The sequence below is a fragment of the Macaca fascicularis genome, chromosome 2 (assembly GCF_037993035.2).
Source record: "Macaca fascicularis isolate 582-1 chromosome 2, T2T-MFA8v1.1".
Classification (NCBI taxonomy): domain Eukaryota; kingdom Metazoa; phylum Chordata; class Mammalia; order Primates; family Cercopithecidae; genus Macaca; species Macaca fascicularis.
In genome coordinates this window covers 107,966,424-108,110,602 of record NC_088376.1, presented here as the reverse complement: position 1 = coordinate 108,110,602, position 144,179 = coordinate 107,966,424, and the positions used below count along the sequence as shown (strand labels likewise).

General features: G+C 45.8%; 1 protein-coding gene, 1 long non-coding RNA gene and 1 pseudogene across 2 annotated transcripts; 2 read left to right on the top strand and 1 right to left on the bottom strand.

Annotated features, from left to right (window-relative positions):
• The first annotated feature begins 52,681 nt into the window (after positions 1-52,681).
• On the top strand, positions 52,682-53,082 carry LOC102130427 (small ribosomal subunit protein eS24-like; annotated as a pseudogene).
• A 13,147-nt stretch (positions 53,083-66,229) lies between these two features.
• On the top strand, positions 66,230-129,085 carry CDCP1 (CUB domain containing protein 1). The gene is made up of 9 exons (XM_005546873.4): positions 66,230-66,402; positions 95,398-95,607; positions 99,683-100,045; positions 101,239-101,607; positions 115,818-116,039; positions 117,714-118,094; positions 119,821-120,186; positions 122,209-122,296; positions 125,330-129,085. The coding sequence occupies exons 1-9, from the start codon at positions 66,321-66,323 to the stop codon at positions 125,757-125,759; spliced, it is 2,511 nt and encodes an 836-aa protein (XP_005546930.3). The 5' UTR covers positions 66,230-66,320; the 3' UTR covers positions 125,760-129,085.
• LOC141409673 (uncharacterized) lies at positions 128,919-143,542 on the bottom strand. The gene is made up of 3 exons (XR_012431068.1): positions 143,431-143,542; positions 141,683-141,769; positions 128,919-129,059 (listed from the first exon to the last, which is right to left on the bottom strand). It is a non-coding gene; the product is annotated as an uncharacterized lncRNA (long non-coding RNA).
• Positions 143,543-144,179: the final 637 nt, after the last annotated feature.

The following is a 144,179-nucleotide window of genomic DNA, read 5'->3' as shown; positions in this document are numbered from 1 at the left end:
GTGGTAATTCCACAACATTGTGAATGTAATTAATGCCACCAAATCATATCCTTTAAAAGGGTTAAATATTAATTTAATAGTCAGGCATGGTGGGATTACATGCCTGTAATCCCAGCTACTTGGGAGGCTGAGGCAGGAGAATCGCTTGAAACCGGAAGGCGGACGTTGAGGTGAGCCGAGATCACGCCATTGCACTTCAACCTGGGCAACAAGAGCAAAACTCCATCTCAATTAATTAATTAATTAAAACATAAAAGAATTGCATGTTATGTATGTCATACCACAATTTTAGAAAACATTTTTAAAACAATAAGAATAAGGGAAAGGCTTACCTGACTCCAACTGAGAACTGAACATGGGTCATAAAAGATGGGTTTTGTCCCCTTCCCAGTGGAATGACCCAGAAACAGCCTGCGCCCCCTGATGCAGGGGCTCCCTGTAGTGGCTCCGGCTATGCCACCCCACTCCTGGGTTTTACTCCTGCTTGAGTAACGGAATGGCCTAGCGCAGTATAAAGGAGAGAGTTGAGGCTTCTCTCTCTTTTGTCACCAGCACAGACAGATATGGCAATGGTGTTCAACAAAGAGAGCTGAGAGCAGACTCGATGTCTGGCCATGAGGCAGGCGATGGAACCCCAGGTTTCTGCTCCCAGTGGACCCAAAGCAGCCCCACTGGGGCAACAAACTCCCAAATTCCATGCAGGCATGACTGCAGGGGACAAGGGAGAGAGCGGCCCTGTCACCTTCTATTTCTGCCAGTTCCCTGTTCTTTTCTCTCAGGTCTGAGGCGTGCAGGAAAAGAGTGATAAAACCATTCCCTCACTCTCTCCTGCCACTGAGAATTATTCCTTTTGTTCCAAAGAGTCTCGTGGGCTGGAGGCAGCCACAGGGCTTGGATGGAGTTCATTATTGGGCACAGACCCAGGGCAGAACATAAAAGATTCAGCCTTGACATTTTACAGATGGAAACAAATTTCTGCGCTGTCATGGTGGGGCTTAGAGAGAGCACAGTTTAACACAGGCACAGAATTAAAACTCTTTGCAATCCTGGACTGGCGGGAGCAGCAGTACCGCCTGCAGGAGACCAACACTGGCACGATCGACCCCATGACCTTCAACAAGGCTCTCATGCTCCCTGAGCCTCAGTTTCCCTATCTATAAATGAGGGGACACTAAACACCTGCTCTAGGGCTGTTGGTACCTAGTGCTCCCATGGCACACAGCCTATCTGAACCTACATCTAGGTTATCAGCTCTGTCACACTTTGCTGGGGACCACTGATGTGTACTGTTATAAATAGCTATTGTTTATTGAAATGTTACTATGTTCTGAGAATTTTTAATCATGCATATAGAAGACTTTGGTGGTGCCCCAGCCATCCCCTCTCCCCACTAACCATTTCCATACATGTTGGCCCAACTTCAGAATGCCATCATTTCCAAATCTGTCTGAGGACCCTTTCTGGTTGCTGGTGCCCACCGTGCCCACATGCCAAATAAGTGAGAGAGCTAAGGCACTAAGGCACTCCAGGAGTGGTCCTCCCACAGTGACTGATGGGAATCTGTGGATAAATATCCCAGCTCCCTCCTCCCGTCAGGCAAGGTCCTACTGAGAGGGATGGCATGCAGGTGCCCTTGGTGGCAAAACACTTGCTGGATAAGTCACTCTTGCCATCTTTTTCCCCACTCCTGGCTCACATCCCTCTCCCCAAGTGGTTTTTCCTGGAGTCACTTCTCAAATAAACTACTTACGTCTGAATCTCTCAGGATCTATTTATTGGGAATCCAAAACATAATCTCATTTATTTTTAACAACGAACCCAAAGAGCTAGGTACTTTGATTTTCCTTTTACAGATAAGAAACAGGCTTAGAGACATTTAGTGTCTAAGGTTGCACGAGCCCTAAGCGCAGAGCTTAAATTCTTACATCTGGCCACAGGGCCCCAGCCAAACTAGGAAATGTCATGTCCAAGGCAGTGGCTTGCCAGGGAAGCCTGAGGCTGCAGAGGGTAAATCCCCTCCCCACCCACTTTACCCTCCACCTAAACACATGCACGCACACACAGGCACGTACACACACACACCACCAGAGAGATAGAGAGCCCATCCTATAGAGTGCCCGCCACCAGGTGGTGCCCTTGCTGGGAGGTGCAGGCTGGCCCTGCAGAGAATCTACCCACAGGCCAGTGTTGTCATCAGGTCTAGCTGAGCTACTTCGAAGAACCAAGGAGTCTGCCTTCTGCCTTCTGTCTTTCTGAGGGAGGCTGGAGCCCAGTAGGCAGAACCTGGATTGGGGAATTTTTAAAAGCTCCCAGGACTTCTGAGCTGTTGAAGCAGCACGCACACGTGCACTTCCCCAGCTGGTAGCAGTGGGAGGACAAGCGCACTTTTCTCTAAACCTACTTGGAAAGTTGAGTTTCTAGAAACCCTCTCTATGGTCACTCAGGGTAGCAAATTCCATCTTCCTGGTCCAGCTCCTGTACTGTGGAACATAAGGACCCCCACCCACCCACACCCCCACAACCTCTGCCTTCTGCCCACCTTGCCTTGGTGTGAGGATTGGGCTTGGGACAGCGGGATCAGGGGCAACAGGACAGTTTCTTAGGTGGAGCTGCCCCAAGGTTCTGGCCCTGGGCTGACCTGTGTTATTCGGAAGTGCAGCAAGAAGGGACAGAAGCCTGCTCTCCTTTCTCTGGGGTGGTTCCAGCCCCTGCAGGAGACCACTAGGACCCAGCATCAATCTCCCCAAAAAGCACGGAATGACTATCTGTGATTTAAAGGGGCACCACTCCTGTTTTTCTGCTGTTAAAGTTCTGACTCCAAGTCGGGCACAGTGGCCCATGCCTGTAATCCCAGCACTTTGGGCAGCCTGGGGAACAGAGTGAGATCCTGCCTCAAAAAAAAAAAAAAAAAGCTTCTGACTCCAGACTGATATGTCAAGATACAAGATTATGTTTTTGTTTGTTTACTTACGCTGTAAAAACCAACTTTAAATTCCTAAATATATCCACAGAGCCTCTTATTTTCTTCATATTTATTTTAATGTTTAAAAATGTATCACTGGCTATCTTAGGTCGGGTTCCCAGAAGCAGACGTTGAGATGAGTTTTGCGTGCAAGTGATTTATGAAGGATGTGCTCTCATAGAAGCCGAGCTGGGGTGCCATCTCAGGCTGAGTCCCAGGGAGAAAAGCTTCAGCCCGCCCCACAGGGAACCCCAAGTATAAACGGCACCTCAGAATCTCCCTGCCTCCGACCCTTGTGCACCTGCACAAGGCTTACATTCCTACATTACACCAGTCACTGGTGAAGGGCTGCCCCAGGAGTGTAAATTCTCAGGCAAGGCCTCCTCCAGCAGCCCAAGACTGGATCTACAAAGAAGAATTACAGGTGCTGGCTGCTGGAAGTGGTGATGAGGCCACACACTCACGCATCAGTAAAAGCAGATCCAAAGACTGAGTACGGTGGTTCACGCCTATAATCCCAGCACTTTGGGAGGCCGAGGTGGGTGGATCGCCTAAGGTCAGGAGTTCGAGACCAGCCTGGCCAACATGGTGAAACCCTATCTGTACTAAAAATACAAAAAAAAATTAGCCAGGCGTGGTGGCACACACCTGTAGTCTGAGCTGCTCAGGAGGCTAAGGCAGGAGGATCACTTGAGCCCAGGAAGTCGAGGCTGCAGTGAGCCAAGATTGTACAACTGCACTCCAGCCTGAGAAAAAGGTGTGAGATTCCATCTCAAAAAAAAAAAGAAAAAAAAATTAAAGAATCTTGTGAACAAATAAGATGCACAGACAATCACAGTGATACACATACACATGCACATATACATAGAAAACAGATGGGGAAAAAATAAACCAAGATGTTTACAGTGGTTATCTATGGCTGGTGAAATTACAGAATCATTTTTATTTTCTTCTTTATAGTGTTTCCCCCCAAGTTTTCTACAATGAAGTCATATATATTACCATCATAATTGAAAAAAATAAGTATGTTGTTTTGGAAGTCATGAGTATCCTGCAATAAGGGTAGAATTTGCTCAGATATGCAAAACACACCTGTCAATAAGATCCCAACCAGCTCTTGAAACCCCATTTCCACTGCATGAAAGAAAATTTTTGATCTTGTTGTTACGGTATTTCAGCCTCCTCTGGTTTAAAATAATCTCTTTTCAAGTAATTACATAGTGTCTGGGTCTCTCCATCAATGCAAGGATTTTCCTTTCTCCGCTTCGTTCCAAGATGGCAGTTGGATGCAGGGGAAGCTAACTTAGCTTCAGGTCTTGGCCTTGTGGTGCAATCACATGCTGCCTGCAAGGTTGGGGGCGTTACCTTGCTGCCTCAGCCTCATCTGGCTTTCACTGTGACTCCTGATCCCCAAGGTCTGCATGGGAAAGCTACTTGATCACTGGTTTGAGAACCATTCTGCAGCTCTAAGTTCAAATGGTATTTTACTTTTTTTTTTTTTTTTTTTGACAGCTTCTCGCTCTGTCACCCAGGCTGGAGTGCAGTGGTTCAATCTCGGCTCACTGCAACTTCTGCCTCCTGGGTTCAAGGGATCCTCCTGCTTCAGCTTCCTAACTAGCTGGGACTACAGGTGTGCTTTTTGTATTTTTAGTAGGGACTGGGCTTCACCATATTGGCCAGGCCGGTCTCGAACTCCTGACCTCAAGCGATCCACTGACCTTGGCCTCCCAAAGTGCTGGGATTACAGGCGTGAGCCACCACACCTGAGCAAGCCCATATATAGTATGTCAGGTGAGTTGTGTCAGGCCCAAGTCGCTGAAGTGCCTCCCTCAGCCATTTCTGCTCTGTGACTTGGGCACCATGTTGGATGCAGTGTTAGCCTGACCCAAAGGCTCTCTTGAGAGATTTGAAGACTCCTCAGGCTATACCCAGGGAAGTGGGAGCACCAGTCCGTATGTTCTTGGAGTCTTTAAAACTATCTCAGTGTTTCTATTGTCTCTTATACCTGGAGCTTTGATCCTGATGGGTGGGGCGGGAAAAACCAGCACACTCACAACCTGCCCCTGGCCTGCCTTTTCTTGTCCCATTTCTTCACTTCTTCTCCAAGTTTCAAAGCAGCTGTCCTTCCTCCTATAGGGTAGAAACTTCCTGTTTGTCATATTTGCATTTTTCTTTCCTCCATGATTCACTCAATGATCACTCAATTTCTCTGAGCTTTGATTTTTTTGATACATAAAAACCCAGCCTTGGGGGTTTTAAGAAAGCCCTTTCTCTCTCTGCAAAGTCTGGCATTTGAGACTATTGTCTTCCTATCAGATTTTAAGTCTACTTTGAAACTTAAAGCAGAAAAATGAAGCCTTTCATTAATGCTGTCACCACCCTCTTCTTCCTTAGAGAGATTTACCGCTGCTTCCTGGCCCAGACTTAATGGCACAAAGGCTATAAGAATGAGTGATGAGGCCGGGCACAGTGGCTCACACCTGTAATCCCAGCCCTTTGGGAGGCCAAGGCAGTGGATCACCTGAAATCAGGAATTTGAGACCAGCCTGGCCAACATGGTGAAACCCCATCTCTATTAAATACAAAAAATTAGCCGGGCTTGGTGGCACATGCCTGTAATCCCAGCTACTTGGGAGGATGAGGCAGAAGAATTGCTTGAACCCAGGAGGCAGAGGTTGCAGTGAGCCAAAATTGCACCATTGCGCTCCAGCGTGGGCAGCAAGAGCAAAAATTCCATCTCAAAACAAACAAACAAACAAAAGAATGAGTGATGAGCTGGACATGGCAGCTCACGCCTGTAATCCCAGCACTTTGAGAGGCCAAGGCAGGTGGCTCACTTGAAGTCAGGAGTTCAAGACCAGCCTGACCAACATGGTGAAACCCCATCTCCACTAAAAATACAAAAAGTAGCCAGGTGTGGTGGTGGTGCATGCCTGTAGTTCCAGCTACTAAGGAGGATGAGGTAGGAGAACCTCTTGAACCCGGGAGGCAGAGGTTGCAGTGAGCGAGAGTGCCTCTGCACTCCAGCCTGTGTGACAGAGCAAGACTCTGTTAAGAAAAAATAATAATAATATATATGTGTATATATATACACACACACACACATATATACACATATATATACACACATATATATATATGAGAAACCAGATTTGTCAGCCTCTTTCTTTGGCTTCTCAGCTTCCTCAAACTTTGTGGCAGGTTTGCATAGACCTGCCCACTGTGAAACAGCTGGACTGCCTCCTGCTGTCTGTAACCATTTCCACACATTTCCACAGCCTTCATCATTAAAGTGACTCTACTTCCTCCGCTGATGCCTGCTGCATCTTTCCACTGGTATGTCATGTCACATCCTGCAGTGATATCCACATTACGATGACTTCTTGCTTGCAACAAGCTCTCTGAGCTGCTCCTGGAAAGGTTGTATTTCTATAAGCACTCAAATAAGTCATCAAGCTCTGGAACGGTAACCATGAGGAAAATATTGAAAACTACCTCTGCAATCAAATAGCTTACTCCACCTTCCTGACGAATGACTGATTATTTGTTAGCTCTGTAAGGGTTCCCAGAAATACTATATCATCCCCATAAAACATAAGGCAGCACCTAAGGTGATGTGTCCTGGCTTTGATGTGTATTTCCTGCTACTGTATTACTGTGCCATATCTAGTTCACCTATTCATTGAGTTAACACCTATGTATGGACCATCAGCTAAGTGCTTAGTCCTAATCTTTGTGGAATAGGTGCCCAAGTTGAGATTGAGCCTTCTTTTTGACAACCTTGATGATCAGAAGGGGAGTGGGTGAAGAGATGGGTACTGCTCTTTTAAAACTTAAACATAAGCTGGGCACAGTGACTCGTGCCTGTAATCCCAGCACTTCGGAAGGCCAAGGCAGGAGGATCACTTGAACCCAGGAGTTGAAGACCAGCCTCTGTAACATGATGAGATCCCGTCTCTACAAGAAATAAAAAAATTATCCGGGCATGGTGATGCATACCTGTAGTCCCAGCTACTTGGGAGGCTGAGGTGGGAGGATTGCTTAAGCCTGGGAGGTGAAGGTTGCAGTGAGCTATGATTGCACCACTGCACTCCAACCAGGTCAACAGAGGATGACCCTGTCTTAAATAAATAAATTAAATAAATAAATAAATGTAAACACGTTTTTCTGCTTTCTTAGAGCCAGGAGTTCAAATGTACCTTTGAAGGAAGTTGGTTTCTTTTGGGAAAAACCTCTAGTGGGCCTATTAGTCAGGACTCTGTTGATTGTTGAGGGCATAAACCCATTTCAAACCAGCATGGGCCAAAAGGGGAATTTCCTGGATTAAGTAACCAAATCGCAGGAAGTGGGGGCCTGCAGCTGGGCTCCGAGAGAGGCAAGAGCCAAGACTTACTCTGGACTTTCTCACTCTCCCTCTGTTTCTTGTCTCTGCTGCTCTCAGCTCCTTGGCTTCTTCTATAAGTCTAAGGAAGATGCCTTCAGGAGAAGAAAGGGCCCCATTAGGGAGTGTGCAATCCAAACCAGCCGAAGGGCAAAGTTATGTAAAGGTTTTTTTTATAACTTTTTTATTGAAGGATTAGAAAAGTGCACAAATCAAAAATTCCCAATTTGATGAATTTTCATAATAAGTTAAAGACACTTGTCTAGCCAGCACCAAGATCAAGAATCAGAACTTACCAGCACACACAGCCCCACTAATTTCCCTTGCAGTCACGACCGCAGGTCAGTTGTAGACTTTTCTACAGGTATGATGTATGTCAATGAGAGTGTCAAGCAGCATAGTTTTGCATTTTGCCTGTTTTTGAACTTTATGCAATGAATCCAAGCAGTTTGTACTCTTTTCTGGCTGGCTCCTGTGGCTCACTACCATGTCTGTGAGATGTGTCCATGCTGTTGTGCGCCATCATGGTTCATGCTTTCGCATCGCTGCATGGCATCTCATGGAGTAGAGGTGCCATTCTACTGATGACAGACATGTAGGCAGTTTCCAGGTTTTGGTAATTTCAAATAGGGTTACTATGCCCATTCTTGTATATTATTATTATTATTATTATTACTATTATTATTGAGACAGGGTCTCACTCTATCACCCAGACTGGAGTGCAGAAGCACCATCATGGCTTACTGCTGCCTTGACCTCCCAGGCTCGAGTGATCCTCATACCTCAGCCTCCCACATAGTTGGGACTACAGGCACGTGCCATCATGCCTGGCTAAATTTTGTGTTTTTTATAGAGATGGGTTCTCACTATGTTGCCTAGGCTCGTCTCGAACTCCTGGGCTCAAGCAATCCTCCAACCTCTGCCCCCTGAGTAGCTGGGACTAGAGATGTGTGCCACCACACCTGACTAACTTAAAAAAATTTTTCGTAGAGATGGGGTCTCCCTGTGTTGCTCAGGCTGGTCTTGAACTTCTGGCCTCAAGTGATCCTCCTGCCTCAGCTTCCCAAAGTATTGGGACTCCAGACGGCAGCCACAGTGCCCAGCCTTCTTGCACATTATCTTCGGTAATCACACACATTCTTTGGGTTTACTGCATACCCAGGAGTGTGTGTCTGTGTCATAGAGTCTTTATGTGTTCTCATTGAGTAGATAGGGAGTTACCGTTGTTCTATGTTCTCTCCAACACTTAAGATGGCCAGCCTTTTAATTTTGGCATTCCAGTAGGTGTGTAGTGGTAATCCATTGTGGTTTTAGATTGAACTGCATTTCATATCTTTATTAGCCACTTAAATACAGTCATGCACCACATAATGATGTTTTGGTCAATGACAGACTGCACATACAACAATTATATTACATTATACACTTATCATACCATATTTTTACTATACCTTTTCTATGTTTAGGTGTGTTTTGATACACAAATACTTATTGTGTTACAGCTGTCTACCGTATTCAGTACAGTAACATGCTGAACAGGTTTGTAGCTTCAGAGCAATAAGGCTACACCATATAGCCCAGGTGTGTAGTAGCCTATACCATCTAGGTTTGTATAAGTACACTCTATGATATTTATACAATGACAGAATCATCCAACCCATTTCTCAGATCATACCTCTGTCATTAAGTGGTGCATGACTGCATTCTCTGTTGTGAACTGCCAGTTCAGGTTATTTGCCCATTTCCCTACTGAGCTGTTGACATTGCCTATTGGCATGGAGGGGTTCTTTAGGTCCTGTGAATCCTCTGTGAGATGTATTTATCACAAATGCCCTCTCAACTATGTGACATCCTTTTCATACTCTTACCTTCTGATGGTCAGAAGTTCTTAAATTTAATGTAGCCCAATTTATCAAAAATTCCCCTGATGCTTAATGCCTTTTGTGTTATATTTAAGAAAACTTTGCCTATTGCAGAGACTGAATTTTAAAGACAATTTTAGGTAGAAAGAAATGAATTTTTAAAGTAAGAATCACTTAGAGAAAAAATTGTCAGCAAATTGTTTATGTATATCCAAGTTGTAATGTGAACATTTCAACTCTAAAACATATATTTTAGACTTAACTGGACTCTGAACATAAAGTTAACTGCCCCTGTTGTTTTTTTTTAATTCATCATGGAATATCAGGGTTGCAAAGTCTGAAGTCTTGCCTTTCATTGATCTGACTCAGGTCAACAAATACTCACTGAGTCCCCCTCTGCGCCATGGTTTCCTGGGAATTAGGAATGAGAAATGATCATGTTGCTCGGGGCCTGGTCGGGAGGATAGTGTGCCCGTCATCTTGATGCTGCTGCAGTGGAAGTGTGTTCCGGGCATCTGCAGCCTCAAAGGAGAAGAGTGCATCTGCTTGAGAGAGAAGGCCTGCAGAAGAAGAGAGATACTTAGGAACTGGATCTTAAGCAACTGTATGAGAGCTCTCAGGTTGATAGGGATGGAGGGTGGGGGTTTGGTTTGTTTGTTTGTTTGTTTGAGATGGAGTTTCCCTCTTGTCGCCCAGGCTAGAGTGCAACAGCACTACCTCGGCTCACTGCAACCTCCGCCTCCCGGATTCAAGTGATTCTCCTGCCTCAGCCTCCTGAGCAGCTGGAATCATAGGTGTGCACCACCACGCCCAGCTAATTTTTGTATCATTAGTAGAGACGGAGTTTCACCATGTTGGACAGGATGGTCTTGAACTCCTGACCTCAGGTGATCCACCCACCTCGGCCTCCCAAAGTGCTGGGATTGCAGGTGTGAGCCACCACACCTGGCCTGAGGGTGTTTTATTCCAGGGAGAGGGAATAGGTGATCTGTGGTTTGTGCTTATAAGGGACTGGGCTTGAATGGGGACATTTACAGTTTGCCTTCAAGGCTTCTATGTGCCCCAGGGGCTCAAATTCCAAAACAAAACTTCCAAACATCCTCTTTCTAGACCTGCGGTGGCAACAGGTGACCCACTGGGAAATCTAGGATCCTGGACCCAAGGACCTGAGCCAGGATGCTAGGTGGGCTGTATTGCCCTGCTCGGTAGCATCTCATTGCCTACATCTGATCTTTGAGGGAGTTGCTGGCTTTTAACTCACCAGAAAAGGGGCCTCTTGCAGAAAAATTGATTTGGAAGGCCCATACATGAAGAGGAAGCTGTGGAAAAGGGCTGTTCCTTTGCTGAACCTCCTAGAGTAATAATTACTGTGTAATATGACCTATCCTTTATTATAACCATGTTTTTATTTTAAATGCCTGGCTTCTAGTGACAATGTACACCTGGAAAAATAAACAGGTTTGAGGCTGGTTACAAAAGGGAAAAAAAGATGCTCACTAATGGTATTGAATAATTAAGAGGGAACCAGAAACAGAACACACTTGATTAAGCACCAGTGGGGTCTGAGGCTATTCTAAACATTTTACTCACTGTATCTCATTTTATTATTGTGACACAAAGGTAGGGTGTAATAATCCCCATTTTACAGTTTCCATGAGCAAACAGAGCTCCAGAAAGGTTAAGTCACCAGGCTGGACAGTAACAGAGCCAGAATTCTCACTTGGGTCTGAGTCTGACCTCCTCTAGCTATTGCAAACAAACCAATGTACCTGACAAATGTGGGGCCCAGTTATATCACTGCAACATAATTAAAAAGGATAATTGCCCCAGGGAGAAGAGTGGCACATGGTGATGAAGTCCCCTGAAGGGTAGCAAATTGCTTGTGAGTGCAGGGGAACTGGATGATGACACCAGCAGGTTCCAGCTGACAAGTGCCTCCTTGCTTCCCTATGAGTTTGCTCTTCCCAACAGTCACACAGGAGCGCCCCTGTCTTTCTACTGTCCTGACTCCAAGTGTTCCCATCTTAGCCTGTCCTTTTAGTTCATTCTCCAGACTTCTAAATTGGTTCTCTTTTCTGTCGATTAAAAAATATATATATATCTTTGATTCTAAGCCTGTTACATACAGTGATTCTTAACTGGACGGTGATTGGTGATGACTCACTTACCAGCAATGTGGGAGCGTCCTTACATTCCTGCGGGCTTGGAAAGTATTCCCTGAAAGCCTTTCCTTGTCTTGAAGTCCATTCATTTTCCTGGCGTTCTCCAACCTTACACATCATCTGTCCTCCTGTCTGCTTACCCGCAGTGTAATCAAGGATCTCACAGGCGTGTTTGATGCTCAGAGAACTCAGGGATGTTTCAGTCAGGGGCTGTCCCGGGGCTGCCCTGCGTCTTAGTCATCATGTTCCGATGGGTTTCTGTACTCCCTTCATTCATGAGAACTGTTCGTTCAGTGCCTTTTTAGGAAAGGATCACACAGCTGGAGAGCTGGAGAGGTTTTGGTCTGCATAATAAGTGGGAATCAGGAAGAGATGACAAACACAGTTGAGGGGCTGGGTTGGGGGAAGAGTGGAGATTAAAACAGGTAGAAAAGGTGGCTGAATGCTGGGCAGGAAAAAAGAGAGTCACAGAGGAAGTCTTGAAAAGAGCTAGCCTTGGAGGAAGGCTTGCAAAGATGATTTCACCCTGCATGGAAAAGATGGTTGCAGTTGTATTTTTAAAAGATGAATGCAGTATCTCCCACCTCTCCCCAACCCCGTGCTTTTCTATTACCTTATCATTTCTCCATCAAGAGGTGGAGTTCAATTCCCCTCCTCTTGATGTGGGGTGGGCTTTTGTGACTGGTTTGTTTGTTTGTTTGTCTTTTAAGACAGACCCTCACTCTGTCACTCAGGCTGGAGTGCAGTGGCACGATTGCAGCTTCACTGCAGCCTCGACCTCCACAAACTCAAGCAATCCTCCCACCTCAGCCTCCCGCATAGCTAGGACTACTGGCATGCACTGCCATGCACAGCTAATTTTTGTATATTTTGTAGAGACAGAGTTTTGCCATGTTGCCCAGGCCGGTCTTGAGCTCCTGAGCTCAAGCAGTCTGCCCACCTCAGCCTCCCAAAGTGCTGGGACCACAGGCATGAGCCACCGTGCCCAGCCTCTTTGTGATTGTTTCAATTAACAGCATGCCATTGAAGTGATCCTGTGTGACTTCAGAGGCTTGGCTATAAAACGGACCCATATTCCATCGTATTCCCCGTGATCCTCACTCCTAAAGTCTTGAGCCCTGGGTAAGCATTTTGACTCTCCTGAGGCCATCAGTCTGTGAGGAAGCCTAAACCAGTCCACATGGAGAGGCCACTGAGGCCCTGAAACCATAAAAAGAAGCAGAGGTACCCAGCCAGCCACCTGCTGCTTCAACCCTGGCTCTCCAAGCTCCAGCCACTGTCCGAGAGTAACCACACGAATGACTGGAACGAGAACCACTCCAACAAGCATTTCCAAAACTCCTAATCTACAGAAATCCTGAGAGATTACAAAACAATGACCACTGTAAGGCACTAAATTGGGAGGTGATTTGTTCTATGGCACTAGCTAGCTAAGCAGGAGTTCTGGCCAGTTCTATATTGGGCAAGATAACAAAGTGGAGTCATTGTAAATCATTTGAAGAAAGAAACACGTTTACTTGTCTTTTCTGGATTTTCTAGGCCAAAGCATTTTGGAATAAATCAATGGCACCTTCACCAGCCTATGGCCTAAAAATGATGCCCTCCTTCCTTATAACCGCATAGTAAAGATCCAGGCCCCATCATCTTGACCACTGGCTATCAGCAACCCTGTGGTTCAACCTGCTGCTTCTAGGAGTCACATGGGGTGTCCTTTCAGGCCTGTGGACACACTGCAGTTTCTGCTTCTCCTTTGCCCCACTTCCTGCCCCAGCTGCCCCCCCTCCTGGCCAGGACATTGCCCACAGGGTCATTTGGTGGAGCTTTCCCATTGCCATGTCATCAGTGGTTCTGGCACTGAGGCAAGGTAACCAGTCCTGACCACAACCAGTGCCCCAAGGTGCTCCCTGGACCCTAAAGCAGTTGTGCTTGGGCCCAGGGTCTCCAAAAATCTCGTCTGAGCAACTTCAGTCTCTAACCTTTTTCCTTTCTCTATTATGGTTCAAAGAAGAGATGCCATAGCATCCCTCTGGTGGTCCTTCTGTCTCCTCCAGCCCAACCTCCAAATAAAACTGATCCCTCTTCCCCTCACTGTGGATCAAAAGATCCCATACAGGCCTGGAGCAGTGGCTTATGCCTGTACTCCCAGCACTTTGGGAGGCCGAAGCGGGTGGATCACCTGAGGTCAGGAGTTCAAGACCAGCCTGGCCAACATGGCGAAACCTTGTCTCTACTAAAAATACAAAAATTAACTGGATGTGGTGGCACACACCTGTAGTCCCAGCTACTGAGGAGGCTGAGGCAGGAGAATTGCTTGAACCCAGGAGGCGGAGGTTGCAGTGAGCTGAGATCAGGCCACTGCACTCCAACCTGGGCAAAAAAGAGTGAAACTGCATCTCAAAAAATATTTTTAAAAAGATCCCATGCATACAAAGAGAAGCTGGGTTGCGACGGGGTGGTTTTTACACATCGGGGCCCTGTGCAATCCACCAAAAATGCTTCCTAACTGGAATCATCTCAACCAACAGCCTCATCTCCACAGGGTATATCTGACTTCTGAAGAGTCAAAAATTTTAAAAAGGACTATTTAAGTTACATTTCAGAGAAATGGGGGTGAGAGAATTAAGACATAAAACCTGCTGGCAATAAAACTCTTCCACTTATGGGAATGTTTCCTGGTGGATTTTGTGGGAGTATTACTGCACGTTTCATTACAGACTTGAGCAGACACTGGTGCCATTATGGAAACATATCATAACACGGGGTTCTCTGCAAACCACTTTGCTTTAAAAACGCGTTTAAATTATGCTGTGCAGGCTTTACACCATAGACCTGAAATCAGCTAAGAGCTGGTTATCCCAGAGTCCTGGTCTACATGATTAGTGGGATCCATTAATAGATGGGTACATCTGTCAGGTCACTGGGAATCTGAAAGGACCGCTTTGGTGGTATGGAACATTTTTGTTACCATGCAGAACAGAATCTGAGCTGAAATCTGCAGCTCTCAGCTGTGTACCTACTTGGAGTCTCTAGACAGGATACTAAAGATGAGGAAATTATTTGTTGAGACTTCATGAAAATTAAAGACATGGGAAAGAAATGAAAAGAAAAGCTATGGCTTTAAAGAGTCTGCAACAGGAAAGAGAAGTTCAGTGTTAGTGAACGTCAGTGCAGAAGAAGATGGAGTGGAAATTTTGAAGCAGGAGCCACTATTATCACAGACTACAAATGACATCTCACCAGAGAATCACCCAAGGTGAGAAGCAACATATTCAAAGGAGCTTTTACTCACCATGGCCACTGTGAAAATACTTTTTTCCCCAACTCCTACCCACCCTGAGGCTTTTCAGAAAATCACCAAAACGTCCTTGACTAACAGCAGTACCTCACCCCTGCCACAGAGATGTCTGACCCACCATCTCTTTCCTCCCCTGCCAGGCAACGGGTGCCCTCCTTCAGCCCATTCCTCCTTTATTCTGTCTCCACTACTCATGGATCAATCCACTCCCAGACATATGGCTGCTACCCAACCACTTGTCCAACAAGATCCCAGCTTTGTTCTGTACCTGCCTTCCTCCATGGCAGTTATATGATTTGTAGGGGATGAGCCCACCCTCATCTCCCAAAGAGTGGGTGCTAATTGGTGTAAGCCAATGTTGGTGGCACCATTACCCTCACCTGTGATTGGGTTAGGCAGGAACATATCATACAATTTTGGCCAATGAAATATGAGTGAATGTTTATGGGGAGCTTTTGGGAACGATTTTTGTTTTGGTTTGGTTTTTTAATAGCGATAGGGTCTCATCATATTGCCCAGGCTGGTCTCAAACTTCTAGGCTCAAACAATCCGTCTTGGCCTCCCAAAGTGCTCGGATTATAGGCATGAGCCACCGTGCCTGGCCTGGGAATCATTTTTTACTGGTAAAGAGACATACAGAAAGAGGCGCCTCTCCCTTTTATCACTTAGGCATTGTTGGGTCTGCTGATGATGCTAGAACTCTGGTGGCCATTCTGGGACTAAGAAGAGCCAACCTAATGATAAAAGAGCAAAAACAGGGAAAGAATCCAGGGGTTTGGTCATGTCATTGAGCTGCCAAACTATCAATGTTGGAGACACCCCGGCCTGGGTATTTTTATTGGTTAGTCCATTGTCAGTTGGTATTTCTGTTGCTTGTATCTGGAAATATCCTAACTAATATAACCATTGAACTTACTTCTTCCTCCATTCTTCCAGCTCTTGCCCAGTTGGAGAAAGAAGCTTAGGGATTCTCTGTCTCTATATTTTTCCTTTCTCTTTTTCTTCCTTTTGTGAACCCAAAGGTAGCTATAAGAATTGCTGATAGGTTTAAGAGACAGTTCAACCTTGCACCTGTATCATAGAAAGAGAAACCCCGAAGTTTTAAAGTTAAATGACACGACATGTTCCAAAGGAATTGTTCTACTTCTCAGGGGTCACAGATTCCTTTGAAAATCTGATAAGAAGCCCGGACGTGATGGCTCACGCCTGTGATCCCAGCACTTTGGGAGGCCAAGACGGGTGGATCACTTGAGGTCAGGAGTTTGAGACCAGCCGGGCCAACATGGTGAAACCCCGTCTCTACCAAAAATACAAAAATTAGCCAGGCATGCTGGTGGGTACCTGTAGTCCCAGCTATTTGGGAGGCTGAGGCAGGAGAATTGCTTGAACTCGGGAGGTGGAGGTTGCAGTGAGCTGAGATTGCACCACTGCACTTTAGCCTGGGTGACAGCGTGAGACTCAGAAGGAAAGAAAGAAGAAAGAAAGAAGGAGAGAAAGGGAGGAAGGGAGGAAGGGAGGAAGGGAGGAAGGGAAGAAAGGAAGGAAGGAATTCTGCAGGGGGAAATCTGATAAGAGCCAAGAGGTAGCTCATTAGAAAAGTGCACATGCACACCCGAATGTGCCCAGATGCTAAAGCTTCCAGAGGGACTTTGGAATCATGAGTGGGAACCTCCACAGCCTAAGGTTTGTTCATGGTGCTGTGTGCCCATCCTCATCTAGGCTTTTTTACTCGAGAAATAGGAAGGAGAAAAATTTGGTCACCAGAAATCAGGAGAAGGCTTTAGAAGAAAGCAGTGGGGCAGGGCGAGTGGCGCATGCTGTTCTTATGGGAGAAGTCACAAAGAGGCTGGACTGTGTTCCACAAACGTTTATGGAATGAAAAGGGGAAGAGAGGAACTTTGGGAAATAACCAAGTGGAAAAAGGAAGAAGGGCTGCAGGCAACCAGATGGTAGATGCCCATGGCAGGTGGTGAGCTCTCTGCATAGCTCCTCCAAGAGTCACGGAATTCACCAAACTCGTGAAATGTTGAGAAAGGTTAGGTTTCCTATGGAAAAGAGTGGTGGGGCCTAAAATTTAAATTTGGGTTTGCTGTGAGGCAACACACACAGACATACAGGGTGAAGGCAGAGAAAAACAAACAAAAAAGTCTTTTGAGACAGGGTGTTGCTCTATTGTCCAGGCTGCAGTGCAGTGGCATGATCATGGCTCACTGCAGCCTTGACCTCCCAGGCTCAAGTAATCTTCCTGCCTCGGCCTCCTGAGTAGCTGGGTCTATAGATGCACACCACCACACCCGGCTAATTTAATTTTTTTTTAATTTTAAAATTTTTTAGTAGAGATGGGGTCTTACTATGTTGCCCAGGCTGGTCTCAAACTCCTGGGCTCAAGTGATCCTGCTGCCTTGGGTTCCCAAAGTACTGGGACTACAGACGTGAGCGACCACACCCAGCCCAAAAAAGTTTTTAAAAAAGGATTAGGAATTAGAACATGCAGAAACTGTGAGGCAAACTCTGAGTTTACTTAACCCACTACACACTGTATTTAAGTCAAATTTCCTAAATCTCCAAGGGCAGGAAGACCCCCAAATGACATTCAGATCACACACACACAGCCCTGAGTTAAGCAGCATGCCCAGAATGACACAGTTCCTAAGGGATGAGCTGGGATCCCAAGCCTATTCTGACTCAGATCCATCAAAGGAAAGAAAAATGTTTTAAATGTTATTTTTCTTAATAACTGGTACAGCCATAATATTGACTTCAATTATTATTATTATTATTATTATTATTATTATTATTATTATGTGTTTTTTTGAGATGGAGTATCATTCTTGTCGCCCAGGCTGGAATGCAACGGCACAATCTCGACTCACTGCAACCTCCGCCTCCCAGGTTCAAGCAATTCTCCTGCCTCAGCCTCCCGAGTAGCTGGGACTACAGGCACGCACCGCTACACCCAGCTAATTTCTGTATTTTTAGTAGAAATGGGGTTTCACCATGTTGGCCAGGCAGGTCTCAAACTCCTGACCTCAAACGATCCACCTGCCTTGGCCTCCCAAACTGCTGGGATTACAGGTGTGAGCCACTGCAGCCAGCCCCTATTTTCATTATTAAATATGACTTTGCAATAATTCAGCTACATTCATTATTCTTTCACCCATATTAATCAAGAGTCTATTATATGTATAAGATATTCAAGGTTGGGTTTTGGTTTTCAGATTCTGACATTCCTCTCTTCTACCCCTGGGATTTCTCATCAAAGGGACCGTACTCACAAGGAATGAGAACCAAATGGGAAATAAGGTAGTGCTGCATGAACACGGAGGAAGACCCAGTAACTAGGGTGACCATATGCCCTGGTGTCACGGGAACATGCCCAGTTTGTGCCTATTTTCTCAGTGTCCATGTTAATAACTGGCCCTCTCTTCACTCTCAAGATGCCTGGTTTGGATCATGAGTTGTATGGTGTCCCTACTGAGAATCCCAGCACAGAGTTCTGGTACAAGCTGGTGTGGAGTAAGCAGTTCAGGTTAGAAAGCCTAAAAGAACCCTTGATTCTAACGCACCAGCCCGACTCCCCATGAATCTCAGGTACCCGAATCTGAAGCTTCCAACCTTAGGTGGAGAAAGTAGACTAGAAAGAGAGGTAAGTCTTTCCAAGTTGTGTGCACTACATGGAACAGAAAGTGAAGGAGAAAAGGATGGCTGGGCCTGCACGGAGAAGACAAGTTTTGCTTATTTATACTTACCACACGCGGATGGGAAGGGCAAGGGGAAACTCTCTAGTGTGCCCTCACCTCTGACACTCAGTGACCCAACCCACTGGTAAACTGCCACCCAATCCATGTCTCAGGATCTGTCCACTCATGTTACCAATTCTTCCTCCCCTAGGAGGAGCTAGGTGTCAGGGCAGCCTGAGAAGCCCCGCTCTCCCTATAACAGGCTATAATAGTGTATAATGTATACTATCACAATATGTAACATATCAGGATGTAATAGTAACCTGCTAGGGTGCCTTCAAAGTGGAATAAGACAGGTTTGTGTGTACTAGGAGCATCTATGGTGTGGCCATAAAGTCTGGAGATGTGGATCATATTTTATTTTTGTATAGATTGAAAAGCTCTTGATGATGCTATGTATGTTGACCTATGTCGCCTTACTTTGCAGACACTGTATAGTTTATCAGAGGAGCAAAAGTATGCACACAAATGCCCATGATGCAAAGTAGAAAGCACTAAGAAGCATAAAGGAGACACAGACTATGCTAGAGGGTTGGATGAGGAGACTCCTGACTTGGCCAATAAGGGAAGACTTCATGGAGGAAGGAAGGGTCAAGTGAGACTTTAAAGTGAGGGTGGGGCTTAAATGTGTGGAAGTGGAAAAAAAGGGTATTTGCTTCAGAAAGACTTTTTTTGGTAGCAAAGAGAAAAAGAAAACCAACTCAGACTATTTCATAGAAAATAGGTTTCCTATAGGAAATACATGGACTAGAGTGAAAATGAGAAATTTGGCAACTGAAACAATTCCAGGAGCCTGACCTTCCCTGAACAAGTTTTCTCCTCCCTTTGCAGGTTTTCTCTACTTTCCTGTCTACTCCCACTCTGCCATACAGTACGTGTTTGTTTTTTGCTTTTGGCAAACACAGACTATGGACTATGTGCCAGGCACTGTTCTAAGGGCTTTAAGCAATTTTAACTCATGTAACCCTCCTAACAACCCTGTGCGGTAGCTATTACTATCATCCCCTATTTTACAAATGAGAAATAGTTGCAGAAAGGCTAAATGACTTAGCCAAAGACATATGGCTTGTTGTGGTGGGGCCAGGATGCAAAACCAGGCAACTCAGTTCCAGGGCTCTGGTCACACCCAGTGGCTCTGCCGCCTCCTGCTCGGTCTGATGACAGCTGAGGCAGCCTGGTCAAATGCCCGGGATGTGGTCTGATGGTAAAACCTCTTCCCAGCAGTAACAGTGATTAGTTGTGCTAATCCGATTTCCTAGCTCTCAAGTGTGGACAGAAAAGGCCAGTGGATGGAGGGAAGAGAGGAGGGCAAGCCCACAGCAAGCCCCCAGCTCTAGAGTGGAGAGTCCCTGCTCCTTCCATGGTGGTCCCACAGGCATTCTACACTGATCTGGCCTTGGTAGACCTAGTTCTGCAGTTTCCTAGGCTTGGATCTTAGGCTTCCCTGCCCTCCTGAGCGTGAGGATTTTTGCAATAACTGTGCTCACTCTTAGTTGAGGTAGTTTGAGGGAGTTTATGTTTCTTGGAATCTAGAGAGCCCCACCTCTACTCTCTACTCTGTAGAGCCCAGAAGGACTACTAGTGCTGGCTTGGATTTTAACTCACTGGGTGAACTGGACAAATCACTTCCATTTTTTCTCTGCCTGGTTTGCTCTAGCTACACAAAGGCAAAGACCCTCGTGTGCGGTTAACTGGAATAAGATATAGGTGGAAGGGGATGCACTGGATCATACAATGGCTCTGGCATTTTAAAAATATGGGAGGCAGGCCAGGTGCAGTGGCTCATGCCTGTAATCCCAACACTTTGGGAGGCCAAGGCGGGGGAATCATGAGGTCAGGAGATGGAGATCATCCTGGCTAACATGGTGAAACCCCATCTCTACTAAAAATACAAAAAAAACAGCCAGGCATGGTGGCAGGCGCCTGTAGTCCCAGCTACTCAGGAGGGTGAGGCAGAAGAATGGCATGAACCAGGGAGGCGGAACTTGCAGTGAGCTGAGATTGCACCACTGCACTCCAGCCTGGGCGACAGAATGAGACTCCGTCTCAAAAAAAAAAAAAAGAAAGAAAGAAAATATGGGAGGCCAAGCACAGTGGTTCACGCCTGTAATTCTAACACTTTGGGGAGCTGAGACCATAGGGTCACTTGAGGCCAGGAGTTCAAGACCACCCTGGGCAACAAAGTGAGACCCCAATTTGTAAATGTTTAAAAAATTAGCCAGGTACAGTAATGTATGCCTGTAGTTTCAGCTACTCAGGAGGCTGAGGTGGGAGGATAGCTTAAGCCCAGGAGTTCAAGGCTGCAATGAGCTACAATCACATCACTGCATTCCATCCTGGATGACAGAGTAAGACTCCATCTCTTAAAAAAAAAAAAAAATCAAGGGAAAAAGGATTATTATAAGGACTGTGAAATTGGGCAGCTCTTGCTAACCACCATTCGTGCTTTAAAGAGAGAAAATAGCAGGCAAGGACAAGTCATCATCAGTTCAAACTGTGAAAGTCAGAGGGCTTCCTTGGCAGTGGTTAAAGGCTCATCTGTTATAGCCAAAAGGCAGACCATGCTGAAGGGCAACCTTAGGACCCAACTGTAAGAATAGTAGAACTTCAGAGCATTAATTTATCAGCCCCATCAAAATCAGAGACTCGAATCAGACCTAGCCCAAGTGCCATCACCCCATAGTGGGAAAGCTGTCCACTTCTCCCCTGAGGGAGATTGACCGTGGGACATCAAATGACCGTGTTGCCAGACCTGCCCGTCATGAGTTGGGTAATGTCAGACCCACCAGTTGATAAGGTTGGCAGGCCCAGCAGCAATTCTTCAAACGATGGAAGCCATGGAGGCAGGATCAGGTGTACAAAGGGCAGAGCACACGAGTGGGCCGCATGATGAGGTGGCAGCCCCACATGGCACCATCACTGTTGCACTGACATCTCTCCCTCCGCCCACCCCTTTGACCCCACAAGAAGTTCCTATGACCTGCTGACACAGGATGGGAGAAGTCAGAGCTTGGTTCATGCGTGAGTTGGCTTGATATGTAGGTACCAGTTGAAATGGATTGCTGCGGTATCACAGCCCCACATGGGAGACCCCGAAAGGCATCTTGCAAGGAAATCTTCCTAATGGGCCGGGCTTTGGGCACTGGCCCTCCACTTTGTGTGGAAAGAGAGTGGCCTGAAATAAGAATATACACACATGCATGAGCAGTGAGGAATGGCTGAGCTGGTTGATGAGGGGCCTAAACCAACAAGATTGGGAGACCAGGGACAAGATCTGGAGAAAAGGCAGATGGTGGATCTATGAGAGTATGCACAAATTGTGAGGATCTCTGTGTTGCATGGTAATGCCCATCAGAGAATATCTGCTGCAGAATAAGCACTAAAGGATGGGCACCATGGCTCACCCCCGTAATCCCAGCACTTTGGGAGGCTGAGGTGGGTAGATCACCTGAGGTCAGGAGTTCGAGACAAGGCTGGCCAACATGGTGAAACTCCTTCTCTACTAAAAATACAAAAATTAATCGGGCGTGGTGGTAGGTGCCTGTAATCCCAGCTACTTGGAAGGCTGAGGCAGGAGAATCACTTGAACCCGGGAGGCAGAGGTTGCAGTGAGCCTAGATGACACCACTGCACTCCAGCCTGGACAACGGAGCAAGACTCCATCTCAAAAAAAAAAAAAAAAAAAGAAAGAAAGAAAAAGAATAGGCACTAAATAACTAAGTGAACAGTAGACATCAGTCTTTGTCCTCAAACACTCAGTGTTTGCACAGTGGGCTCATAAATGGAGTAGCCAGGGTAGTAGAGATGGAGTCTAAGCAGAGGCCAATAGCACGGCTCACCTCTCACCCAGACTCCTCTAGCTCTTATTGCTGCTGAGTATCCTACCTGCCAGCAATGGAGATTAACTCTGAGGCTCCAACATGGTATTATCCCTTGAGGAGACCAAACAACTGCTTGGTGGGAAGTTAATTACCCAAGAAGGACAGCGATTAATCTTGTACAGAATTGATACATATTCCAAGGATGTGTCTTCCTTGCCTGCCTGAAAGGTCTCAGCAAGTACGGCTGCCACAAACAGGCCTTGAAAATGTCTATTGCAGGAAGCCCAGAAAGGAAGCACCAAGGTGATTTAAGGGAGTGTTCTTGGGGTTGTAGGGGAAATGAGATAAAAGGAAGCTAAGATCTGAGATCCCAGAAGATCTTAATACTGACTCAAGACTCTCTTGAAAGATGTAAACTCCGATAGAGCTATGGATGATTTGTTTGATCTTTCTGGGGCTTAAGCCAAGACCCTATCAAGCAATTAAGTGGGAGACTGTGCTTATGAACAGCTCTTTTGAAGTAAGGCAGATGTTCTCCTTGCTGCTCAGAATAGTTTAGGCCAAAGCATTTTGTGGGCATACATTAGCCTAATATCAGTGTCAATGCTCTATCTCAGCTTACTCATGAAGACCTGGTCTTTGTGCTGTAAGCAATTAAGAAAGACAGAATTCTTAAGTGTATTTCAAGGAAAAGTGAAGACCAAGTGTTCAATGCACACTTACGTATACATATTAAGATGTTTATAGCAAAAGTGTAAAAACATACATGGGAAAGATTGAAACTTACTTTGGGGTAGTGGTTTTCTGGGCAGGCAGGAAGATAAATGTGTCTATGTGTGTTACTTCTTATTTCTGAAATAAAATAATAGTATCTGAGCAACTGCAGCAATAAGTTAACTTCTGTTAAATCTGAGTAAGTGGTACCTAATTTTCTCTATGTTCAAAATATTTTATAATTTAAAATAAGAAAAAAAAAAACACTCCTAAACTTGTAGATGGAAATCAGTAGATTAAAGGAGTCTTTCCCAGGGTGGGTATAGTAAGCCGCTAACAGAGGATGACTTGATGACTTTCTATAGATGACAGATGTTGGGGGGTTGCCCACAGCACCCGGAGTGGTCTTTGTTTCACACAAATCTGACCATATTTGTTCCCTGCTGAAAAGCTTTCCATGGCTCCCCATTGTCTTCAGGATAAGCTGATGCCCTTTTGGCCTGGCAAACACAGGCCTTGAGGATGGTTCTCCAGACCTCGGGAACAGCCCCTCCCACCGTGCTCCCACATGCACCACGTGCCCCTGGATCCTGAACTCCCTGGGCTCTAAGCATGCTCTGGCTCACCTCTGAGATGCACACATGCTGCTCTGACTAGGCACTCTCACCACCAAGGCCCAGATATCTCTATCCTTCAGCTTAGACCTCACCTCCTCCAGGAAGCCTTCCCATCTAGAACTTTGTGGTTGCTTATGTGACCACCAAACATTCATCCACCCTCCTTCCAGGGACATCCCCCAATTTCACTCGAAAACCACATACTTTCCCCTGGTTTCAGTCCATGTGCTGAAGCAAAGTTGAGACCAGCCCTGCTCTAGGGATGCAGTGTCGGGCTGCCCCGGGCTCCCTTGATACACAGTGATAGCTTCAGGAACTGAGGACAACAAGACTCAAGGCCCCTTTTGCTGAGTCAGAAACAGCTGCTGAGAGACATGGGAGACTGCTGCCGCCTTCTAGCGATCACAGGAGAGAGCCCACCTGAGAGTGGAGTGAATACGAAGGGAAGAAAGACAAACCACAGGTCCCAGCAGCATTCCACCCTAGTAAGAGTGCACCCAACGGTGGCCTACCCTGGGATGCTCGTGTTATTTAAGCCAATTATTCCCTGAACCATGCCCATGCCCACGTTTTCTCTACACAGTTAGTTGGTCTTTCTCACCCAAAAAAGGTTAGGTAAGTACACTTGGATAAGTACATCCACCCTCCTGCCTCCCTGCAGACCCCTGGTTACCTAAGCTCTTTGTGTGGTTCCCTGGGAGTAGTACTTTTTTTTCTTTTCTAAATCAAACTAAATGTGACTCTGTGTCCCTTTATCTGGAGGATGTGCAGGAGCAGTCATTTCCACACTTCCTTTGGATTCTACCAAAATTTCAGAGTGTGTGTGGTACCAAGAAAACAGGGAGAGGGCCAATATTGGTCCCTGGTGGGCACAGGCGTCACTGTGGTTCCTTCTACTACCCAAGACCATTGTCAAGTGCTTCTCCCCAGCCCTAACCTGGCACTGCAGCTCCCAGAGACCAGAGATGCCCATCACAGCAGGTCTGCACAGGGAGCCACCCCATGCTGTTGGGTCCCCCACACTCAGTGCCCAACCTCACAGCCACCCTGGAACCAGCTCCCCATCCCCGACTTGGGCCACAGACACTGCCGGACTCATTCCTGGAAAGGAAGCATGGCCTGAGTGAGGCTCCTCACCAGCTGAGCCCTATAGCAAAGAGAGAATGCTCCAGTGTGTGTGTGTAATGGAGGCAGACAGCTGGAGTTTTTTGGGGGGCAAGATTAGGTGAAATTCACATAACCAAAAATTTGCCACTTTTAAATGAAAACTCAGTGACAACAAGTTGTGCAACTCACAACATTGTGCAACTATCACCTCCATCCACTTCCAAACATTTCCACCACTCCAGAAGAATCCCTTACACATTAAACACTCACCCTACCACCTCTCCTCCCGCTAGCCCCTGACAATCACCAACCTCCTCTCTGTCTCTATGGATTTACCTATTCCGGATATTTCATTACACTGGAAATGTGCCATACGTGGCTTTTTGTGTCTGACTTCTTTCACTTAGCATAATTTTTTTAGGTTCATAATGGTTTTTATTTTTGTAGCATGTGTCAGAACTTCATTCTTATTTATGTCCAAATAATATTCTATTGTACGGATAGACCACACTTATGATCCATTCAACCACTGATGGATACAGATGGAGTTTTACTTGGCAAAAAAAAAAAAAAAAAAATTGTTTCTACGATTTTTTTTTAGTGAGCCATCAATGTTTGCATGTCCCATGATTTCATTTAGATGTCCAGTCACACTTCAAAAATTGGATTCTGGCTGGGCGAGGTGACTCACGCCTGCAATCCCAGCATTTTGGGAGGCCGAGGTCGGCCAGGACTCCAAGGTCAGGAGTTCAAGACCAGGCTGGCCAACGTGGTGAAACCCCGTCTCTACTAAAAATACAAAAATTAGCTGGGCATGGTGGCGGGTGCCTGTAATCCCACCTACTTGGGAGGCTGGGGCAGGAGAATAGCTTGAACCTGGGAGGCAGAGGTTACAGTGAGCCGAGATCGCACCACTGCACTCCAGCCTGGGTAACAGAGCGAGACTCCATCTCAATAAACCAATAAATAAATATAAAATAAATCCGCTTCTGCAACCTGGGGCCTGGGACAATGCTGGGGAGAGATAGGCAGCAGTGACCCCTTGGACAGGACTGGACCTGGCAGCTCTCCCTTTTCCTACTGCCTGGCTCTCATTCACAGTCCCCTGCCTGGCCCCTCCAGGTACTCTACAGTCCTGGCCAGACCCTTAAAACATAAACTCAGGGCAAGGGGGAAAGGGCCTTTTCTTCTCTCTTTTCAAGGGCAAGTCATAATTAATAGAGATCTCCATGAAGATCACCCAGCCTCAAAGCCACCAAAGCAGCCATTAAGTCAGTAGCCTCTCTTCTTCAAGATAGGGTCTCCCTGAGGGCAGGGACGGTCCTTCTGGCTAGGCCCGGCCAGAGGTCAGCAGTGCCCTCATCCATCCTTCCTACTGTATCTTATCCCCCGTCAATTCATGCACAGGCCATGGCTGGACCCCAGCTTCCTTCCACACACACAGGAAAACACAGCCACACTCAGCATGTCATGATTTCCTTAGATCTTGCTTGAGTTTGAGGAATGAAAGAGAAAGTCTACTTCACAGGGTTTGGGAAGCCTTCCATGCCCCACTCCTCCCTTGCTTGGCAGCACCTCTCTTTCAGCTCCCCACTCCTCTCCACTGCTCCCCTCTGGAACAGTCCATGGGCTTGTCTCCTTCCCACATCAGGCCAAGTATCACCTCTACCCAGCAAAGGTGCTTTCTTTCTCCCCATGCCAGTGACTGGGAAAGTAAGAATATGCCCACATTTTTAAGACAAAAGTTGCTGAGTGCACTTATTTGAGAGGGAAGAAGGGTTAGAAGCACCTGGAAAGTGGAGTTTGCAGCTCAGGTCATTATTCCAGCTGCAATCTCTCATTCTGAAGTGACCTCATTAACCCAGGTCCCAAGAAACCAAGTGAGCCTCGGCAAAGGGGCAGGACTTCCCTAGGAGCTCACTCTTCTCCTGCAGACCCGGACAGGCCCCTCCATGCTTCCATTTATTCTCTTCCCCTATAGGACAAGGACAACATTTAGGAGCCCCAGTGGGCTTTGGCATTAGCTAATTAGTGACCTTCACCAGTCAGAGAAGTAATACTCGGCAGTAATCACAGACTCAGAGACCCACTCACTGCAGTTCAGTAAGTTTCCGTTTACTTTTTCAATAAGGACAGGAAATTGTCTGCCCTACAAGGGTGGGTAGCATTTGGAAGCAAGCCCACACTGTGGAGTTAGAGGGCCTTGAAGTTCACCAGGTTCTGAAATGGTAATTTTTGAAGAGTGCTCATGTGTCTATGATTTAGTTTCCAAAAATGCACCTGGCAGGGCCCCAAATGGCTCCTTATCATCCCTGCAGAATATCGTCCCAAGATCCTCATCTTCATCTTCCTGGAAGGCAGAGGGGAGCTGAAAGCAGTGAGGACCACACACTCCCTGGTCCCTGGTCTCTGGAGTACTCACATCTGCATCTCTCCAAACAACTCCATGGGAGACAGAATTCTCCCTATGTTACTTGGGAGGACTGGAAGACTCCAAGGTGGCCAGTGACTTGCCCACAGTCTTCCAGCTGCTATGGGCCAGAATTTGTCCTGTCCCTAATGCCGGCTGGGGTCACCTGGGCCAGGGCTTTGTTTTGCAGGCAGTATCCTCCAGCCACCTTTGGTTTGGGCATAAAAACCTGTTGGTATACAGGGGACTGTATTATCACTTTTGGCCTCATGTTTTGAAGTCTAGTGTTTGAGGGAGGCTCTCTCTCTGTCTCTCTCTATATCTCTCTCTCTTTTAGGTGAATCCCATTTGGGGCCCCTCCAGAAGGTGGACTGAGCATGCTCAGAACTCAGCCTCTGCTTTCTGGACCCAGCCCCTTAGAACTGGAGCTGTGTTTGGAAGAAAAACTACATGCCCATAGAGTGAACTGTTTTTGGTACTTCCTTAACAAAAAGCAGAAATATGATACAAACACCCAGCGGGTTAACCCATTCTGGAGGTGGCTCTGAGCCAGTACTTAGGGCTAGGTGCATAAAGCACCCCGGGACAGGACTTCTGTCCCCGCCGGGCTTCTATCAGAATGTGCAGCCATCACAGTGCCAGAGGCAGAGGAGCTTATGCCAGCACACAAGAGGGGAGACAGTGGGATTCAGAGCCCCACTGCCCTCCATCCCAACCCCCAGCACTCATTTTACAGGTTGAAGTGGCTCAAGTGACCTGCCCATGTCACCTTGCTGAGACTGAAGATCAGCTGCGTGGAGATGCTGGGAAATAAAAAAGAAAGAAGCCTGATCTTTTCAACCTCAGGCAGATGTCCTCAAAGGCAGATCCAAAACTAAGAACTTGATGGCCTGAGTGTCGGGGGTGGCAGATATCCTGATGGCCCCAGATCCAGCCCCTAGTGCAGGGTCTGCACTTCATAGGTCCTTAGTACACGGTCGCTGGTGGAATGTTAGAATGAAAGAGGCCTTGAACTTTTGTGGCTGGGACTCTTGTTCTCCCAGGCTTCATATTACGCTCCACTGTCATCTTTTTCTTTCCAGATTCCCCAGCTCACCTGGGGGCAGCCCTCTGCCCTAAGAGAAACTGAGAAGTGCATGAGTCAGCACATTCCTTCTCTGCCTCACCTCGCCTGCCTGCCTGGGTTCAGAATTAGCCAACACCCATTCCAAACACACTGGTTACACCACCCCACCTCCACACAGCTCTCCCTGCAAGGGTGGCACCTGTTTTGCCCCACCCTCTCTGCATGGAAGCACAGAAACAGATTAACCTGATCCACTGGAAGCACCTCCAACTCTCAGGTGTCAGATAAGTGAGGACTGGTTTTTACAGTGCTTACTTCTGAAACAACTGGAGGCTGCTGTTTACAATAAGAAACAAAGAAACAATCCACTAGCAAGGCCTGGAATGGAAGAACAGTAACAGTGTAATGAAGTCCATCTGCCTTTGCTTGGCAGCAGGCAAGAATTCCTTGTGTCAGGAATCCTGATTTAAACCAGGCTGGATGAGTTAAGCCTGTAATCCCAGCACTTTGGGAGGCCCAGGCGGGAGGATGGCTTGAAGCCAAGAGTTGGAGACCAGCCTGGTCAACATAGCAATAAGGGAGAGGAACCCCAAATATTGTCTTATGCCCAATTTCTGCCTCCAAAGAAAGAAGAAGTAAAAACTAAAAGGCAGAAATGAAATCCACAAGCAGACAGCGGGCACCACACCCTGGGCCTGGTAGTTAAAGATCGACCCCTGACCTAATTAGTTATTTACATAAGAAAAGCACTGTGAAGATCCCAGTCCTATTCTGTTCCATTCTAATTACCAGTGAATGCAGCCCCCAGTCACATACCCCCTGCTTGCTCAATCGATCAGGACCCTCTCACGCAGACCCCCTTAGAGTTGTGAGCCCTTAAAAGGAACAGGAATTGCTCACTCAAGAGAGCTCGGTTGTTGGAGATGTGAGTCTTGCTGAAGCTCCCAGCCGAATAAAGCCCTTCCTTCTTTAACTTGGTGTCTGAGGGGTTTTGTCTGCAGCTTGGCCTGCTACAGTGGCCACTGTGGAGTTAGAGGGCCTTGAAGTTCACCAGGTTCTGAAATGGTAATTTTTGAAGAGTGCTCATGTGTCTATGATTTAGTTTCCAAAAATGCACCTGGCAGGGCCCCAAATGGCTCCTTATCATCCCTGCAGAATATCATCCCGAGATCCTCATCTTCATCTTCCTGGAAGGCAGAGGGGAGCTGAAAGCAGTGAGGACCACACACTCCCTGGTCCCTGGTCTCTGGAGTACAGGGACTCTACAGAAACTAAAAAAATGAGCCAGGCATGGCGTGTGCCTGTAGTCCCAGCTACCTGGAATGCTGAGGTGGGAAGGTCTCTTGAGACCAGGAGTTCGAGGTTGCAGGAGGCTATGATTATGCCACTGCACTCCAGCCTGGGTGACAGAACAAGACCCCCTCTCCACAAAAAGAAAAAAAAAAAGAAAAAAAAAAGAAAGATAAAGAAAAGAAAAGTAGTCCTGATTTAGAAAGAATACTATAATTTACACAAAAATCTTGCACTGAGCCTCTTATGAGGCAAGGGGGAAAATGGTTTATGATGCTCTCTTTATCAGATATTAAAAAGGATACCATGTCTTCTCAGGCACCAAAACTCTTAACCATTTTTTTCTAACCTAGAGAAAGGCTTCAAAAAATAAGTGTGAGGCTGGGTGTGGTGGCTCATGCCTGTAATCCCAGCACTTTGGGAGGTCAAGGCGGGCAGATCACCTGAGATCAGGAGTTGGAGACCAGCCTGGTCAACATGGTGAAACCCTGTCTCTACTAAAAAATACAAATATTAGCTGGGTGTGGTGGTGCACTGTAATCCCAGCTACTAGGGAGGCTGAAGCATGAGAATCACTTGAACCCGGGAGGCAGAGTTTGTGGTGAGTGGAGATGGCACCACTGCCCTCCTGCCTGGGTGACGGAATGAGACTCTGTCCAAAAAAAAAAAAAAAAAAAGTGGAGGGAAGAAAGGAAAGCAAACTTACTCCTAGCCTTGACACCTTCACTACTAAACACTAATCAATTATCAGCTGGGGAGAGCATCAAATAAGCATGGGCAGTGGCGTCCATGGAAAGTTTTATAACATATGCAGAGTTATTTTCTCTGTGATGGTTTCAAAATCACCTGTGGAGCCTGCAAAAATGCAAATTGCTGATCCCATCCCCAGACTCACAGAAATGGAATCTCTCAGGGGACGGACCCTGGAAGCTGCATTTCCTTTGTATTCCCCATGGAATTCTTGGGCATCCTAAAGTTAGAGAACTGTTTCAGAACTTCTTTACGCTTGGAAGGGAAGCTGCATTCCAACTTGGACTCTGGGAGGGTAGCTCCCCTTTCCCTCAGTACTGTGACTTTGAGCAGCCAAAGACGATCCCTCTCCCATGACCATGCCAGCTCTAATGAAACTGGATGTTTGTAAGCCAAGCCTGCCCACATTGCAGACCTCCGCCCAGCCCCGCCCCGCCCTGCTGTCCCCACTGTGTTAGTCCCGGTCCTCTGAGAAACAGAGGTTAAGAAAGGATTAAACAGGCAAAGATTTTGTTGGAGGAAATGCATATATGACAGAAAGTAGGAAGGAGCAGACCAGGCTGCAGTGTGAGTCTGACCCCAAGGAGGGTCACCAAATTTGTCAAATAGCCAGGATAGTCAGGTAAATATGAATTTCAGATAAACAACAAATAACATTTTTAGTATAAGAATATCCCATGCAATATTTGAGCCATACTTACACTAATAATCCTTTGTTTATCTAGTATTCAGATTTTCCTGAGTGTCCTGTGTTGTATCTGGCAACCCTGACTCCCAGTGAAGGAGAAAGGCAGGCTGAGTAGGAGCGCCCTGGACTGCTGTGCTGTCTAGGGGAGGTTCAGTAAAGTCATCGGGGAATACTTGAGCCAAAGGTAAGGGAGGAATCCCCCAGCTTCCAGACTTGGGGCAGCTTTAGTATCCCTGCTGCACTCCGTCTTGATGTCAGCACAAACCAGGGGGTGGATTCTAGACCCAGGGGTGGGGCCCTGGGCCAGCTGTGCTGCCGTAGCTGGAGGCCCCCAAGGCGAACCCTCATGCCACCACATCCCAGTGCAAAGCCCAGAGTGGCAGAAGGCTCGGCAGAGGCTGCCAGTGGTCACCTGTGTTCTAGCCCCAGCTTGACTTCCTTGAAACAAGGTTAGGAAAAGCCACCTCTGCCCCAGTTTTCCCAGCTGGCTCACAGATAACCTAGAGAGATAAATGAGGTGATGAGACCAAGTACTTCTTGGTCCTCAGATAAAAGGTTCTGTATGCTGAGTGCTGGATGAGTCTTTCATGGGGACTGGATCTTCTGGTCAGAGACACTCTGCCTCACCCCTATAGAGACACCTCAACAATGCTTGGTGGATGTGGCCAATTGAACCCCTTTTCCACAAATGTGAACTTCTGAGATACCAAGTCCCACAGGTCTCAGAGCATCTCTCACCCATCCCTGGAAATAGAACTGAGATGCCTGGAGAAGCTGAGAGGAGATTTGGAGGGCAGAACTGGCCAGGAGTTCCAGGCCTGGGCAAGAGGTGTGCAGATTGAGAGTAGGGGAGAGTCCCCTTGAGTGGCAGAATGACACAGGGGTCCTTAATCAGCAGCACTCCTGAGTCCACCTGCAAGCCAGGGAGCAGCTGTGTAGACTGTGGGGTTTTAAAACAAGCCCGTTAAGTTCTTTGATACATCTCCCTTTACAGAGTGGGACTACTTCCCCTTGCCTTAAGTGTAGGTGTCCTTAGTGACTTGCTTCTAACCAATAAAATGTGCAGAAGAGGTGGTATGTGATGTCCAAGACTGGGACATACAAGGCATTTTGGCTTCCTAGTTGCTTTCTCTCTTGGGCTTCTTGCTCTGGGGGAAGCCAGCTGCCAAATCATGGGCATAATCAAGCAGTCCTAGGAACAACACAGTGGCAAGGAACCAAAACCTCCAGTCGTGAAGGGTGTGAGTGAGCCTGCTTGGTATTTGATCCTCCAGCCCCAGTTGAGCCTTCAGATGACTGCATCCCTGCCTGATAGCTTGACTACAACTTCACAAGAGACCCTGAGCCAGAACCACTCGGCTAAGCTGCTCCTGAATTCCTGACCCACTGAAACTGTGGGATAGTAAATGTTTGTTGTTGAATGCCACTACAGTTTGGAGTAATTTGTTATGCATCAATAGATAACAAATACAAGCATTGCAGTTACACGTTCAAATCCCTGCTCCATTTACTTGCTCATGTCCTTGGGCAAGGTACCTAACCCCTCTGAGCATCATTTCTCTCTGGTTGCCCCCCAACAGCAGCCAGAAGACACTGTCTGATCCTCATATCCTGGAGAGAGCTCCAACCTGGCCTCAAATCCAGCCAACTAGGGTGCCCTGAGGGCAGGGGCCCTTCCCCAGGCCAGCCAGTTATCTTGGGGAAAGAAACTAGGTCATGTTTTCTTCCAGACATCTTCTGTCTTACACTTGATAAAGGCTTTCAAACTTAAACGTCAAGATTTGTCAACTTTACTCTCTGGCAAAGTTGTGAGTCCTGGTCCCAGTCACCTGGGCTTGGAGAAGGACCTTAGAACACAAGTGCGGAAATTCAGGTTCATGCAGATCTCTTCCAACCCCTTTCACAGCTGCGTGGTCCCTCCCCAGCTTCTGTGTGCTTGCTCCTTGGGACCGACCCCCCAAGACCCGGGCACCAGAGCCACCGGGCCCTTGTGGAGAGTCTGGGAGTTTTACATCCCCGCTCCACCTTCAGCAGCCTGTGGCCAATAACTGACTAATGTCAGGGACAAACACCAGCTCCTGTGCCTTCAGGCGAGACAAACCCAGAGCTCCCCAGGGAGCTGGTTGAGGTTGTCCTTTCTGAAACCTTCCCCTTGCCAGGCTTCTTCCCCTTACCTCACTTGCTTTCCCCACTCCCTCCCTTACTGGGCTGTCTTGGGAAGATTCCCTTAATAAATTGCTGGCACTCAGCCAGGTGCAGTGGCTCTTGCCTATGATCCCAGCATTTTGGAAGGCCAAGGTGGGCAGATCGCTTGAAGCCAGGAGTTCAAGACCAGCTTGGGCAACACGGTGAAACCCCATCTGTGTTTAAAATACAAAGATTAGCCAGGCATGGTGGCACATGCCTGTTATCCCAGCTACTCGGGAGGCTGAGGCACAAGAATTGCTTCAACCCAGGAGATGGAGGCTGCAGTGAGCTGAGATGGTGCCACTGCACTGCAGACTGGGTAACAGAGTGAGACCCTGTCTCAAAAAAAAAAAAAAATTGCTGGTACCCACATGCTTGGCCTAGGTTCTGGGGAATCTGTCCTGAGACTGGGGGAGCACACTGGTTAGTACCTCCAGGGTGTTATGCCAAAAGTTACCATTATAAGTTATGTGATACTGAGAGGGGCTGTGCCCGCTGCCGTTAGAGCCAGCTGTCAACAAAGAGTATTGTGTGTGCCAAGTTACAACTGGAAAAACTGAGAAATTGTACCTTCAGTAGGTGGTTAAGAGATCAGCTCAAGCCCCACAGGAGAGGAAAGTGGGGAAGCTGGGGTTCTTCCTCAGATTGTAACTCCAGAGCCACGTTCCTGGTACACAGTGCCCCTCACGTCTTCCCAGATCCAGGCAGGGTAGGAGCTGTTTGTGCTTGTTTGTTTTTTTAAACCCAGAAACACAAACCCACTTCTCTGATTACCACTATAACCACAGACATTCCACAGAAGAGGCAGCCCTCCCTGCCAGCACCTCCCAGGCAGATGCTGGAGGCAGTAGCGCTGCCCGATCCCTTGGCAGTTGGGCCTGGTGGTAACAGGTGACTGGTGGTGATGCTGGAAACTGGATACTGTTCCTCAAAGGCAGGGCCAAGAAGAGTGCTTTCAAATGACGCCACAAGCTCCAGCTTGCACACTCCCTGGAGGGTGTTCTCACCAGAGGCAGCGCCCCTGCTGTCACCTGTGTGGCCTCTCTCACGCTTTGTGCTCCAGTGACTCTGAACACACAGGGCAGCTTCACCCCTTCGGCCTGTCCTCAGGCTGGCTCCCTTGTCTACAATGACTTCTCCATGCTTCATCTCATACACATTTCCTAGACTATTTTTCATGTGGATGGCAGTGAGGCGTAGTGCCTAAGGGCTTGGGATCAGGCCCTGGAATCCTGTGTCCGGGGCTCTATTTCAGGCTCTACTGCCAAACAAATGTATGAATGTAGGCAAGTTATTCAACTTCTCCTTGTTCTTGTCTGTAAAATGGAGCCAGAGACACCTTGGAAGGCTGCTAGGAGGACTAAAGAAGACAAATTAGATGTCAAGCACTTAGCAGACAGCCTGAAGCATAAAGGACAGTGACCTATCTATCTATCTAATCTCATAAAATTCTATGGGTCAGGCACTGTTTTGAGGTCTGGAGACACTGGGGTAGATATGATGTAGACAGGGCACTTGAGACACAGGGAAGGGGCTTTTTTTTTTTTTTTTTTGAGATGGAGTCTTGCTCTGTCTTCCAGGCTGGAGTGTGGTGGTGGAATCTCAGCTCACTGCAAGCTCTGCCTCCTGGGTTCACGCCATTCTCCTGCCTCAGCCTCCCCAGTAGCTGGGACTACAGACGCCCACCACCACACCTGGCTAATTTTTTGTATTTTTAATAGAGACAGTGTTTCACCGTGTTAGCCAGCATGATCTCAATCTCCTGACCTCGTGATCCGCCTGCCTCAGCCTCCCAAAGTGCTGGGAGGGAGGGCTCTTAATGTTTTATGTATGTATGTATTTTTGAGACAGGGTGTCACTCTGTCACCCAGGCTGGAGTGCAGTGGCACAATCACAGCTCACTGCAGCCTTGACCTCCCAAGCTCAAATGATCCTCCCACCTCAGCCTCCCAAATAGCTAGGGCTACAGGGCACGCCACCATGCCTGGCTAATTTTTATTATTTTTTTGTAAAGACAGCATCTCACTATATTGCCCAGGCTGGTCTCAGACTCCTAGGCTCAAGCAGTCCTCCTATCTCAGCCTCCCAAAGTGCTGGAATTATAGGTGTGAGCCACTGTGCCTGGCCCTTAATATTTTATTTTTAATGGATAATGATTAACCTGTTTGTACCTTACCTAGAGTGGTAGCATGTGGCTCACAAGACAACACAGTAGTGCCTGGAGTTAAGAACTCAAACTGCTTCTAGCTGAGAACTTCACAGGGAATGTTAGGTTCAAGTCCCAGCTCCTCCCTTTCCAGCTGAGTAACCTTGGAAGAAATCTCCAATTTACTTCCCAAGGCAATTGGAAAGACTAAAACATAGTTTGAACAGGATAAAGCAAGTGCCACACAATCAGCAGATGTTAGTGATGGACAGGGGCTTCCTGGAGATGAAAAAGGTGCAAAGAACTGGCTTTGGTGGAATGTCAAGCACATGCAGGCCAGAAGGAAGAGCTGCATTTGGAGGTAGGGAGTCTTCCCAGTGAGCTGAAAAATTAAGTCCTGGAGGACCCAGGTTTGACAGTCTCACAAAAAGCTGATTTGGGGCTTGGTCAAAGCTCCATCAGTCCTAAAGGCAAGGGGCCCTATGGAGGAATAGAGGGAAGAATTCTTGATGAAACAAAGCGTGCCTTCAGGAAAAGCTGTATCTGGAAATATGCCAAGTACTTACATGTTTTATAGCAGCTCATTTACAATTATAACTCTGCAAAGCAGGAGTCATTATACCCATTTTGTAGATGAGGAAACTGAAGCTCAGAGGCATGGTAACCTGCTCAGGGATGCACACAATCCTTTCATCTGGCAGTGGCAGGATTCCAGCCCAGAGAAGTTGGTTCCAAAGCCCAGGATCTCCCCCTAGAGTGCATTTCCCCTCCCTGACAGAGCTTCCAGGTAACTTCTGAGCAATATTCATTTTTCTCCACTGCAGTCTAGACCAGCAGGAAGCATTGTCACAAAGTCTTGGAGTTGAGGTCTTGAGCTACTAGTGTGCTGGGTTTTCCTTCCTAGCTTGAGCCCCGCCTCAGTTGTGCAGTATTTACTGTCTGTTAAGCATCAGTGCACAGCTGCTCATCCCAGCTCACAGGTATGAAATTTTCACCTCATAGAATCATGTACACCTTTTTGAACACTTCAACACCTGGCACAGTGTCCAGTACAATGTAGGTGTTCAATCAATGGTTGTTGAATGAATAAGTGAAAAATATCAACTGTCACTTATTGCATATTACAAATCTTCCTCTCCTGTATTATTATTATTGTTATTATTATTATTACTATTATTATTATTATTATACAGAGTCTTGCTTTGTCACTCAGGCTGAAGTGCAGAGGCACAATCTCAGCTCACTGCAACCTCTGTCTCCCAGGTTCAAGTGATTCTTCTGTCTCAGCCTCCCAAGTAGCGGAGATTACAGGTGCGCACTACCACACCCAGCTAATTTTTATATTTTTAGTAGAGACAGGGTTTCTTTAGGTTGGCCAGGCTGGTCTCAAACTCCTGACCTCAGGTGATACGCCTGCCTCGGCCTCCCAAAGTGCTGGGATTATAGGCATGAACCACCGCGCCCGGCCATCTCCTGTATTATCTTATTTGACCTTAACAACAACCTCTGAGGTAATAAATGGATTCCTAGCCCAGCTCACAGAGGTCTACATGGTTCATCTATGAAGAGGATTGGTGGTCATTCCTCTAATCCCTAAATGTCTAACACTAATGGAGATATTTGGAAGCAAAACCCCATTATTGGTTCCCTGGCTATAGAGTGGGAGCTACCATGGTAGAAAGGGCCAAACGGAAGATCCTGAAACTACCCTCGCCCCACCGCTCCCAGACCACATCACATCCCTGGAGGACTGGCAAAGATTAGTTCTACTGTTAAACATTCTAAAAGATGCAGAGGTGGTGGTCCCTTACAAAAGACAGGTCCTGGAGGATGACAAGGAACTACTGCACACTTAACCAAGTCATAGCCTCAGTGGCTGCTGCCAAATGTAGTCTCTTTGCTACAGCAGATTAACAAGGCCTCACAAACACAGTATGCAGCCATAGTCTGGCAAATGCATTTTCCTTTTTTTTTTTTTTTTACATTTTCTTAAGAAAACGGGATCAGAAACAAGTCACTTCCCCTTGGGATAGGCAGCAGTGCACATTGCTGACCTTGCCCAAAGGCTATGTTAACTTCTCTGCCCTCTGTCATAATGTGGGGACCTATCTCACATCGACAGCCCTCAGAGCATCCTTGATCCGCTGCACTGAGGAGATGATGTCATTGGAAGAGAGGATCAAGAAGTGACTAGCATGTTAGAGATGTCAATAAGACATGCGCATTCCAGGGGATGGGAGAGAATTCCTGTGGGGACTCAGGCACCCACCAGATCGGGCAAGTGTTTAGGAGCCCGGGGGTCCGAGGCATGCCAGAGCACCCCTCCTAAGTAAGGAGCACATTATGGCTCCTTGTACCTCCCACTAAGAAGGAAGTGTAATGTATAATGCCTGGTCAGCTTCTTCAGATTCAAAGGCTGCATTTGACACGCTCGTGAATACTGCTTGGAACCAGGTACTGATGGGCAGGCCCAGGGCCAGCTTGAGCAGGTCCCTGAGCAGGAAAGAGCCGTGCAGCAGGTCCAGGCTGTAGTACAAGGGGTCCAGCCACTTGGGCTTTATGGACCAGCAGACCCTCTGGTATTAAAAGTATCTGTGGTGGGAAAAGATGTTGTTTGCAGCTTGTAACAAGTCTCAATAGAAGAATCAATGTAGCTGACTAGGATTCTGCAGGAAGGCCACGCCATCTGCAGTGGAGAATTACATACTTTCTGAAAAACAGGACTTAGCAAGCTCCTGGGCCCTGGCCATGGGACTTAAAGTGACTACACAGCTAAAGCAAGTAAGAACATGCCACCCCAAAGTATTCCACCCTGGCATGTCGGCTCCTTTGAGTGAAAGGCACTTGAAAAACGCAGATGCAAGAATATCACTCCAGGCTCCATGCTGTTTCTTAAAAGCACATGAAGTTCCCCTATGAAAGATGCCCTCCCCATACTAGAAGGAAAGTAACAGTGCTATCCTCAAGGATGAGAAGTTGAGACTGAGAGAATTCTGAACAAAGCTAGTGAAAATCACTTACCTTCTTTTAGCCTCCCCACGTAGTTTAGTTGCTTGATTACAAGTTATTATTCTTTGCTCAATTCAGTTCATAAGCATTCAACTCTAACTGCTGCTTTAGGCCTTCATTGCCTTATGAAGGCTCCTGTGCCACATAAAACTTGTATTAAATAAATTTGTATACTTTTCTCCTACCGATCCATCTTATATCAACTTAATTCTCAGGCCCAGCCAAAACACTCTAAAGAAGTAGAGGTGAAATGTTTCCTCCCTTACACAGCTGTGGCCACCATCATGAGCTGGGTTCTTTCACATCCACCAAAGCAGAAGGTCAGACTCAGCAGGAAGCCATCATAAGATGGAAGTGGCACCTCTAAGATCAGGTGCAAGCGGGGCCTGAGGGCACAAGTCACCTGTACAAGCAGATGGCCCAGATCTCGTGTCATCTGCACACTCTGGCACCAGGACCACCCCCTCCCTCCTTCAGGCTTGGGTGGCTTGGGTGGAAGGCTACATTCGATTCACAAACAGCTCAGCCTAATTTGTGGGTGAGGGCCAAAAATTGACCACAACTCCATCCAGGGGCAGCCCTGAAAAGCAGCAGTGAAAGAAGACCCTTCCCGTAGAAAGATAAGTGGTCTTAAATTAGAATTTACACCAGTGTGCAAGCAGCAGAAAATGGCTGTGCTAGTTCCTCAGGGGCCTAGAAGAGAAAAATTGGAAGAAAGAGACCAAGGAGGGCTGGGAAAGAGGCACCTGGATGCACCCTTGGGAAGGGGCACAGAGTATGACCTGCAAGACAAGAGGATGGACCCACAGGAATGGGCACCGAATTGTATCACACAGCAATGTCCACACAGAGCACCCACTACAGGAAAGGCACTGAACAGCCACACGGTCAGAGTGACTTTCCCAGCCTCCATCACTGGCCACATGGGTACATGAACAGAGTAGTCACCACAGAACAGCACATGCTACCACGAGCTGGGTTCTTTCACACCCATCAAGGCAGAACGGATGGAGGATTGTGCATGGGCTGAACACCACAGCCTTCCACTCTCCAAGGTGATGCAGCAACTGCCACTATCCAGTGTCTAACCTGACAGCCCCAGAGACCAACACTGAGGCCATGAAATGGCAACAACCCTTAGGGAGCCGAGCCAGCCTTTCAGTGGCTAGTTCAACATTTGACCCCTTCCACCTTAGAAAGAGCAGCAATTCACTCTGGGTGAAATTAACCCATACTGTGGACATGGATTCACCTTTTATGCCCACAGACCTTGACCAGCACCTGCAGAATATGTGGTCTACCAATACAGGATCCCATGTAGCATTGAGAAAAAGAGACCTACTTTGCAAAGGCAAATGACCATGAGGTCCTTGGTGATACCACATCCTCATCCTCTAGAGGCCAGCCTGAGGTGGAATGGTCACTGAAGGGCCAGGCAGCCAAAGCACCAGCTGGAGAGGGCACTATGTATCCTGACACTCTAAGTCAGCAGGCATTGTATGGTATTGTGCCTCCACCCCCTGAGACGAGTGGTTCGCCTGGAAATTAAGGGGTGAAAGCCTGAGTGGCCCCACTTACCATCACTTCCAGGACAAGATCTCTAAACCACAGAGATATAGAATGGGACATTAATCAGTTTCAATGTCCCATTCCCACAGGTCTGTGGTTTAGAGATCTTGGTTCCCAGAAGAGGATACACTTCCACCAGCGACACTCTGAGGATTCCATCAAACTCCTAGCTATGGCTGCTTTCCAGTCCACTTTGGGCTCTTTGTGCAGAGAGACCAACAGGAAGGGAAAAGAGCCACCATCCCATCGTGGGTAATGGACCCCGGTCATCAGGAGAAAGCAGGGTTGCTGATTATACAATGGGGGCAAGAATGTTTGGCACTCAGGTGGTCCACTGGGGCATCCCTTGGTTCTCCTGACCCCAATTTATTTTTTTATTTTTATTTTTATTTATTTATTTATTTTTGAGATGGAGTTTTGCTCTGTTACTCAGGCTAGAGTGCTGTGGTGCAGTCTTGGCTCATTGCAACCTCTGCCTCCCAGGTTCAAGCAATTCTCCTGCCTCAGCCTCCCGAGTAGCTGGGATTACAGGTGTGCACCACCACACCCAGCTAATTTTTGTATTTTTGTAGAGACGGGGTTTCACCACGTTGCCCAGGCTGGTCTTAAACTTCTGACCTCAGGTGATTCACCCACCTCAGCCTCTCAAAGTTCTGGGATTACAGACATGAGCCACTCACTGCGCCCTGCCTAAGGTTTTATTTTTCTATAACTCAACCCAACTTCCACTGAAGCCCCATTCTGCTGCTGGTAGACACCTCCTTTGGAGCAGAGTCCAAGTTTGGGAGCTTCATTTGCATCAAGACCTCTCAAGAACCCTCCAGAAGTTCCATCCTCAACACACTGGCCCTCTCTAGCTTCTAGCCTCCAGAGAAAACCCCACACACCCCAAGGCCCTCCCTAAACCCTTTCTCTCAGCCCCAAATCTTTCCAGTCAAAACCTGTGAAGAGGAGAGAGGGGCAAATGTGGCCCAGGGGATTCATTTGCAGCCTAAATTTTTAAATTAAGTTATCAACCTCTACAAATTAAGGAATTTCACATAAAATTTTGTATTTTTTATGCTTCTCTAAAGAGATCAATCTATCATTTCCTCTGGTGGCATTGGCTGTCACGAAAAGGAGCCGCCTCCTCTTGCTTTGGTCATTCCTGTGGTCCGGCTCGCCCCACTCTGCCTTGTTGCCTGGGGCCAGGGTCTTTGGCTTTGCTGCCCTGAGCTCCCTTACGGGTGCAGGGTTGTGGCTTTGGGAATACAAGTTTGTTAGTCACTTCTTTTTACTGAGGCAAAGGTTGGGGAGCTAATGGCGGTGATGAGAGGGAAATGCCAAGAAAGCTCTCTGAGCTGAGTAGTGAAGACTGGATAGGAGTGAGAAAGTAAGAAGGCTGGGCATGGTGGCTCATACCCATAATCCCAGCACTTTGGGAGGCTGAGACGGGTGGATCACTTGAGGCCAGGAGTTCGGGACCAGCCTGGCTAACATGGCAAAACCTCATCTCTACCAAAAAATTTAAAAATAAGCCAGGCGTGATAGTGCGTGCCTGTAATCCCAGCGGCTTGGGAGGCTGAGGCGTGAGAATCCCTTGAAACCAAGAGGGAGAGGTTGCAGTGAGCAGAGATCACATCACTGCACTCCAGTCTGGGTGACATAGTGAGACTCTGTCTCAAAAAACAAAAAACAAAACAAATAAACAAAAAAACAGAAAGTAGGGAGAAGCAGAGAGGGCATCCCAGGCAGGGGAAACCAGCTGAGCAAAGGCTCTGGGTACCCATCTGATTAGACCAGGACTGCAGCATCCCTGCTGGGAGACCGTGAGGGTACCCGTCTGATTAAACCATGGGATTGACATTATGCCACAGTGGAGGAAAGCCTGGGTAGAGAAACTGGGGACAGAATGTAGACAGTAACCTTGACCTACCCAACTCCCAAGCTTGTGGGCAGCTGGAGGCAGAAAATGATTGACTTCTCCAAACATTTTGTGTTTCTGAATGACTTAATGGGAAGGAAGGGGGTTCATTCCAATCTATCTTCTGCACCCAGATCTGTACCAATCTAAAAGGCAACTTGACTCAACCAGCAATTTTGCCTAATATTCTGTTCAGGGCTCTATGTTAGGTACAAAGAAGAGGCGTGCAACAAAGGCCAACAGTGGGGGTTGAAGACCCGTCTGCAGCATTCCTCCTAGGAAATGGTAGAGTCTCATTCCCCTTCCCTTGACTATGAGTCCCTTTTAGTGACTCGATTCTAACCAATGAAACACAGGGGAGTGCCATTGTGTGACTTCTGAGGCTAGGTCATAAAAGAAAATACAGCTTCCTCCTGTCTGATGTGTTCTCTCTCTCTTCCTTTCTCTCTCTTGGAGCCCAGCCACCATGCTGTGAAGAAGCCCGGGCTGTAAAGGGAGGAACACTCATGGGTGTTCCAGTCAGCAGTGCCAGCTAAGGTCCCAGCTGACAGCCAGCACCAGTCACCAGCCATTAGTGAACAAGCCTTGGAAGATTCCTGCCCCAGCCTTCTGGCTGCCCTAGCTGTTACCACAGAGGCAAGCAAAATAAAGCCCCTACATTTTGGAATGTTTATTATGCAGCATGAAGTAACTGGAACACAAACACACAGACCCAGGCTCTAACCCAACCCGGGACAACTGGGAACCAAGCACAGTATCTGGAACATCCTAAACATTCCTCAGCTGACAGGTGTATATTCCACTGTTTTCAGATGGAACAAAATCAATTCTGAGCTGTGGCAGCGAACTGGAGACTCACATATAAACGATGTGCCGTCCAGGCAGGGGAAACGAAGGCAGGGCTCCGAGGGGAAGCCGGAGGATGAGGAAGAGAATTTCAAGAGAAAAGGACAATGCAAATCACAGGCACTGTGAGCTGGACACTGTGGCCTCAGGACGCTCTGGTCAACCCCAGCATCCTCTGTTAAAGATTGGCAGTGCTGACCCCTGCACTCGGGCTTCCTATGTCCCACTGGGCGTGTCCTCTCTTCAGGTTGCCTAGAGACTGCCCTCAGCTCTCCTCTCCCTGACCTGTAGGGTAGGTGGGATTTGACAGAATTTGATGTTTGTCCATCAGAAGTGGTCTGTTGACTGTTCAGTGATTTCCACAGAACTGTATATTTTGTATTCCTTATCTTTCCATTCCCCACCTCGACCCCTGCAAGGCCCAGCAATTTCTTTTCACCCACTCACTGCTTAGTTAGTGCTGGACTTAGTCAGATCTCATCAGTCCCTCCTCGATGCAGCCTTCCCTCTTGGTCTACTGCCGACAAAGGGGTTTGCTCTCCACCAGCCTTCCCTGCTGGACTCTGTAGTTTGGAACCAAGTAATTGTTCAATTACCCATTATGTTTTAAAGTTATAAATGCAAGGCAAGTACATTACAGAAAATGCTGAATCAAGAAGAGAAACTACAATCTCATCACCCTGCCCCACCATCAAGAACCATTCATCTCGTCTTCTCTGAGTATCTTTTTCAACACCTATAGCATTTTTAAAACTCTGTTATAGCCGGGCGCGGTGGCTCACACCTGTAATCCCAGCACTTTGAGAGGCCGAGGGAGGCGGATCACCTGAGGTCAGGAGTTCGAGACCAGCCTGGCCAACATGGCAAAAACCCCGTCTCTACTGAAAATACAAAAGTTAGCCAGGTATGGTGGCGTGTGCCTGTAGTCCCAGCGACTCAGGAGGCTGAGACAGGAGAATTGCTTGAACCCAGGAGGCAAAGGTTGCAGTGAGCCTACAAGGCGCCACTGCACTCCAGCTTGGGTGACAGAGCAAGGCTCCATCTCAAAGAAATAAAAAATAAACAAAAATAAACAAACCCTGTTATCATACTGCATGTTTAATTGTGAATGCTGAGTTTTGTATTTAGTGTTGCAGTGCATGTTTTTGTCATCGTTTTCTTTCCTAATGAATACATAGTGGTGTCAAGCGGCTGAACCTCGTTTTATTTAACTATTTTTACAGTGTTTGGCATCTAGGTGGTTTCTAGTTTTCCCCTGCAATAAACATCTCCCTGCCTAGGGCTTTTTCTGAAAGCAGAATTACTTACTCAGGACAGATTCCTAAGAGAAATGACTGGATCAGAAGTTGTGGTTATATTAACGGCTCTGGATATAGACCCCTTGTCAAATTATCTCAGTGACCTTTGTTTCTTTGAACTGTGATCTTGTAGTTAGTGCTGTTGTTATTCTGGAAGTATCAGATGACCAGTGGAGAAAATTTGGAAACATTGAGAGAAGTGAATAAAAATCAACCACATTTCACCCAGAAAAAGATAATCACTATAAGTAACATGTTGGTGTGTTCCTCTCCAGTCTATTTTTCTTTATGTAAGTTTTAGGGTTTTTTGTTTGTTTTAGTGCCTATGTGAATTAGCATAATTATGATGGCACTGTAAATAAATTAGACATCATAATTTTCCTTGAACAGAACAGCTAAGTATTTTCCACTTTATTGCAAACTCTTCATACAGTTTAAGAAATGCATAATTTTCCATTGAGTAGATGTATCCTTATTTACTTTCCCATTATCCTATTTGGGGATACTTACACTGATTCCAAATTTTTGCTCTTAAAAACATTTGCCAGGAATAAATCTTCAAGTTATGACTTAAAAAGCAATTTGTAAGTTGGGTAAACAGAACAATGATGAAAACTTACAATAGAAGAGTTGACTAATTGGTCTTGACTGTGGAAAAGACTAATTTCTAAGCTCCTTCCTAGATTCATGAATGGAATTTAAATAACTAAGCTTTTTGTTTGTTTGTTTACAATCAAAGCCAACCCAACGAAGCTTCCTGACTGGGAGCCCAGACACCTGGTTTTCTGGTAGTTTTTTCCCTCGGACAAGTCACAGGCCTGGCCTCTTGTGACTTAGTCAAATGCACAGTCATACTAAACGGCGGTGGCACAGGTGCTGCAGAGCTCCCGACTGTTTCCTTTTACCAGTCCACACTGTTGTCAACGGCAGCGGCACCTTAAGCATTCCTCAGTCACTGCAGTGAAGTTGCCATTTGCTTCCTGCCTGACTGACTCACGCAGCAGCCTGGGGCACAAGTCCTACCGTCTGTGGGCCTGGGCCGGCTGGCGGCACAAAGAGGAGCAGAAAGTGTGCCTCGATGCATAGGACGTGAAAAACAAGTGATGCTGCTTCCTGTGTGTAGACATGGAAAGATAAGCAAGAGGCTTATGATGTCGGAAAAGAAAGCAACAGCAGCAACAGAAACCAAACCTGAGGGCAAGACAAACAAATAGTATGCTATCGTTTGTATAAAAATAAAATAGAGAGCCAGATATGCACATACCACCCCCGGTCCCCCCAAAATAAAGAGCTCAACGCCAGTGAAGGGCTATGTAGTCACCACTGGCAACTGCAGAGTGGATACTTACTGTTCCTCAGACAATTACTGTACTTCCTGTGTGACTCAGGGTTTTGTTCACTGCACTGGTTGAAAAGTGACATAGGCTTCGGTGGAAGGAGAGAAGCCAGTTCCCGAAACGCTTCCTTGGTACACAGGCTGACCTGTGGTGGAGACATCCTCCCCCAACACCTGTGCCCATTCCAATGGCAGACAGGCAGTCAGATGCAGGCACCCTGAGAAATGCAATTAGGAGAGAGAAGGAGGAGAGGGAGAGAAGGGAGACAAGGGGTACAGCTAGAGAGAGAATGGAGTGAGAAAAAGAAAGAAACTTTGACCATCTTTTGAACAACCATGACGATCTTGAGGAGTTTTGGTGATGCTTCCTTTAGGATGAGCTTTTAATGGTCCTATTCTCTAAAGGCAGCCTCCCTCTCAGGATGTCCTTACCCTGAGCAGCTCAGAAAATTAAGGGCTGCTGCAGCACGGCAGCCTATTGCTGGGACCGGTCCTGCCTGGAATGGGTCTTGAGACCCTGGGTTGGCCTGACCTCCGGTCCTAGCCCTGTCCTTCCATCACAATAACAAGTGACCTTGGCCCATGACCATGGCTGGCCACCACCCAGCCTCTGGGAAGGACTCAGCCCAGGAGCCTCCATCTGTTCACCCACTGAAATGGGCCTCTCCAGCTCCCCAGTGAGGCCTTGGAGCACAGCCACTGAAAACCCTAAGGCCCTAGGAGAGAAGAGAAGAATCAGCAGGGTCAATTGTTTCCAGATGTCTCTTACTTATGTCAGGATTAATCTTTGCTACAGAGCCATTTCTCCATGGAGAAAATGCATATAAAGCAGATGTCCTGGATAACAAGGAGAGGAGTTAAGAACCACGAGGAGAACATGGAGTGGACAGAAAGCCCTGCCCAAGGATGACACACATGACAGGAGGAAGCAGGAACCCTTGAAGGCCAGCCAGGCTCCTGAGGCCTCAACTCTACCGCTTCAGAATCTTCTACCAGCATCTTGACACTAGTTCCCTGTATTAGTCTGTTCTCACACTGCTATAAAGACATACTTGAGACTGGGTAATTTATAAAGAAAAGAGGTTTAATTAGCTCATGGTTCTGCAGGCTGTACAGGTTTCCTCTTGTCGGGAGGCCTCAGGAAACTTACAATCATGGTGGAAGGTGAAGGGGAAGCAAGAATGTCTTACGTGACTGGCAGGAGAAAGAGGGAAAAAGAGAAGTGCTACACACTTTTAAACAACCGGATCTCCAGAGAACTCTAGCACAAGACAGCACTAGGGGGATGGTGCTAAACCATTAGAAACTGCCCCCATGATCCAATCACCTCCCACTAGGCCCCTCCTCCAACACTGGGGATTACAATTTGACATGAGATGTGGGTGGGAACACAAATCCAAGCCATATCACTGTTCCACTCAAGAGGCTGGGCTGCCTCCAGGGCACTCCCTTCCTTGCTTCCTCCTTCCCATCTTCTGGCTGGGGTCAGTAAAACTGAGTAGCAAGCCGGGGCCGGCCTGATCACAGGCCCTGATTTGCTATAGGAAATTTCTCTTCTGATCACCTACCTGCTGCTTCCTGCCACCATTAGGGACTGAGCTAGTCAGTGTCTGCAAGTGTTTTTTTTTTGTTCCTGAAAAATGAGTCAGGACACAGGAAACAGAGATAAAAATACGTGTTCGGCCAGGCGCAGTGGCTCATGCCTGTAATCCCAGCACTTTGGGAGACTGAGGTGGTGGATCACCTGAGGTCAGGAGTTTGAGACCAGCCTGGCCAACCTGGTGAAACCCCGCTCTACTAAAAATACAAACATCAGCCAGGCATGGTGGTGGGTGCCTGTAGTTCCAGCAACTCAGGAGGCTGAGGCAGAAGAATTGCTTGAACCTGGGAGGTGGAGGTTGCAGCAAGCCAAGATCACACCACTGTACTCCCCCTGGGTGACAGAGCAAGACTCTGTCTCAAACAAATATATTGTGGTCAGGCGCGGTGGCCCACACCTGTAATCCCAGTACTTTGGGAGGCTGAGGCAGGTGGATCACAAGGTCAGGAGACCGGGACCATCCTGGCTAACACGGTGAAACCCCATCTCTACTAAAAATACAAAAAATTAGCCGGGCGTGGTGGCAGGCGTCTGTAGTCCCAGCTACTCGGGAGGCTGAGGCAGGAGAATGGTGTGAACCCAGGAGGCGGAGCTTGCAGTGAGCCGAGATTGCACCACCGCACTCCAGCCTGGGCAACAGAGTGAGACTCCATCTCAAAGATAACTAATTAAAAAAAATTGTGTTCATAGTAATAGCTAATGTTTCCAAGTACTCACTGAGTGCCAGGCACAATGCTCCATGATTTGGTCCCATTTGGTCCTTACAATGACCCTATCAGGTAGATGCAGTTATTTATCTCCAATTTATATGTAAGGAAACTGAAGCTCATGGAAGGTAAAGATCAAACAGTAGGCTAGATTCGAAGGCAGGCGGTCTTTGAGTGTGACCCTTAGAACAGTAACTCATCTCATTACTAACACAGCTGATTGGAGGACTTGGCTTAGATCTGTCGCCAGTGGGGCTTGTTAATACATCACTCTTGAATGAGACTATCTTAGCCACTCACACTTGGCAGCACCAGAAGCCGTGGGGAGTGGAGCCCTGAAGCGCATTTCACAGAGGAGCAGAGGACACCTGCACCCCAAAGAGAGAAAAGCCACCAACCTCTGAGCAGAGCATGCTGCAGCACCCAAAGTGTCTGGGGGCAAGGGTGATGCTCCAGCACTGTGGGCCCTCACCCTTGCCTGCATGTTAGCAACCTGACAAGTTTTCAGTTACTTCCAATGCCCAGTCTCCCTGCTGTCCTCCCCTCCCCCAGTGAAATCCCATCCCTGGATCCCAAAGGGACCCAGGCATCCATATTTTCGAAACTCCAGGTAAATCTAATGGGTGGCTAAGGTTGAGAACTACTTCTGGGCAGGAATGTCCTTACGGGACAGTAGGTCCAAGGGAATGGTTATTTCTCTTTTACATTAATATTGGCATGTGGAAGTGGGATGAGTAACAGCCATAAGACCCTGTCAGTCTCTCACACTTCAGTGTGGATTAATTTTGGTGTTGATTCCCCTCATGATGGGTGAGATCTAGGCACCAAAGCAATGTGAGTGTGTATAGCAGAGAAGGGAAGGGTGTGTATGGCCCACAAGGGCCAGCCCCAGAGAGGACCAGCTCTGGTGGGAGATACAGTGGGCCAGGGAACAGGGGCCTTAGAGAGAGAACTCAAAGATGGACAAACATCATGTGTTTCCTGGCTTGCTCCAGAGTTGGCCCCAACTGGCTGTGAGTTTCTGCAGCTCAGAGTCAGTGTCTTAGAATAGGCCAGCGTGGTCTCAGGTGACGGTCACCCAGAATCTGTTGCAGACTTTTCACAGTGCAAGAGATGGTTCTCTCCACCCCAAGTAACTCTTTGGACAAACAGCTCTTCCTTGAACTAAGCTAAAAGTCCTCTTCCTGTGACGTCCAAACCATGCCCAGAGCTCCGCTCTGTAGAGATACAAGCAAGAATTCCAGTCCTGACTCAAGAGAATGGCCCTTCAGACACTGGAACCTATCCCCACCTCTCCCAGAGCCCGCGCTTTCCTAATTGGCCTTCGTGCTGCCCAAATCGCCTGTTCCAGGCTTTCGAAGGAAGCTTTATGGCTTGCTCTGTGGATGGCCATGATGCCGTCATGTATAGGTGTATCCTCCAGCCTCGACTGTAGGGTTCTATCTGTACCCTGCAAGTATTCTCTTGAATCTTCAGTACAATACTGCAAAACAGACACTCTGATGAACACTTTATAGATAAGGGAACTGAAACTCAGAGCTGCAAAGTAACTTGTGCAAAGTCACAAAGCAGGTCGTTGGCAGATTCAGACCCAGGCCTGCCTGATGCCAAGACTCATGCCCATCTCAGTAAACCTCCCCTGTCAGTCCCTCCTGGGGAACAGCACACTGCAGCAAGTGCTCTGAGCATCACAGGAGCAGTGGAGCCTCCCCTGGCCTGGAGACCCTTCTTGACTTCTAAGCAAACACGAGATGGGTTTGGCCTACCCCATCCAACCCCAGGGGGCCCAATCAGACAAATGCTCCCAGAAAAAAACTACCCCTGACACTGATGAAGTTCACCCCATCTCCCTCACCCCCCGTGGAGGTGGTATGAGTTTTCCTCCCCAACACTTTCTTGTTTATGCTATTTTCTTTCTTGGCACTTTTCTTGGGACTAGCCTTGGACCCTTCAAGTATATTTTATTACTTGAAAAATTCAGGCCAGGAGTGGTAGCTTACGCCTGTAATTCCAGAACTTTGGAAGGCCAAGGTGGGCAGATCACCTGAGGTCAGAAGTCTGAGACAAGCCTAGCCAACATGGCAAAACTCCGTCTCTACTAAAAATACAAAAACTAGCTGGGCGTGGTCGTGTATGCCTGTAATCCTAGCTATTTGGGAGGCTGAGGCTGGAGAATCGCTTGAACCCAGGAGGCAGAGGTTGCAGTAAGCTAAGATCGAGATCACACCACTGCACTCTGGCCTGGGGGACAGAGCGAGACTCTGTCTCCAAAAAAAAAAAAAAAAAAAAATCAAACGACAGCCCAAAAAAGAAAAAAACAAAGCAGTATAGGAGCCAAGGAAGAAACATCCCCTTTGCTCTCTGAAGTTTTGCTAAAAAGTGAACTCACAGAAGGCAGATTAACAAGAGAAAAAGCATAGAAATGTATTAGGGTGCATGGTGGGGGTTGGGAATCACAGCGTGATTACCCAAACCCATTCCCAACCCCCACCATGGGATGCAGAAGTTTATAGACCATCTTGAGATTGTAGAAAGAATGGTGGCTCTGGTTGCATCAATGTAAATTTTCTCTAAGGATGCAAATCTCCACCACAAATGACAGCTTTGCAGGGCTACTTCTGTTTGCAGACCCTCTGAACAGCCATCTCAAAATATGTCGAAGAAGTGTATTGTGGGGTGAAATATTTTGATTTCCCTCAGTAGCCTATAAAGTGATGAAAATGTTCTGGAATTAGACAGTGGTCACTGATGCACAACTTTGTGAACATACTAAAAATTACTGAGTCGTACACTTCAAAAGAGTAAACTTCATGGTATGTGAATTCAATCTCAAAAGAACTGTCAGTCTTATTTTTTAAAACAGTCCATTAAAGCACATCTTCTTAACAGAGTGGAGTGAATTTGGAAAAGTCTGGAAAGAATGAATATAAGCCTTGTGCCGATCCCTTAAACACTGTTAGACCATGGACAGGTCCGGTTTGCATAAATGGACTATAACTTTCACCCATTACTAAAGGTGTGTTAAGGTTATCGTCTAAAGCAGAGGAGGCCAGGCAGCAAGATCTATGGCTTCTTACTACGCTGAGGAATACCTTGAAAGAAGGCCATGCAGTAGGGAGAGAGAGATAGGGCTTCAGGATCTGACAGCTGGGTTTCTTAATACAGAGTACTCTTATCACTGGCTCAAAAGAATATCCACAGATGGAGCATGAATACCCTACCCATCTCAAATACCATCAATGTCTCTTACACCGCTGTTGCAAGTACTTCTAGGGAAGAAAAAAACACACACAGTGTTTTTGTTTTTTTGGGTTTTTTTGCCCTGTTGCCCAGGCTGGAGTGCAATGGCATGATTTCAGCTCACTCCAACCTCTGCCTCCGGGGTTCAAGAGATTCTCCTGCCTCAGCCTCCCAAGTAGCTGGGATTACAGGTGTGCGCCACCATGCCCAGCTACTTTTTTTTTTTTTTTTTTTTTTTTGAGACGGAGTCTCGCTCTGTCTCCCAGGCTGGAGTGCAGTGGTGCGATCTCCGCTCACTGCAAGCTCTGTCGCCTCCCGGGTTCACGCCTTTCTCCTGCCTCAGCCTCCCAAGAAGCTGGGACTACAGGTGCCCGCCACCACGCCCAGCTAATTTTTTTGTGTTTTTAGTAGAGATGAGGTTTCACCATGTTGGCCAGGCTGATCTCAAGCTCCTGACCTCAAGTGATCCCCCCGCCTCGGCCTCCCAAAGTGCTGGGATTACAGGTGTGAGCCACTGCACCAGGCCACTGTGTTCTTATCTGATCAGCTATAATACGCATCCCAATTTCAGAAATGTTCAAATGTGAGAGGAAGAAAGTGTCACTGAATCAATACAATGTGGCAAAAGGCTTCAAGGTGAAATGCGTTTGGGAAATCTTTGAGTTTGACAGGCCTCCTTAACACAGGACTTGTCAGAGTGTTCAATATACTTACATGCATGATGAGAAGAGGGGGCAAGGAATGAGCTGTTTGCTGCATGCATTTCCACAGACCTCTTTCTACCAGAGCATCCCAGAAAGAACATGTTCTGTAGAGTCAGCTGGGAAGAAACTGATTTAAGAAACAGGGGTGCATACAGGGGACTGAGCCCAAAACCTGGGAGTATTTAAATCTGAAGAGAGAAACACTAAGCACACATTGGAAGAAAGACCTCAGAAGGTAGACCTTTGGTGGGAACTAAGGTGAGGGCACAGGCAGGAAGGGAAGAAGAGATGGAGAAAAACACAGGAGGCTGATTCAAAGAGAAGCTTAAACTCCACCCTCAAGGAGAGGGAGCGCAACTCTCCAAAATCTAAGATGGCCAGTTGGGTGCGTCTATTACTCAAGCAGAAAAGAAACAAAAAGCCCACTGACATAGCAGTAGACTTCAGTTTGGCTAAGAACAGCTACAGAAATGCAATAAGGATGAGGAGAATCAAATTACTATTTTAAGAAAAAGGGATGGGTTTGGGTTTTCAAATATGCATTTCAAGTAGATCTTGTTCCTGGTAAATGCTCAATAAATATATATATTGATTAACTGTTGGCTTCATTCCGAAAACAAATATTTTTGAAATCCCATGTAAGCACTGAGCTACATGCTGTGGGAAGGTCACCCAGATAAATAAAATAGGGTTCTCGTCACCCACATAACCAGAAACCTGTATTTCATCGATTCTAAGATGCACATTTTAAAAACTTTTTTTTGAGGCGGAGTCTCTCTCTGTGGCCCAGGCTGGAGTGCAGTAGCATGATCTTGGCTCACTGCAAGATCCGCCTCCCAGGTTCAGGCGATTCTCCTGCCTCAGCCTCCCAAGTAGCTGGGATTACAGGTGACCGCCACTACACCAGGCTAAATTTTTTGTATTTTTAGTAGAGACGGGGATTCACCATGTTGGCCAGGCTGGTCTTGAACTCCTGGCCTCAAGTGATCCGCTCACCTTGGCCTCCCAAAGTGCTGGGATTACAGGTGTGAGCCACCATGCCCGGCCTAAAAACTTGTAACACATCTGAAATTGGGCAGCCTTTCACAGTCGGGCATCTCTGACATGGTTGTTATGACAGTGCGTGCCGACCTTTGACCATAACTATTCATATTGGCATCACCTTCAATTGAAGTATGTGCATGGTTGGTTCTACAGCTATGGAGCTTCATTACCATTTAAAGTATCACCAGCTTTTTTCTTCCCTGGCTGTCTGAGGATAGACCGCCATCATGAACGACACAGTAACCATCCGCACTGGCAAGTTCATGACCAACCAACGACTTCAGAGGAAACAAATGGCCACTGATGTCATTCACCCTGGGAAGGTGACAGTGCCTAACACAGAAATTTGGGAAAAACTAGCCAAAATGTACAAGACCACACTGGACGTCATCTTTGTATTTGGATTCAGAACTCATTTTGGTGGTGGCAAGACAACTGGCTTTGGCAAGATTTACGATTCCCTGGATTATGCAAAGAAAAATGAACCCAAACATAGACCTGCAAGACATGGCCTGTATGAGAAGAAAAAGACCTCAAGAAAGCAACGAAAGGAACGCAAGAACAGAATGAAAAAAGTAGGGGGACTGCAAAGGCCAATGTTAGTGCTGGCAAAAAGCCGAAGGAGTAAAGGTGCTGCAATGATGTTATCTGTGGCCGTTGTGGGTTTTTCACAAGAAGATTAATAAACTAAAAACTTCCATGTGAAAAAAAAATCATCAAACAATTGCTATTATTAAAAAGTCAAAAAATAACAGATGCTGGCGAGATGGCAGAGAAAAGGGAACACTTATACACTGCTGGTGGGAAGGTAAATTAGTTGAGCCACTGTGGAAAGTCATCTGAAGTTTTCTCAGAGAATTTAAAATAGAACCACTATTTGACCCAAGCAAACCCACTATTGGGTATATACCCAAAGGAATGTAAATCATTCTACTGTAAAGACGCATGCACATGTATGTTAACTGCAGCACTCCTAACAATAGCAAAGACATAAAATCAACCTAGATGTCCATCAACGGTGAACTAAATAAAGAAAATATGGTACATATACACCACGGAATACTATGCAGCCATAATAAAGAATGAAATCATGTCCCTTGCAGCAACACAGATGGAACTGGAGGCCATTATCCTAAGTGAATTAACACAGGAACAGAAAACCAAATCCATGGTCTCCAGGTGTTCTCACTTAGAAGTGGGAGCTAAACACTGAGTACACATGGACACAAAGAAGGGAACAAACAACACCAGGGCCTACTTGAGGGTGAAGAATACGAGGAGGGTGAGGATTGAAAAACTATCTACCAGGCATTATGCCGATTACCTGGGTGACAAAATTATCTGTACACCAAACCCCTACGACATGCAATTTACCCATGTAACAAACCTGCACATGTACCCCTTGAACCTAAAATAAAATAGCATCAAAAAGATTGTAACCCGATTCAATAAGGAAACTAAAAGTTGGTGTGGGTGCAGTGACGCATGGAAATGCAGCAGTGGGGCAGATATTTAATAGGAGAATAGCAAATATTTGTCACTAGAGGAATGGCTATAATTCTATATTTTCTTGCAAAGCTATAACCAAGTGCTTATGGGACTTAGGCAAGAATGCCGAAGACACAGAATTAGAATAAGCTGTCTCGTCACAGAGGAGCAGGCAGAAGAACAGACCACACACCAAGCAATGCAAGGAAGGACAGGAGAAACTGCTGAATCCGTGGGGTAGATGAAGGAAGAGCCAAAGTCATGCCATGAAAGCTGGTGTGACCCACACCCATGCTGCACAGGCTGCCATCAGCACACCAGGCATCCATCAGCAGAGGCTTCCCACTGATGTTGGCTTGACTTCTAGAAAATGAGATTCAACTGAGGGAAAAATAAAACTATGAGTTTAGTTAAAAAGGAAAATGGTAACTCACCCTTGGTATTCTTCAGTTTGCCTCAAAATTATACTGACAATGTAAGAAAGCATTGTATTGTAGATTAATTTGCAGTGCTTTTTTCTTCTTAATTGTATGTAAAATAACAGTGTTCTTTACCATGGCAGTAACTTCGATTTCCTGAAGATACTATGTGCAATGGGGGGAGAAAATGAGCTGTCTTCACTTACAAAAGTACTTTGATAAGGTAAGTCCTAAGGGAACTCAAAGGTGTTATTAGAATCAAAGCAACACGTTGAGAATCAATAGCTGCTAACTTCACAAAAAAGAGATACCAGGAGCCTCCTGACAGAAGCCCACAACTCTACTCAGGAAGTGGTCCTGCTGAAGGAGTGAAACAGGAAGGAGATCAGGCCTCCAGTTCCAAATACCAGCTTATAGGAAATACAGAGGGCAAGGGAAGGTGTAAAATACACCACACTGCAGGACACAGTACGAGACAAATAAATGACCTGATTTCCTCAACAAATAAATTTCAGGAAAAAAAGAAAAGAAAAAAGAAAAGAAAAGATAGAAAGAGAAGGTTCCCCTCTATACAGGCTTTATTTTATAAATTAAAATAGATTTACAGACATATCATGGACTTAGTGCCTCATTTCCACATAACAGAGTACGGAAAAGGGAAATTTAGTAACTTACCAGTAGAGAAACCTAACAGACACCACCTTAACCAAGCGATGAAGGTTAACATCACCAGAGATGTTGTGGGGACATCATGTACCCCTGATGCACTCTGACGAGAAGGGCACATCACCTCTGTGAGATCCTTCCCAAATAGTTCTTTTTAGGTTTTTTTGTTTTTTTGTTTTTTGGGGTTTTTTTTGAGATAGAGTCTCACTCTGTCACCCATGCTGGAGTGCAGTGGTGCAATCTCGGCTCACTGCACCCTCCACCTCCCAGGTTCAAGTGATTATCGTGCCTCAGCCTCCTAAGTAGCTGGGATTACAGGCATGCACCACCACACCTGGCTAAATTTTGTATTTTTAGTAAAGATGGGATTTTGCCATGTTGGCCAGGCTGGTCTCAAACTCCTGACCTCAAGCGATCCACCCACCTCAGCCTCCCAAAGTGCTGGGATTACAAGTGTGAGCCACCATGCCCCGCCTTGCCAAAGTGTCTTAATCCCAGCTAATCATTACAAAAACATTGGATAAACCCAAATTGAGGGAAAATTCTGCAAAATACCTGACCTCTACTCTTCAAAATTTTCACGATCATGAAAAACAAAACCTGAGGACCTGCCACCAATGGAAGGAGTCTGAGACACAATAACTAAATGCAGTATGGGGTCCTGGATGGGATCCTGAAACAGAAAGAGGACATTCATAGAAAAAGGAGTAAAATTTGAATAAAGTCTGCAGTTTGCTCATAGTAAAGTGTTGATATTACTTTTTTAGTTTTGACAAATATACAGCAATATGCAAGATATTGACATTAGAACAAGTGCATGAGCGTTCTCTGTAGTACCTTTGCAGTTTTTCTGTAAATATGATTCCAAAATTAAGTTTATTTTTTTTAGAAAGACATACCAACCAATTGTAATATAGGAACTCTATTTGGATCCTGATTCAAACAATGAAACTTCTATCTATCTATCTATCTATCTATCTATCTATCTATCTATCTATCTATCTACCTATCTATCTATCTATCTTTCTTTTGAGACAGTCTTGCTCTATCGCCCAGCCTGGAGAGCAGTGGTGCATTCTCAGCTCACTGCAGCCTCCACCTCCCAGGTTCCCAGGCCCAAGCGATCCTCCCACCTCAGCTTCCCTAGTAGCTGGGACCACAGGCACACACTACCACCCCTGCCTACTTTTTGTGTTTTTAGTAGAGACGGGATTTACAATGTCTCCTAGGTTGGTCTTGAACTCCTGAGTTCAAGCGATCCTCCCGCCCCAGCCTCCCAAAGTGCTGGCATTACAGGCATAAGCTACCATGCCTGGCCTAAACTATTTTTAAAATAACATTGATAAGACAATCGGAAACCTGACAGTGACTGGATATTAAAAGCGATTAAGGAGTCATGATTCATTTATTTGTAGGAGTGACCATGGCATTGTATTATGCTTGTTAAAAAGAGTATATATGGGATTCCTCAAAACATTAAACATGGAATTATTATATGATCCAGCAATTCTACTCTGGGTATATACACAAAAGAACTGAAAACAGCATCTTGAAGAGATATTTGTACAACCATGGTTCAGAGCAGCATTACTCACAACAGTCAAAGGGTGGAAACAATCCAAGTGTCCATTGACAGATAAATGGATAAACAAATTGTGTTGTGTATGTGTATCCATACAATGGAATATTATTCAGCTTTAGGAAGGAAGGAAATTGTGACATGCGACAACATGGAAGAATCTGAAGGACCTTATGCTAAGTGAAGTAGGCCAGTCTCAAATGGACAAATATTATACAATTCCATTTACGTGAGGTACCTAGAATAGGCAAATTCACAGAGACAGAAAGTAGAGTGGTGGATGACAGGGGCTGGAGGGAAGCAGGGAAGGGGAGTTATAGTTTAATGGGTACAGAGTTTCCGCTTGGGAAGAAGGAAAAGCTCTGGAGATGGAGGGTGGTAACAGCTGCAAGACAATGTGAATGTACTAATGCCACTAAATTGCACACTTAAAAATGGTTAAAATGCCAAATGTTATGTTATATACGTATTCTACCACAATTTTTAAAAAGGGGACCAGGCACACACCTGGTGAATTTTAAAAATTTATTTGTAAAGACAGGATCTCACTATGTTGCCCAGGCTGGTCTCAAATTCCTAACATCAAGCTCTCCTCCTGCCTCAGCCTCCCAAAGTGCTAGGATTATAGGCATGAGCCAGAGCACTCAGCCAGGAACCAAGATTTTTCAGAAAGGAAAGCTCATGAACTACTGGATGGACACCTGGCTTCTGCTCTGAAGGTCACCTTCTATTTGACTCAACTGTGTCACCCTTCCCAGGCCTGCATCGATCAGGGAGGTGTCAACCAGATGAGCTCCAAGTCCTCCTGCTCAACAATGATATGACTCAATTCCCTCTCCAGGGGGAGGAAAATCCCTGAGATCCCTACTAAAGCTGTGTTCCTCCCAAATTTCAAGGAAACACATAGAAAAGAAACAAGCAAGGCTGGCAAGCAGAGGCCTGACATGGGGATGGATCATATCCGAGGGTGGTGCAGACTCCAGGGATGGGCAGGGTATGGCCCTCTCTACCCTGTGGGCAAGTGACTTACTGAGAGCTGGTTGCACAAGCTTAAGAAAAGAGTACACAGCTATACTCTTCCTCTCTTTTTGCCCCTGGGCATTTCAGCTTGACCTCTTAGATGGTATAGTTTGGGGAGGTGATGGTACATGGATCCCAGGCCTCTGGTTGCTTTGGGGTGACCTCAGAAGGTGCTCAGCTGCCTGCTGCTGAGTTCCTGAGTCATGCAGAACTGAGTTCATTCAGACCCCATCCACGACAGCATGACTAGCTGCTCTGCAAGGATTGTTCTTATTTGTCTTACTCATCCTAAGACTGAAACTATACCTTGTGGTTACCGTTGGGCAAATTACTTGGCAAAGTCAGTCATTCCCAAGGAACTTCTATCTCATTCCGAGGGCAAACTCTTCTGTTTTGAGGCTCACAAAGAAGCTCTGCTCAAACTGTGAATGGGAAGTTTTCTCCTTCAAACAGTAGTTGACATTGACAGTGACACTAAGAGCTATTTGTGCACTGAAAGAACTTTAACTTTATTAATTTGCTTAATAACCGGAAAGCAAAGTTTCCAGGAAGTTACCTGATTTGGACAGATGTGTTTCTTCCACCCTCTGTTCAAACTGGATAAAGTCCTGGCCCACCGGACTCTGGCCCATCCTACAAGGCCAGGGAGGCTGCTAGACACCCAACAAGGCCACAATGACCTCATTCGACCAGGGCCCTACCCCTTCTTTAAAATGAACTGTGCATTCATCTTTCCAGGGTCACAAGTTTCAAAGAGCTCCCTGGGCTCAGTGGCCCAATTGGTGGGGTAATCCACACATCCTTGGCTAATGAGTTCATTCATTCCCCAACTATTTGTTAAGCATTTACTCAATCCCTATCTTCAGCTCCAGAAATATAAAGATGAGTAAAACAGACACAGTTTCCTGCCTTGAGGAGCTGACACTTTCAGATTTGAATGAGACTGTGAAGAAATTTGTCTGTAGCCTTCTCTTTCCAGAACTCTGCACTCCACTTCCACAGCTTCCCTCCCCACTAAGCTGATACCTACTCTTTTCATCCTTTGCTCACGACACAGGCAATCTCAGCTAACTTTACTGTGCATTTACCATGTGCAAAGCACTGTGCTAAATGTGTTACATATATATAACACCTCATTAATCTTTACAACACCCTATTCACGGACCCAGTTCATGGATGAGGAAACTGAGGCACATATAGGTGAAAGGAGTTGGCATAAGCCAGTAAAGTTGCAGAGGCAGTATTTGTATTTGTTTTTGTTTGAGATGGAGTCTTGCTCTGTCACCCAGGCTGGAGTGCAGTGGTGCAATCTCAGCTCACCGCAACCTCCATCTCCTAGGTTCAAGTGATTCTCTGGCCTCATCCTCCTGAGTAGCTGGGACTACAGGACCATACCACCATACCTGGCTAATTTTTGTATTTTTAGTAGAGAGGGAGTTTCACCATGTTGGCCAGGCTGGCCTCAGTCTCCCAAATCACTGGGATTACAGGCGTGAGCCACCACGCCTGGCAAGAGACAGTGTTTGAATCCAGGACATCTGACTGCAGAATTCGCATTGACAGTCGCGGGGCCATTCCATCTCACCCATTTAGGTCAGGTCCTGTATCTGCAGTGAATCATATGGGTTTGCTCTCCCTTACATTTTCCACAGCACCAGAAAAATCTCCTATGCCTGCCTTAGGATGAGGTTCAGGCTGGAAACTGAACAAAGACACGTTTATACTTCTCTCATGTAAAAAGCCAAGTAGGTATCCAGGGCTGGTGCAGGCTCCTTCTCTGTGCTTGCTCAGGTGTATGTGGCTCAAGGGTATTTGCAGAGCACAGGTTTGTGTCGGGGGCCGGAGGGTGGTCTTGACCAAGCAGCATTATTATTTGAGAATCTCATTACTAAAAGCAATGGCTCCATTTGATTTAACTCCGCCCATCTGTTCACCTGGGAGAGAAGGGTGGCTATGGAATTCCGGGCCCTGCATAGTTGGCCGTATGTTTATGGCTTGACTCAGTCTGGATGCTGGGCTCTCTAAGTCTGCAGCATATCACCCTGGGAGTTCTTTGACTCTCCCTTGGGCTGTATTTGTACTTCATATATCTAGAGGCAAATACACCAAGAAGTTAAATCTCCAGTGTGCTTCCCTGGTCATAGGTCTTTGTCAAATTTGCAAAGGCACGTATTTTGACTGCAAAAAAAGCCCTCCCTCCACTTTCTCTCCATCAAACTCCCCCTTATACAATGTAGCATTGAGTGGCTGTGGGCTTTTTGGGATCCGGCTAAAGGGATGTTAACTCAGACACACATTAATTTTAATTAGGGTTTGGTGGGATATATTTACTTGATTCACGGTCACACTCATGTGCAGTTAAGCCATTGCTTGTTCTCACATTGTAGTAATGGCTTCCAGGAATACTCCTCCCAATCACTGGGCTGACTCACAAGGTGAGGTGACCAGAAGGAGCAAGGCCAGAGGTGGTATTACATTATGAACCTGTGCTACAGTGTCCAACACCCAGAGTATGTGCATAGTGGAGGAAGAGGAATAAAGTGAAATGTACAGATCCAGAAGCAGCTAGTTTGTGGAAAACTTTTCCAATTATCAAAGCTAAAATTTTAAGCAGAACATGCAATTCATCATGGCTTATCAAAAATGATGGACTTTTTTTTCTGTAAGAAACAAATTGGTAATCAGCAGTATTATTTTGAATGCACTATACTATTTTGATCTTTATAGTTAATAGGACTCACACAAATGGAATTTATAGGAATTTCTGTATTTATAGGGCACAAAACTATAATGGTTCTCTGGACAGGGAGTATTTCTGCATGTGAATTCACATGTCTTACGCATCTCAACATATCAGTTGCATCTTATCTGATGCATCTGGCAAAATGACCTGGAGAATGACTTAGAGTTGAACCAGGCAATTAACAGTAAAAATACTGTGTTATTTTTTCTGGATTTTGGAACATTTTTTATATTTTTCCATTTGTAATTCATTGAGATTTCTTTCCTCAGTCTAAACACAGTAATCATTTTTCACACCTGATTTTCTTTTCTTTTCTTTCTCTCTCTCCTTTTTTTTTTTTTTAAGACAGGAATCTTGCCCTGTCACCCAGGCTGGAGTGCAGTGGTGCCATATCAGCTCACTGCAACCTCTGCCTCCCAGGTTCAAACCATTCTCCTGCCTCAGCCTCCCAAGTAGCTAGGATTACAGGCATGTGCCACCATGCCTGGCTAATTTTTGTAGTTTTAGTAGAGACACAGTTTCGCCATGTTGGCCAGGCTGGTCTTGAACTCCTGACCTCAGGTGATCTGCCCATCCCAGCCTCCCAAAGTGCTGGGAATACAGGTGTGAGCCACCATGCCTGGCCCCACACTTGATTTTCTATTTGCAATTTTGTATTATTTTTCTTAAGGTGATTATGTTTATCCCCAAAAAACCTGTATCCACTCTTCCCTGTGTTGCATGCATTTTTTGATTTTAATGGAACACTTCTTCCAGTATATTCTTGAGAAGAGGTATGTAGGAGGTTTGGAGGTTTTTTAAGATCTTGAAAGTTTAAAAGTGTCCTTTTTCTACCGTATTGTTTAATTGATAGTTTGGCTGGGTATAGAATTCTAATTTGGAAGTTATCTTTCTTCAGAATTTTGAAGGTATTGCTTCATTGTTTTCCAGATTCCAATGTTGTTCTCGAGAAATCCAAAACCACTTTGATTTTTGTTCTTTTCTGTGAGACCCTTTTCTTGCCTCTGGAAGCTACAGAATCTTCTTTTTTGTTGTTTGTTGTTTGTTTTTTGAGACAGAGTCTCACTCCATCACCCAGGCTGGAGTACAGTGGTGCAATCTTGGCTCACTGCAACCTCCGCCCCCCAAGTTCAAGTGATTCTCGTGTCTCAGCCTCATGAATAGTTGGGATTACCCAGGCGTGAGACACCACGCCCAGCCTAGAATCTTCTTTTTGTTATTGGTTTCTGATATTTCACCATGATGTGCCTTGACGTGAGTCTGCCTATATTATCCATTGTGCAGGACACTCCATGAGTCTTTTAATCTGGAAACTCATGTCATTCAGGCCTGGAGAATTTCTTGAATTACATTATTGATGATGTCGCCTCCTCTGTTTCATCTGCTCTCTCTTTCTAGCAAACATATTTTTCAGATATTGGATCTTCTGAACTGGACCTCAAATTTTCTTTACTTTTCCCTCTACTTTTTATGTCTTTTGTCTTTTTGCTTTACTTTCTGGGAACACTTCTAACTCTTCTGTGTATTTATTTTTTTTTTTTTTATCTACAATCGCTTTTTTCATTTCCAAGAATTCTTTTGTGGTTCTCTGAATTGGTTTTTGTTTGTTTGTTTTGTTTTGTTCTGTTTTTGAGACAGAGTTTTGCTCTTGTTGCCCAGGCTGGAGTGCAATGGAGCAATCCCGGCTCACCACAACCTCCATCTCCTGGGTTCTAGAGATTCTCCTGCCTCAGCCTCCCAAGTAACTGGAATTACAGGCATGTGCCACCACGCCAGCTAATTCTTTGTGTTTTTAGTAAAGACAGGGTTTCTCCATGTTGGTTAGGCTGGTCTCGAACTCCCAACCTCAGGTGATCCACCCACTTCGGCCTCCCAAAGTGCTGGGAATACAGGCACGAGCCACCACGCTCGGCCTTGCTTTTTTTATAACATGCTGTTCCTGCTTCATAAAGAGAATGTTGTCTGGCACCAAATTATAGTTGCCTACATCACTCTAAGAGTTAGTAATTGTTTTGTTTTGCTTCCTTTTATTTTCTTCTCTTTGTATAGTCTCTTTCAGGTTACTTCTTTTTTTTTTTTTTTTTTTTCCAGTTTGGTTACTTGGTTGGCTTTGACTCTATTATGTTAGAAGCTCTCCTCAGATATCCTGAAATCCTGATTGCTCATGTGTAAAAGTGAGATATTGGCCAGGCACAGTGGCTCATGCCTGTAATCCCAGCACTATGGGAGGCTGAGATGGGTGGATCACATGAGGTCAGGAGTTCAAGAACAGCCTGGCCAATATGGTGAAACCCCATCTCTACTAAAAATACAAAACTTAGCCAGGCATGGTGGTGTGTACCTGTAGTCCCAGCTACTTGGGAGGCTGAGGCAGGAGAATCACTTGAACCCAGGAGGCGGAGTTTGCAGTGAGCCAAGATCGTGTCATTGCACTCCAGTCTGGGTGACAGAGCAAGACTCTATCTCAAAAAAATAAATAAATAGAAATTAAAATTAAAATGAGATATTAAAAAGCTAAGTTGGTGGGGCTTAATCAATTGAAAGCTTCATGGTAGGAAGCTGGTTGGCCTGTTTATGAGGGTCAAATGTCCATATGTTTGGGTCTTTCCTCCTGTGCTGGTCAGACTCCCCAGAAGAAGACTTTTTCCATCCCCAATATGGATAATAAAGCCCTTTTGTCTCATCCTCGGAGGCAGGTGGGGCCAGACAGCTGGGGATATCAGGAAGATATCAGAATGCATATCTTCCCTTTATTTACCTACTTTTACAATGTTTCCTATACCTTCAGCTATGCCTGGCATCCCTCAGCCCACATCCCTAGGTTTTAATCTCTCCAGAAAACGACACTAAAGTTGTTAAACTTACCAACCCTCTAACTTGTCAAGATCTAAAGATGGATAATATAGGCAGACTCATGTCAAGGCACATTATGGTGAAATTTCAGTAACCAATGACCAAAAAGAAGATTCTACAGCTTTAGAGGCAAGAAAAGGGTCTCACAGAAAATAACAAAAATGGGAATGGTTTTGGATTTCTCAAGAACAACACTGGAAGCTGGATGAATGAGGGACTGTTGCCCAGACAGGGGTAATGGTGGATGGGTTCTGGGATCTAACTACAGTACTTCTCAAACAGCTTTCTCCCAGCCTTTCTTGTTTTAACTCCTCTTTCACCCTCCAGTTCCAGAATACCTTGTGCTGCCATTTCCTGAGGATCTTTTTTGAGGATTTCTATGTTAATCATGTTACTTCTCAGTTTCCCCACTACTGGCTTAGGGTTCTGCCATCTCCAGGCTTCTAAGGCAGAGACCACTAGTCCAACTGCTGTCTAGCTTCCAGGGTGATTTTTGCTGTTGTCTTCTCTCTGTTCTTCTCACCTTTGTGGGCTTATGTAATTTTTTTTAAATCCCTATTTTATAGCCTTTGCAGGTTTTCAGAAGAGGTCAAAATTAGATGGAACAGTCTGTTTTAAGACTCACCTTCTTACCTTCTTCTTCTTCTTTTTTTTTTTTTTTTGAGAAAGAGTCTTACTCTGTCGCCCAGGCTGGAGTGGAATAGTGCAATCTCAGCTCTGTGCGACCTCCACCTCCCAGATTCAAGCAATTCTCCTGTCTCAGTCTCCTGAGTAGCTGGGACTACAGGAGCCCACCACCACACCCGGCTAATTTTTCTATTTTTAGTAGAAATGCGATTTCACCATGTTGGCCAGGCTGGTCTCCAACTCCTGACCTCAAGTTATCCACCCACCTTGGCCTCTCAAAGTGCTGGGATTACAGGCATAAGCTACTCAACCCAGCTGAAAATTTACCTTTCAATCTGGCATTTTTCTCTAGCACTAGATTATAGTTACCTACACTGCTTTCCAGTTCAGACATAACCTTTAAAATTTACTCCTTCCATTCAGCCATGTTTGTAAAGACAAAACATGTCCATCCTTGGCAATGCTTTGTTCACACTCCACTTGGAGGACCAGGACAGTATGTCAGGACATCTTTACTTCAATTATATAGTTGGGCTGTCATGCAAAGGATGCTGAAGTGCCTCCCTGTTTTTCTTCTTTCTTGTTGCTGCTACTTTCTGGAACCCTCGCTAATACTTCATATTTGGGAGTTAGTGACCCTCATTCCATTTTTACAAAGCTGGTGTCAACTATCCCAAGAAAGACAGCTAAGCAAACTTCAGAGAGATGAAATAGTAATGAAATAACTTGCTCCTTAGGCTTAACTTGTCAAGCAATATTTCTGATATTTTGCATTCAATACACTGCCATTCTAGTACTGTTGTGGGTGTTACTCTATGTGGGAAACAATGGTGTTATGGATGCTAGGAAAAGATGCTGGGATATACATACCTGCTTAGAATGAGGAGAAAAGACAAATCTGCTTTCACCCTCCTGGTCAGCATAAATATTTTTAAAGAGTGTTTAGCTTTTTGTCAAGATTTCTTTCTCTTGATGAATTTGTCCTCGATTCAGTGGGGGAGAACCAAGCTTGAGCCTCCCTTTGTTTCTCATCCTCTCCCTTCCCTCTAGTTCTCAGTTTTCCCATCTGTCTGCACAAGGACAGAAGTGGACTAGAAGATTAAATCTCAGGTCCCCTTTAGCTCACACTACAGGCCCTCCCAGAGGTGGGGGTGTGAGCAGGGTCATGTTCCAAGTTCTGCCTCCCTTGATGGACTGTGGGCTCCCAGAGGGCAGAGCTACCTCTACTCTCATGATTAAGGACACGGAGAAAGAAGGTGTGACGCTCCTAGGAGATGATTTCCCACTCTTGTCCACAAGAAGGATTGGGGCAGCCTGGACAGGCTCAGCCTCCCCAAGAATTAAGCAGAAGTTGGGACTGGACTGTAAACTGATGCTGTCGCACGTGCTTTGGTTCCTGTCCCAAGCCTCCCAGGTTGCTCTGGGTGACTCTGGCCCACCTTCTGGCTATCCATGAACACAAATAGTCCCAGGGAGTCATTTTGGCAGAACCCAGGTCTGCTAGCTAAGAACTCCTGAACCATCGGTAATCTCTCCCTGTGGCCTGGACTTGGTGTATGGCCTGCAGGGTGGAAGGAGAACCCACAGGGCCTCTGGAGACAGGCAGGTGGCACACCTGCGGCTGGAAGGATTTGGAAAAGGAGTCCAGCGCCATTCATTTTTCATTCATTTTCCAGCCCAACGTTTGACCTGAATGCTTCACGCCCACACTGCAGACACTACTCCGTTTATAATACAACTCGAGAAGGGCATATACTATTCCATCCACAGCTCAGGGAAAGCATACATACGACTCTACTCACAATTCAACAAAGTGGTGCATCTGCCTCCAATTTTCTAGCTACCCTGGGGACCTTGGGCACGTTGTGTGTCTGGAAATACTGCAGGTGATGTGTGTGGAGTAGGCTGCAGGCTCACCGTCCTGCAAAGACTAGCTGTACCACCACCGGCTTTAAAGTCCAATAGACCTCTGGCCCAAGTCAGGTAGCAGAGGATCCAGGGCTTGGGTAGCCCACAAATAGGATTCTCCTCCAAAACGAGGCGCATAATGACCTTTGTCTCCTGGACAGAAAAGGGAAGGTAGACTGGCTTCCTCTATGGGCGACCTTCGCGACTCTGGACAAAAAGACTTGATCGTTCTCAGACTTGGGAAGGAGGACTAAGCCCGGAAAGGTGGGGACAAGTCCGCCCCAACGCCGCAATGGTGAGTAGTAGGGACCCAGCAACTCGGTGCCGGGAGCCCTGCACCCTGGGCAGCAGAGGCGGTCGCTGACGCAGGAAGAGGAGGAGGAGAGAGAGGAGGGACGCACCGGGTCAGCTCGCGCTCCTGCTGCGCAGGGCGGGGCTCGGGCCGGTCAGCCCGCGCGCAGGTGAGCGAGCCAGGGCGGAGCGCAGCTGCGCCGGGCTTGGGCGCCTGCGGCTGCCGCTCCCCACCGTCGCTTTCCCCACCGAGGCCGAGGCGACCCGAAGTCATGGCCGGTCTGAACTGCGGGGTCACTATCGCCCTGCTAGGGGTTCTGCTGCTGGGTGCGGCGCGCCTGCCGCACGCGGCAGGTAAGTGCCGGGCTTTGGAGGCGGGTGGCGCGGGGTGGTGAGCTAGCCAGCCAGCCTACGCCGGGCGGAGACGCGGCCGAGGGACGCTGGGCGCGGAGGCTGCGGAGGGTGCGGAGGGAGGGCGGGGGCAGCATAATCAAAATGCGCCTGTGGCTCTGGGTCCCCCTGACTGTCCGGTTCCTGCGCGCGCCGCGTCGGGTGCGTGGGCCTTGCCCTCCTGGAGTCAACCTTGCCCTCGGCAAGTGAGAGTATCCCCAATCCGGGAGCCTCCCGGTCCGGGAAGATGAGCCCGGTGCTGGCCGAGAAGGCGGGAAAAGGAGCGCCCTGTAGCCGATCCCAGGCGACATGTCCAAAGTGGCGCGCCGTGGGTCCCGGGGTCTTTGCCGGGCTTCTTGAAGACACCCAGGCAGGGTGTAGGAAGAGATCTTTCCTCTCCAGGCTCGCCCTCTACCTCCTCGCCTAGTCCAGAGAGAAGGTGCAAGAAAAGTGCTTTCATGTCGGCATTTCCCACCAGATCCCCTTTTTCCCGTCCGCACGCTGCATCCCCCCTCTCCTAAAGCTGAAGAGCAAAAATGAAATTAGTGCAAAAATGAAAGCGCCCGGATTTCTTTTCGGGGTCCCAGAGAAAGCCGCCAGGCATCTGCGCCGCTGCAGAGACTGGACATTCCCGCGCCCCTCGCACTTCTTGGCAGTGGACTTTGACGACAGGAGGCTGTTGTTCCGGGGATGTGTGTGAATTTCGAGTTGTTTCGGTTGGGGGAAGGGACCGCCACGTCCCAGCAACCTGTGCCAGCCAGGAAATGCCCTGTGGGCCCTAGATGTATTAGAACATAGTAAATAACTTGGTTTCTTCATGTAAGAACTTGATGTGAGGCTAGTACAGGTTTCGCGAGATTAGTACAGGTTTTGTGTTTTTTAAATAGAGCTCTCCAGGAAGTCGTGTGGGTTTGATTCCCCTTCCTGCATCTAAGGTGGGTTTGTGTTTGGCAGGTGTACATTAGATTAAGGAATAAAAGGACACAAGTGAGGTTGAATTTGGGCCTCCCGGTGACTACCATCATTACAAATACAAGACAGGAGCTTGTAAAATATCAATATAAGCTCCAGGAATACTTCCTGGTTCATTCTCCAACAACAGGCGACATATTGCTACATAGTAGATAGAAAATTTAAAACTTCATTTAAACCATGGCATGGATTTATATATATATGTATATATAAATTATATATATTAAAGTAGAGACAGGGTTTCACTATGTTGCCCAGGCTGGTCTCGAACTCCTGAGCTCAAGTGATCCTCACACCTGGGCCTCCCAAAGTGCTGGGATTACAGATGTGAGCCACTGTGCCCGGCTGATGAATATTTACTATAATTTCTTAGGACTGAATTTTCAAGATTCCCTTTGAAGAAAAAGAATAAAAAGGAAGTGAAAATATGTGTAAATGTGTGCTGAGAAAAATGTGCGCCTGTCAATCTTGGAACTATATTGAAACTCTGAGAATTGTTTGAGATGTTTTTGGCTTTCTGTGATAACAGTGGGGGAACTCCTCCAGTAAGAATAGGGTGTAAATCAACGTATTGCTAATAATGAGAGCCTCTGTTTCTGGTCTCATTTCTTCCTGTGATCTGGGGTAGCTGCCATTTTGGTCGAGTAGCTCCAATGGAGTCCCTTCCAGGAAGTCCTTGACTGGCTGAGCCCTGTCTCATGGTTCAATGTATAAATACGTAGAGGCCTAGGAACTTTCCCTTTCACTTTCTTAAGTTCCTCCCTATGGTCTCAGGAACTGGCCCTTTGAGGCTACATCAGGCTGAACTGAGAGCTTTTGTGGTTGGAGCAGTTGCCTATATAGTCTTGAGGATCTAACTGGCAAAGGCCTTTGAGAAATTCCTGGAGACTGTCCTGAAAGGATGCAGAAAGCCAGAGCCCCGGCACCGTGGATTTGTTTTATAAATCTGTGAAGTCTCTTAACAAAGAAAGATTCAGCAGAGTAAAAATGAACTTGGTGTCACTGCAGAGATGAAGAGTAAAGGAAAGTTTGTGTCTTGGTGTCGTGTGTTTTTGTGACTTTGGTATCCCCACCAACTCCCCCATTTCCAAGAGTGAAACACTGGTTACATTGGGATCATAGCCTTTTGAAAACCTCAATTTGGTTGCTTTCTAAGAACCACTCAGATACCAGAGTCTGGGTCAGTGACCCCAATCTTGCCACCGTTGTCTCTTGCCAAAAATGTGAGCAGACAGATCAAATGATGTGTACACACTCCCTGGGCGAGTGTGGGTGTTCATTCTGTTTCCGATTCAAATGAGGAGCTACTGGCTGTTGTCTGGAATGTGTAACTGGCAGGGCTGATGAGTCTCCCCCAGCTCCTCCCCCACATCCCCACAGATTTGCATGACTTGGAGTCAGACCTGCTAGCCCTAGGGCTCACCTCAGATGCTGCCATTTCATCTGTGATGGTTGCACGCCTTGCATGTGCACACACTCTTCTGGGCGTTCTCCCTGACTATCAATGTGGGGGAAGGAAATTAATAATTAAGATGGTTTAAGTAGCATATAGTTATTGTAGAAAAAGTGGCAATAAATATAACCAAAATGAAAAAAATTATCTATAGGCAAGCTGCCTTATTCACTTTGATGCAGTCTTCTTCCCGTGTATGCATGCACGCTCATGTGCGCAAACCAAACATGGGATCATCCCATTGTATGGCTTTAACCAGTCCCCAGTTGTTGGACATTTAGGTTGCTTCCAGTTTTTCTTATTAAAAATAGAACATGTCCAACAATAGTCAGCTGCTTGTATCAATTTTAATAGGTCTATTCAGGGAAAAGGCACTTGAAATTACATAGCGCAGACTAGAAAATGACATGAAAGGATGAACCATTATCCTCATGTTGCTGAGGTTATAAAACAGTATGAACTGGATTATCCCATTTTGATATATCTGAGAATGTGTTCTTTGGCTGTGTTGTTCTGCACACTCTTTTTTTAAATTTTTGAGACAGAGTTTCACTCTTGTTGCCCAAGCTGGAGTGCAATGGCGCAATTTCGGCTCACTGCAACCTCCATCTCCCAGGTTCAAGCGATTCTCCTGCCTCAGCCTCCCAGGTAGCTGGGATTACAGGCGCACACCACCACACCTGGCTAATTTTTTGTATTTTTAGTAGAAACGGGGTTTCACCATGTTAGTCAGGCTGGTCTTGAACTCCTGACCTCAGGTGATCTGCCCACCTCGGCCCCCCAAAGTGCTGGGATTACAGGCATGAGCCACCGCGCCCATGTTCTGCACATTCTTAGCTATTTTGTCCAGCTACAGTTCTGGAAATAGAGTTGCTGGTATGAAGAGTAGAGGCTCTTAGGGCTTTGGACATGTATTTCCATATTCTGGAAGCAGAGTTGCTGGGATGAAGAGTAGAGAGGTTCTTAGGGCTTTGGAAGCGTATTTCCGTGTTCTGGAAGCGGAGTTGCTGGGATGAAGAGCAGAGAGACTCTTAGGGCTTTAGATGCGTATTTCCCTGTTCTGAAAGCAGAGTTGCTAGGGTGAAGAGTAGAGCGGCTCTTAGGGCTTTGGATGCGTATTTCCGTGTCGCCTGTGGAGAGCCTGTCCTGGTGTACCTTCCAGCCATCAGTTTGTTAGTGCCTGTTTCTCACATTCTCCCAGGCTCACTGTTGTTTCACCAGCATCTACGGAAGAAGTATTTTTCTGCCTCCAATTTGGCAAATAGGATCTGGACAGTGTTGGTAGAGACTCAAGAGTCTTAGAAGCACCACCCTAGCTGGATGGTACTAATGGCTCACCAGTGCTTTTTTGCCGAAAGAAAACAGAACTGGGTCCCTTGGCTTATAGCACAAGCCTCACCTGCGTTTTTGCCTGGCAGTGCTGACTTGGGTTTGGATGGGATGGGGTGAGATGGAAAGTGGGTAGGGAGAGAAGTCTGCTGGTCAGAAAGACCCCTGATTGAGGTCAGGGTGGGTAAGACAGTGGGAGATAATAAGACCACTGATGTGGGGGACCAGTGGTTAGGGTTCTCTGCCTTGGTGGTTAAGAAAAGTTTATACCCGGCCGGGTGCAGTGGCTCACGCCTGTAATCCCAACACTTTGGGATGCTGAGGGGGGAGGATCACCTGAGGTTAGGAGTTCAAGACCAGCCCGGCCAACATGGCAAAACACCGTCTGTACTAAAAAATACAAAAATTAGCCAGACATGGTGGTACACACCTGTAATCCCAGCTACACAGGATGCTGAGGCTTGAAAATCGCTTGAACCCAGGGGACAGAGGTTGCAGTAAGCCTAGATCATGCCACTGCACTCCAGCCTGAGCGACAGAACAAGACTTTGTCTCGAAAGAAAGAAAGAAAGAAAGAAAGAAAGAAAGAAAGAAAGAAAGAAAGAAAAAAGAAAAGTTTATACCCCTTAATTATCATTCTAAATTATGAAAAGTATGCCACAATCAAATTATTTCAAACTATTTCACAAAACCTTGTAATTTGCCCATCATCTCCCGGGCAGCTGGCAGCATTCTAGACAGCCAGGTAAGGAGAGCCAAGTTCCTTCCCTCACCTCTTTGTAGCCTTGGGTTTGTATCTGGTCCATCAGTTCTTAAAAGTATTAACTACTACTGCTGCTTGTAATAGCCAATACATTGAGCATTTGCTGTGCCAGCCACTCCTCTGAGGATTTTACACATAAGCATCTGATTAACATCAGTGATCCATTCCTGAAAACCAGACATTCTGCATGAAGACACTAAGCAACACTATACATCTCATTATTTTGTGTGGGAAAAATTATAACAATCCACTGCGCAGCAATACAAAACCTCTAACAGTTTCTGAAGGCGTGATAAAACACAGAAAGATACCTGTATATAATTAACCAATCCTGTTAAGCATAAAGTGCGTAAGACATCACTTGAGGACTACCAAACCATTTACATGGTTGTTTGCAAACAGTTGCTTTGTGTGCAGTAACGTAGGGCACCTCCCTTTGTTGACATTTTTGACACTTGGGGTGTCCTCACTTGATCCTGGCATTCTTTTTTTTTTTTTTTTTTTTTTTTTTGAGATGGAATCTCACTCTGTCGCCCAGGCTGGAGTGCAGTGGCATGATCTTGGCTCACTGCAACCCCTACCTCCTGGGTTCAAGTGATTCGCATGCCTCAGCCTCCCGAGTAGCTAGGATTACAGATGTGCACCACCATGCGCAGCTAATTTTTGTATTTTTAGTAGAGGTGGGGTTTTACCATGTTGGCCAGGCTGGCCTCAAACTCCTAGCCTCAAGCAGCCCACCCACCTCGCTCTGCCAAAGTGCTGGGATTATAGGCGTGAGCCACCACACCCAGCCAGATCCTGACATTCTTGATCCTAATGTATTTGGAATATAAGTTAAGATTTTCTGCACATAATTTTGTTTAGAATGTGTTGAGGTTAGAGATGTAAATATACACATTTCTGAAATAGACCTTGGCCAAAAATAACTTTGATAGATGAAACATAAGTTCTACAGTGTTCAACGATAAAAATGAAGCTATTTTCTCCTGAGAGAATGTAAATGGGGGAAGTGGTCTTGAGTAGGTCTGCATGTCATTTAATTCTCCATCCTCAAACAAGTACTCTTACTAAACTTCCTGTTAGTAGGCACAGAGAGGTGACGTGACTTGCCAGGGCTCCCTGGCTGGTGTGTAATGATGCTGAACTGGCAGCCCCAGGAGTATGACTCCAGAACCCAGCTCAGTAATAGGACTACAAGGCCAGTAAATGCCTCCCCTCAGGGTGTGAATATTCTTAAATCATAAATTTGAGAATGTCTTGAAAAAGGAAATTAAAAGTGTTCCCTGAGCACAGATGGCATAGCTTTCTTTAAGTTTTAAATGAAGTCAAATGATCCTACCCTCAATGACAGAAGATCAAAGGGTTCCAGATGAAATGTGCCAAATGCAAAAATGTACAAGGTGACAATCTGCTGCCTTTCCTGGGTAAATACAGTCTCCAGAAATGAGTTTTATCAACTCCCTGAGTCCAAAGGTTATATAGAGTTGAAGTCGGGCTGTTGTCTTTATTTTGGGTCTGCCTAATTCCTTGGCATCTGCCATGTCACAAAACCCTTGGAGCCATGAGAGGGCTTCTTCAATTCTTGACAATGTGTGGTCCAGCTGGGAGCTGAGCTAGAATGGTGTACATCCAGGCACATGCCATGTGCATCCAAAGAGATGCCTTATCTTCTGTTACTGATCTGAAGGCAGGAACATCTGGCCATCTCAAACAAGGACATTTGGCTAAAGCAATGTTTAACCCCGAGAACAGCTCAGAGCAGGCAAGCAGTTTCTGGGACATCACAGAGAATGCAGAGGTGGTAAGATGAAGCCTCTGAGTTTGAAGGACTCACGGCATCTCTTGGACACAGGTAGACACTCAACTCCTACACAGAGTGACCACCAGCCACAGTGGAGAGGTACACACCAAAAACCAAACAACATAGTGGGACGAGTTATTACACACTGCTGCTCATACTGGCAGTCTGTGCTCTGCTGGAGTCTGCCCAGGGACACTGTGTCAGGAGGGTTCAGCCTGTGCTGATGGGCTATTTTCACATCAACTGCCCTGCTGACAAGTCTCGCTGGAGTTGCATCCTGGGCCACCTTCAAGGATACAAACACCAGGCTCTCTTTTGCCTCTGAGTTCTTGCTTACTGCTACATTTCCCATGTCCTCAGACTGTACATCCCAAAGGGCTCAGCTTCCCAGCTGGAAATTGGTGGAGGGAGGAGGGCAGAGAAATGGAAGGACTGGAGCCAAAGACCTCACTGGACTCAGAGTTGCCTTTCCAGCTTTTTGGAGATAGCGTCACTCAAACAAGCTTTGGAGTTGGTCAAAGCTTGGTTCAAATCCTGCCTCCACTGCTTATTAACCAGGTGAGCTGGGCAAGTTGTGTGACCTGTAGGGACAGCAGCACCCTGAGGCTGGCTGGCGGTCTGAATGAAATGATGTGTGCACTAGTCTGGCCTAGAACAAATTCCCCAGTTAGTGAGAACTGTCATGACTTTGTGCTATAGTTTGGATGATTGTTTCCTCCAAATCTCATGTTGAAATTTGATCCCCAGTGCTGGAGGTGGGGCAAAATGGGAAGTGTTGGGTCATGGGGGTGGATCCCTCAGGAGTGAGTGAGTTCTTAACTCTGTTAGTTCCCTAGAGAGCTGGTTGTTAAAAAGAGCCCAGCACGAACCCCCTGCCCTTGCTTCTTCTCTCGCCATGTGATCTCTACACACCAGATCCCCTTTGCCTTCTGCCATGAGTGGAAGCAGCCTGAGGCCCTCACCAGATGCTCAGTCTTCAACCTTTTAGCCAGCAGAACCATGAGCTAAATAAACCTCTTTTCTTTTCTTTTCTTTTCTTTTCTTTTCTTTTCTTTTCTTTTCTTTTCTTTTCTTTTCTTTTCTTTTCTTTTCCTTCCTTCCTTCCTTCCTTCCTTCCTTCCTTCCTTCCTTCCTTCCCTTCCTTCCTTCCTTCCTTCCTTCCTTCCTTCCTTCCTTCCTTCCTTCCTTCCTTCCTTCCTTCTTTCTTTCTTTCTTTTTTTTGAGATGGAGTTTTTGCTCTGTTGCCCAGGCTAGAGTACAATGCCACAATCTCAGCTCACTGCAACTTCCGCCTCCTAGGAAGCAATTCTCTTGCCTCAACCTCCCGAGTAGCTGGGATTACAGGCACCTGCCACCACCCCCAGCTAAGTTTTGTATTTTTAGTAGAGATGAGGTTTCACCACGTTGGCCAGGCTGGTCTTGAACTCTTGACCTCAGTTGATCCACCCGCCTTGGCCTCAGCCTCCCAAAGTGCCAGGATTACAGGCATGAGCCACTGCACCCAGCCAAACCTCTTTTCTTTATCAATTACCCAGCTTTAAGTATTCCTTTATAGCAACACAAAACAAACTAAGACACTTTGATTATTTGAGTCAGGTCCAGGAAGAACATTTAGATATTCAACAGGCAGACAACCTAGGCCAAAATTAAGAGGCTATCGTAGTCTGTATAACCAGGTCTCCAGTGGGAGACATTAAGATTGTTTTCAGACTTTTGCCACCTACACATTGTGCTTTGGTTATTATCCCAGTGCAGTCGACTTTGGGGATGTGTAAGGATATCTGTGGAAGAAATTCCTAGAAGTGAAGCTGCTCGTTGAAAAGCTGTATGAAGTTATTCTAAAACACACTAGAACAAGTTTTAAAAAATATTTTGTGAGCAAGTGCCTGCACACACATGAATTTCCTGTTAGCTAAGGAACTGACTGGACCAGTTTTATAACAACTTAAGTATCATGCTCAATTACACTTGAGATGGGAATGAGAACACCCAAGTGGTCTCCTGGGGATTGCAGCTATCTTCATGACCAGGTGTTATTAGCCAAGACTGGGCTGGAGTTTGCCAGTCTGTGAAACCAGAGCTAGATCTCCGTGGAGGGAAACCTGGCAGGGCTCTGGCCTTTAATCTCTGCTGAGAGATGGAGGATTATTCTGGAACTGGCTCGGAAGTTTCTGACAGTCTTATCAGGCACTTCAGCCTTGGGCTACATCTATCAGGGCCACATTCTTATCTTCGTAGAACATAGAAGACTTTTTTTTTTTTTTTAAAGCAGTCTCGCTCTGTCGCCCAGGCTGGAGTGCAGTGGCACGATCTCTACTCACTGCAGCCTCTGCCTCCCAGATTCCAGCAATTCTCCTACCTCAGCCTCCCGGGTAACTGGGATTACAGGCACGTGCCACCATGCCCAGCTGAATTTTTTTTTTTTTTTTTTTTTTTTGTATTTTTAGTAGAGATGGGGTTTCACCATTTTGGCCAGGCTGGTCTCGAACTCCTGACCTCAGGTGATCTGCTCACCTCAGCCTCCCAAAGTGCTAGGATTATAGGAGTGAGCCACTGTGCCCAGCCTAAAAGACATTTTTCAAGTTGTAAACAATGCTTGGATCATCTTGCAGAAGCTCACCACAACCTGAATGGTGCCAAACCCTCAATATAACTTCTTCTAGCCTCACTGGCCTCTGCCTCTATGGGGAATACAACTCAAGTTCCAGGCAGGAACCTGGAATGCTGGTGGGAAGGTATGTCCCACTGGCATCTTCCCCTCCTTGCCCTAGTCGCTAGAGACTGGAAACAACCCAAATACTCATCATTAGAAGCAGGTTAGGTAAATTATGCTACATCCAAACAATGAGATGTTAGGCAACCATTTAAAAGAATGACGTAGCTCTCTGTAAACTAATGTGGAGTAACCTCCAAGATATATTATGGAGAGAAAAACACAAGAATCAGAACAGTATGTATGACATGCAACCTTTTGGCAAAATAAAATGAAATAGGGATGGTATATAAATACACACTTACATATTCATAGATTACTTCTGGAAGAGTGCACAAAATCTGGTAATAGTGGTTGCCTATAGGAACAGAACCAGATTCAAGGGTGAGAGAATGACTTTTTACATTTTATTTTACTTTATTTTGTGCTTCATGTATTATTTATCTAAATGTAAAAGTATTTTTCAGCTCTACTGAGATACAATATACATACCATCAAATTTACCAGTATCAATTGTATAATTCAATGGGTCTTATCAAGTGCATGGTATAACATTTCTATCACCCTGCAAAGTTCCTCCAGATTCCTTTGCAATAAACCCATACCCCTTAGCCCCTGGCAACCACTGATTTGCCTTCTATCATGGTAGTTTTGCCTTTAAAATATTTAAAAAATAAAAACAATTTAAAGCCAGGTATGAATATAGTACTCACTGTTTTTGTTGCATTAAAACAAATTTCTCAAGTATAGACCCCATCTTCAAAAAAGCCTGAAGTTACTTCCTGCAGGAATTTGGTTGTATAGAAGGGATGGAGTACAAGTGTTAAGTTGCTAGGAATCGAGGAGCTGATGACCAAAAAACTGCCTTCTCGACTTGCAGCAGTTTTTCATGAAGAGCAACTTGCTGTGATTTGTTTTGTTTTGTTTTTTCCCTATCTACTTTTAGGGCCTAGCACTGAGCAGGCCTAGAAAATTTGATTTGTTATTTGATTGATAACTGGAGAATATCTATAAGAGCAAAGCAGAATATAGTGGAATGAGAATTAATGCTTCATTGCCCCAAATTTTCTAGCTGAAAATTTTCATCCTTCTCTTTCTTCCTTAGCAATACTCTTAGCAGTAGGGCTAACTTGTACTGTAAGGAAGGAATATGGTTCATGAAAAGGAAAGTACTTTGACCCACAGTCTTTCTCCCTTTCAGGAAGAACCATCTGCTTTTTTTCTTCCACCCACCTACACAATGTGCTTTGGAGCCAGGCTTCTTAAAACCCCCAACTCAGCATTCTTGGTTCCTCAACTTAGTTTTTCACATCCCTGAATTCTTAGAAGGTCTTGAAAAGATCTAGCCCAGTCCAAGGTCATTTTGGTAACAAATTCTGTTCATTCTGGAGATATTGGAGGCCCCTTGTGCATCTAGCTCTGTGCACCCTTATCCCTTGCTCTCCAAGGACTCACCATCTGGAAGGGATTCTAACATGTAAACCAGGGGCTACAAATTGATGGCCTGGGGGGCTTGGCCTAGTTCTGTTTTGTATGTTTTGAAAAAACCTAAATTACAAAGTATTTGGTAGAGCTGGCACCCTCTGATTCAACAAAGACTCTCTTCCCTATGTTGCCTTTCATATTTGGGTTTGCGACACTTTCCAGTGTAATAAGTACAGCAAAAGATGTAGGTATTAGAATTGCAATATAAGCTTCTATAGGCAAGACAAGAGAAAGAGGAGGACAAGATATTCTCCTGGTGCCTGAGGTCTGTCGGACATCCTTAAGAAAACCCTGAGTTTGGCCCTGGAGCAGAAGTATAGCTCTGTTATTAATTACCAATAACCTCACAATTTTTTTTTTAATATTTAAAATGGCATCTCCCATCATCTCTGAAATGACAACTTGCTAAGTGATCCACTATCTGGAAAGAAGCAATTCAGAGTTAATTCTTCAATATCTGATTTATAACTAGAGATCACCTACAAAAGCAAGCAGAATATAGTCTAATGAGGATTAAATTCTTGATCACTCCAAATTTTCTAGCTTGGGTTTTGTTCCAAGCCTCCTTTTTCTCCCTTGGCAATAGCTGTTAGCAGTAGGGCCAACTTCTACTGTAAGGAAGGAACATAGAAAGTGCTCTGCCCCACAATCGCTCTCCCTTTCAGGAAGAACCATCTGTTTTTTTTCTTCCATCCACCCACACAATGTGCTTTGGAGCCAAGCTTCTCAAACCCATCTCAGCATTGTTGGTGCCTCAACTTAGTTTTTCATATCCCTGAATTTTTGGCATATTCATCTTAAGATCACTGGCTGGTCCCAACGTTGACACTGTCTTGTTGCCAATAATGACCATCCTAGTTGATGTAACACCTTCCATAATGACTGTCCTTGTTCCTGTAACTTCATTATGATGCCCAAACATCTTTTATAATAGCTGTCCTCATTGACTTAACACCTTCCACATCAGTACCTTTTACTGCAGTCACCCTTGTGGATGTATCTTCCACCATGACTACCCTTGTTGATATAGTATCTTCCGTAATGGCCTTCCTCATTGACATAACACCTTCCAAAGGTACTTCTGATGTAGGTTATTTTGGAGAATGGTCTGTAATGGCCATCCTCATTGACATAACACCTCCTGGAGGCTGCCCTGGGCCCTCTGGGTGAGGAAGGCATGTGTCTGACTGGCCCCGAAGATCTCCTGGAGTGTGCTGCATTGTGTTGCTGATCTGTTTATCCTGGGCTGCCTGGTTTGCTGTGGAATCATGTTATTGACCTGGCTTGTGGTCGCTTGCAAGGGCTTCATTCAGAAACCTGTTTGCCATCTCAGGCTGTGTGGTTTGCTCTCCCATTCCCCACTTTAAGATTGCTGGACATGACAACAGCAACAACAGAAATGGTGTTAATCCCTAGTCCCTAAAACAGAAGGTTTAAACTGAGGGATGTATTCCTGGTTGGCTGCCCTGGCCCCTGGGATGGCAATACACCCACACTCCCCAGTCAAGTCCCCTGGAATGATCAAGAGGTTGGGGCTTTGCAGTTAAGAAAGAAGTAGATCTAGGCTGGGCGTGGTGGCTCACGCCTGTAATCCTAGCACTTTGGGAGGCCGAGGTGGACGGATCACGAGGTCAGGAGATGGAGACCATCCTGGCTAACACAGTGAAACCCTGTCTCTACTGAAAATACAAAAAATTAGCCAGGTGTGGTGGCGGGCACCTGTAGTCCCAGCTACTCGGGAGGCTGAGGCAGGAGAATGACGTGAACCCAGGAGGCAGAGCTTGCAGTGAGCGGAGATCGCACCACTGCACTCCAGCCTGGGCGACCAAGCGAGACTCTGTCCCCAAAAAAAAGAAGTAGCTCTAAGGCCTCAAAAACATGGGTTTCTCCCCTTGCTCAGCGGGTACTTGGTGGAAGCTGACATCCCAAATGGTCACTTCCTCTCACATCCTGGCTGCCGTGGGTGGGTGCTGCAATCTGTCTTTCCAGGACAGCAAGAAAGGAGCAGGGAGTGAGTCAGCTGGTGGTCATCTTTCAGACCACAGTGAAGCAGAGGATGGATTGCTGCCAAAGTATCGGAAGTAAAGTCAGTGACGGAGGTGGTGAGGACAACAGAGATGGGGGAGGAGCACATGCTGTTCCTGATTGATTGCCCAGGGCTTGTGATAAAGAGGAAGAGTTCGGGGGACTCAGAGGCAAGATTATAGGCCAAGGGAAGGGCCCACGCTATTGAGAGACTCTCATCTTGGAGGCCTGCTAGTCTCTTTCCTACCTACAGAACATTTTCTGGAGCCACTGCAGCCCCTTCACTAGTGTAAAGGGAAAGGCAGACAGTCAGAGTGGCGTTTAGGACAGAAATCTCCGGCACTCCTCTGCTGCTGGTGTTGAATGGTACAAGCTGAAATGCGTCTCTAACCACTGCTCTTCTCTAGCTGGTCCCAGGCTGCCCAGCTTGTGACCTTAAAGGAGCAGAAGGTGCATGGGCTTTGGAATCAGGCAGGCCTGGGTTTGAAGCTCAGCTGTGTGTCTCCCCAGTGTGAATTTAAGCAGTTTACCTAAAGAAAATATATAGAAAGTGCCCGGCACATGGCAGAGGCTGAACAAATGGGAGCTGCTAAATTATTGCCGTCATTCCTAGTCGCCCTCTCCCACCTGCCTTCAGCCTTGGCCGGTGCCTACACAGCCTACCTCTTCTGGATTCTGGATTTTAAAGCCAGGCTCCCCACCGGGTTGCCCTTTGATCTCTGGTTTTTGTCTGGGGCTCTTGCTCAGCCCACAGGTCTAGGTGAGATGACCAGCCATAAACTCTCTTGGCCATATCGTCACCTTCTTTCTGACCCACTCATTTGCCTCCCTCCTGTCACCTTCCAGTATCTGGATGTTAAAGTTTTACAGTAAATCCAATGTTTTAGACATCTTTGTTGATCTAATATTTTCATAAAGGCTGGCTTATCTATATAACACCTTCCATCTGGTAATTCAGCTCAGAAGGGGAGGCTCAGCCTCCCAAACAATACCTTGTATTTGTCCAAACTTCTTTCCTTGAGCAGCTCGGCAGGTCCACAAAAACAACCCCATCTTTCCCTGCCTGGTACCCCATCTAATTAAGAGTTCTGTATTGGTTTTCTTCTTTTAAAAAGTATATATATATATATATATTTTTTTTTTTTTTTTTTTAGACGGAGTTTCACTCTTGTTGCCCAGGCTGGAGTGCAATGATGCGATCTCAGCTCACTGCAACCTCCATCTCCTGGGTTCAAGCGATTCTCCTGCCTCAGCCTCTTGAGTAGCTGGGATTACAGGCATGCGCCACCACGCCCAGCTAATTTTGTATTTTTAGTAGAGATGGGGTTTCTCTATGTTGGTCAGCTGGTCTCGAACTCCTGACCTCAGGTGATCCACCACCTCGGCCTCCCGAAGTGCTGGGGTTACAGGCATGAGCCACCGCACCTGGCCAAGAGTTCTGTATTGGTTTTCTATTGCTGCATAACAAATTGCCAGAAACTTGGTGTCATAAAAACAACACCTGTTAGCTCACAGTTCTGTAGGTCTTCTGACGACAGCATGGGTGGGTTCTCTGCGCAAGGTCTCAAAAGGCTAAGATCAAGATTTTGGCCAGGCTACATTCTCAACAGGAGCTTGTGGTTCTCTTCTAAGCATGTTGGTTGTAGCAGAATTCAGTTCCTGTGGCTGCAGGTCTGATGTCCCCCTTTCCTTGCTGCTTTTCAACCAACACTGCTCTCAGCTTTCAGAGACCACCTGCATTCCTTGTCATGTGGACCCGTCTTCAACACTAGCTACAGAGACTCTCCCTTATGTTGAATTCCTTTCACATGTCAACTCCTTTTCTCCAGGAAAAGCCCAGCCTCTTTTAAGAGTTCAGCTGATTAGGCCACACCCACCCAGGATAGTCTCCCTTTCCTAAAGTTAACAGTACCATTGAACATAGCCTAATCAGGCGAGTGATATCCCATCCCTCCCACACTCTAGTGGAAGAGATTCTACAAGGATGTGAGTCACTGGAGGGCATCTTAGAATTCTGGCAGCCCCTGGGTGCCGTGGCACAGAGGCTCTGCCCCCTCTGCCAGAATGGTAATGATCATGGCCATCACTCTGAGGGCCGGCCATGTGCCTGGCTTTGCACATGTGGTCTCATTCCAATGCTTGTAAAAGCCCTGCACAGTTGATGTTTTTAGCCAAATGCTGCAGATGGGAAACTTGTGGTTCAGAGAGGTCAGGTGGCTTCTAGTGGCCCAGCCAAGTGACTGAAGTGATGAGGCACACAAGACAGGGAGTATTACACATGTGAGGTCGGGTGATGGGGGCCACAGAACAGGTCTCTGTCTTAATAGAACCTCTTCTCCTGCTGCCTTTTGCTCCTCCCCAGTGAGTGGATTTTCAAAACAGGCTGAACTAACCTAGAGCTGAACATTTTGGTAGTGAAGTGTTTCCCTGCTACCACGTCTCTAGTGTTATCCTTTGAGGGATGATGAATGGTAAGGTAGAAATAGCCAGATATAACCTTCTGGAAAAGCTCATTTTAAACTGAACTTTATTTTTAGTTTAAGCAGCTCATGGCTTATGTTCAGACAAGTAAGAACGTTTTCTTTTATATGGCTCTTTTTTTTTTTTTTTTTTTTTTGAGACGGAGTCTCGCTGTGTTGCCAGGTTGTAGTGCAGTGGTGTGATGTCAGCTCGCTGCAACCTCTGCCTCCCAGACTCAAGTGATTCTCCTGCCTCAGCCTCCTGAGTAGCTGGAATTACAGGCATGTGCCACCACGCCTGGCTAATTTTTGTGTGTGTGTGTGTGTGTTTAAGTAGAGACAGAGTTTTACCATGTTGGCCAGGCTGGTCTCGAACTCCTGACCTCAGATGATCCGCCTGCCCTGGCCTCCCAAAGTGCTGGGATTACAGGCGTGAGCCACCACACCCAGCCTTACATGGCTTTTAATCACCAAAAAAGTGCAGTCCTATCAGAACATTTTTTGCAGGCCTGCCCCCAGCAGTGTCCCTCATTCAGTGCGTGGCCTATAGAGACCAAAGTAAGGTCTCTGAATGCAGTGGTCAATGGGCTGCATGAAGTGCTAACCAGTTTTTCACTTATCAGGGAAATCCTTCTTATTTTTCATGACCTTTTGCCATCTTTTGAGTTTTCTAGTTATGACATCATTTTTGTTTAAACAAGTTTCTCTCCCTCCCTTCCACAGTAATCCAGGGGATTACTGTGAATATATATAAATTTCAGGCTATGCAGTTTCAGTCAACTTTTCATTGGCATGCAAATTAGTAATTAGCAATTAATTCTCACCTACATTATGCTAAATGAACTAAGCCAGATACGAAAGGACAAGGACTGTCTGATTCCACTTAGATTAGTAGTCAAATTCATAGAGACGAAGTAGGATGCTAGTTACCAGGGCTGAGGGGAGAGATGGGAGTTATTATTTAATGGACACAGGGTTTCTGTTTAGGATAATGAAAACATTCCAAAGGTGGATGGTGGTAACTGTTGCACAACAATGTGAATGTGCTTAATGCTTCTGAACTACACACTTAAAAATGGTTGAAATGATAAAGTGTGTGTATGTATGTTTTACTATAATAAAAAAGCAAAAAGAAATATTTGCAGGGTTTATTCATAGGTGTTTTTTCCCTTTTCTATTTTATCGAGTTGGGTTTTTTTTTTTACCACAATTAAAAAAAAAATGTTTTTTTTTAAAGAAGTGAAGCATAGGCCAGGCATGATGGCATGCACCTGTCATCCCAGCATTTGAGGAGGCTAAAGCTTGAGCCTAGGAGTTCAAGACCAACCAGGACAACATAGGAAGACCCCCATCTCTACAAAAATAAAAACAAAAAAATTAGCCAGGCATAGTGGCATGCGCTGGTGGTCCCACCTACTCAGGAGGCTGAGATGGGAGGATTGCTTGAGCCCGGGAGGTCAAGGCTGCAGTGAGCTGTGATTGTGCCATTGCACTCCAGCCTGAGCAACAAAGCAAGGCCCTGTCACCAAAAGAAAAAGAAATGAAACATACCTTCCAATTCTATGGCTAGCTTTGTAAATGTACTATTGGTTTCTAATGCTAGACTCTGTCTCTGCTAAAAAGGAAGGCTTGACACACTTAGGAGGCTCCTCCCCTTACAAGGCCCAGGGACAACACTTGTAAGCAACTGCCCCAAGCATAACTCACTGCACTTAGGGTTCAGATCATGAGGAAGGACCAACAGGTTTTTCTCCTCAATTTTCAGAGTTGTGCAAACAACAATTTGTTGTAACAAGAACTGTGAAGCCCTGTAAGAACCTAGTACCTTGAGGGCAGAGACTTTGAATCATCTGTGGATGAGACCTTATGCCCAGGACCTTACAGGCACAAAGAGCGACTCAGAAGGGGTTTGGTGTATGCCCAGAAGGATGGCGGGAGAGGAGCTTCTCAGCATACAAGAAAGTTTCACATAGCTAGCAATGGTTTTTCTGAGTTTTAAGAATTGTTTTATTGTGGCTGGACACAGCCTCAAGCCTGTAATCCCAGCACTTTGGGAGGCCAAGGCAGGAGGATTACTTGAGCCCAGGAGTTCAAGACCTAAGCAACATAGTGATACCTTGTCTCTACAAAAATTAAAAAATTAGTCTGGCATGGTGGCCTGCGCTGGTGATCCCAGCTACCCAGGAGACTGAGGTGGGAGGATTGCTTGAGCTGGGAGGCTGAAGCTGCAATGAGCCAAGATCACACCACTGCTCTACAGCCTGGGTGACAGAATGAGACTATGTCTCAAAAAAAAAAAAATTGTTTTATTGAGACTAAAGTATACAAATCTTAAGTGTATAGCTGGATAATTTTTAGGGGTGTGTGTGTGTCATGCGTGTGTGTCTAGTACTGCAGAATTTTCTCTCTTGCCCCTTTCTAATCACCTGCCCACCTTCCCCACCGTAGGTTCACTATTCTGACTTATACAAGCACAGATTGGTTTTGTCTGTGTGGATTCTTGTTTAACCATCCCCCTGCTGACTTTTTGTCAGAAGAACTTGAACAACTATTTAATCTCTGATGGCAAGGTTGGACCATTGGAATGAGGTACTCTGGGGGGAATACTAAAGACACTGGAAATTCAGTAACTTCTAAACATTTAGCAGGTGAGGGAGGGGCTGTGGGCCTTTGCATGTGTGTCCCTGAGTGTACATACAGATGGGTTTTTAAATCTACTCCTTTGATTCTTCTCCAGCCATCCTTGTGATCCTCAGTGACTTTCATGGTCCTCGTGACTCACACTTCAAGGTCTAACAAAATAAATCTTGTTAACATTTCATAAAATGTTAATGTGATTTAAAGTAGCCTTGTGGCATTTTAGCATCTTGCATGAATTATTTACAGTGGTCATAAGCTGAGTTATATTTGTTATTTAATTCTGCAATTCCCATGTTCAAAGTCTGTTATTATGCAGCTTTCTTACCTCTGTGGTCCTCTTGGAAACCGTTCGTCCACTGATACAGTGTGATTCAATCTGGAATTAAATGTTAACCTCCATGTTTTGGACTGACAAGGAGCCTTAAGATGGCCTCAGTCTCAGAGGGGTTTATATGCAGATGTGTCTGTTCGCTACAGACTGTGACCCAGACAGGGCCACCTCTTTCCTATGGCATGTCTTTGATCATAAAAGGGAAAAACGCAACAGAAGAGTTTGGATGGTTCTGTGCAAACCTGTCACCACTTTAGAAAAATGATTCAAAGCATAAGCTCTGGAGACAGTGAACTGCTAGCATTGCTTTTGGGAAATGGTTCAGTTACTTTAGAAAATGAATAACTTGGCTGGGTGCGGTGGTTCACGCCTGTGATCCCAGCACTTTGGGAGGCCAAGGCAGGCGGATCACCTGAGGTCAGGAGTTTCAGACCAGTCTGGCCAATATGGTGAAACCTCATTCTACTAAAAATACAAAAATTAGCTGGGAGTGGTGGTGGGCACCTGTAATCCCAGCTACTCGGGTGACTGAGGCAGGAGAATTGCTTGAACCTGGAAGGCAGAGCCAAGACAGTACCACTGCACTCTAGCCTGGGCAAAAGAGTGAAACTCCATCTCAAAAAAGTAAAAGAAATAAAAGAAATAACTTGCATCATTGCATGTAATTTTCTTCCCTGAGGACCTTGAGAATTAAGAGTCAGGAGTGAATGAATGTACACCGCAGTCCCCTGTGTTGATAAACTGTTCCAACAAGTTGAATTGACTAAGCTGCACATGGTTCTTTTTAACATTGCTATTGGAACTTAATTTTACTCTTTTCCGTAATTAATCTAAGAGCTGTGGAAATAGTAAACTATTTTAATGGGAACTATGTGTGTCTCTCACTGAGAGGATGGGACCCTGATGTCTCTTGAGCCCTGAGGTCCCTGGATGTAAGTCTGAAAGTCGGAGCCCAGCCTTGTTCATCTTTGTATGCCAGCACCTGGCCTGGAGGGTAACTTATGGCAAAATGATCTTGAGAGATGTGGCCAGAGTCGGCCTTCATCAACATTTTGCAGCACGTTGTCTCTGCACTTCCCACCTGCACTGTGCATGCCCTTGTCCAATTCCCTCGGGCCTTCTTCCCTGCCCTGACCTCCCAGTGCAGTCCTGTGTCCCAGTCCCACTGTGGGTGGGAGGTTGTGCTTGATCACTCCCCAGGTCTTTTACTGATAACTAGGGTCTATGTCCAGTCCTTCCTGGGTGTTGACTGATCACTGCAGTGTTTAATGTGGTCCTTTCCTTTGGAGAGCCTATAATGGTAGAATGGCAGGCAAGTTCTTGTAGCCACCTGTGGCACAGTATCTTTAGTTGGGAGGTGCACCTGCCATTAGGGTTAGGGAATGGGATGGTTACCTGCCCTGCCACCCATCCCTTTCTCCAGACATGCAACAGTAGCCTGAAGGCATTTCCTCAGCTTGGCCTGACTGCTGTACCTTGCCCCAGCTTCTTTCTAGGGATGTGTGGTAAGCAGCCATCATTTCACATCTCTTTACTTCTCAGAAGGTGAATGAGAGATTTGCCCTGCTATCTTGACAGGCTCTTCCCTGAAACCAGCCATGGGAATAAGGTGGAAGGAGTGGGGTGGGGAAAGGGGATTGGCAGGTCTTGGCAGGTCCTACTTGACTTCCAAACCAGTGGATGGAAGGCTTTATAGCCAGATACCCAGAACAACAGGTCGGGGTCTCTTTTAGGAAGAAGCATTTCCTGCCAAGCCAAGCAAGAAGCCTGGTTGAAATTGACTCAAGCTTGCATCGGATTTTCCCATGAGTCTCACTGACAGCTGTCTAGAGAAGCGAGTCCTGCAGGCCAGGGCTTCTACAGCATGCTTTTCTGCTAAAACTTGGCGCTGGCCTTTCAGTCTCAGTACTTTGTTCTAGAATCATGGCTGCTTTTCTTTTGCCACCAACTCGGCCACATTAACCTCCCATGCCCACACCCCCTGGGCAGACCTGATGAAGCTGTGGAGCCATCAGCAGCAGAACCATGCCAGTTCCCTTTCTTAGAACCTTACACCTGGCACTGCCAAAAAAGAACAATACAAAAGAACAACCATGCCACAAACATTTCAAATTCTGTGGAATTTAAATATTAAGCTTAAATTCCAACTATACTTTCAAATTACTTTGACATGAAGGAGGATTTGCAGTAATGCAGTATGCTTGTTGGACCATTTAAAACAAATATATTTTCCTTTTGATATCCTGGAGAGCCAGCAGCTTGGAAATACTTTATTCTACCTTGATTGACTTTGTTGGTAAGAACAACCCACCACCATCAGAAAGTTCCTCGTTGTGTATGGAATTCTTCAGGTGGGGCTAGCTCTGCTGAATAGTCATTTATCATGCCCCGGGCACCGGTCAGAGCTGAGCTGGGGCACAAAACTTGTCCCTACCTCTTATTAATCATATATGCCTGGACACATTACTTAAACTGCCCAAGCCTCAGTTTCTTCATCTGTATAATGGGGATTAATATTAGAACCTACTTTATGGAGTGGTTGTAGGGATTTATAAATACTTATAAACATATGCAGGGAGGCTGCCTCGTATTAAGGAATCATTAAATGTTTGTTGTTGTTGCTATTTAGACAGGCCTGGTGTCTAGATTCCAATGGTTTTTCTCCCATCCAAGAGAGAATGATTAGCCCTTGAAATGGCAATTCATGTTCTAGTTCTTTCTTATGTGAAGGTGGAAATGAACTATTTCCAGGTAGGCAGATCAGTGGTCTTCCTGTTGTTGGCAAGACTTACACCTCAATTTACCAGTCTGTAAATGGACCAGGCCAAGTCAATGACACATGGATTTTGAGTGTCTAAACCAGTTGTCTCTCTATTCCTTTAGGCCTCACTGCTTCAGGTCCACTGGACTAGGAAGACTCCAAGTTAGGCGATGTGACAGTCTGGCACCCCCACCCCTCACACAGCAGGGACTGTTAGAATGAATTCTGTTGGAGGTGACCCCCTACTTCTTGGAATCAGCCAACAACTGCATTCACTTAATAAGAATGGCAGTTTCTGTCACCTCCAGGGTAGACAAAAAAAAGAAAGAGAGAGAGACAGACAGAGACAGAGGGAGGGAGGGAGGGAGGGAGGGAGGGAGGGAGGGAGGCAGGCAGGCAGGCAGGCAGGCAGGCAGGAAGGAAGGAAGGAAGGAAGGAAGGAAGGAAGGAAGGAAGGAAGGGAAATAAAGAATGGCAGCAGTTCCTCCTCTTCTGCTGGGTGACTTGACCAGCCTTGGCAGCTTCTATGAGGGCAGCTCAGTGTGGTACCCTGGATGGGTGGAGACTGCAGAGGTGCCAGGGTTGAACCAGAATGTCCCAGTTGCCTCCTGAGCTCAGCAAACTTGGAGAAGTGAGGTCACTTCTCTGAGTCTCAGTGAAGGTGCTGGAGTCACATGAGTCAACAAGTAGAAGGGCCTATTAATAGCCAATGATCAGGGCCAGGGCCATGGCTAGGTGAGGCAGATAAGGTGTGCAGTATTTAAGGAGGCACTCACACTTGCCTCCTTAAGTGGCACCACCCTGACAGTGAGTGCCTCCTTAAGGTTTGCCTGTTCGGTGCCTTGCCTGCCTTACCTAGTCCCCACCCAGCCAGACAGGACTGTAGGCTTTAGACTCAGAGCCAAACTGCTGCTATCGTTGTCTGCTTAACACCCTTCAATGGTGCCCCATCACTGCTAGTAGTAGTTGTAATATGCTATCATTGATAATATCAACAATACTAACAGCCAATATCGATTGACCACCTGGCACCATTCTAAGCACTTTGTAGGTATTAACTCATTTAGGCCTTACAAGGAATCTCATTATTATCCTGTTTGCAGATGAGGAAAGTGAGGCACCAAGAAGCTAAGGAATTTGCCCAAGGGGGGCACATCTGGGTGAGTGGTAGAGCCAGTAATTGACCCTAGAAACAGTCTGATTCTAGAATCTGTACTCTTCACCACCACACCAAGCTGCTGAGGTGTGCTGGTCCCAGTGGGTGAAGCCCAAACTCCATGGCCAACAACCAAGCCCTTTCCCACTTCTCCAGCCTCCTCTACCCACCCAAACAAAACTCTGGCCAAATCAAACTCTCCAGAGTGGCTCCAAGGAAGCCACGATTTTCATATTTTGGCATCTTTGCACCTGCTATTCCTTCCATCTATCCTTCCTGACACTCATCTCACTGTTCCTGGTTGGCACACTCATATCCATTCTCTAAGACCCATCTTAAGTCATGCCCCTTCTGTGAAGCCTTCCTTGACCACCACCCCCAGGTGGTTGATAGCAGACCCTCAATGTCTTCAGAGTACCTTGAACTTCCCTGGTGTCCCAAAATTACTATCTGGGTCTAATGAACAGGTAGACAAGCAAATGTACATTCAATGTATGTGAATTCAACACTTGCTCCCTGCAGGGAATAAAGGTTGGGAGAAATCATTTCAATGGTGTGTGTGTCCCCTCGGGGTGGATATGAGGTAGGGTATACATTTGCCAGTCTGCTGGACATCCTGAGGCTCTCATGGTGTGCACATCCACAATTTAATGAAATATATTTTGCAAACCTGGCCCCTAAAAGCAAATTATGACTTACCTGATGCTCAGTCTGAAAAGCAGGGATCTGCCCCATGGATGGAGGAAACACCAGTTGCTGGACTTGTTGAGAGTGGAATGTTGGTCTGCAATGTGACCTCTTCCTAAGAGAGGACAGGGCTATTTTGGCCAAAAGTGGAACCTGACTCGCATGCAAGCCGTGACGGATCAGCCACAAACTTCTTGGTTTGAGTCTGCCTCCCTTGGCATCCTGGGCACTCCTCCAGGGCACCATGCATCTTAATATGTATCTCCTGGTGCCCAGGCTGAGCCCAGCACTGGCTGGGAGCTGCTCAGTCCATCTTCCTTGGATGGAGAAAGTGAATGAGAGCCAAGTCCCATAGGCAACCACACCCAGAATTGAGGCAACTTGTTCCAATTCATCTACAAATTTTAGATGAGTTGCCAGTACTTTGCCAGTCTTTTAAACTGTATTTGACAGATCTGGGAGAAAAACGACTTCCTGGTGTTTATCACATGGAATTCCCTCCCCTACATTAGTTTCCCTTACTAGAATCAAGAATTGCAAAGAAATAGAATGGCAGGGAGAACAAATAACAGGGATGTGTGATATGGTGATTAATGAATGATGAATCATGAATGATGATTAAAACAAATGGAAATTCTTCCCCCATCCCTGCCTGCCCAGGAAGGAGCTGGTGAAGCAGATACTCACAAAGGTGTCCTAATAAGGAGAGGTCAGGAGGCAGGAGAGCTGAAGAAAAGAGCTGTGTGTGACTCAGGAGCCCAAGCCTGTGCCTTGTAAGCTTTTCCAAATGCGCCAAGCCCGGGAGCCCACGCACTGCTATAGTGAAAGCTTGGATGTCTTTCAGCCCATAAGACCTCAAAGTCACACCAGAATCTGGAGCATTTCTGAGTTTCTCTGAACCTGGGTAATGATTTTCTGAAATATTAGACCAATGAAATACCAAATTCTTGGGGAGGCAAAAGAAAGAGATGTGATCCAAGCATTTGTGATCAAATGAGCTGACAAATTACTCTACTTAAGCAGTGGGGATTTTACCACTGTTTCTATTGCAGTGAAATAAGTGCCTCTAGAGTGGTAGACTTGGTGGGAGTCAGGAGAGAGCCCATATTTCAAGTGTGTACAAGGTTGAATCATTATCTTCTTGCTCCTGTTCACCCCTTCTGGCTAACTTATTTATCATTTAGGATGGGGGGCACCATTAAAAATGACAGCCATCTGTAATCCCAGCACTTTGGGAGGCCGAGACGGGCAGATCACGAGGTCAGGAGATCGAGACCATCCTGGCTAACACAGTGAAACCCCGTCTCTACTAAAAATACAAAAAACTTAGCCGGGCGAGGTGGCAGGCGCCTGTAGTCCCAGCTACTCGGGAGGCTGAGGCAGGAGAATGGCGTAAACCCGGGAGGCGGAGCTTGCGGTGAGCTGAGATCCGGCCACTGCACTCCAGCCTGGGTGACAGAGCGAGACTCCGTCTCAAAAAAAAAAAAAAAAAAAAAAAAAATGACAGCCATGTGGATGATGAGTCCTTGGCTGTGACCCTAGAAAAGAGCCTATAAGTCATCTCCTGATGGAAAGGTAGCTAAATTCAGCTTTGCCTATCATGTGTCTTTAGCTTAGTTGTTTCCTCTGAACTATGAGCTGGACACCAGGTGGGGATTACTCAAGCCCAAATTCTCTGGTCTGGTACACCAAAGAATAGTTACAAACTACAGCTGGACAGTAGAACGTGCTGGGTTGATCATCTCAGCCAGGGCAAAGAAACATATTAAGATGTTAAACATCTACCAGGAGTGAGTCATTTAACCTTCATAAGGTTTCATCTTCCTTGATTGCAAAATGAGTTTGCATGAAAATCTGGGTTACTTAGACCCTAAATAAAAAATATAAACAACAGAATTAGCATTAGTAATTCATGAAGGAGGGACTGGTATATTCAATGCTGAGAGTTGGAACAATGGACTCTCCATATGGAAAAAAAATAGAAGTGAATCCCTACTTCTCACCATAGACCAAAAAAAAAAAAAAAATCCCTACGTCTCACCATAGACTAGTACAGATTCCCAGAGTCCTTGTTACACCTACTGGGGCTTAGAACTTTATCACAGACCATTCGTAAGCCCTTAGTCTAGGCTATTAATTCCCTAAGGGCAGGGACTCTGGCTGTTTTTATCATTAAGGCATTTGCACCAAGTGTGTCACTAGAATAGATTATAAACCCAGAAAATGTTTGTTGAATGAATACATCATTTCCAAAATTCTTTTAAAAATGAATTTCTAGGCCAGGCGTGGTGGCTCACACCTGTAATCCCAGCACTTCGGGAGACCGAGGTGGGCAAATCACTTGAGGCCAGGAGTTCAAGACCAGCCCGGCCAACATGGTGAAACCCCCTCTTTACTACAGAATACAAAAATTAGCCAGGTTTGGGCACACCTGTAGTCCCAGCTACTCGGGAGACTGAGGCACGAGAATCACTTGAGTCCCAAAGGCGGAGGTTGCCAAGATCACGCCATTGCACTCCAGCCTGGGCAACAGAGGGTAACTCTGTCTCAAAAAAAAAAAAAAGAAAAGAAAAGAAAAGAAAAAAAAATCTAAAAGAGATTATATATTTTTCTGGCTAGTCACAATGGCTCATGCCTGTAAACCCAGCACTTTGGGAGGCCGAGGCAGGTGGATCACCTGAGGTCAGGAGTTCAAGACCAGCCTGGCCAACATGGTGAAACCCCATCTCTACTAAAAATACAAAAATTAGCTGGGCATGGTGGCACGTGCCTTTAGTCCCAGCTACTCAGGAGGCTGAGGCAGGAGAATAGCTTGAGCTCAGAAGGCGGAGGTTGCAGTGAGCCAAGGTTGCGCCACTGCACTCCAGCCTGGGCAACAGAGTGAGATTCCATCTCAAAAAAAAGAGAGAGAGATTATACATTTTTCTTTGGCTTTTATTATAATAGAATAACTTGCCATATACCCAGAATTATTTTGGGTACTAACCTGGCTAAACAACACAGAAGAACTGAGTGGAGAGATTTTGGTGAGATCGACTTTGGTCTAGAGATTTAAAATATTACATATACCTAGCCCCCCCCCAGTTATTATTAAACCATATTTTAACTGTGGTAATGAGTATTATTTTATTAATTTATTACATGCCTACTTTGTGTAAAAACATGATCTTTTGAACACTTTTTTCTTTTTATTAAGGTATAGCTGACATAAAATAAACATCATCAATTTTAAGTGTACAGTTTGATGAATTTTGGCATTTGTATACAAGGTGTAATCACTGCTATAGTCAAGATACAAAACAGTCCCCTCACCCTACACAGTCTGCTTGGACCCCTGGTGCTCCATCTCCTCTCCCCATCTCTAGCTTCAGGCAGTACAGCTCTGCTTAGTGTCTAGCACTGATTTAAAATAATGATCATGGGGGCAGGAATGTTTAAATAAAGGGTAAAAAAGCTGACAGAAGGGGAAATGGGAATGAGAAAGAAATTGGTAACATAGCTAGGCGGGCTGTAGCCTCAGATTGGACTCAGCTTCACTCGATGGTAAATTAGCCCGACTTGGAGAGACTGGGTGCTCCAAGAATTTTTTTTACAAATAACACAGACGTTTTCATGATTACAGAAAAAGAACACAAGTGTTGTAATATACAGCTCAGATATAAATCTGGCAACTGGGTTTCTGAACATAAATCTGGATTCATTTTTAATCTGACGTCTTAAAGAACTCCTCAGCCTCAGAAGATTCTAAATGACCACACTGCTTGAAGACCAAGCATTTGAGTAAATAAAACTTCTGCCTCGGAGAATGTATTCTCTCTCAAGCTATTAATTAAAAGATTCATAGTTCCTTGTTCTTGCCGGGATTTATTAGCCCAAAGTAAAATATGGGAATGGTGGTATGTCTATGAGAAATTAAATGCAGTGAAGACAAGAACACAGGGACTAATAGTTTTATATGGAGCTGTTTTGGGGCTTGAAATGTTTTGCCTCCTCGTGGGGATCAGGCACTGTCTAGGTCCTGGGGCTACCACTAAAAAATACAGGCAAGTTCCTGCCGCCTCCTGTAGGAGCTCACGGACATGAAGCACAGGATTCAGGAGGACTGAGGTAGTGAGGGGAGGAGCATTTTAGGTCTGGTCAGGGAAGGCCTCTCGGAAAATGCGACCTTTGTGCTAAGACCGGAATGACAAAAAGGAGCCAGCTTTTTCTAGAGAAAGCACTTTTGGTGTCAGGACCAGCACGTGCAAAGGCCCTGAGGTGGGAAAGAGGTTGGTGTGTTCAAGAAAGAAGGCAAAGGTGGCCTGAACACAGCGATTAAGGTGGAGAGGGTTACACGCAGAAGCCAGAAAGACAAGAAGTTTTGCTCCAAAAATGGAAACTTAAGCATTCTTGCAGTCATAAAACTGTCCATGACGGTGCCCTAGTGCCCAGAGAGACATGTCACTTCTGAGCAGTAGTTGGGAATGCTTCCAGTTACAAAGTCGCTTCCTACTTACTCAGGTACTGGTCATAGACTCAGAGCCGGCAGGGAGTGTAGAGTTATTCTAGCCCCACCCCTTCATTTTACAATGAAAGAACAGAGGCCCAAAGTTCGCACCTGAAAAACCATTCTAAGTGAGGTCAAAAGGCAAATGATAAACTGGGGGAAATATTTACAGTTCATATCACTCATATCACAGGTTGGGAGATCAATTTCCATACTATGTAAGGAGCAGCTGGCCAGCGGGGCTGGAGCAGAGTGTAGGATAGAGAGAGAGGCACAAGAGGAGGGTGACAGAAATCCACATGTGTGATCACATACAGCTGCTGAGCTGTGGGAATACAGCATGCTCACTCATGGCGGCTGGCAGAAGTCCATCCAGTCTTGTGCAGGCTAGCAGTTACGGTAAAATTATAGTGCATGGCTGGTCCAACACTGAAGAGGACTCAGATGTCAATCAGTAGGTGCATGGATAAATAAATCATGGCCTAGTCTGTCAATGGAATAGTACTCAGCAATGAAAAGGAGGACACAACTGTCCCATGCAGCAGCGTGGGTGAATCTCACAAGCATACTGAGCAGAAGCAGCCAGCTACAAAAGGGAAAGTACTACAGGCTTCCATTTGCATTTGTTCCAGAGCAGGACAAACTAATTGACAGTTTTCGAGGACTTAGAGTGGAGGTCGACTGCAGAGGGGCACTAAGGGAACTTTTGAGGGTGAGGAAAATATTTGTATATCTTGATTGTGGTGGTCACATGAGTGTATACATTTGTCAAAACTCTTAAAATGAGTGGGTCCTTTTTAATGTGTGTAAATTACTGTCAATAAGATTGATTTTTTAAAAATAAATTTTTAAAGAGGGAAAAAAGAATAGATGGGAAACAAAAGCTTCTGATTAGATTGCTATTCATTCACCAACTGCTTATCAAGCACCATTTGTGTGCCAGCACGATAACAGATCCCGACCAGCTGTTTGTACCAGAACATGGTACTACAGAGGCACTGTGAGCCCCTAGGCTCCCTCCACAGGATTCACCTACAGAGGATCCTCCCATCACCCGCTGTTCCCAGGCCATCAGCTGCCCAGAGACTCAGAATCAGAATCCAAGATAGGGCAGAGGCAGTGGCTGCTAAGGAGAAAGTGGCTCTCCCTTCTTGGTTTAAGAGCACTTAATCGATCAAGCAAAGCAAATGGGAAGGAGATTAAGCTTGTTTGTGAACCAGAGCCCTACCCTGACATTTGTACAATTCTGTTTAATAATCAACCCCCACCTCACTTGCTTGATATTGTTTGCTCAGGTGTTTTTACTAAACCCCAATCTGAGATAATAGCATTGTTTTGCTCTAACTTTCTGAGTTCATCGATACAATATGATTATATCTAATTTCTGCTAATGTTTTTCTAGCCCCCACTACCGTACGTACATACGTATGTATGTATGTGCTGGGCATATAAAGCACCCAGGTCAAGGGACAGCAGCCCTTTGCAGACAAATGTGTCTCCCTATGACGGATGGTTTCTGTGTGTAGACGTTGTTCTACAGTCATGTTGAGAAAAGGTGTGGTGGTTACTCTGGTTGTCATTTAATACTGCTCAGATGGGATATCTAACAGCATACTGCTCAAGACATCTAGAACGCAGTATACTGTTTTCAATTTGTAGCAAAATTGATAGCGCAAACAAGAAACACACGTCAGTGACCAGCCGGCAGCGTCATGGTTCTTTTTGATTGCTAAGGTCAGGACTGTCATTTTGTACCATCCTCCTTCTCAGAAAAGGAGGGAAAGAACAAAGTGGTCAGAGAAGGCATCCTCTCTAAATCAGACTGGGGTCGGGGGCCACAGCAGTTTGCAGACCTAAATCATCCTGCTCACTTCATTTTCCTTCCTTCCTTCCTTCAGAAGCTTTTGAGATTGCTCTGCCACGAGAAAGCAACATTACAGTTCTTATAAAGCTGGGGACCCCGACTCTGCTGGCAAAACCCTGTTACATCGTCATTTCTAAAAGACATACAACCATGTTGTCCATCAAGCCTGGAGAAAGAATACTCTTTACCTTTAGCTGCCAGAGTCCTGAGAATCACTTTGTCATAGAGATCCAGAAAAATATTGGTAAGTAGGCACTCGTGAGCTGTTTGACAATGTCTTTTAAATGTCTACACCTCCCTCCTGTCTTTCCTGTGCTAAGTCAGTCTCTAATGCTAGAGAGGTAAGATCTATTCTGAAACTCTGCAGTTAATTTAGCTCCGATGTGGCCAGTTAGGGTTCTAAATGCTTTACACAGCTTAATTTGTTTAATCTTTAAAACAGCCCTATGAGAAGTTCACAGAGAGAGGAACTTGCCTAAGTGGGCACAGCTAGTAAGCAGCAGCTCAGGAGAAGAACCCAGGTACTCTGGCTTTCGAGTCTTTGCACTTAGCCACTGTGCACATGGGCTCTTCAGGCAGCACTACGGAAGCCCACAAGCTACAGATCTTCAGGTCTGTGATGCTCGTCTTGTGTGTTAAAAACATCTGGCTGATATGGAAGACAAAAGAATCAGAAGGTTGAGGAGAGGCCGGGCGTGGTGGTTCACACCTGTAATCCCAGCACTGAGGAGGCTGAGGTAGGTGGATCTCCTGAGGTCAGGAGTTCAAGACCAACCTGGCCAACACAGTGAAACCCCGTCTCTACTAAAAATACAAAAATTAACTGGGCATCAAGACCAGCCTGGCCAACACAGTGAAACCCCATCTCTACTAAAAATACAAAAATTAGCCGGGCGTGATGGCGCGTGCCTGTAGTCCCAGCTACTCGGGAGGCTCAGGTGGGAGAATCACTCAAACCTGGGAGGCAGAGGTTGCAGTGAGCCAAGATCATGCCATTGCACTCCAGCCTGGGTGACAGAGTAAAACTTTGTCTCAAAAAAAATTTTAAAAAAAGAAAAACTACGTATTTTTAAGTGTAAATTCTCCCCTATATTAATTTATCAATTTAAGTCAATTATAATTAAAATTTTAATGAAGCTTTTACAGAACTAAACAGAAAGTTGATGTATTTAAGAAACCAGTGGAATGGTGTGTTGCTACTAAGAGAATGAAGTAAGTTTGTGTATTTGACATAGAAAGATGCCCAAAATAGTTTTGTTCCATTAAAAACAATGCAGCTTATAATAGGACAATGGTTTATATAGTTTGATGCTACTCCATTAAATACACACATGTGCATATGCACACTTACATACATGCACACAAACATGTACACACAATCATACAGAACCCAAAGTCTGAAGGATAAACTCCAAAACTCCAAAATTCTAACTTTATACTGCTCTATAGGGGATAGCAGAGGGGAACAGGTGATATTTTCTTCTTTATACTTTTCTGTACTTCCCTGCCCCACCCCACCCCACCCCACCCTTTTTTTTTTTTTCTGTCACCCAGGCTGGAGTGCAGTGGTGACCACAGCTCACTGTAGCCTCAAACCTCCTGGGCTCAGGTGATCCTCCCACCTCAGCCTCTGGGGTAGCTGGGCACACACCACCACACCTACTTGTCTTTTTGTTTGTTTTTAAAACAACTATACATTACTTTTATAATCAGTTGAACCAGTAAAGTGACTTCCACTTTGAAAAAGGAAAAATGTAACAAATGACACATTTCACAAGTCAACCCTTTGAATGCAATTGGTCTCTCAATCCTAGGATGCCCACATGGCTTACTATGTAGTAAAAACCCATGCTCACAACGTATGAAAATATCCATTTCTAACATAATAAATCTAGACACTGAATCAGGTCCAGTGGTCCGCCTGCCTGCCCCTCATTGCCTTCTCTGAACAGTCATTCTGAAACATCAGATAAAATTTGACATCTCTGTTCTCATCTCTTCTTGAATAGTTCCATGAGAGTTAATGAAAGTTGGCTGGGCGTGGTGGGTCGTGCCTGTAATCCCAGCACTCTGGGAGGCCGAGGCAGGTGGATCACCTAAGGTCAGGAGTTCAAGACCAGCCTGGCCAACATAGTGAAACCCCATCTCTACTAAAAATACAAAAAAAAAAAAAAAAATTACCCAGGCATGGTGGCACATGCCTATAGTTTCAGCTACTTGGGAGGCTGAGGCAGGAGGATCACTTGAACCTGGGAGACAGATTGCAGTGAGCCAAGATGGTGCCACTGCATTGCAGCTTGGGTGACAGAGCAAGACTCCATCTCCAAAAAGAAAAAAAAAAAAGAAGAAAAAAGAGTTAATGAAAGTAGAACTCTGCTGGGAAAAATGAGTTGTGAATCACTTCAGAAATAATACTTCTCCATCCTCTGGACAGGAATCTTTTTAGTTATTCAAAATGTTTGCACCAGACAGAGTACAGGAGAAGATTCCGAGACATGCCGCTCATTTCGACTACTCTTACCTGTGCATTCATCCTAAAAAACAAAGCTCTTAGCATCACATGAAAAATTGCTTTCATAACCTGATCTTGCAGTGTCACAGGGCTGGTGACAGAGCTGAGGTTGGCAGATGGGGCTTTTTGACTCCAGATTTTGCTATAGAATTAAATCAGAATCCCTGGGATGGCCCATGTGTAGTTTTTAAATTGCCCGCAGGTGAGTTGTAGGTAGAACCAGAGCTAAGAGTCACTGCCTTACTAGAGTTAAGTGTTCCCACAAGAGTACAGAACCTAGCCAGAGCCAACTGATGTTGCCCTGGGCACACTGGAGGTGTGAGTGGAAAATCACTTGAGGCCAGCTTTTGAAAGAAAGAGGTGGCTTGATATAAACATCGAAGTTTCCATGAGGTCCTAAAATAGGTACTACCTTTACCAACATGCAAAGTCTAATTTTAGTCACCTTAGTCACCATGTTATCTAACCCTGTGTTATTGGTTAGACAGCATAGTGCATTGACAAGAAAAAGTTAACCAAACACAGCCTGAGCTTTCGTCCTGGGATCTGGGATTGCCATGTACTTGCTGCAAGTGCCAGCCCAAGTCACCTGGATCCATGACTGCTTTGCAAAAATCAGAGGTCTGGATGACCTCAGACATCTAAGACTGATCTGAAATTCTCCATAATTCTATTTTGAGTGGACAGTACTTTCAAATACCCCAATAGAACAGCAGTAAAGATTCACAAATTATTGTTACGGAGGCCGGAGTCCCTCACACCTTTCAGATGCCCCCTGCTCAAGACAACAAAACCTTGATGTTACATTGCCTACTTTCTATTTCTTCCCCTCGCCTTCCTCTTGTTTCCTCCTTGATGACAATGTTTCTTGCCTTGTTTTAAAAGGCTTAGGAAACAAATATATCAAAGGATGTCATTAGCTGTTAGCCTTAAAAAAAGAAATTCAACTGCAGTGGTTATAAAATACCAGCATTAAAGCAGCACAGGAAGAGAAATGGCGCCGCCAGGTTCCAGCCGTCCAGCGGAGTTGCACGTTCAGAATGTATTCGCTATGTTGATGAATGTGTTGATGGGAAAACCAGTTTTAAAGGATGGTTCTTGGCACTGTGCTCTACAAATTGTGAAATCGTGACTCTCTCAGTACAGGAGAAGTAGGAGATCCCAAAGCATAGACTCTGCTGCAAATGCTCTCCTTCTGGCTTCACCCACTGGACCCCAGGAACTTAATCTGGAAATCACAGTAGTTAAGAGATGTCTCAAGTCTGGTGACCTGGAAGCAGAGCCTGAGACAGGGATTTTTTGTTTAAGTCATTGATCAAGAAAGTGGTCTCAGAAGTGAAGAAAGCAGGATAGAGCAGGGCATGTAGCTGAGTTTAGATGTGGTTTTAGCTGAAGGGTAGCCTCAGCCTGACCCCATGGGGGCTCCAGAGTATGAATGGCATACCCAGGTTATTTCACTTGAAGCAAAGAGGTCAGACTTTTTAATTCCTGCAGGAGGCCATTATTGACTATAGACAGCACCTCTCCCTTGGGATGGGCGTGAGGGGCTGCAACACCTCTCAGGCTTTTCTGGTTCAAGGCAGCTCCCCCCAGCTGAGGAACTTCCCTGAAGGAGAGTATATCTGTATATCTGTGAGCCATTGGCCACTAAGACTCACAGAACCTGGAGCCTGGGTGCCCCTGCCTGGTAAAGGCCACCTGAGCAGAGCCCCAGAGAGTCTACTACAGGGGGCTGAGTGGTGGAGGAGGAGTGGTGTGGGGCCTTGGAGCATCTGTGATCAAAATTGCTTTTGTGACTGTTTTTCAGACTGTATGTCGGGCCCATGTCCTTTTGGGGAGGTTCAGCTTCAGCCCTCAACATCATTGTTGCCTACCCTCAACAGAACTTTCATCTGGGACGTCAAAGCCCATAAGAGCATCGGTTTAGAGCTGCAGTTTTCCATCCCTCGCCTGAGGCAGATTGGTCCAGGTGAGAGCTGCCCAGATGGAGTCACTTACTCCATCAGTGGCCGAATCGATGCCACCGTGGTCAGGATCGGAACCTTCTGCAGCAATGGCACTGTGTCCCGGATCAAGATGCAAGAAGGAGTGAAAATGGCCTTACACCTACCATGGTTCCACCCCAGAAATGTCTCCGGCTTCAGCATTGCAAACCGCTCATCTATAAAACGTGAGCAAGCCCCTCCCCACTCTCTGATTAGATTAAAACACACAAAATCATCATTGTTCTAGGTCAGAAATGGCCAAATGTCAGCAAATCTCTAAGACTCGATCTAAATACCATAAAGGAAGATCCTGCTCTTCTATAAATGACATGGGTCACTCATTCCTAGTGTGAACCCCCTCTTCTCTGTTAAACAAACGGGGTGATTCTCTTTATCCTTTTTGCATGTGATACTTGTTTTCAAAAAAATGATAAAGGATTGGTTCACAGACCCACCTTGATTGCTTCATTTCTAACTTCTTTGTCTTCCATCTCTTTCACATTTTCTGTAAACGTATCAGTGATGTGCAGAGCTCACTCACACTGGCTCATCAAAGCTGTTTTTTGTTTTTGTTTATTTTGAGACAGAGTCTCGCTCTGTTGCTCAGGCTGGAGTGTAGTGGCACTGTCTTGGCTCACTGCAATCTCTACCTCCAGGTTCAAGCAGCTCTCCTACAGGCATGCGCCACCACGCCCAGCTAATTTTTGTATTTTTATTAGAGACAGGATTTCACCATGTTGGCCAGGCTGGTCTTGAACTCCAGACCTCAGGTGATCCTGCTGCCTTGGCCTCCCACAGTACTAGGATTACAGGCATGAGCCACTGTGCCTGGCAGAGAGCTGACTGTTAAGTGTTCAGGCGTTTTGTGAGCTGTGTGAAACAGATCCGTTATAAAAAATAAAATTAAATTAACTTATGATTAAATTATTTTAAAAACAAAGATAATAAATACTCAACACTCATCACTTCCTAATTATTTTAATGTTGCCTGTGCTGTCAGGGTTATTTGTATCATCGTATCTGTATAGAGGGAATAACATAAAGGTGTGCTACTACCCAACTCCACATTCAGTCACCTGGTGTTGGTAGTTTGAAATCAGCCATGGTGGGAGTATTTACATCCATTATGGAAGTGTGCAGATGCTATAAGTCAGGGCTTTCCCCTTTACCACTGGACCACTTATTAAATATTTACTCGCACACCACCGATGTGTCTGCATTCCCAATCTCTGCCTTGAGTCCAAATATACCGTATCCAGACCCTCTGCTCAGGATCTGAGCAGTCATTTTTCCTGTATCCCCACCCCTCGGCTGCAGACAACCAGGATGGGGTCTAATTGCCCCCTATTCTTTCTGGTTTGGGTTCCACTCCCAATAGGTCTGTGCATCATCGAGTCTGTGTTTGAGGGTGAAGGCTCAGCAACCCTGATGTCTGCCAACTACCCAGAAGGCTTCCCTGAGGATGAGCTCATGACGTGGCAGTTTGTCATTCCTGCACACCTGCGGGCCAGCGTCTCCTTCCTCAACTTCAACCTCTCCAACTGCGAGAGGAAGGAGGAGCGGGTTGAGTACTACATCCCGGGCTCCACCACCAACCCCGAGGTGTTCAAGCTGGAGGACAAGCAGCCTGGGAACATGGCGGGGAACTTCAACCTCTCCCTGCAAGGCTGTGACCAAGATGCCCAAAACCCAGGGATCCTCCGGCTGCAGTTCCAAGTTTTGGTCCAACATCCACAAAATGAAAGCAGTGAGTGAGCCCTACTTTCCTTTTTCTTCCTCCTCCAGCACCTTCGCTGTTTCCTGGGTAGTCCGCCTGGGATGAGGCTCCCTTCCTGTTTCTCGCCTGTGGCTTCTGAAACACTTAGACTCTGGACCCGGGAAGAGTTTCAGGAAGTGGGTTGCTAGGCAGTAAGACAGGCTCGTTGGTGAACACCTGGTATGTAGTTCCATTTCAGCACAATAAAAAGCAATCTTGCATTCAAGATGCTAAATTGTTTTTAACCAAGGCATTGAAAGGTCATGTTCTAGATCTTATGTCTTGACCCCGCAATGTGAATGAGGATGTACCCGCACCATCAGCAATGATGATGGGAACTTACAGTTTTATGGCTCAGCTCCCCTACTATGGACACATACTCTGCATGTCATCTTGGGTTAAGCGTGCCACTTACACAATCTCAGCTAATCTTTATTGCAACTCTGTAGGGGAGGTGGGAATTATCTTCATTTACTAATGAGAAACCAGAAAGTTCAGAGAGGTTATGGAACTGGCCTGACATCACACAGCTTGTCAAGAGCAGAGCAAGCTCTGAGCCCTGAGCCTGTGCTCTGGCCCATACTGAAGCCCAGTTAAGGTGATGAGAATTAGGTTGGACATCATTCCACAAATGTTGCTGAGATGCCATGAACATAGAGGAGCGGAGTTAAGGCCAGGACGAGGGTGAGGCAAAGTGCCCAGGGTGCAATATTTGAGGAGGTACCCACTCCCGGGGTTGTGTAACTGCAAGGTCAGCCCCTGAGAGTGAGCACCTCCTTAAACTTTGCTCCCTGGGTGCCTGGCTTGCCTCACCCCAGTCTTGGCCCTGAGGGGTGTAGTACAGATTTTGAGATAAAAGATACAAAATGAACTCAGAGTGGCTCTTCCTGGGGCTCATGTATGATGTGAAGGAGTGAGTTGTGGCAAGTGGTCTTGAACCAGGACATGTCTGATGTGTGCTGAGGATGGGCACTGTCCAGAGCGCTGATTCTCATTGTTGCTTTTACTATTATTTACTTCTAGGAAGTAGGCAGAGCCAGCCAGAAAAATTAAGTGGGAGTGTGGAGTGGCATGCTGCTGATTTTTGTAGGGCTGATAAGCATCAGAAAAATGGCAGTGTGGGATCCACTAGAGGGATTGCCCAACTGGTGCTGCCCTGGAAACGTCCATATGTATGTATGTATATGTATGTATAGATATGTATACATGGGGCCAGGCACGGTGGCTCACACCTGTAATCCCAGAACTTTGGCAAGAGACCAAGGCAGGCAAATCACTTGAGGTCAGGAGTCCCAGACCAGCCATGGTCATGGTGGAATGCTGCTTAGAAGCTCAGATTAATTCTGTTAACTGTAACATCAGCTGGGTTGATTTCTAAAACTAATCAAATTGTTAAACATGCTATAAACAGTGTCAAGAAGGATATGGATTTAGCGCTGAGATTAAAGGGCAGTAACTGCCATTGAGAGGTGTTTAGCGGTGTCAAGGCCTCTAACTTTGCACTGTTTCTAGAGGAGTGAGTGGACTTGGTGGCAGAAATACCTTTGGGGATAAACTTAGGTTGGGCTGGACTGCCTGAGAACTCTGATCTCTGGGCAGCTTCATCTCAATCTTCTGAACCCCCATGTGGACCCTAAATTTCAAGGGCTAGCCCAAGGAAACCAGTCCTGTGCCCCTACGTTTGTCTGACCCATTCTCTTTTTTTTAGGCAGTCTTGCTCTGTCACCCAGGCTGGAGTGCAGTGGTATGACCTTGGCTCTTAGCTGACTGCAACCACCACCTCCTGGGTTCAAGTGATTCTCCTGTCTCAGCTTCTTGAGTAGCTGGGATTACAGGCGCCTGCTACCACACCCAACTAATTTTTTGTATTTTTAGTAGAGATGGGGTTTCACCATGTTGGCCAGGCTGGTCTTGAACTCCTGGCCTCAAGTGATCTGCCTGCCTCGGCCTCCCAAAGTGCTGGGATTACAGGTGTGAGCCACCACTCCCAGCTCCCATTCTTTATTCTCTCTCATTCGCTAAGTTTGTTGTGGGCAGCTTGTACTGCAGGCAGCATAGCCCCATGGTTAAGGGGAATGACCTGGAGTTGGCCTGCGTGGATTTGAATCTGGTTCCCCCACTTACTTTGACCATGAGCAAGTCACTTCACCTCTTTGTGACCCAGTTGCTCATCTGTAAAGTGGAAGTGGTAAGACTGTCCTCATCGGGGTGTTGTGAGGACAGTGTGAGGTAGTACAGTGCCTGGCAGGTAGTGAGCGCTCTTTAAATGTTTCCTGCAGGGTTCTAAGTCAAGGCAGGCATGCAGGGTTAGAAAAGACACAACACGGGCCGGGCGCGGTGGCTCACGACTGCAATCCCAGCATTTTTGGAGGCCAAGGTGGGCAGCTCATAAGGTCAGGAGTTTGAGACCAGCCTGGCCAATATGGTGAAACCCCGTCTCTACTAAAAATACAAAAAATTAGCCGGGCGTGGTGGCAGATGTCTGTAGTCCCAGCTACTCAGGAGGCTGAGTCAGGAGAATCGCTTGAACGCGGGAGGCGGAGGTTGTGGTGAGCTGAGATTGGGCCACACCGCACTCCAACCTGGGCAATAGAGCAAGACTCTGTCTTAAAAAAAAAAAGAAAAGAAAAGAAAGAAAGAAAGAGAGAGAAAGAAAGAGAGAAAGAGAGAGAAGAAAAGAAAGACACAACACTTGTCCAAACAAAGAGATTAGGCTGTGGCCCAGAGATGACTGGTAGGATGCAGCAAATCACTCATGGAGGGAGTTCCAATGGTGTATGGTGAAGGTGGAAGGACCGCAGGCTGGTAGGAATACCAAGGGGAGACTGGGCGGAGTCTGGCCCTTCTCAGGCTGCGCAGGAGGCCCCATCTATGCTGACGGTGTATGCCACTCATGACTGCTAGAAGAGCTCTATGTGCTGCTCCTGCTTTCTTAGCCTTGGAACTGAGAAAGAAGCTGGGAGAGGGGACTGAGTTTTGGGTCAGAGCGTCTGCCCTTGCTTCTCCTGTGAGTGCTAGAGGAAACCTCTTGGGGCTAGTCTCCCCCTCGACTCCTTCACTGCTGCACCTCTCTAAGTCCTACCCAGGCTTTGCCCTAACTTGACCTTCCTTTGTCCCCAGAAGCAGGGGAACAACTACCCAGACCAAAGCCACTACCCCAGGAGTACACACATGGGTGGTTTGCATTCTTCACACAACATGGGTTTATCTGTCCCCGTGTCTACATCTCACCAAACTCCTCCAGTCAAGAATCTTATCTTATTGCTCTTTCTATTCCCACCACAGCTTCTGGTACATTCCAGGCCCTGCATAAATCCATGTTGCACCAATCTCAGGAGTCAGCATCTTGTCCAAAGTGGCTTAAGAGCCAGATGTGCCATAAGAATCCACAGCCCATCTGAAGGGGCAAGGCAGATACAGTGAAGTGGGGTACCCATGGGAGCAGCTGCTTGGGGTGTTGCAGACAAGGAGAAGAGCATCAGAAATAAGAACAAAGGCAGAGCTTCAAGACCTTCTCAAGCCAAAGAGCAACCATAGAAAGCCAGAGCCTCAGCAGGGATGGAGAAAGCTGTTAAGAGGCAACAGCCAGCCCAAACCCCTCATTATCCACAGCAGGACCTGAGCACAGTGGGCCCAGGCTACAAAAAAAACAGACAGATGTTACCTTGACCCTAATTGTCCAAAAAACAAAATAAAAATATCTACTATCAGTCCTCTCTCTACGTAGCTGAGAAACATCAGGTAGGTTCAAACTAGACCCAGAGAACTCCTGTAGGGAATATTTTTCCATGGCTTGACCACAGACATCTTGTGTTTTAAGTTGAGTCATGTACAATTACCCAGGAACTGAGGAATAACTGATGTGGCCATTTGTGACCACATCTGTAAGCAGTGATGGCTTCAGCTGCCCACAATGTGCAAACCAGGGATGTCTGAGAGCTCAGTTCATGTTCACCAAACAAATCTTGTTTTTAAGTGCTCCACAATGCACCCTCTCCTTTCTTTTTTGATAGCACAATATTACCATGTCATGCCTGATGTTATTACCACTTTCACCAGGCAGCCTGTTTCTCTCTTTGTGTAATTTCTAAAGGTTCAAGTGGCCCTGCTGATAATGATTATATGAGTTATGACACAGTATTCTACCCATCTATATTATGCTGTTTAGGGAGAGCCTTCTAGCCTACTAGCCTACTGTTTTATGCATCCTCTTCTAGCTTTTGGAAACTCTGTTTGCTTTCCTGAATATACCAAACAAACAATTATCTTCAAAACCGGTGGGTTTCTGGGTGACCATGAGTCACATATGAAAAGCAGATGTGCATTTCCAGTGTGTTACACAGGATACTTTGTTAACCACTCTGGGTAAATGCTGGTTGTAGAAGCAGATACATGGCTCCTTTTTTGGCTTTTATAACCTCCAGAAGCCACCTGGAACCTTAAATAATTATTGGATTTGTTTTTGCTTCTTGTTTTTTGTTGTTGTTGGGTAACTTGTGCTCCATGAATTTGTCCTGCCAGAGCTGACAGGTATTATGGCCTTTGACTTATTCCCATGGAGTCCATTAAAAAAAAAAAAATGTGTATCTATAGATACCACAAAAATGGTTAGGGGCCTTTATGAAACATCAGTCAGTAACCTAATCCCTTCAAAGGTCCCCAGTGTGGCTTTTAAAACAGTGTCCATAACTATTAAATAGTGAAGGGTTTTCTTTTGGTGGGGGTTGGGCGTTAAATGTCAGGCTCAAATGTTTTTGTTTGTTTATTTGTTTGTTTTTTGAGATGGAGTTTTGCTCCTATTGCCCAGGCTGGAGTGCAATGGCACGATCTCAGCTCACCACAACCTGTGCCTCCTGGGTTCAAGCGATTCTCCTGCCTCAGCCTCCTGAGTAGCTGGGATTACAGGCATGCACCACCACGCCCAGCCAATTTTGTATTTTCAGTAGAGATGGGGTTTCTCCATGTTGGTCAGGCTAGTCTCAAACTCCTGACCTCAGGTGATCTGCCCGCCTCAGCCTCCCAAAGTGCCAGGATTACAGGTGTGAGCCACATGCCCGGCCTCAAATGTTTTTTATATGAAGGCATCTGCAATGTTGTGGAAAAACTATGGGATTCTTTCAAGGCAGGAAACTGTGTCCAGATCACAGATCTGCCCCTTTATTAGGGAACATTGAGCGGTTAATTTGCAACCTTCTCAGCTGTAAAATAACAATAGTCATTCCTCCTTCCCCCCATGTTGTGAGGGTAAGATAAGGCAACTTGTCAAAGCACACAGAACACACTGAGTAAAGATCTGTCTTGTCTTTCCATAGATTTATGAATGTTAATAGGTAATTTTACATTTAAAACACCCATCTATGAGAGGCGAAGGCTGCATATTTCCACCCTGTTTTGCCTGCTGAAGCCACATATGAAAACATTCTGTAGGCAGCAGGGAAATTAACTGCGTCTACCCCTCAGGTTCCTCAGGTTATTTTGAGATCCAACCAAAAGAAATGTGGAAAGAACATGTGTAAAATGACTAATGAATGAGGTGCAAATGCAAAATAGAAAGTGGAGTGAAGTGTGATTATTACAGAGAGCCTCCTCATAACAGGAGGTCTGTCTTGCCCCCAGAATCAATAAACTGCACTTCTGTTTTAGCTGGGACATGAGGTGTCTCACCACAGTCCACCTGATTATTATACAAAAATTTTCAAAAGAAGCATAAACTGTAAAACCACAATAGCATTTCACACCCACTGGAATAGCTAAAACAAGAAAGGCTGAGAACATCAAATGATGGTGAGAATGGAGGGCAACAGAGCTCTTATGGAGTGCTCGTGGGAGTGTCAAATGGTATGACCACCTGGGAGAATTGGCTGGCAGATTCTTATGAAGTTAAACTTATACCTACTCTCATAGTCCATTTAGTGTTGCCATAACAGAATACCTGAGACTAGGTAATTTATAAAGAAAAGAGGTTTATTCGGCTCACGATTCTGGTGACTGGAAAGTCCAAGAAGCATGGCACCAGCATCTGCTCAGCTTCTGATGAGAGCCTCTTGCTGTGCCATAATGTAGCAGAGGAGTGGCAAGGGAAGCGGGCACATGTGAAAAAGATGAAAACATGACAGGCAGCCTAGCTTTATAGCAGCCCACTCTTGTGAAAACTAATCCACTCCCATGGAACTAACCTAGTCTTGTGAGAAAGAGATTAATCTATTTTAACAACCTAATCACCTCTTAAAGGCACCACCTCCCAACATTGCCCCACTGGGGACCGACCACACCTCAATATGAATTTGGGTGGGGAAAAGCCATATTCAAAGCATAGTGCCTACCTATGACCCACCTAGGTATTTACTCAAGAGAAAGGAAACTATGTGTCTACTGAAACACTTGTAAAAGGATATTCATAGCAGTCTTATCCATAAAAGTCAAAAACTGAAAACAATCTAAATCACCAATAGAAGAATGGATAAACAAATGTGATATGCTCATTCATGGAGTACTGCTCAGGAATAACAAGGGAAAGGATGACCGATATCCAGAACAACATGGATGAACCCTAAAAACATCATTCTGTGGAGAGAAAAAAAGCCATAGACAAAAGAGTATGTACTGTACAATTCCATTTCTGTGAAGTTCCAGGGCAGCCAGAATCTGCAGTGATAGAAATGAGAAAATGCTTGCCTTTTAGGGGATGGGAAGTTGGGGGAAACTGACTAGAAAAGAGCACAAAGGAAACTCTCAGATGATAAGAATGTTCTAGATCTTTCTTTGGGTGATCGATACAATGGATATTAAAAAATTGTACAAATTCATCACACTGAACACTTAAGATCCGTGTATTTTATTATGTGTAATTTATTTGTAAAAAAAAAAAAAAAAAAAATCCAGGTGTGGTGGCTCACGCCTGTAATCCCAACACTTTGGGAGGCCGAGGCAGGCACATTTGGTTGAGCCCAAAGGAGTTTGAGACAAGCCTGGGCAACATGGCAAAACCCTGTCTCTACAAAAAATAGCTGGGTGTGGTGGCATGCGCTACTAGGGAGTGGTCCCAGCTACTTGGGAGACTGAAGTGGGAGAATCACTCGGGCCCAGGAGGCGGAGGCTGCAGTGAGCCATGAACTCCAGCCTGGGTGACAGAGTTGACAGAGTGAAAATGTCTCAAAATAACAATAATAATTTTTTTTTTTTTAGTAGAGACAGGGTTTCACCATACTGGCCAGGTTGGTCTCGAATTCCTAACCTCAAGTGATCTGCCTACCTCCGCCTCCCAAAGTGCTGGGATTACAGGCATGAGCCACCATGCCCAGCAAATATATATATTTTTTTAATCAAGGGAAGATATTAAAAGGAAAGGTTAAGATGGTATGTTTGGATGTTGGGTACTACCCACTAGCTAGCTGTGTAAGTTGGGCAAACTACTTAACCTTTCTAAGCTTTAAATTTGTATTTTATAAAATGAAGATGTGCCAGACATGGTGACTCATGCCTGTAATCCCAGCACTTTGGGAGGCCGAGGCAGCGGATCACCTGAAGTCAGGAGTTCAAAGCCAACCTGGCCAACATGGTGAAACCCTGTTTCTACAAAAGTACAAAACTTAGCCAGGCATGATGGCGAGTGCCTATAATCACAGCTACTCGGGAGGCTGAGATGGGGGGTCACTTGAACCTGGGAGGCAGAGGTTACAGTAAGCCGAGATCGCGCCACTGCACCCCAGCCTGGGTGACAGAGCAAGACTCTATCTCAAAAAAAAAAAAAAAAAAAGAAGATAATAAAAACAGTATTACCTAATGCACATTTAAATTGCAACCTTCTTTAAGGAAAAGTCTATTTATTGTGTGTACCAACACTGGAGCATAGTGTTGAAAGTAGAAACAGGCCCTCTGTACATATTTGATGAACGGTTGTTGAACAAAAGCAAGCATCACCACATTTTTTTTTCTTTTTTTTTTGAGATGGAGTCTCGCTCTGTCACCCAGGCTGGAGTACAATGGCGCGATCTCGGTTCACTGCAACCTCCGCCTCCCGGGTTCAAGTGATTCTCCTGCCTCAGCCTCCTGAGTAGCTGGGATTACAGGCATGTGCCACCACGCCCGGCTGATTTTGTATTTTTGGTAGAGACGGGGTTTCTCCATGTTGGGCAGGCTGATCTCGAACTCCTGACCTCAGGCTCTGCCCACCTCGGCCTCCCAAAGTGCTGGGATTACAGGCATGAACCACTGCACCCGGCACATGACACATTTAATACACTTCTACAGCACATCAAGGAACAACTTCACTATCGTCTTGAAACTGGATGGCAGTTGGCAGAGTTTTTCCATGAGTGTGTCATCTATAAGTGAGCTGCATGAAGCCAGTCCCAGGGCCCACACAATTTCTTGTCTCCTCAGTGCAGCCACCAGGCTAGAGGAGAGGCAGTTGGGTCTCAGGAAGCAGTGAGCATCGTAGAAAGAGCACAGGCTTTGTGATCAGGAAGATGTCAACTTCAATGCCAGTCTCACCACTTCCTAGCCTTAGTTTCTCTGTCTGCGAAACGGTAGTGATAATGCCTACTATGCTAGATTGCATTTTTGTTCTAAAATATTCACCACCCCTCCTGAGGGAGGATTAGACTTGATACTGCGTTGACCACAGCCTTGGCCAGGTGGGTTTGCTTTGGCCAATGAGATGTGAACAGAGGTGAGCCTGCCACTTCTGAGAGAAGCCTCAGCACTCATCATGTGGTTCAGGTTTTCAAACTCTGTCGCAAGACTGCTGTGTCACAAATAGAGGCTTCTTCAACTTGGATCTGGAATTCAGAAGACATAAGCCAGAGCTGCAGCCAACTCACAATGAATATGTAAAGTGAACAAGACATAAACCATTGTTATTCTAACCATTCAGATTTGGGGATCATTTGTTGTTGCAGCATAATTTAGCCTCAGCTGATTTACACACTCCCTCTCAAGCATATCATGAGGATGAACAGCCTAACATTGTAATTGATCCTCTACCATATACCAGTTATGTAGAGCCATGTAGTTCACATTCTGGTGGGAAAGATGAACGAGTAAAAGGAAAATCATGACTTCCCGTTAAAGATGGCTTTACCCCCTTCATACACCCTACAATAATGGGTTTTCTTAGGACATTTTTAAAGTATTTTAAAACATTTTTAAGGTACAGGTTTTTTTATATTTTTAAAAGCATAAAATTCAAGGAAAAAGAGAAATGGAAAGGAAATAATATAACATTTCGTAAAGTAGAAAGGTGATAACTGATCCAGCAGACGTGAAAGGGCAACAGTGGGAAAAACCAAGAAGAAATCTGCTTTATCCTGCAAAGCCTCAAGAATTGGCAGCAAGTCTCCTCCAGAACTGGGGGCAAATGTGGGGCTAAGGTGGGAAGAGCCACTGGAGCCCCAGAGGGTCTCCTTGACAACAAGCAGCCAAACAACTGTTCTTCCTTTAGCTGACAGAAGAGAGAAGTTTCTTTTTCTGAGATGAGAGTCCCTGAACCAAAGATCCCAGTCACATTGAAGGTGGAGGTACTAAGCTGATCACGGGGGATTGAGTAAAATTGAAGTACTGAGCATGAGACTTCATCCTTCACCCCTGGTACACATGGATGTGTTTCTTCCCTTTGGTAGAGAATGACTTCTTCTCTGAGGGCATCCGACCAACCTAAGAGAAGAGACCCAAAGATATTGATGTTCTGGGCTCCCCAGGAAGCAATCTGACCATATCACTCTATTGAGAAGCCCAGTCAACAAGCAGAGCTATTCCAAATAGCATTAGTGCCTCACTTTAAATAAGAGCAGTGTATAGATCCCCAGACATCTGATGAAGGCTAATGAAAAATACAAAGACTAAAACAAATGAATAGAAGAAAAGCCACTTGCAGGAAACAGAGACTATAGGGGAAGAAAAAACTAAAACAAAATCAGCTATCAAGACTCTCAAGTTAATAAGAAGAGATGCTGCATTTATGTAAAAGGAACATGTTGTAATTTTTAAAAAGGGCTTGCAGGAGAAAGCTCCTTTTTAATCTCCAAGAGTTCAAAGGAACTCTTGGAGATTAAAAATACGTTAGCGGAAATGAAAGAGTCAAAAGGGCTGAAAGATAAAGATGAGGATATCTCCTAGAAAGTAGAGTGAAGAAAAAGCCAACAAGATAGAAAGGAAGAGAAAATATAAAACTCAAGGACCAATCAAGGAGGCCCAATATCCAAATAGTTGGAGTTTTAGACAGAAAAAATAGAAGGAAGGGAATCATCACAAAGTATTTCAGGAACATTTGCCAGGACTGATGGATATCAGTTGCCAACTGGAAGGGACCACCAAACGCAATGGATATAAGCAGACCCACACCAAGGCACAGTTTTGTAAAATTTCCGAACATCAGGGACACAGAGACCCCACAAGCTTCTAGAGAAGAGGTAAAAAAGTTTTATACAGAAGAAGAAGAAACCACATGGCAATAAAGTTTATCAGCAACACTGAGTATTACAAAACAATGGAGCAAGATCTTCAAGTTCTGAAGGAATATTATTTCCAACCTAGAATTTTATACCAAGCCAAACAATTAAGTGTGAAGGTGGAATAAAGACATTTTTAGACCTACAAGATCTAAAAAAATTGACCCCCATATATACTTTCTCGAGAAGCACCTGAAGGCTGTAATCCACCTAAAAGAAAGTAAACATTTAAAAAAAAAAGAAAGAAAAGATGGATCCAGGAAGCCCAGGATCTAGTCCAAGGGAGAAGCAAAGGGAATCCCACGATGACAGTGAAAGAGATCCAGGACCACATCTGGGCACCAGGCGTCTAGAGCAGCCCCTTTAGATTAGAGCATTGAAAAGACTCTGGAGAGAGTTCTTCAGAAGTTGAGGAAGTACCTAATGTTTTCAAATTTATTGAAAGGCGATTTATTCAAGTGGGAGAGTTTGGGTATCAAGTTACTGATAAGTACATAGAAACTAAGGAAATGATTAAAATGACAATAATTCACTCCAGGGAACACAAAATTGTATGCAGAAAGGAAAAATAATTATAGTATGCAATATAGTCTACCTAAACACCGTTAATATTATTACATAGTCACGATTACACAAACACAGAATGAAGATCTAGCTGAAAATATGACGCTATCAGGAAGATGGGGAAATGGGAATGGGAATTGTGTGGTGTGAGTGCTCGCTAGTCTGTGCTGTGTTGTGGAGGTGTGGGGTGTGGAGGGGGGTGTGGGGTAAGGAGGGGAAATCCACATCTTCCTGAGTAGGAAGCCTGAAACTGAAAGATCCATAGGCAGCAATGGAACAGAGCGTGTTTTATTGTGGTTATCCCAGGCTCCTCCCCTGGGATAACCACAGTCACGGATTTGTCATATTTCTCTCCAGATCTTTTTCCTCTTCATCTGCATACATAAGTCTGTACATATAAATAGCTGTTTTGTTTCACAGATACTCAGGAGGCTAAATCAGGAGAATGGCTTGAACCTGGGAGGTTGAGGCCACAGTGAGCCATGATCAAGCCACTGCACTCCAGCCTGGGTGACAGGGTGGGACTCTGTCCCCCAGAATAATAATAATAATAATAAAGGCTGAGAATCTCTGCTTTAAAGTATGTGTATGCATGGCTTTGGTAAGATGGAAATGAGGGAAGAGCGGGTGGGGAGACTGCTGCATTGTGTGGCTGGGCCTTGGTAAAGGTAAGCTGGGACTGCAGAAGCAGAGGGGCTCCTAACACAGCTTTGGGGTGGGGAGGTGTCCTGGAGGTAACAATGAAGGTGAGTTTTGAAAGACAGTAGAAATGAGCTGGATGTGGGGCTAGGTGATTGAAAAGCTGACTATTTTCTAAATCGAATTATATTTTAAGTTAGCAGCATTAGAATATATACTTCAGCTCTAGACATGGCATCTCTCTAATTAAAGCACTATTGGATATGATGTCAAAATTTACATGGGAAATAGTAAGAACTACGGCAGGTAATTAACAGATATGACAGCCATAAAACATTTTCCTAATTGTGCTTCTAATTTGACACCGAGCTTCCCTGCAGCCAGTTCAAAAGGAGCGATTCCATCAATTATATGGTTCCTGTTAGGAGGCAGAAGGAAGTTTAGCAGGCCTCTTTGGAAACAGAGCTTTCCCAGCTAGAACTGAACTCCTTCACTGGCGCTGATGGGTGATATTGCCAACACCCTTGAATTGCAAAGTTAGCACCACTTTGCACAGGTGCCTTCCTAATCTGATGCCTTTTTTTTTTTTTTTTTTTTTTTAACAAAAGAATGAATGAAATTCAAAAGCAACTCTGTAGAAGTTGATCCCCAGGCATCTGTGGTATAGAACTTTCTAGGGATAACAATAAAAAGTGAAATGACTCTTTTATAAACCAAGCTGGTAATCTATTCTAAAGAGTTGAAAAGGTATCCCTATTCTTTTTTCTTTCTTTCTTTCCTTCTTTTTTCTTTTCTTTCTTTCTTTTTTTTTTTTCTTAGACAGAGTCTTGCTCTATTGCCCAGGCTGGAGTGAAATGGCGTGATCCCGGCTCACTGCAACCTCCACCTCCTGGGTTCAAGTGATTCTCCTGCCTCAGCCTCCTAGTAGCTGGGATTACAGGCGCCCGCCACCATGCCTGGCTAATTTTTGTATTTTAGTAGAGACAAGGTTTCACCATGTTGGCCAGACTGGTCTGCAACTCCTGACCTCAAGCAATCCACCTGCCTCAGCCTCTCACAGTGCTGGGATTACAGGTGTGAGCCACCATGCCTGGCACTATTCATTTATTTCTAATGGCAAAATTATAGAAATCACCTAAATGACCAGTAATCTGGCAGTTTTCCAAATGATACAAGAAATAGGTAAATATGTTCTTGTTAGAAATTTAAATATTATAGGCAAAGCTAAAATCCTCCTTGACGACCCAGTCTGTCTTCACTCCCAGGTTCCCCCTCTGGGGTAACCACAGTCACAGATTTGTCATATTTCTCTCCAGATGTTTTTTCTCTTCACCTGCATACATAAGTCTGTACACATAAATAGCTATTTTTGTTTCACAGAGAGATTTTACCATCTGCATTGTATCATATTCTACATATTATCTACAACTTGCTGTTTTGCTCAATATTATATTTAGGTTTTCAAACCTCCCTCTTTTTTTTTTTTTTTTTTTGAGACAGAGTCTTACTCTGTCACCAGGCCGGAGTGCAGTGGCGTAATCCCGGCTCACAGCAACCTCCGCATCCTGGGTTCAAGTGATTCTCCTGTCTCAGCCTCCCAAGTAGCTGGGATTATAGGCATGTGCCACCACACCTGGCTAATTTTTGTATTTTTAGTAGAGATGGGGTTTCAACATGTTACCCAGGCTGATCTTGAACTCCTGACCTCAGGTGATCCGCCCGCCTCAGCCTCCCAAAGTACTAGGATTACAACTGTGAACCACTGTGCCCTGCCTCCCTCATTCTTTTTAACAGCTGCGTAATATTCCATTTGTGAATGTCCCCATAGTTTATCTATTCCAGTATAAGGTGGTCTCTAGTTTTCCACAATCACAGTGCTGCAGTTAAACGTGGGCACACATGGCCATGTCACACTGTTTGGTTCCCAGAAGGGACAAGAGTTCATTCTTTTACTAATTCCCATGTTTCTGTAACAGGCTGTTCCAGGCTCCCACCGGCCAGGTACAAAAGGGCCTGTTTCCTGTAGCCTCCCCGGCTTTCAGTATTGCCAGACAGCTACCTTTCCCCCAGATCTGAGGAGTGGGATACAGTAACACTTCGTTTTAACTTGCGTTTTCTAATTGCAAGTGACATTAAGAACTTTCTGTATTTTAAATATTTGGTCATTTATGTCTCCTTTTCCAAGAGCTGCTCAATCCTTCTATATTGCAAACACTCTCTCCCGTTGTGTGCCTTGTCCTTTAACCTTATTTGTAGCACCTATCATCAGACGGATATTTTAATCTTTTTTTAACTTTTATAGTTTGTGTTTATTCCACATTTATGATGATTTTCTCTTTGTTTTTATTGCAGTGAAGTCCGTTATTTTTCTTTTTAATTTTATCTTATAGTTATTTTAATGTTGCTTTAATAATATGTTTTTCCAGCATTATCCATCCATGATCTGATATGCCATTTTCTTCCTCAGGAGAGGTTTTCTACCAATTTTAGCCGTTTCCCGTGGTTGCTGCTGATCCATGCTTCATACCTGTTTTCTGTTTGTGGTTTCAGATAAAATCTACGTGGTTGACTTGAGTAATGAGCGAGCCACGTCACTTACCATCGAGCCACGGCCCGTCAAACAGAGCCGCAAGTTTGTCCCTGGCTGTTTCGTGTGTCTAGAATCTCGGACCTGCAGCACCAACCTCACCCTGACATCTGGCTCCAAACACAAAATCTCCTTCCTTTGTGATAATCTGACACGTCTGTGGATGAATGTGGAAAAAAACATAAGTACGCCCCTGAATTAGTGTATTTGTCCTGGGCTGTGACCAGCTCTTCTCTCCCTGCCTTGTCTTAGTGGGGTTCCCTCGGTACATTGTAAATCATATGATCAAAAAGGCCCATCTGGCCGGGCACGATGGCTCACGCCTGTAATCCCAGCACTTTGGGAGGCTGAGGCTGGTGGATGACTTGAGGTCAGGAGTTCAAGACCAGCTGGCCAACATGGTGAAACCCCTTCTCTACTAAAAATACAAAAATTAGATGGACGTAGTGGCAGGCGCCTGTAATCTCAGCTGCTCAGGAGGCTGAAGCAGGAGAATCGCCTGAACCTGGGAGGCAGAGGTTGCAGTGAGCCGAGATTGCACCACTGCACTCTAGCATGGGCAACAGAGTAAGACTCAAAAAAAAAAAAAAAAAAAAAAAAGCCCACCCACAGTGCAAGTGAGCAAGGGTGACCAAGAGGCAAGCAGAGTGTCAACACATCCCTTTGGGACCAGCCTCAGGTGGAGCCTGCAGCCCTCAGAAGTGTGTCACACTGCCCCATTTTCAGGCTTATGTCTCTCTGCCCAGCCTTCCAATCTTCCTCTTGTGAGATCCTCTCCTCTTTTGCTCAGATTTCCAGCCTGTCCCATCCCCATCCCCCCACACCCCACACCCCACACCCCCACTTCCATACTCACTGCCCTCTTGTCTTCTCTCACACAAGACTGCGATTTGACGTCAAGAACTTTGGCTCGTTCTGTTTTTCATCCAGGTAGCCCCTACCAGTGCTAGACATGCACTAGTCACTTAAAAAATGTTTAATCGGCCAGGCTCAGTGGCTCACGCCTGTAATCCCAGCACTTTGGGAGGCCAAGGCAGGCAGATAACCTGAGGTCAGGAGTTCCAGACCAGCCTGCCCAACATGGCGAAACCCCATCTCTACTAAAAATACAAAAAATTAGCCGGGCATGGTGGCGGGTGCCTGTAATCCCAGCTTCTCGGGAGGCTGAGGCAGGAGAGTCGCTTGAACCTGGGAGATGGAGGTTGCAATGAGCCAAGATTGCACAACTTCACTCCAGCCTGGGCAACAGAGTGAGACTCCGTCTCAAAAAAAAAAAAAAAAAATGTTTGATGACTGAAGGCCAGTAAACCAACAGCCACCTCCCTGCTGGGCTACCGTGACTTCTGATGTGTGCTCTTAGCATCTCTACAAATGCAGGAACTAAGGCCACAAGAGGCAAAGTAACCTGCCCGAGAACACCCTGTTAGGAAGTGGCAGAGTCAGAAGACGAACTGACATCTCCCCAACACCACTCACAGCTCCAACCACTGCCCAGAACTGCCTCCTGGGCAACATGTCTGGGTGGAGTGAAACCTGTGCCCCGCCCCATGACACTTAGCATCTAAGACACAAATACACAGAAGAAAGAACTTAAGCAAAAAAGGAGAGGAAATTTCGACCCTGAGTACTACCCAGAAGTTTGTTTGCCAGCTTAGTAAACAGTAAGAATGTGAGAGAGCAGAGGGACCGCTAGAAAAGGTACACAGAGGAGCCAGAAGTGGAGGACAAGGTGGGAAAAGAGAGATGGAAGGGAAACGCAGGGCAGCATGCAGACCCCCAACCTCAGGCTGACTGGAGAGCTGGGGAGGGTGCACTTGTGGTCTCCTGTGTCCATGGCTAGCATGCCCCACTTCTTCCAGGCTGCACAGACCACCGGTACTGCCAAAGGAAGTCCTACTCACTCCAGGTGCCCAGTGACATCCTCCACCTGCCTGTGGAGCTGCATGACTTCTCCTGGAAGTTGCTGGTGCCCAAAGACAGGCTCAGCCTGGTGCTGGTGCCAGCCCAGAAGCTGCAGCAGCATACGCATGAGAAGCCCTGCAACACCAGCTTCAGCTACCTCGTGGCCAGTGCCATACCCAGCCAGGACCTGTACTTCGGCTCTTTCTGCCCGGGAGGCTCTATCGAGCAGATCCAGGTGAAGCAGAACATCTCAGTGACCCTTCGCACCTTTGCCCCCAGCTTCCGACAAGAGGCCTCCAGGCAGGGCCTGACAGTGTCCTTTATACCTTATTTCAAAGGTAAGGGGGGTCTCCCCCATCTCCATGCCCCCTTAGTTTAAGTGTTCGTTTTATTTTATTTTGTGATCACCTTAATTAAGTTACGAGTTTGGAGAGAAGGAATAGCTCAGTATGCTGGTCCTTGCACAAGAAATTTGAAAGATAGTGAGTCCTAATCCTGACTTTACCATTAACCTAGCATGGAAAATTCCTGAGATTAGAAATAAAAAATGTTTCTGACAGTGGGAGGCGATGGTTGGTAGGCAGCAAAACACATAATCAGGTTTGAGTCTTTTTTGGAAGCAGGCAGGACATAAATGAGAAATAGCCAAATATTCCCCAGTCCCGGATTTTTAAGGTAGTGACATAAAAATCCTTAGGCAGACATTTTTATGACTCTGCTTTTACAATTCAGAATGCAGTGCAGAGAGCCCAGAAGGTGGAGCGTTGGGAGGGAGGTGAGTCTCCGGAGCCAGAGTCCAGCAGCACGGCTGGGCAGACGCGACCCTCCTGGGAGGCTGGCATGTGGTCTCCATGTTCTGAGGCAATAAATGAGGTCTAAATGGCTCACAATGTGACTTCTACATGGTTGACTTTAAAAGTCACAGTCACCATTACAAGTTGCTCCAAGCACATTAAGTTAGAGGCCATTTTAAAATTGACCAAGACCTTCGTTCGATGTTTATTTCATACTCTTACTCTCCGAGGTGTGAGTGGGAGGGAGAAGAATCTTTGGTCATAAGGTCAAAGTGGGTCCAGGCTGCCTGATATCTCCAAGGTTACCAGAGAAACTCCTTCCAAGGAGTCTTTGCAAATAAGACACATTCTCATCAGTGTGGAATGTGTGGGTTTTATCTCTCCTGAAGGTAAGGAAGGGATTAGTTGACATGTCAGGAGCTCTTTCAGCTTTGCAGTTCCAGAACTCTTCCCAGAACCTGAAGATATTTTAATCTCCGAAACAGAAATCAGTCTATACCAGCCCCACCCTGGAGCAGGGCAGTAGATGAACGTAGTAGCTACGTTGAGAGCATTTCTGAAGGGAAGCTGAGATAACCACCAGTTTGGGAAACTAGCCTGGTTTTTGTTTGCCTGTTTTGTTTTTTTCAAAAGTCCTGAGTACCTACTCTGACTGAGACTGATCCAGCACTGACCAATACAGTGGTGCTAGCCACATATAACTATTTGAATTTAAATTAATATGAGGCTGGGCACAGTGGTTCATGCCTGTAATCCCAGCTCTTTGGGAGGCCAAGGCAGGCAGATCACTTGAGCTCAGGAGTTCAAGACCAGCCTGGCCAACATGGTGAAACCCCATCTCTACTAAAAGTACATAAAATTAGCCGGGCATGGTGGCTCATGCCTGTAGTCTTAGCTACTCAGGAGGCTGAGGCTGGAGAACTGCTTGAATCTGAGAGGTGGAGGTTACAGTGAGCTGAGATTGTGCCACTGCACTCTAGCCTGGGCAACAGAGTGAGACTCCATCTCAAATATAACTAATAATAATACATTAACATGAAACATTTAAAATGCAGTTCTTTGGTCATGCTGGGCACATTTCAAGGCTCAGCAGACGTGTAGCTGGTGGCTACCCTATCAGACGGTGCAGATCCAGAAAATTTCCATCATCGCAGAAAGTTGTTAGACAGCCCCAGTCTGGACAGTTGGACTTCATCTCCCCCACCGCTCCCTTTCCTCTCCATGTTGACTGAATGAAACATCTGTCTGGATCTCCCTCCCTTTCCTGCAGAGGAAGGCGTTTTCACGGTGACCCCCGACACAAAAAGCAAGGTCTATCTGAGGACCCCCAACTGGGACCGGGGCCTGCCATCCCTCACCTCAGTGTCCTGGAACATCAGCGTGCCCAGAGACCAGGTGGCCTGCCTGACTTTCTTTAAGGAGCGGACCGGCGTGGTGTGCCAGACAGGGCGTGCATTCATGATCATCCAGGAGCAGCGGACCCGGGCTGAGGAGATCTTCAGCCTGGACGAGGATGCGCTCCCCAAGCCGAGATTCCACCATCACAGCTTCTGGGTCAACATTTCTAACTGCAGCCCCGCGAGCGGCAAGCAGCTAGACCTGCTCTTCTGGGTGACACTTACCCCAAGGACTGTGGGTAAGGGCCTTCAGGGTCTTTGGGGATAGTGATAAACAGGAAATTGTCAGCTGGAGGATAGGGAGCAAGCCTGGAGACAAGTCAGAAACACAGATTGAGTCCTGGCTGTCCATGTATCAGTCAGCTATTGCATCAATAGTGCTGAGTAACAAACCATCCCAGAACATAGTGGCTTAATAGCAGCCATCTGTTATTGCTCCAACGTTATCTGGGCCCAGTTTTGGTCTGAGCTGGACTTATCTGGGCTCTGTCATTCATGCACCTGCTGGCAGCTGCAGGTTGGCTAGAGCACTTTGCTGATCTTAGCTTGGTGCTTTCAAAAAGCTGAGGCTCAGCTAAGATCATCTGAGACAACTGAGATTACTTGGCTTGACACTACATGGTCTCTTATCCTTCAGCCTGGGCTGTTTTCATGGCAGAGGCAGAGAGATCCACAAGAGACTGGAGGAGGCATATAAGGTCTTTTGATACTCTAAAGGAACTCACGCCATCCCTTCAACTGCATTCTTTTGGCCAGCCTAGATTTTTTTTAGTCAGTCTGCCAGCATCCTTTACCATTCATCTCTCTTTTGCATAGGGGAAGTCTCTCCACACCTGTGGTCTTCCTCATCCACAGAGAGTAGATAATAGCCACCTCATAAAAGTACCATGGGGTTCAGTGTCATGAATTAAAATATGGGGACCTGAAAAGTCTGACAGGTACATGATTTTTTATTGAGTCTCAGTGAAATGTTGGAATCCATGAAATACCCTCCATGGGAGGCCTTGAAGCCAGGATGATGAGTTTGCCTTTGTTCCTCAAAGTCGTGGGCACCACTGAAGGGTATCAAGCAACAGAATGCAGGTGTGGCAAGACAGGCTGTGGTGAGGCCGTGTCTGCCCTTTACTCGGTGAAGGCACAGAGCATCACAGTGTCAGAAGCAGAAGGGACCGTGGAGGCTGCTTTTTTCCCTTTCCCTTTCTGGGGGTCAGTGTGATTGAGGATCCATCCAAGCCGCACAATTGGTTAGCCTCAAAAGAACTGGTGGGAGCCAAATGCCACAAGTGAAAACCTCTCCACACTCATAGGTTACCTCCTGGGTTTTTTTCGTCTCTTAGATTCACTTTCTGTCATTTCTTTCCATTCCTCTTTCCTTTGGATCTCACCTTTTGCTTTCTTGGTGAACAAGCAAGATATTCTAAATCTCTGTTTGGTACAGGGTTCCCCCTCTGATTTATTTTCTTTTTCGTTTGTGAAGCTGCAGGAAAAGGACAGCACAAAGGAAACAACCCTCCCTTTAGCTGCCTCACTTCTGACTTTTGACTCCCTGCTTTCTCCTATCCTCCTCTGCTCTTCTCTTCTCCAAGACAGACTGTGGCAATCGGTGGAACACACCTGGTGTAGGCCAAGAGTAGCCTTTGGAGTCGATCTGGTAGGTCCCTCAGTTTGTTTCAGTTGTTCATTGCTATAAACGAACTACCGCAAAATGTGGTGGCTTAGGCAATAGCCATTTTGTTTACCCACAATTTGTGGATCAGGAATTCAGACAGAGCATAGCAGTGTGTCTTATCTGTGCTCCAGGGTATCTGGGGCCCCAACCAGAAGCCTTGAACACATAGAGAGGATGGCTTGGAGAATTACTGGAGACATATGTCTAGGGCCTTTGGTTCTCACTAGATTGGTTTTTTTCCCCAGTGGGGTCTGTACATTGCTAGCTTGGGCTTCCTCACAGCATGGTGGTCTCAGCATCGTCAGACTTCTTACATAATGGCTGGCTGTCTCTCAGAGAGAAAGTGCAAGCTGTCATCCTCTTAAAAGTTAGGCCCAGAACTGGCACAGTTGCCTTCTATTGGCTGACCCAGATCCAAAAGGACAGGAAATAAGCACTTCGTGATGTGAGGCACCCCAAATGCACACAAGGAGCCACATGTGTGGTGTTCCACCTTCGGAAAGATGACAGCTGCTTTTGGAGATGCCTCAAATTCGTTGTAGAGCTAACCCCAGCTGCCTCTTCATCTGTCTCTTCATGTCTCTGCTCACAGACTTGACTGTCATCCTCATCACAGTGGTGGGAGGTGGAGCCGTACTGCTGTCTGCCCTCGGACTCATCATTTGCTGTGTGAAAAAGAAGTAGGTGGAATCTCTTACTCTCTTTATCTGATTTGACGCCTCCTCAGATCACACAGACTGGGTGGATTGTTAATTATTGACTTTGTTTTCTTGCTTCCCATTTTTTCCCCCAAAGATCAATGTTAAACAGTATTGCCAGATGTGAGTCATGCTTTCAGGAGAAAAAAAAAATCCCATGCCTGGGATTTTTATCCACGCCTGGGGGTGAGGCGGGGATAAAAATCACATGTGACATTTTCACCTGTAGTTCATGGTGCAGCTGCCTCAGCACAAGTCCCCTGCGAGCAGTGTGCTGTTTGCTTAGTAGATTGATCAAGCAGGGGTGATCTTGGAAAGAAAATGCTCACTAGGCTCTGCCAGACTGTGCCTCTTAAACCACTCCCTCCGTCACCTTAAGGAGAATGAATGTGTGTTGTCCCAGCTTGTTCTCCTGCAGTTTCTTAAGCAAACTGCTTTATCCTTGTCTATTGGGCTCCAGGTATATTACAGACGGCAGGCCTGTGGCCAAGAGGAAGGAAGGCCCAGTTAACTGCCTCAGTCTCTCTTTCCATCCCCTCAGGAGGACAACTTCTGTTTTATTTATTATATTTTATTTTATATATATATAATTTATTATAAGCTCTGTTGCCAGTGGCATGATCTCATTTCACTGCAGCCTCCACCTCCTGGGTTCAAATGATTCTCCTTCCTCAGCCTTCCAAGTAGCTGGGACTATAGGCACACACCACCACGCCCAGCTAATTTTTTTGTATTTTTTTGTAGAGACAGGATTTCACCTTGTTGGCCAGGTTGGTCTTGAACTCCTGACCTCAAGTGATCCACCCGCCTTGGCCTCCCAAAGTGCTGGGATTACAGGCATGAGCCACCGCACCAGGCCAAGCTTCTATTTTATAAAAGGAAAATGTTGACCTTTTTAAACAGAGTCCATGGTGCCACCAAACTGTATAAATTCTGCTCATATTTCTGACTAAAGTCATGGGAGAGAGAGCTATTTTCCTTAGCATGATTTCACTTTCCAAAAAGCCAACGTCAAAAAATTCTTTTTTTTTTTTTTCTTTTTTTTTTTTTAAGACAGAGTCTCACTCTGTCGCCAGGCTGGAGTGCAGTGGCACGATCTCAGCTCACTGCAACCTCCGCCTCCTGGGTTCAAGCGATTGCCCTGCCTCAGCCTCCTGAGTAGCTAGGACTACAGGCACCTGTCACCACGCCCAGCTAATTTTTGTTTGTGTGTGTGTGTGTGTGTATTTTTAGTAGAGACGGGGTTTCATCATGTTGACGAGGATGGTCTCAATCTCTTGACCTTGTGATCCGCCCACCTCAGCCTCCCAAAGTGCTGGGATTACAGGTGTGAGCCACCATGCCCAGCCAAAAAATTCTTTTTCAAAAATTAACTGTGGACCTGAGCAGACAACTGAAATTCCTGGTCTACAATAAGAGTGTCTACAAATGTCTCTGCTGATGAGGAAGGACTGGCTTGCAGGAGTCTTTTCTCCGTGAGAAGCGGCTGTACCTATAACACATGGGGAAAAAGGACTGCTTTTAAGGAAGCATCATGTTACTGTTTCTCTCAGGGAATTTTCCCATCTGGGGTGCATGGAATAGCCCACCCAGCTGGGGAAGCGTGGCATTAACACTGGGCCCCAGCTTCCTTATCAGGAGGGAATTGGACAAGGAAAGAGATCCAGCACTTGCCTCATCTTGAAATAGCTCCAGTTTAAGCCTGAGAATCATCAGCCCAGCCTTGCTACAGGCCTTGCTTGTGTGAGGCTGCTGGCTGGCAGGTTTGCATAAGGCCTATCCATGCCCAAGCTGGTGTAGGAGGACGGACAGGTTGTATAGTGAGAATGAGGAGAGACGATGCTATCCAACTTGTTCTCTAAGTGGGTACTTCCTGAGTGTCTCCTGGGCACTAGGATTCATTGAGGTACTGGGGACAGTGATGAGCAAGACAATCTCTTCTATGGGGGTGAGGGGACTGAAGAGACAGGCAAATAAACAGTCGGTTTCAGGATAGCATGAGAAGAGTTTTAGTGGGGACAAACATTACAGAGCTTCAGGCAGGAGCCTTAGGAACCCATCATCCTGGCCAGGGGCTCAGTGTTACAAGCTAAAGGTGCCAGGTTTATTTTTATCTCAGCAAACTACAGAGAGCCTGTCCACAACCATGAACTGCCAGCCTTTGCCTTATATGGTCCATTACACTAATTGAGCTAATCTCCTCCATTTGCATCACTGGTCAGCTAAAAAGTCAGCATTCCTTGCTGTTTGGTTCATGAAGATGGGGAGCAAAGCTTTGTTTTCTGTGGCAGCAAGCACTAATGCCCGTGCAGGTCCAAGTACCAAAGAACATTAAAATCCAAATGCTAATGGTGTTATTGAAGAACTCTGGCATTGCAGCCTGAATTTTGTCTTCTTTTTAGCTCTTTCCTTTGTTGGGGGTGACTGCTGAGGCACTGGGTCTCTCTGCTAATGCTGAGTTTTCCTCTCACCAACTCATGCTGAAAACTAAGATACAACCTGGACTCTTGAGTCTCTTGTGTCACCATTTAGAATCTAGATGGTCAGAGCTTTTCCCAGGCAAAACAGAGAGAAAGCATGAGCTATGGGAAAGTGCTAAGATTGTGGGAAAGTTGACCTGGGCATGACTGAGCCTGATGTGGTTGAGATGGGCTGGGACACTGCCTATTTCTGGTAGAAAGGAGGGGAAAGGGATTGTCAGATGTTTCCACCATTGGATACCACATATCTTATCAAAAACGAATTGAGCACAGATAGTGTTAGAGGTGCCCTCTCTAAACCACTCTTCTGCCACCTGTGATCTCTGTTTCCACTTGGAAAACTGGAGACAAAATCAGGTCCCTTCTAAATGTTCACTGAGGACAGAGTTTCAGTTTCAAGTGCTGAGCAATTTGAGGGATTTGGGGAAGACATGGTCAGAACCCTAAAGAATCCAAGCTCTAGCAGGGCCATAGCAATGGTACCCATCTAAGATTCTTTCCTTTCTGACTTCTGTCTTGTTCCTTTTCCAAATAGGAAAAAGAAGACAAACAAGGGCCCCGCCGTGGGTGTCTATAATGGCAACATCAATACCGAGATGCCAAGACAGCCAAAAAAGTTTCAGAAAGGGCGAAAGGACAATGATTCCCATGTATATGCAGTCATCGAGGATACCATGGTGTATGGGCATCTGCTACAGGATTCCGGCGGGTCCTTCCTGCAGCCCGAGGTGGACACCTACCGGCCGTTCCAGGGCACCATGGGGGTCTGCCCTCCCTCCCCACCCACCATATGCTCCAGGGCCCCAACTGCAAAGTTGGCCGCTGAAGAGCTGCCTCCTTGCTCCCCTCCTGAGTCCGAGAGTGAACCATACACCTTCTCCCACCCCAACAACGGGGATGTAAACAGCAAGGAAACAGACATTCCCTTGCTGAACACTCAGGAGCCTGTGGAGCCAGCAGAATAACTTGATCCCTTCCAGGGAATTTGCTGAGTTTCATAAAGCAGGGCACTGAGACACCCATCCGTGTTCCTAACCAGAAATCCTAAAGAAGAGGAATTATACAGAAGGAACAGCAGGAGATTTTCCTGGACACCACCAACTTCACATTGCTCAGTGGACTCATTCTAAGCACAAGACACTGAAAATGATGAATTCTCATCTGGATACGGTCATGACAGCTCATGTCCTTCTCAACTCAGGCTGTGTGGTTAGCCAGCCTGTAATGAGAGGAGAGAGGCCTGAGTCACCTAGCATAGGGTTGCAGCAAGCCCTGGATTCAGAGTGTTAAACAGAGGCTTGCCCTCTTCAGGACAACAGTTCCAATTCCAAGGAGCCTACCTGAGATCCCTACTCTCACTGGGGTCCCCAGGATGAAAATGACAATGTGCCTTTTTATTATTATTTATTTGGTGGTCCTGTGCATTTAAGAGATCAAATGTATAACCACCTAGCTTTCTTCACCTGACTTAGTAACAACTCATGCTAACTGGTTTGGATGTCTTCATTGTGACTTCTATCGACCACTAGATAAACGTGTGCCAGTCCCCCGGGAGGTGGGAATAATTTATAATCTGTCCAGCCAGAAAAGGGTGTGTGTGTTTGAGCAGCATTGACACATATCTGCTTTGATAAGAGACTTCCTGATTCTCTAGGTCGGCTTGTGGTTATCCCATTGTGGAAATTCATCTTGAATCCCATCGTCCTGTAGTCCTAGCAATTAGAGAAATTTCCTTAAGTTTCCATGTGCGATTCTCCCAGCTGCAGCAATACTTTGACATTTAAAGAAAAATTTAGAGAATATTCTCGTCCTCTAAAAATGTTTAAATATATACTGGACAGTGGCCCCCTGCATTAGTTGTCTGTTGCCACTGCAACCCATCACTTGGTAACTTAAAAACAACACATTATCTTACAGTCCTGGGGATCAGAATTCTAAAATGGATGTCCTTGAATGAAAATCAAGGTGTCAGCAGAGCTGTGCTCCTTCTGAAGGCTCTAAGGAGAAGCCAGTTCCTTGCCGTTTCCAGCTTCTAGAAACTGGCTGCATTCCCAGGCTCCAGTGGCTGGTCAAGCTTTTCTCACATGTCTTCACTGTGTCACTGACCCTCCCATTTCCCTCTTTGACTTACAAAGCCCACCAGGAAGATCCAGGATAATCTCTCCATCTCAACATCCTTCCTCACACTGGAAGAGCCTTTTACCATGCAAGACAACATAGCCACAGATGGGGATTAGGACCAGGACATCTTTGGGGTGCTGTTATTCTGCCTACCACACCTTCCTGCCACTGACTCCCACAGGAGAGGCTACAAAATGATCTGGCCCACAGGGATGTTCTGTTTATCTTGCAGAATCTAACACTTAAAATTTAAAAATTCCCGTAACAATCCAGATCAGAAGAACCGGCCATTCTGAGGCTCACATTCTCACCCAGCAACAACTGGCTGGAGCTGGGCACCAGCTCTGCCTTTAGATTTGGTGTCTACTTCACCAGGTCACCACAGCCCACACTACTCCCTATCACCTCCCACAATGAGGCTGAGTGTTTGTTTCTACTGATCAATGCCCCTGCAGGTTGCATTTCTTGTAATGAAAAGGAACCCCTGGCATTAATCTGATCAGGTGAGTAGACCATGAGACCAATGTGTGCTCACATTCCTCTTTTTTCTTTAATTTGAGACAGGGTCTCATTCTGTTGCCTAGGGGGTAGTACAGTGGTGCAATCTCAGCTCACTGCAACCTCTGCCTCCTGGGCTCAAGTGATTCTCCCACCTCAGCCTCCCAAGTAGCTGGGATCACAGGCGCAAACCACCATGCCCAGCTAATTTTGTAATTTTTGTAGAGACGGGGTTTCACCATGTTGCCCAGGCTGGTCTCAAACTCCTGGGCTCCTGCCTTGGCCTCCCAAAGTGCTGGGATTACAGATGTGAGCCACCACATCCTGCCCCACACCCTCATTTACACCAGTTATCTACCCAGTGCCTGTGGACTTTTGCTTTGCCACCCCTGCTCCAATCTGGAAGGAGAGGGATTGTGCTATAGCTTGTCAGCACAGTCCCAAGTTCAATATTTCTGTGGCAAAAACTTCCTTCAAAAAATAAATGTACTTCATTGTATTCAATGAATTCACCTTGAAAACGCACTGCCTCAACTTGTTCACATGGCGTGAATGAAAGGAATTTTATAATCTCCTAAATGGTGTGTACTGCAAGACCTCTTGAACACTTTCCAGAGGACAGGATATTTAAATTATGCCCTTGGCGTTGCCTATAGCACCTTTCCCTTCTAAAAGTCTGCTTCCTGCCCAGTGACCCTTGTGCTTGTGAGCCCAGGTGCTGACCCTCCATAAAGGGCCAAAGGAGGGCTGCAGCTTCCTTCCCTCACCAAAGAGTCCTTATTTGAATTCACTGTGTGGAGCCCTGGCCCTCCGTTCTCGACTTTCCCCAACCTCCTAGCCCCTTCCAAGCAGGACTAGGTGACCTGCATTCCACCCAAGGTGGGGTTGGCCTTCTTTGGGCTGGCTACTTGTCACCATCACCGACATCACTGTTGCCTGCAAGGACACCACATGGCCATTTTCCTTCAACTGAGGGCTCAAAACTCCTGGACAAGTTGCTGGCTCCTGAGACCAGTATTTTCTGAAGCTGTGCCTCAGTGAAGGGGCCTAGCCTGAGGAACCCTGGCTCTTTTCTTTAAAGCCCAGGCCCTACTTATATAAAACATTTCAGGGTCACTGGAAACAGTGAAGTGCGTTTGTTGAAGCCTACTGCATGCCAGCCCAGTGCCCATCCGTGTGGTCTGCCATGCCTACATGGAAGGCCAGCGCATGCAGGACTGGTCTCCAATGCTGTGATCATTGCACAGAAGGGAAAGGTCTCAAGGAAGAGTCACCTGAGACAAGCACAAGCCCACCAGACATGGCCTTGGTAAAGGTTAGAGGACTGGTGTGTGTGGATCTGCAGTGCTTCACTGGAAATAATTTATTCATTGCAGATACTTTTTAGTGGCATTTTATTCATTTCCTATGCTTTTTTAAATAAACAAATGTACCAAAAAACAAGTATCAAGCTGTTCAAGTGCTTCGGCTGCTTGTCCCCTGGTTCAGTAGAGGCCCCAGTTTCCCAGTTGTTGACTGTGACAGGCTCAGCGTGGGCTCAGCAGATGCTGTCTTCATTTGTGGATGGTGCGGAAAGCTGGGCTTTGGGATACAGGCTCTTTCCTCTTCGTGTGATGCCGCTCTGTGTGTGAAGCAGATGTTTTTGTCTGGAAATAAAAATGATAGTCTTGGAGTCTTGCCACCACTGATTTTCAAGTCTCCCTGTACGCAAGTGGAAGGAATGGAAGCTATTGCCAATGGGTAGCTGAGAGGCCAGGGCTTGTTCTGTTCTGTTCCTGTGGGGCAACATGGGCCCCACCCTGTGTGACCTTTCCCAATACCTAACCCCCATAGAGGCCCAGGGCCACCCTAATCACTGACCACAGTTGATCTCTAAGCCCCGTGCGGGTCACCAGCCACCAGAACAAAAGTAAAGGGAGGGCAGTGAGAGGAAAGTTCCCATGGCTCCCACCATCTGCCATGCACTTGGAGGGGAGACTCAAGCACACCGGATTGAATCCACCGAGAAAACCAGATACTGTGTAATGAGCCACCCCAAAATTTAGTTAAAAATTAGTAGTTTTGCTCACAGATCTATAATTAGAGCAGGGCTCAGCAGGGACTGAATATCTCTGCTCCACGTGGTCTCAGCTTGGGCAGCACAATTAGAATCCTCTTTCAAGTGGGCTCTTTGACACAGCTAAGTTAGTGCTGGCTGTTGACTGGGAGCTTTGACTCCTGGTCACTTGGACTACTGCACAGAGCTTCTTCACAACATGGTGGCTGGGTTCCACGACTGAGTGCTCCCCGATTCTAAAGGTCAGAACAGCCAGTCTCTCAGAGGCTGGACCTGGACACTGGCATGACATTACTTCCATTCTATTCCTTTTTTTGTTTTGTTTTGTTTTGTTTTGTTTGTTTGTTTGTTTTTTGTGTTTTTGAGACAGGGTCTCACTCTGTTGACCCAGCTGGAGTGTAGCGGTAAGATCATAGCTCACTGCAACCTTGAACTCCTGGGCTTAAAGCGATCCTCCCACTTCAGCCTCTTGAGTAGCTGGGACTACAGCCATGCACTACCACGCCCAGCTAAACTTCCATTCTATTCTATGGGGGCATTAGTCACAGAACCTACTCAGATTTACGTGGAGGAAGCAAAGATTCCCCCTCCCCATCTCAGTGGGAGAAGTGTCAAAGAATTTGCAGCCATCTGTAATAGGCTTCAGTGGGGCTGGGGAGATCAGAGCTGTCCAGGTCATGCCCTTGGACAGCACTGACCACCTTCACCACTGCGTCCTTGATCACCATGACCACATCTGGGCTGCATCCCACCTCTGACTGCCCCTTCTCCTGGATCCTGTTCTCATGACTCAAGGTTCAGTCTTTGGTCTTCTGGTCTTTTCTCTCTGCACACTGCCCCATAGGGAGGGTACTGTCTTAGTCCATTTATGTTGCTATAAAGGAATACATAAGCATGAGGAATTTAAGAAGAAAAGAGGTTTATTTGGCTCATGGTTCTGCAGTCTGTACAGGAAGCATGAAACCCAGCATCTGCAACTGATAAGGGCCTCAGGCTACTTCCCCTCATGGCAGAAGACAGAGGGGAGCCTGCACGTGCAGAAATCACATGGTGAGAGAGGAAGTGAGAGAATGGCAGGGGAAGGGGTGGTGCCAGGCTGTTTCCAACAACCAGCTCTTGACAGAACTAAGAGAGGAAGAACTTGCCATGGACCCAGGAAGGGCATTAATCTGTTCTGAATGGCTATACAAGATTACATCTTCTAAGGTCACTTTCAGCTCTAGAACGCTTTGATTCCTCCAGTCACCCAGGCCCAGAATATTGGACCTAACTTCATTTCATCCCTGTCACTCACCCTGATTGTTCTAGTTTCTCCTCCCATCCAACATCCCCCTCTATTCCACCAGTCCTTTTTCATCATGTGACTCTGTCGCTCTGAAATCTGTGCCTCCAGACTTGGTTGGCCCTTAGAACAGAATCCTTGGTCTTTTGCTGGTGGTGTGGCATTTCCAGTCCACTGCCTGGCCCTCCTTACCTCTTCAGACTTCTCTCCGCCCACTTCACCCATGACCTCAGAACTCTATTCCAGTGGGGCTCTGAATCCACTCCTGCCCACCCCTTGCTCATGCCATTGTTCCTGGACAACTCACAGCAAAAGCTGCCCACCTTTCATGTCTTACCAGCACTTCAAAGTCTATCACAGAGCCCATTTTCTCCAGGAAGCCCTCCAACTCTGCTAAGCTCTCCTTCTAAATCCCAATAGGCCTTTTGATTCATAATTCTTCTGCATGTAGCTGTATTAGTTTCATTATTTAAAAAGCTTGTGCTTGCTTGTCTTTTGCTTAACCAAGATGCTACTTTTTTCAGAGGTAGGGGCCCATGTCTTGTACTTGGTCCATCTGCCTCACATTGTCCAACACAGTGGGTGCCCTAGAAATTATGTCTGTTACATTTAATTATCAGAGACATGTCGTACTTCAGCAGTGACTTCAGGCAGGTGTTATACTGGAGGCTTCCAGATGGCAAGGAGGAAGTAGATGTCAGGCAAGTGCCCTGTGTTTTACAAACCTTATCTCATGTCATCCTCTAATATCCTAGCAGCAAAGCTTATCTTCAGCTTACTGGTGAGAGGAGAAGGCCCAGCAAGGTGAAGTCACGAGCCCAAGGTCACAGAGCAGCAAGAGGCAGGGCAGCAATCATATAGCCTTTCCACAGTGCTCTGCTACTCAGCTAGGCCATGAGACTGGGTTCTCCTGGGATCCACAGTCAGGAGAGGGGCTGCTGAGGAGTCTGGCAGACCCCAGGGCTTCCTAGATAGTGTTTGTCTCCTCTTTTGCTTTCCTTCAAGACGCCACAAGTTTGAGGTGGAGGAGGCCTCAGGGACACTGAAGCACAATACCTAGTCCTGGGCACAAGATTAAATCTTCTAAGCCCACTTCTAACTCTAGAATGCTTTGATTCCTCCAGTCACCCTGGTCCAGAATATTGAACCCAACTTTGGTTCATCCCTGTCACTCACCCTGATTGGCATTTCTGCTTCCACCTATATGCCCTGCCTTGTCTGGACTTTGTGTAGGCAGCTCCTCCCCCAAGTCAGGGATACTTGGGGGTCTGATGTTAAAACCACAGGGCAAAGCACCTATAGCCCTGAGGCTGCTGCCAAACCTGTCTCCTTTACCCTCGCCCTGCCCTTCAGACCCAGCCTCTCATGGACTTCTGTTCCCCAGGGAAGAGGGGAGTCCTGTTCACATCTGTGTGGTCTCTGGGATCATATCTAATCAGTGCCACATCAAGGCATCCTCAGCCAGTCCTGGGGAACCCACAAACAACACCCAACCCCACAGCTCACTGTTCTGTTTGGGGGGTTCACAAGGCTATTTCTTGGCTTTAAACGTGCTTATGACGAAATGAGAAAGGTGGAACTCAGCCTCCTGCTGGCCAATTCTCTCCTAGCCTCAGGCTTCCTAAGAACTTTTTTTTTTTTTTGAGACAGAGTCTTGCTCTATTGCCCAGGCCGAAGTGCAGTGGCATGATCTTGGCTCACTGCAACCTCCATCTCCCAGGTTCAAGCGATTCTCATGCCTCAGCCTCCTGAATAGCTGGGATTACAGGTGTGCCCAACCACACCTGGCTAATTTTTGTATTTTTAGTAGAGACAGGCTTCACCATGTTGGCCAGGCTGGTCTCAAACTCCTGACCTCAGGTGATCTTCCCGCTTTCACCCAGCAAAGTGCTGGGATTACAGGCGTGAGCCACTGCACCCAGCCTTAAGAACTTCCTAATGATCCCATGAGTTATATGGATGAACCAGCACGGCCTCTTCTCTACCCTTGAGTGTAGGTGTATTAGTCCGTTTTCATGCTGCTGATAAAGACATACCTGAGACTGGGAAGAAAAAGAGGTTTAATTGGACTTGCAGTTCCACATGGCTGGGGAGGCCTCAGAATCATGGCGGGAGGTGAAAGGCACTTCTTACATGGCAGTGGCAACAGAAAAATGATGATGATGCAAAAGCAGAAACCCCTGACAAAATCATCAGGTCTGGTAAGACTTACTCACTACCATGAGAACATTATAGGGAAAACCATCCCCATGATTCAAATTATCTCCCACCAGGTCCCTCCCACAACATGTGGGAATTATGGGAGTACAATTCAAGATGAGATCTAGGTGGGGACACAGAGCCAAACCATATCATTCCACCCCTGGCCCCTCGAAATCCCATGTCCTCACATTTCAAAACCAATCATGCCTTCCCAGCAGTCCCCCAAAGTCTTAACTCATTTCAGCATTAACTCAAAAGTCCACAGTCCAAAGTCTCATCTGAGACAAGGCAAGTCCCTTCTGCCTATGAGCCTGTAAAATCAAAAGCAAGTTAGTTGCTTCCTAGACACAATGGGGGCACAGGTATTGAGTAAATACAACCATTTCAAATGGGAGAAATTGGTAAAAACAAAGGGATTGTAGGCCCCATGCACATCTGAAATCCAATGGGGCAGTCAAATCTTAAAGCTCCAAAATGATCTTCTTTGACTCCATGTCTGACGTCCAGGTCTTGCTGAAACAAGAGGTGGGTCCTCATGGTCTTGGACAGCTCTGCCCTTGTGGCTTTGCAGGATACAGCCTCCCTCCTGGCTGCTTTCATGGGTGAGCGTTGAGGCTGTGGTCTGCAGCTTTTCCAGGTGCACAGTGCAGGCTGTCAGTAGGTCTACCATTTTGGGGTCTGGAGGACAGTGGCCCTCTTCTCACAGCTCCACTAGGCAGTGCCCCAGTAGGGACTCTGTGTTGGGGCTCCAACCCCACATTTCCCTTCCGCACTGCTCTAGCAGAGGTTCTCCATGACAGCCCTGCCCCTGCAGCAAACTTCTGCCTGGACATCCAGGCATTGCCGTACATCCTCTGAAATCTAGGCTGAGGTTCCCAAACCTCAGTTATTGACTTCTGTGTACTTGCAGGCTCAACACCATGTGGAAGCTGCCAAGGCTTGGGGCTTGCACTCTTTGAAGCCATGGCCCGAGCTCTACATTGGCCCCTTTCAGCCATAGCTGAAGTGGCTGGGATGCAGGACACCAAGTCCCTAGACTGCACACAGCATGGGTACCCTGGACCTGGCCCTCAAAACCTTTTTTTCCCTCCTAAGCCTCTGGGCCTGTGATGGGAGGGGCTGCCATAAAGACCCTTGATATGCTCTGGAGACATTTCCCCATTTTCTTGGGGATTAACATTCGGTTCCTCATTACTTATGCAAATTTCTACAGCTGGCTTCAATTTCTTCTCAGAAAATAGATTTTTCTTTTATACTGCATTGTCAGGTTGAAGACTTTCCGAACTTTTATGCTCTGCTTCCTTATTAAAACTGAATGCCTTAAATAGCACTGAAGTTACCTCTTGAATGCTTGCTGCTTAGACATTTCTTCCACCAGATACCCTAAATCACCTCTCTCAAGTTCAAAATTCCACAGATCTCTACAGCAGGGGCAAAATGCCACCAGTCTCTTTGCTAAAACATAACAAGAGTCATCTTTGCTCCACTTCCCAACAAGTTCTTCATCTCTATCTGAGACTACCTCAGCCTAGACTTTATTGTCCATATTGCTATCAGCATTTTGGGCAAAGCCATTCAACAAGTCTCTAGAAAGTTCCAAACTTTCCCACATTTTCTTGTCTTTTTCTGAACCCTCCAAACTGTTCCAACCTCCGCCTATTACCCAGTTCCAAAGTCACTTCCACATTTTCAGGTATCTTTTCAGCAGCGCCCCCTCTACTGGTACCAAGTTACCGTATTAGTCCATTTTCATGCTGTTGATAAAGACATACTCGAGACTGGGAAGAAAAGGAGGTTTAATTGGATGTACAGTTCTACATGGCTGGGGAGGCCTCAATCATGGTGGGAGGCAAAAGGTACTTCTTACATGGTGGTGGCAAGAGAAAAATGAGGAAGATGCAAAAGCAGAACCCCCTGATGAAACCATCAGATCTCATGAGACTTATTCACTACCACGAGAACAGTATGGGAGAAACCGCCCCCATGATTCAAATTATCTCCCACCAAGTCCCTCCCACAACACGTTGGAATTATGGGAGTACAATTCAAGATGAGATCTGGTGAGGACACAGAGCTAAATCATGTCAGTAGGTAACTGCAAGAGCTAGACTATGGTCATTTAAGACCCAGCCAACAAACAAGCCTAGGAAAAGATTAGCTATAGTCTACAAGGACTCAGAAAGAGATCCTGTAGCTCTCTTTCTGATCTACAGGAAAATCTGAAACTGCTGTAAGAAAAGAGCTCCCCACCCCAGCCTTCTGCCCAGCCCAGGCCAGCAGCAGTGCAGCAGCAGCAAACACTCTCGCCTTTGTTCCCTCTCCCATTTTCAACACTCTGACTCCCCAGCCCGCATCCTCAAGACCCAGGAGGCAGCTTCGTGGTCATGTAACCTATGCGTTACACAGAACCTACAACTTGGAAGGGCCCACACTTGGTCTCTGCTGTTGCCAGTTCAAAATTCTTAATAATTTTTGAACAAGGGACCCAGTGTTTTTATTTTGCACTGGGCTCTGGCAAATTAAGTAGCCAGGCCTTTTCAGAGGATGAGGCAGTTTCTGAGAGGTTAAACAACCTGTCTGGGGATTCACAACTAAATGACAGACCAAGATTTGAGTCCTAGTGTGTCTTAAACTCCATCAGCCTCTTTCTTCAGGGTGCTGGCCTCTGCTTGCTCACCCACACTTTCCACACCTGTGCACATGATTTTTTAACTCTATCAAAGGGCCTTCTGTGCCACACCTTTATAAGCTGGCTAAAACTCATTAGGCTGATCATCTAAAAAAAGAACATTTGTAAATTGGCCTATAGACAGAATAGGTCTATTTAGACAGAACAGACTATAGAACTGCCTATGTTCCAGACAGTAGCCAGCAGCTACATGTGGCTATTTAGACTTTAGTATTTATTTAATTAAAATTTCGTTAAATTTGGTGCTAAAGAATACATCAAAATACACTGGGTTTCCTTTTTCAAATTAAGTGTGCATGATTGTATATGGAAGAGACTAAGGTCCCAGGGTAGGAAAACCAGGAAAAGGGATATGGAGTTCTTACTTGACTTGAATGTGCACCTGAGGGTGCTTTGTGTGAATATATTGCACACTACAGCATTGTATTTCTTTTTTTGAGTTGAGTTTCAATAAAATACAATTCTTCCCCCTTCTAAAAAAATGTAGTTCCTCAGTTGCACTAGCCACATGTTTAAGCTTTCAGTAGCTATATGTGGCTAAGTGGCTACTGTATTAGACAGAACAAATATAGAACATCTCCATCATCACAGAAAATGCGATTAAACAGGGCTAATATAGCAAGTGTGTGTGTGTGTGTGTGTGTGTGTGTGTGTGTGTGTGTGTAATGCCACCTTCTATGTATTAAATGATTACTATTTACCAAGAACTCTTCTAAAATGTTTATATGAACAGTTTTATTGAATCCTCATATTTAATTTTCAGTCCTTATCTTACTTGACACAGTATTTAACACCATCTCTCTCTCTCTCCTCCATGAGACATTTCCTTCTCTTGGCCACCACAGCCTCAGATTTGCTGGTTTTCCTCCTTCCCCTCTGGCTTCTCCTTATCAGTCTCCATGGCTGGTTCCCCCTTTTCTCCCAATCTCTAAACATCAGAGGGCCCTGTGGTTCAGTGCCCAGATTCTTCTCTTTTCTCTCCACACTTACTTATTTGGTGACTTTCTCCAGTCCCATGATGTTAAATACCATCCATGTCCCAATGGCTCCCAAAGTGGACCTATGCCCTGAATTCTGACCATGTATCCATCTCTGCTCAAGATTTCCAGTTGGTATCTAATGGCCATCTCTGATTTGAAATATCCACAGCTGACCTTCTGATGTTCCCCTCAAACCTGTTCCTCCGATTGGTGGGGAGGCTAGAGGAAACAAGTTTGCTCCAAATGGAGTTGACAGCAGCTCCGTCCTTCCAAAAACTTTAGAGTTCTCTCTGACTCCTCTCTTTCTCTCACATCCTATATCCAGTCCATAGGGGACCTTAATGGTTCTCCCTTATATGATGAATCCCCCTTCTTCCTGCTTCCACTCCTTTCACTTGGTTCACACCAACATCCTCTCTCACTTAGATGATGCAGTCACCTCCTAAATTAGTCTCTGTACTTCCACCTTCACCCTCCTCAGCCTCATCTCAAGACAGTAGCACAGTGTTTCTGTTTGTATATAAAGCAGATCTTGCAACTTCCCTGCCTAGAACCTGCCTGTGGCCCCATCTTACTCAGAGTAGAAGCCAAAGTTCTTCCTATGGTCCACAAGGCCTTGCTAGTCCTGGTTCCATCACCTGTTTCACAACAGTTCCTGCCAGGTACTCTGTCAACCATCCTGCTCCACTCAGTCCAAGCCCTTGGCTATCCTTGAACACTCTGACCTCACAGCCTTTGCATTTGCTGTTCTCTCCACCTGGAATGCTTGTCCACCAGACACCCCCTGACTCTCTCTCTTACTAGGTCTTTACACAAATGTTACCTTAATTTCCCCCAATGAAATCCCATGTGGCTTCCCTGGTGACACTCTCTAAAATGTCAAGCCTTTCCCTGACCTCCACACTTCATATCCATCTTCCCTGCTTTATTTTTACTGCTTAGTACTTATTACCATGTAACAAACTATCTATTTTATTTATTTATCTTACTTATTTTTGGTCTTCCAGCTAAATTACAAGCTTCATGAGGCAGGAACTATTGGTACGTTTTGCTCATCCCCGTCCCCAGGATTTGCAATAGTACCTGGCACATGGATAGGTTCAGCTTCACGCAACAAAAACCAATAGTGACATAAACAAGACAGAGGCTTTTTTTTTTTTTTTTTTAACATATATGCCATTCAACAGTGGAACCTAGGCCCCTACCTCTTTCTCCTTCAGCATTCTGACTGTGACTTCTACTATCATATTTGCCTCATGATCTCATTATTGATGCCAGAGCTCCAGCTGTCACACACACATTCCAGGAAGGAAGAAGAGAGGCAGGGCAAAAGGACTCTTACTTTTCAACTGAAGCTGTCTCCATTAAAAGTTTTCTTGTAGTCCAGGCATGGTGGCTCACTTCTGTAACCAGCACTTTGGGAGCCAAAGTGAACCAGAATCTCATGAGCCCAGGAGTTCAATACCAGCCTGGGCAACATGGTGAAACCCCATCTCTACAAAAAATAAAAAAATCAGGAGGGCATGATGGCGCACGGTAGTCACAGCTACTCAGAAACTGAGGTGGGAAGATCACCTGAGCCCAGGGAGGTTGAGACTGCAGTGAGCCATGATCATGCCACTGCACTCCAGCCTAGGTGACAGAGTGAGATGAGATCCTGTCTCAAAAAAAAAAAGAACTTTCTTGTAAGCCCCACTCAGCAACTTTGAATTACACCTCACCTCTATCAATGTTATCTCTAGGTACACTGGAGAGACTCTGCCAATATAAAGGTCAGTTGCAGGAGGGGAATGAGAGAAGAGATGAAAGGATACAGGCAGGCAACTTGGCATCTTTGCTTCAGTCCCTGTTTCTTATGTGTTTGTTTGTTTATATTTAAATGTGATTGTAAATCCTTCCAAAGCGTGCAGCATTTGTTTCCAGCATAATGCAAAAATCATGTTTGCTTAGATGTCTAAATTCTCTTCATTCAAACATGTTTTCATACAACTAATTTTGTTTTCTCAGTTGCCTGCCTTGTCAACTGAAAGAGCCTCTAAAGAGATTTGCCCCATCATCTCACTCTTCTAAGCTGATTAGAGACCACTCTAAATGTCACTGTGTGGTTTTGATAGTTTTGTCCTGTTTTTTATGTACTAGTGAAATGTCTCCCCTAAAAGATAGCGTCATTCAGCATTTAAAAATTTTTTCAGGCTGGGCACGGTGGCTCACACCTGTACTCCCAACACTTTTTGGTGGCCGAGGTGGGCAGAACACTTGAGGTCAGGAGTTCGAGACCAGCCTGGTCAACATGGTGAAACCCCATTTCTACTAAAAAATATATATATGAATTAGCCAGGCATGGTGGCAGAGCCTGTAATCCCAACTATTTGGGAGGCTGAGGCAGGAGAATCACTTGAACCCGGGAAGCAGAGGTCACAGTGACCCAAGATTGTGCCACTGTACTCCAGCCTAGGTGACAGAGTGAAGCTCTGTCTCAAAAAAATAAAAATAAAAATTTTTTCAAACATGAAAATAAGCTTCAAATGAGGGCCCTCATTTAATATAAACACAGTTCATCAAAACATCATCAAATGATCTTGAGTCTCATTGTAACATGGTGCTATTTCATTTTGTTTTGTTTTATTTTATTATTTTATGAGCATTAACTAACCCCAAAGTACAATTTGTCACTGAAAGTCTATGGATGATCAAAAAGAGCCATGGTCACCAATGAGACCCAAGTGAGCTCATTGGACAATGAACAAGCTAATGAGAACTGTTTATCCACATGAGAGCTTTCATCAGATTACTGAGTTAACCTTTATTTTACTCAACACTGAGCAGGGCCTGAGTCCGTGGAGACTCAAGGCCTCTTCAAGGCTTACTTGAGTGCAATGTTTGTCCTTCTGGCCTCAGTGGGAAAGAACAGCTTCTAGATGTTTTCTGCCCTACACCAGTTGGTATCTCATTCCATGGCCTGGAGTATCTCAGTGTCGTTTCTCAAACCTGTGTCCAAATTACCTGGGTTTCTTATATAAAAGGCAAATTCCTGGGCCCCACAAAGAGGCCGGATCTCTGGACTGGAGTCCAGACATTTCCAACAAGCTTCCTATCTTTGGACAACTTTCTTCAGAAAGGGGACCCTGGCCGGGCGCGGTGGCTCAAGCCTGTAATCCCAGCACTTTGGGAGGCCGAGACGGGCGGATCACAAGGTCAGGAGATCAAGACCATCCTGGCTAACATGGTGAAACCCCGTCTCTACTAAAAATACAAAAAAACTAGCCGGGTGAGGTGGCGGGCGCCTGTAGTCCCAGCTACTCGGGAGGCTGAGGCAGGAGAATGGCGTAAACCCGGGAGGCAGAGCTTGCAGTGAGCTGAGATCCGGCCACTGCACTCTAGCCTGGGCGACAGAGCAAGACTCCGTCTCAAAAAAAAAAAAAAAAAGAAAAAGAAAAAAGAAAGGGGACCCTATGGGGAGTGCCCATCCAGGATCTCGTTTCTCATCTGAAACTATCCCAGGCACTCCTAGGGCAAGAGCTGAAGCTACTCAGACCAAATCCAGAGCCACCTGGTGCCTCTGCAGGGACTCAGTGTCACCCACTAAAACTGCAAATGCTAAATTAGGGACCACTCCTCAGAGAGCAGAGGATCAGTTTCATATTCATTCTGTAAGTGTCTCCTGACATTGGCCTAAAGCGAAGTCCTGGGATGCAGATAATGGCCTCGAGTGCAGACCTGGAACTCTCATAGCCAAACAGTGAGGGCTGCTCCAAGCATTCAAACCATCTTTGTGCAGGTGATTGGAAACGAGATTGGACTACAAGAAAGACTTTTAATTGAGACAGCTTCAGTTGAAAAGTAGGTGTCCTTTTGCCCCACCTCTCTTCTTCCTTCCTGGAATGTGTGTGACAGCTGGAGCTCTGGCATCAATAATGAGATCATGAGGCAATTTTGATGGTAGAAGTCACAGTCAGGACGGTGAAGGAGAAAGAGATAGGGGCCTAGGTTCCACTGTTGAGTGGCATATATTTATGTTTAAAAAAAAAAAAAAAGCCTCTGTCTTGTTTATGTCACTATTGGTTTCTGTTGCGTGAAGCTGAACCTATCCATGTGCCAGGTACTATTACTATTGCAAGTCCTGGGGATGGGGATGAGCAAAACGTACCAATAGTTCCTGCCTCATGAAGCTTGTAACTTAGCTGGAAGACAACAATAAGTAAGATAAATAAATAAAATATATAGTTTGTTACATGGTAATAAGTACTAAGGAGTAAAAATAAAGCAGGGAAGGGGCTGGACAATACCCCGAGGTTTGCCTGAGATCAGTCACTTTTCCGAAGTTTTACCACTTAAATATGACCCTATAAGATCTTCAAAGTGCCCTTTTCTTTCCTTTTTCTTTTCTTCTTAAAAAAGAAAAAAAAAAAAAAAAGTTTTCCAGCCGGGCATGGTAACTCATGCCTGTCTGTAATCCCAGCACTTTGGGAGATCGAAATGGGTGGATCGCTTGAACCCAGGGGTTCGAGACCAGCCTGGGCAACATAGCGAAACCCCATCTCTATAAAAAATACAAGCCAGGTGTGGTCGTGCAGCCTGTGGTCCCAGCTACTCGGGAGGCTGAGGCTGGGGGAGGCCTGGGCTGGAGCCAGGTTGCAGTGAGTCAAGATCACATCACTGCACTCCAGCCTGGGCAATAGAGTGAGACCCTGTCTCAAAAAAATTTTAAAAAAAATTTTTTTTAAATAATAAAAATTTAGAAAAGCTTTTTTCAACCTTTCAAAAATTGTTTGACATTCGAGTATGGAAATCTTCTAACATACACTAAAGTAGAGGAAAGAGTAAAATGAACAGTAATATATCCATCACTCGGCCTCAACAATGATCAGCACTTTACTATCCTTGATTCACCTGAGGTTCTTTTTTTTTTTTTTTTCCAGAATGAATACAGTCTAATTCCATTTATACAGGGTTCAAAACCAGTTAAAACTAAAAAAGTATATTGTAAAAATAACAGTGTATTGTTTAGGGAATCACTCATATGCGGTAAAACTATAAAAGAAGAGCAAGGGAACACTTACTGCGACAGTAAGAGTGGTCCACCCGGGCAGATGAAGAAGCTAGATGCAAGCAGGCAGGGGCACACAGGCGTCTTCTAAAGTTGTTTCCTAAAGGTTTATGGGTAAATGTGGTTCATTTTGTTCTTCAAATACTACATATACATTATACATTCTTCTGCATAATTATACATTTCATGGTAAAGCAAACGAAAAAACATACCAAATATCTACTCTATGGAAAGGCACTGTGGATGTTAAAATGACTCAGATTCCACCTCCACTCTGCTAAAATTACTTTCACTGAGGTCAAAGACTTCAATGTCACTAAAGGGAATGAACATTTTCAATTCTCATTCTCTTTAGTGTCTCAGCAGCATTCAACTCTGCTGACCATTCTTCTCCTTGAAACAGTATATTCCGTTGGTTTTCATAAAACCATATTCTCCTGACCATTCCTTCTCAGTCTCCTTCAAAGGCTTGTCTGCTACCACCTAAACCTTAAATACTGGAGCTCCCTAAGGTACATCCATGAAACCCCATTTTTTAATAAGCTATTTTTTCTCTCTAGACACTCACATCCGTGCCTATGACTTCAATTATCATCCACACATCAAAGACTTAGATCTCCAGCTCAGATCTCTCCTCTGAGTGATGTATCACATTATCTTGTCAACACCTCTACTTGAATATTTCAAAATATCTAAATTTTGACCTGTTAAAAATGAAACTTGTGATTTCCCTGCAAAACACTTCTAGTATTCTTTCTCAGTGAATGGCACTGCCAGTCATCCTTGACAATTTCACTTGATGAAAACAAATAGGCTTTTGTTTTTCTTTCTATAGACTAAAAGAACTCACTTTCTTTTCTTTCTAAGAAAAGGTTGAAAATGAGGAAAGTAATTTTGGTGATGACTCTAAGTTGAAATAAAATCTTTCCAAAAACAAACAAACAAATCAAAAATCCCACATCATCTGGTAATTTAGGTTTCCTGCATAGAGGGAGCTCAATAAAGTTAGTTCCTTTCCCTCTAAATTAAGAGTTTTTCCAAAACACAACAGTGATTTATTTTTCCTCTCTCCTTCTTTTAACCCCTTTATGTATGTCTTCTTGTCACTTCATTTTTACACACAATAGAGTATTAAATTGTTTCTGATTTTCTTCATTTCCTGTTTCTACTTTTTTCTTTATTTCCCTCATGGCCCAACTCTCTGTGACTGAATCAGAAGACGGTCCTTCAATCAACAAATATTTATTGAGCACTCTGGGATACAGCAATGAGCAAGATAAGGTTCCTGCTCTGATGCGTTTTATATCTGGAGTGGGGAACAAACAATTACAAAATAAATAGCATGAGCTAATTAAGGAATTAAAACTGAATGACATAGAGAATAACTGGGTGGCTATCTTAGATTGAGTGGTCAGGAAAGGCCTTTCTGAGGAGGTTATATTTAAATCTTTTTTAAAATTATTTTATTTTATTTTTCCATGAGTTATTGGGATACAGGTGGTATTTGGTTACATGAGTAAGTTCTTTAGTGGTGATTTGTGAGATTTTGATGCACCCATCACCTGAGCAGTATACACTGCACCAAATTTGTAGTCTTTTATCCCTTGCCCCCATCCACTATTCCCCCAAGTCCCCAAAGTCCATTGTATCATTCTTATGCCATCTGACGTTCTTTTAATCACAACTCCATGCCTGGAATTGACTGGAATCTCAAAGGGCGGAAAGACCTTGGCGCACCGGTCATTGGTCAACTCTACTCACCTCTTGCCCCAACTCCTACCATAGAGCTTAGTAATCACGGCATCCCTGTGACCTCAGGAAAATGTAGAGAACACAAATTACAATAGGCTTCCAGAATCTTGGAAAAGTTCATTCACCTATGATGTCAGCAAGCAATGTGGATTCAAACTATGTGACACTTCATCCTAGGCAACAGGATGACCTGTGACAAAGGATGACATAGATTAAACCTTCATTCACAGTGTGCACCCAGCCTGGTTTCCCCCAGCTCTCATCACCATAACGACCAGCATTCTATAATAAGTATCCAGTCACCTAGAGACATGGGAAAACAACGCAGCAAATGTTGCTATGTTCCAATTATGAAGCCTTGGGTTCCAAGAGGTCTTACATGGCAATCTCGTCCTCTGCTTTTGGGTTCTTGATCTCATGACATGTAACACCCACCCATGAGCACAGAAAAATTCCCAGGCAGGTTTTTAGGTGCCCCTGACATCTTGCAAGAAAGATAGTACCCAGAGCCACATGGGATTTGCCGAATAATCAGCATCAAAAGAGAAAGAGAGTACCAAAATCACATAGGTCTTACAACCTCTGTAGAAGGAGGATAAGGAATCCTAGCTCTAACTCTTGGGATTATATTATTGTCATAAACTGAATAGAAAGTAGCCTATGGCTTTATTACCCCACAGAACATTAACCAGGTTTGCGTACAACTTAAAATGTTTATTTTGGTGTGCCTTTCCCAATTCTTCATATGCTCTCAGAAC

Coding starts and splice junctions, on each gene's coding strand:
- CDCP1 (XM_005546873.4), top strand. CDS start 66,321: ATGGCCGGTCTGAACTGCGGGGTCACTATCGCCCTGCTAGGGGTTCTG. Junction 116,040..117,713: donor GAATGTGGAAAAAAACATAA/GTACGCCCCTGA, acceptor CACTTCTTCCAG/GCTGCACAGACCACCGGTAC. Junction 122,297..125,329: donor ATTTGCTGTGTGAAAAAGAA/GTAGGTGGAATC, acceptor TTTTCCAAATAG/GAAAAAGAAGACAAACAAGG.